General features: G+C 44.9%; 1 protein-coding gene across 1 annotated transcript; it reads left to right on the top strand.

Annotated features, from left to right (window-relative positions):
- Positions 1–13,470: 13,470 nt before the first annotated feature.
- LOC143785775 (putative methyltransferase DDB_G0268948) lies at positions 13,471–106,689 on the top strand. The gene is made up of 7 exons (XM_077274897.1): positions 13,471–13,582; positions 59,356–59,512; positions 83,261–83,424; positions 83,517–83,730; positions 99,955–100,055; positions 105,323–105,460; positions 106,411–106,689. The coding sequence occupies exons 2-7, from the start codon at positions 59,402–59,404 to the stop codon at positions 106,496–106,498; spliced, it is 816 nt and encodes a 271-aa protein (XP_077131012.1). The 5' UTR covers positions 13,471–13,582; positions 59,356–59,401; the 3' UTR covers positions 106,499–106,689.
- The last annotated feature ends 30,790 nt before the right edge of the window (positions 106,690–137,479 follow it).

The following is a 137,479-nucleotide window of genomic DNA, read 5'->3' on the forward strand; positions in this document are numbered from 1 at the left end:
TATATTGGCACCATTAAATAGTTACTGCCAAATTACTATGTCAGAAACTCAGCAGATGAGCCCACCCCTGTACCTAAGTATGCCACCTTTTTTTTTTTTTTTGGTTGTTTTGCGAGACATTAACATCTATTTATATTTTGGGAGTACTGGGACAGACACTCCTTGCAATACTCCTCCACTGACCACCAAGCTGCCTGCCCGTGTATCCATGTAACCGATGTAAAACAGCCATGAGCCTATTGTTTGTTATTTTAGGCCTTTGATAGCCTGTCTGCGGTCCCTACTTTAAATACTCCTCCACTGACCACCAAGCTGCCTGCCCGTGTATCCATGTAACCGATTTAAAACTGCCATGAGCCTATTGTTTGTTATTTTAGGCCTTTGATAGCCTGTCTGCGGTCCCTACTTTAAATACTCCTCCACTGACCACCAAGCTGCCTGCCCGTGTATCCATGTAACCGATGTAAAACTGCCATGAGCCTATTGTTTGTTATGTTAGGCCTTTGATAGCCTGTCTGCGGTCCCTACTTTAAATACTCCTCCACTGACCACCAAGCTGCCTGCCCGTGTATCCATGTAACCGATTTAAAACTGCCATGAGCCTATTGTTTGTTATTTTAGGCCTTTGATAGCCTGTCTGCGGTCCCTACTTTAAATACTCCTCCACTGACCACCAAGCTGCCTGCCCGTGTATCCATGTAACCGATGTAAAACTGCCATGAGCCTATTGTTTGTTATGTTAGGCCTTTGATAGCCTGTCTGCGGTCCCTACTTTAAATACTCCTCCACTGACCACCAAGCTGCCTGCCCGTGTATCCATGTAACCGCTGTAAAACTGCCATAAGCCTATTGTTTGTTATTTTAGGCCTTTGATAGCCTGTCTGCGGTCCCTACTTTAAATACTCCTCCACTGACCACCAAGCTGCCTGCCCGTGTATCCATGTAACCGCTGTAAAACTGCCATAAGCCTATTGTTTGTTATTTTAGGCCTTTGATAGCCTGTCTGCGGTCCCTACTTTAAATACTCCTCCACTGACCACCAAGCTGCCTGTGTATCCATGTAACCGATGTAAAACAGCCATGAGCCTATTGTTTGTTATTTTAGGCCTTTGAAGCCTGTCTGCGGTCCCTCCTTCCACTAGTCCTCCACTGACCAGACCACTGCTGCCCGTGTACCCCTGGAACCAATTATAAAGTGCCTACAGCCAGCCCATTTTCTTATGTTAGGCCTTTGAAGCCTGTCTGCGGTCCCTACTTTAAATACTCCTCCACTGACCACCAAGCTGCCTGCCCGTGTATCCATGTAACCGCTGTAAAACTGCCATGAGCCTATTGTTTGTTATTTTAGGCCTTTGATAGCCTGTCTGCGGTCCCTACTTTAAATACTCCTCCACTCACCACCAAGCTGCCTGCCCGTCTATCCATGTAACCGCTGTAAAACTGCAATGAGCCTATTGTTTGTTATTTTAGGCCTTTGATAGCCTGTCTGCGGCCCCTACTTGCAATACTCCTCCACTGACCACAATGCTGCCTGGAGTGCCTGCCTGTGTATCCATGTAACCGATGTAAAACTGCCATGACTGCCTACTGTTTGTTATTTTAGGCCTTTGATAGCCTGTCTGCAGCCCCTACTTGCAATACTCCTCCACTGACCACACCAATGCTGCCCGTGTACCCCTGGAACCTATTTAAAAGTTCATAGAGCCTAGTTATATATTTTATTTACTATTAATAAGGCCATGATGGACTACGCTGTACCACGCTACAAGCTAACCAGTCGACACTTCTTTTGCGAGAAAAGCCATCCCAACCCTCCACCAGCATGTAGAAGATCGCATTGTCCATGCACTCTGGCAATCTGTGAGTACAAAGGTGCACCTGACAACAGACGCATGGACCTGTAGGCATGGCCACGGAAGATTACGTGTCCATTACGGCGCAATGGGTTAATGTGGTGGATGCATGGTCCACAGGGGACAGCCTACTAAGTCTGTCTGCAGTCCCTAATTCAAATTGTCCTCCACTGTCTAAATCAGAGCTTCCACCTTCTGGCTTTCGGCCTATAGTATCAGAAATTAAACTGCATTTGGCCTTCAACTTTGGTTAGGGCCTACTAACGGCTTCTGCCCCTCCCTGGTGTTGTCCTCAACTAAATAAAGCTGAGCTTCAACCTTCCGGCTCTCATTAAGTGGTTTTAAAAAAAAAAATGGTGGTTAGGGCCTACTAACGGCTTCTGCCCCTCCCTGGTGTTGTCCTCAACTAAATAAAGCTGAGCTTCAACCTTCCGGCTCTCATTCAGTGGTTTTAAAAAAAAAAAATGGTGGTTAGGGCCTACTAACGGCTTCTGCCCCTCCCTGGTGTTGCCCTCAACTAAATAAAGCTGAGCTTCAACCTTCTGCTCCAAATTACCATTTTGAAAAATGCAATAGGCTTTTCCGGCCTACTAAAGGTGTCTGTCTGTGTGCCCCTGCCTGGTGTTGCCCTCAACTAAATAAAGCTGAGCTTCAACCTTCTGCTCCAAATTACCATTTTGAAAAATGCAATAGGCTTTTCCGGCCTACTAAAGGTGTCTGTCTGTGTGCCCCTGCCTGGTGTTGTCCTCAACTAAATAAAGCTGAGCTTCAACCTTCTGCTCCAAATTACCATTCTAAAAAATGCAATAGGCTTTTCCGGCCTACTAAAGGTGTCTGTCTGTGTGCCCCTGCCTGGTGTTGTCCTCAACTAAATAAAGCTGAGCTTCAACCTTCCGGCTCTCATTAAGTGGTTTTAAAAAAAAAAATGGTGGTTAGGGCCTACTAACGGCTTCTGCCCCTCCCTGGTGTTGCCCTCAACTAAATAAAGCTGAGCTTCAACCTTCTGCTCCAAATTACCATTTTAAAAAATGCAATAGGCTTTTCCGGCCTACTAAAGGTGTCTGCCCCTCCCTGGTGTTGTCCTCAACTGAACAAAGCTGAGCTTCCACATTCTGGCTTTCGCCCTATACTATCAGATATTAAACTGCATTTGGCCTACTAGTGTGGTTAGGCCCTTGAAACAGTGTCTGCTGCTCTTGGGTTTGCTACTCCACTGAACAAAGCAATGCCGCCTGTTTAGTCCTGTTACCAATTTTGAACTGCATGTAGCCTACTTTATTCTTTGGCCCTATATCTGTTTCCTCCTCATCCTGCCCATTGCCCAGCCACTGCTAAATGAGTCTGCTGGTACATTGACCTAGACCACTACATTCCCCTTGTACTCTACACAGCCAGAATCTGTCCCTGCTGAAAGTAAGGTTCCCCTTCCCGCATGTTATACCACCTTACACAGGGACAAAGAGGAAGGTGCAGATGAAAGTGCAGGTTCCTTCATCAGGTGGGGGGGCATACTCGTTGGCGACGTCACTGGCACAGGGCCCCTCAGAGTACGCAAAAGTGTCGCTGCTGGTGGGAGGCGCCCCCGCCATGCAAACACACCGCCGTACTTTGAGGGGCCCTGTGCCAGTGGCAATGCGAACGAGTGGGCCCCCCCCTGCTTGCTCAGGATCACAGCACTTGCAACTTTTAAATACTTACCTTTCCCTGCAACACCGCCGTGACGTAGTCCGCATTTCCTGGGCCCACGAAAAACTTGAGCCAGCCCTACTCCCCCCACAACTTTCCCCCAATTCCCTATGCCCAACTATTATTATACAGTTAAATAAGATTGGCAAGCTTCAGAAACAAGAATGGATGTTTTTGGCATTAAAATGGGCACTGTAGGTGTTTTCCTGGCCTCCACTCACTGCCGACTATGCTTCCCCATTGACTTGCATTGGGTTTCGTGTTTCGGTCGATCCCCGACTTTTAGCGATAATCGGCCGACTGCACTCGACTCGACTCTGGACAAAATCGGGTTTCCCAAAACCCTACTCGATCTTAAAAAAATGAAAGTCGCTCAACCCTACTGGTGACCACCAGAAACACTCACTCCTGTGATAAATCAGACAGACAGTTACTGCCAGCTGCTCAAGGCAGGTTTTCAGACAAAGTGGGGCCCTAAGCAAATGTTTAAATTGAGCCTCAAATGTTAAACATATTGCCCAGTCACGCAGAAACATTAAAGTTGCATTTACATATGCTGAGTTCAGGCTGTTCAATAAGCACTATCAACAGTATTCAACTCGTTCGGTGCTTGTTTACCGGCCTTTTTGCACCAGCTCAGGAACAATGATGGGCACACAACGATCACTAATAGATCAGTCTGTCCCCATACAGCATCATTTTATCAGCAGCACATCTGCAGTTTACACCAGGAGATACGCTGCTGAGAACAGTGATCTTTATTCCAACATAAAAAGTCCAGTCACCCAATAAATGAGCAGCATTTTGTTACTTCGTTGGGCGATTGCCGACATGTTAACACCTATTAACTCTCATCTGCGCTGCTGGTATTTATAAATGTGGATACTACATACAGGATCTCTGATACACACACGTGTGTATATATATATACATATATATATACAGTTGTGGCCAAAAGTATTGACACCCCTGCAATTCTGTCAGATAATACTCAGTTTCTTCCTGAAAATGGTTGCAATCATAAATTCTTTGGTATTATTATCTTCATTTAATTTGTCTTAAATGAAAAAACACAAAAGTGAATGAAGCAAAAAGCAAAACATTGATCATTTCACACAAAACTCCAAAAATGGGCCAGACAAAAGTATTGGCACCCTCAGCCTAATACTTGGTTGCACAACATTTAGCCAAAATAACTGCGACTAACCGCTTCCGGTAACCATCAATGAGTTTCTTACAATGCTCTGCTGGAATTTTAGACCATTCTTCTTTGGCAAACTGCTCCAGGTCCCTGATATTTGAAGGGTGCCTTCTCCAAATTGCCATTTTTAGATCTCTCCACAGGGGTTCTATGGGATTCAGGTCTGGACTCATTGCTGGCCACCTTAGAAGTCTCCACAGCTTTCTCTCAAACCATTTTCTAGTGCTTTTTGAAGTGTGTTTTGGGTCATTGTCCTGCTGGAAGACCCATGACCTCTGAGTGAGACCCAGCTTTCTCACACTGGGCCCTACATTATGCTGCAAAATTTGTTGGTAGTCTTCAGACTTCATAATGCCATGCGCACGGTCAAGCAGTCCAGTGCCAGAGGCAGCAAAGCAACCCCAAAACATCAGGGAACCTCCGCCATGTTTAACTGTAGGGACCGTGTTCTTTTCTTTGAATGCCTCTTTTTTCTCCTGTAAAGTCTATGTTGATGCCTTTGCCCAAAAAGCTCTACTTTTGTCTCATCTGACCAGAGAACATTCTTCCAAAACATTTTAGGCTTTTTCAGGTAGGTTTTGGCAAACTCCAGCCTGGCATTTTTATGTCTCGAGGTAAGAAGTGGGGTCTTCCTGGGTCTCCTACCATACAGTCCCTTTTCATTCAGACGCCGACGGATAGTACGGGTTGACACTGTTGTACCCTCGGACTGCAGGGCAGCTTGGACTTGTTTGGATGTTAGTCAAAGTTCTTTATCCAACATCCGCACAATCTTGCGTTGAAATCTCTTGTCAATTTTTCTTTTCCGTCCACATCTAGGGAGGTTAGCCACAGTGCCATGGGCTTTAAACTTCTTGATGACACTGCACACGGTAGACACAGGAACATTCAGGTCTTTGGAGATGGACTTGTAGCCTTGAGATTGCTCATGCTTCCTCACAATTTGGTTTCTCAAGTCCTCAGACAGTTCTTTGGTCTTCTTTCTTTTCTCCATGCTCAATTTGGTACACACAAGGACACAGGACAGAGGTTGAGTCAACTTTAATCCATGTCAACAGGCTGCAAGTGTGATTTAGTTATTGCCAACACCTGTTAGGTGCCACAGGTAAGTTACAGGTGCTGTTAATTACACAAATTAGAGAAGCATCACATGATTTTTCGAACAGTGCCAATACTTTTGTCCACCCCCTTTTTTATGTTTGGTATGGAATTATATCCAATTTGGCTTTAGGACAATTCTTTTTGTGTTTTTTCATTTAAGACAAATTAAATGAAGATAATAATAACAAAGAATTTGTGTTTGCAATCATTTTCAGGAAGAAACTGAGTATTATCTGACAGAATTGCAGGGGTGTCAATACTTTTGGCCACAACTGTATATATATATATGAATATACACACATACATATATATATATATATATATATATATATATATATATGTACAGAGCACATACACACACATATACACATGTATACAGAGCACATGCATGCACATGTATATCTTCACATATATACAACACCAAGAGTCCATACATTGTAGGCTCAACCACACAGACAGACACACACATTCACACACATACACACATCCATTCACATCATTGAGCTATCTGTGTAATACAGGATGGACCCTCGAGGGAAAGAAAGTCTTTGTTAACACAGGACTCCTGATATTAATTAAGAATTACCTAACCATGTTTAAAAAAAATAAGTTTTACAAAATAAAGCATCAGTACACATGTTTTCATACAATCATCTACTTAACCCCTGTCTGACATGTGCCGTGGCTCTGGCACTCTCGTGGCTTTGGTGCAGGCTCTGGCACTGAACCCCACCTTTCCGGGTACATGACAGCTGATCTATACTTTTCTTGCAATTTCACTGCACTGGGAATTTTGTTCCCATTTTCCGGTACACGATATGTTAAAACCAATGGTGTCCTGCAAAAGTACAACTTGTCCTGCAAAAAACAAGCCCTCACATAGCCATATTGATAAAAAAAAATAAAAAAGTTATGGATTTGGGAAGAAGGGGAGCAAGAACAAAAACGGAAAATGGCCTAGGGTTAAAGTGGTAAATGTAATTTTTAACAAAGCACTCCTATATAATTCATGCTAAAGTCTATTTTACACACAAAAAAAGTTACAAAACCTGCCCTCTCTTACAAAAAGCAGGTTTTGTTGAGCGTCTGCTGCAGTTTTTGCTGCATTTTTTGCTGCTTTTTTTATTCCTGAGTTTTTGTTGTCTGTTATGCATGTTGATAAAGTTTAGTGGCCCCAAAAAAGCCTGATTTAACTTACTTAGGTTTTTGCACCAAAAACACAGCAAGAACTGATACCTGCAGGTTTTGCTTTGTTTTTGCTGCATTTTGCATTTACTTATTGTTTCCTATGGGTGAAAAAACACTGCAAATACGCGGAGAAAAACACTGGAAGAAGTGACATGCTGAAGTTTTGCAAAAACGCAACAGTTTTCCTAAAACAATGTGTTTGTATGAGTTTTCTGAAATCTTATACACTTTGCTGGTACTGTAAAATGCTGCTTAAAAATTTGCATAAACAAATGTAGAAAAAAACCCTTCAAAAATGCCAAGTATGAACATAGCCTAACCCTATTTACAATTTTTAGAGATATGATTTTCTTTTTAGTTTGTTAGTAAACGCATCATGAACATTCCAATAATGAAGCCTGCAGGGCACGCTTATGCTACTATTATATGGATATTATAAAGGATTTTAACCCTTTCATGCCCAGGCGATTTTTCCTTTTTTTTTCTCTTGTTTTTTTCTCCCCTTCTTCAAAGAGCCATAACTTTATTTTTCCATCCATATAGCTGTATGAGGGCTTGATTTTTGCAGGACGACTTCTACTTCTGAATGCCACATTTCATTCCACCACATAGTGTATTGGAAAACAGGAAAAAAAACTGAAATGCAAAAAAAAGTGCAATTCTACAATTGTTTTATTGTTTTTTTATTTACCATGTTCACTATTTGGTAAAACCGACTTTACAAGATTATTCACCAGTTAGTTTGATTACGCTGATGCCAAACATGATTAGTTGTTTTTTTTTCTGTAAGTGGTGAAAAAAAACAGAGATTTGTAAGAAAAAAAAAAAAAAGGTGGTGGTGGGGGGGTTCTTTTGTCTCCATTTTCCAAGACCCGTAATGTTTTAAATTTTTGGGATATGGGGCTGTGTGAGGGCTTTTGTTTTTCTGTTTTTACTGATACAATTTAGGGATAGATACAATGTTTTCATTGCCTCTTATTGCAGTGTTGCGGTTGACAAAAACCTGTACTTCTGGTGTTTTCATTTTTTTCTCATTACACCATTTACTGATTGGATTCATTTCCTTTAAATTTTGAGAGATCAAACTTTTTGTTTTATTTTTGTGAGGCAACAGGAGGTGACTTTTTTTTTCATTTTTAACCCCCTTCACGACATGCGCTGTATATACATGGCACTGCGGGAGCTGCGTTTCCACAGCCTCTATTTCTTGTCACCATGCTGCATCGTGCGGTGACCGAGTCAATATAGCTACCGTCTGTGACAGAAGGTCATTCCTACAAATCACCTCGGGAGGCTGTACCACACCCTGTTTTGGCGATCGCTGTGATTGGCGGATCAATTTTAACTAGGCCTTCACAGTAAAGTTTAGAAAAAAAACAAGTGACATGCTGTCATTGAATCACAGCAGTCACAATGGGTGGGGTGACCGCGACGTCACCTTGCCCGATTACAACCTTTGGCGCTGATTGGCTGAACGATAGTTACTGACCAATCAGCACCAAAGGCGGTAATCTAAAATAGCAATCACCACTCTGCACGTCGTCTTTACCTCAGAGTTGGCATACAGAGTGGTTGTATACCCGGTGTGTTACCCTCAGGCCGGCGTCACACTTAACGTATGAAAAATTGGTCCGATTTTCCTGGCCGACAGTCGCACAAATGTTCTCCGTATGGTCATCCGTGTGTAATGCGTTTGCAATGCGAGGATGCGATTTCCTCGTATCTAAGTATCCATATGGAATCCGTATAACATGCGCATGGCTTTACATTTCTCACTGCTTTTCCCCAAATCATTTAATGGCTGAAATGAGAAAAATGTGTGCTTATTTCTTGTAAATCACACCGATGGTCCATGTGGTGTCCGATTTTTTTCTCGCACCCATAGACTTGCACTGGAAAGACTCGGCCGATATACATGTAAAATTGCAGCATGCTGCGATTTCACTCGCACATAGAATACACATAGAAAACGGTGATGTGAGCTGCCCCATAGATTATCAGCCATGCGAAAAGCTAAAGAGTGGTACAAAAAATTGGTTGTGCACATTATACAGATGGCTCTGTACAATGTTTTTTTCCTGTTTAGATCTCCAGACAATACGGGGACCTTCCTTCAGTTTCAAGAGGTAGTCATCAAGGTCCTAATGTTTGGCATTCAGGAAAGTGAGGGTCCCAGTACTTCTGATGGTGCCCATATGATACTTGGTCAATATTTTCGCGGAGAGGTTCAACAAACATGGAAGATCACAAAAAGGTGCAGAGCATGCTCCAACAGGAGAATCCCAAAAGACACAGTTTACTATTGTGAAACCTTTCCTGAGAAACCTTGCCTTTGCATTAATTATTGCTTCAACTTGTACCACAAGTCCACAAATTAACAGAATTTGTTTAAATCCTGTTGAAACAACACACTTTTATAATCTGATATACTCCGCACAACTTACACATAACGTCACATTATAAATTCATTCAACAGTAAAACCAAAAGCATTGTTACAATTACTATAACTATGCCTCTAGATAATTTCTTGAGGGGTATGGTATCCAAAGTGGGGTCACCTGTGGGGGATTTCTACAGTTTAGGCACATCAGAGGGTCTCCAAACACGGCATGGCACACACAGACCTTTCAATCAAAGTCTGCGCTCCAAACCATTTCTCCTTCCCTTCTGAGCCCTAAAGTGCACCAAAACGGTAGTTTTCCACCATATATGTGGTATCAGAGCTCTCAGGGGAAATTGCACAACAATTTTCGGGTTCCATTTTCTCCTGTTACTCTTGTGAAAAGAAAAAAAATTGTGGCTAAAAAACATTTTTGTGGATTTTTTTTTATTTTCACTGCTCATTATAAATATCTGTGGAGCACACAGGGGCTCACGACACATCTAGATAAGTTCCTTGAAGGGTCTAGTTTCCAAAATGGGGTCACTTGTGGGCGGTTTCCAGTGTTTAGGCACATCAGGGTCTCTCCAAATACGACATGGCATCCGATCTGGATTCCAGACAACTTTGCGTTCAAAAAGTCAAACAGCGCTCCTACCCAAACAGTGGTTGTCCCCTATATATGAGGTATCACCGTACTCAGAAATTGAACTACAGTTATTGTGGTCTATTTTCTTCTGTTACCATTATGAAAATGAAAAAATTTGGAACTGAATCATTTTTGTGGAAAAATGTGATTTTTTTTATTTTCATGGCTCTACGTTATAAACTTCTGTGAAGCACCTGTGGGTTCAAAGTGCTCACCACACATCTAAATAAGTTCCTTGAGGGGTTTAGTTTATTAAATAGGGTCCATTATAGAGGTTTCTACTTCTTAGGGACATCAGGGGCTCGCCAAACGCAACATGGCGTCTGTTCTCAGTTCCAGACAGTTTTGCCTTCAAAAAGTCAAACAGTCCTCCTACCCTTTCAAGCCCACTGTGCGCCTAAACAGAGGCTTTCCCCTACATATGAGGTATTGGTACTCATAAGAAACTGCACAACAAATTTTGGGGTGCAATTCTCCTGTTACTCTTGTGAAAATAAAAAAAAAATGGGTGTAAAGTATAATTTTTGTGCAAAAAAAGTAAACTGTGTTTTCCTTACACATTCCTTTAGCTCCCGTGAAGCAACTGAAGGGCTAATAAACTTTTTGAATGTGGTTTACTTTTGAGCGGTGCAGTTTTATAATGGTGTAATTTGGGTATTTTCTGTCATATAGACCCCTCAAAATCACTTCAATTGTGATGTGTGTAACAACCCTGCCGGCATCACTGCATGGCCTTCCATCCCCCACCTGCCTGTTGCATCAGCTCACTCACCCTGTGCCATGCTGTGAGATCTGTCTGCTGCCGGATCCATGCTGTGTGCTTCATGGCCGCTTGCTTTGTGTACACTTTCTGTCTGTGTGCATAGGGGGGCGGTGCCAGCAACTCCTGTTTCTTATTCAGTCTGTGTGCACCTCCCTAAGGTGTCTCTGGCCAATAGCCTACAGGCCTCTGATTCTTAAGGCGTCCTCACCCATTGGAGCAAACCGGAGAAAACTTACTTCCTCAGTCAGTACTTTGATGCTGAAGTGTCTGGTTCTGTCTCTGTGTCCTTCTCCGAGTGGGGCATAGTACCCTGGTCTGTGTTCGCCACCCAGTGGGGCATTATACCCTGGTCTGAATCTGTGTTCCTTTACTTCTGTGTCTGCACCCTGGTTTATGTCTGTTCCTGTTCCTTCTTTGGTTGATGCCATTCCCACTCTGCTGTGTGCATCTCTGCGCTATCTCTCTGCTCTGCTTGCCACTATTTGTGGTTCCGCACTTCTCTGCTCTGGTCGCCACTAACCATGGTCCTGTGCTTCTCTGCTTTGCTCGCCACTACCTGTGGTTCTGTGCCTCTTTGCTTTGCTCACCACAACCTGTGGTTCTGTGCCTCCTGGCTCCGCCTCCAGCGTCTCCGCTCTTTGCTCCACCTCCAGCATCTCCTTTGGCTCCACCTCCAGCATCTCTGCTCTTGACTCTGCCTCCAGCTTCTCTGCTCTTGGCTCCGCCTCCAGAAGCTCCGTACTTAGCTCCTCCTTCTCCTTTCTCTGCCTTCACCTTCTTTACTCTTAGCACAGCCTTCCTCTTCTCTGCTCCTAGCTCTGTCTTCTCCTTCTCTGCTCTTTCTTGCGTTTCTGTTCTTGACTCTGCCTCCTGCTCTTAACTCCACCTCCTGTGGTTCTGCTTTGCATCCGCTCTTGCGGCCTTGCTCTCTTTGGTGAGTTTTTTTATGCATTTTTTATGCGTATTTTTGTATGCATTTTTGAAAGCTAAATAAAGATGTATTATTGAGCAAAAAAAAAAAAAATTGTGATGCCATTTCTTGTCCAACCTCCTCTTTTACATTTGTCCAACCCACATTCCATTACACATACATAGATAGATAATAGATATAAATATAGATAGATCTATGTATCTATCTATAGATATATGTATGGATAGATCTATCTATGAATAGATGTAGATAGATATAAAGATAGTTAGGCTACTTTCACACATCAGTTTTCTTCCGTCAGACAGGATCCGGCGAATGTTTGAAAAAATGGATCCGTTGCAAATAGTGAAACATTGATGCAACTGCTCTGTTTTTTTGAGAGAGAGAACAGAAAATGTGCATGATTTGAATGGCAAAATGCATGAAAAACAGGATTTTGGAGGCCGGATTCATAATTTCACATCTCAGTTTCATTAGCTTTTCACAGTATCATTCACTGGGCATTTTTTCGCTGGACAGAAAAAACGTTCCTCTGCACGTTTTCTCTGTCCTCCGGAAGCAGCTTTTTTTACGAATCCGGCAAAAAACAGATGAAACGTGTGGCCATCAGGTGCAATCCGGCGCTAATACAACTCTATGAGAAAAAAACCGATCATGTGGAAAAAAAAACACAGATCCGTTTTTTTCAAAACTTGCCGAATTGTGCCTGACGGCAAAAACCTGATGTCTGAAAGTAGCCGGATAGATATATGGATAGATATATCTATGTATCTATAGATATATCTATCTATCAATATATCTATAGATAGATAGATCCACAGTTATATCTATAGATATATCCATAGATATATAGATTTATCCATAGATATATCCATAGATATATAATAGCAAGGCCAATGTTGATTAATGAACATGTTTATTTAAAAAAAAGAAAAAAAAATGGTGTGGGCTCCCATGCAATTTTCTGCGCCAGAGGGGGAAAGCCGACAGCCGGGGCCAATATTTGTAGCCTGGGAAGGGGGTAATATCCATGGTCCCCTCCCAGGCTATGAATATCAGCCTGCAGCTGTCTGCATAGCCTTTACTGGCTATTAAAATAGGGGGACTCCCCCCCAAAAAAAAATGACGTGGGGTCCCCCTATATTTTATAGCCAGAGAGGCTATGCAGACAGCTGTGGGCTTAGCCCCTCTCTTCCCACTCCCCTGTAGTGGTGGAATATGGGGTAATAAGGGGTTAATGTCACCTTTGTATTGTAAGGTGACATTTAGCCCAGTTAGTAATGGAGAGGCGTCAATAAGACGCCTATCCATTACTAATCCTATAGCAGTGAAAAAGTAAAATAAAAAAAAAGACACAGCCAGAAAAAAGTATTTTAATATTCTTAATTTCACCATACTTACCATACTCGATCACCTGCAATAAGTTAAAAATAATAAACCAACAGTATACTCACTTTCCACCATACTCCAACATCTGCACCCAGACATCGTATCCACAGAAGAGCGCCGAGGTAGGGTCTTATACCATCTTCATAAGTGCCATCTTCTGCCATTGACAATTGTTGTGGACACGAGGTAAGTGTTTAGGGGTTCAGCAACGCAGCTACTGTGACATTAAAATCCGCTTCCTGTGGAACTACAAGTCCCAGCTGGCCCCCTTGCAACATCTCGCGCCTCACCCTTGGCTCACCACATTCTGTCTTTCACACCTTGTTATCTGTGCTCAGACTCCGCTAGAAGCAGGTACTAAATTTTGTGACAGAAGCTGGAAGGGATTATTTTCACCTTATCCTTCTTGGAAAAACAAGTAACAGCCAGTTTTCTCCAAGGTAAGTACAACTGAGGTTCTATGGCATCAAGGTATGTTACTATAGTCTATATCTGAGGACTGTGTGCTTAAGACAAAAAATCAATGTATCTATCAGAAAGATCATTTACATTGCTCTGTTCTTTGGGTTAGTGAGGCTGCAATGGAAGCTATTAAGCAGAACAATTTGCAGAAAAGTTCAACACAAAATACTATTATTATGGCTGCAAAATCTAATGTCCATTCCAAATTTGCGGTGCAAGCTCCAGTGGCCACTGAGCTTCATGTTATTGACCAGATTTATGATGAGCTCACAGGGCTGGTGACTAGGGTTGAGCGAAACGGGTCGATCATTTTCAAAAGTCGCCGACTTTTGGCTAAGTCGGCGTCTCATGAAACCCGATCCGACCCCTGTGCTTGTCGGCCATGCGGTACGCGACTTTCGCGCCAAAGTCGCGTTTCAATGACGCGAAAAGCGCCATTTCTCAGCCAATGAAGGTGAACGCAGAGTGTGGGCAGCGTGATGACATAGATCCTGGTCCCCACCATCTTAGAGAAGGGCATTGCAGTGATTGGCTTGCTGTCTGCGGCGTCACAGGGGCTATAAAGGGGCGTTCCCGCCGACCGCCATCTTACTGCTGCTGATCTGAGCTTAGGGACAGGTTGCTGCCGCTTCGTCAGAAGCAGGGAGAGCGTTAGGCAGGGTCCACTAACCACCAAACCGCTTGTGCTGCAGCGATTTCCACTGTCCAACACCACCTTCGGTGTGCAGGGACTGTGGAAGCTATTTTTTTTTTTTTTTCCCCTCAGCGCTGTAGCTCATTGGGCTGCCCTAGAAGGCTCCGTGATAGCTGTATTGCTGTGTGTACGCCACTGTGGAAACCAACTGCTTTTTTCAAAGCACATATCCTCTTGTTCCTTCCTTTCTGCACAGCTATCTTTTTTGTTTGTCCACACTTTTTATTTAATTTGTGCATCAGTCCACTCCTATTGCTGCCTGCCATACCTGGCTTACATTACTGCAGGGAGATAGTAATTGTAGGACAGTTTTTTGTTTTTTTTTGTTTTTTTTTGTGGGAGATTAAGATTGGCATTTCTGCTACAGTGCCATCCCTGTGTGTGCCATCTCTCACTGAGTGGGCCATAGAAAGCCTATTTATTTTTTCCGTGATTTGTGTTCTAAAATCTACCTCAACACAAAAACACTACATCAATCAGTGGGAGAAAAATATTGGCCTCAGTCAGGGCTTGTGTGCCACTGCTGTGTGTGCTATCTCTCATTCAGTGGGCTATAGCAAGCCTATTTTTTTTTTTTTTTTTTTAATATTATTTGGTTTCTAAAGTCTCCCTGAAAAAAAAAAAAAAACCTAAAAAAACAGTGGGAGAGTAATATTGCCCTTTCAGCTTGTGTGCCAGTCTTGACTCCTGGGTGTGCCACCTCTCTCCCTCTCATTCAGTGGGCCATAGAAAGCCTATTTATTTTTTTTTTTAAATATTATTGGGTTTCTAAAGTCTCCCTTAAAAAACAAAAAATACATAAAAAAACAGTGGGAGAGTAATATTGCCCTTTCAGCTTGTGTGCCAGTCTTGACTCCTGGGTGTGCCACCTCTCTCTCTCATTCAGTGGGCCATAGAAAGGCTATTTTTTTTTCCGTGATTTGTGTTCTAAATTCTACCTCAACACAAAAACACTACATCAATCAGTGGGAGAAAAATATTGGCCTCAGTCAGGGCTTGTGTGCCACTGCTGTGTGTGCTATCTCTCATTCAGTGGGCTATAGCAAGCCTATTTTTTTTTTTTTTTTTTTTAATATTATTTGGTTTCTAAAGTCTCCCTGAAAAAAAAAACAAAACCTAAAAAAACAGTGGGAGAGTAATATTGCCCTTTCAGCTTGTGTGCCAGTCTTGACTCCTGGGTGTGCCACCTCTCTCCCTCTCATTCAGTGGGCCATAGAAAGCCTATTTATTTATTTTTTTAAATATTATTGGGTTTCTAAAGTCTCCCTTAAAAAACAAAAAATACATAAAAAAACAGTGGGAGAGTAATATTGCCCTTTCAGCTTGTGTGCCAGTCTTGACTCCTGGGTGTGCCACCTCTCTCTCTCATTCAGTGGGCCATAGAAAGGCTATTTTTTTTTTTGGTTTTTTAAATATTATTTGGTTTCTAAAGTCTCCCTGAAAAAAAAAAAAAAAACATACAAAAAACAGTGGGAGAGTAATATTGCCCTTTCAGCTTGTGTGCCAGTCTTGACTCCTGGGTGTGCCACCTCTCTCCCTTTCATTCAGTGGGCCATAGAAAGCCTATTTATTTTTTCCGTGATTTGTGTTCTAAATTCTACCTCAACACAAAAACACTACATCAATCAGTGGGAGAAAAATATTGGCCTCAGTCAGGGCTTGTGTGCCACTGCTGTGTGTGCTATCTCTCATTCAGTGGGCTATAGCAAGCCTATTTTTTTTTTTTTTTTTTAATATTATTTGGTTTCTAAAGTCTCCCTGAAAAAAAAAACAAAACCTAAAAAAACAGTGGGAGAGTAATATTGCCCTTTCAGCTTGTGTGCCAGTCTTGACTCCTGGGTGTGCCACCTCTCTCCCTCTCATTCAGTGGGCCATAGAAAGCCTATTTATTTATTTTTTTAAATATTATTGGGTTTCTAAAGTCTCCCTTAAAAAACAAAAAATACATAAAAAAACAGTGGGAGAGTAATATTGCCCTTTCAGCTTGTGTGCCAGTCTTGACTCCTGGGTGTGCCACCTCTCTCTCTCATTCAGTGGGCCATAGAAAGGCTATTTTTTTTTTGGTTTTTTTAATATTATTTGGTTTCTAAAGTCTCCCTGAAAAAAAAAAAAAAACATACAAAAAACAGTGGGAGAGTAATATTGCCCTTTCAGCTTGTGTGCCAGTCTTGACTCCTGGGTGTGCCACCTCTCTCCCTTTCATTCAGTGGGCCATAGAAAGCCTATTTATTTTTTTTTTTAAATATTATTGGGTTTCTAAAGTCTCCCTTAAAAAACAAAAAATACATAAAAAAACAGTGGGAGAGTAATATTGCCCTTTCAGCTTGTGTGCCAGTCTTGACTCCTGGGTGTGCCACCTCTCTCTCTCATTCAGTGGGCCATAGAAAGGCTATTTTTTTTTTGGTTTTTTTAATATTATTTGGTTTCTAAAGTCTCCCTGAAAAAAAAAAAAAAAACATACAAAAAACAGTGGGAGAGTAATATTGCCCTTTCAGCTTGTGTGCCAGTCTTGACTCCTGGGTGTGCCACCTCTCTCCCTTTCATTCAGTGGGCCATAGAAAGCCTATTTATTTATTTTTTTAAATATTATTGGGTTTCTAAAGTCTCCCTTAAAAAACAAAAAATACATAAAAAAACAGTGGGAGAGTAATATTGCCCTTTCAGCTTGTGTGCCAGTCTTGACTCCTGGGTGTGCCACCTCTCTCTCTCATTCAGTGGGCCATAGAAAGCCTATTTATTTTTTCCGTGATTTGTGTTCTAAATTCTACCTCAACACAAAAACACTACATCAATCAGTGGGAGAAAAATATTGGCCTCAGTCAGGGCTTGTGTGCCACTGCTGTGTGTGCTATCTCTCATTCAGTGGGCTATAGCAAGCCTATTTTTTTTTTTTTTTTTTTAATATTATTTGGTTTCTAAAGTCTCCCTGAAATAAAAAAAAAACTTAAAAAAACAGTGGGAGAGTAATATTGCCCTTTCAGCTTGTGCGCCAGTCTTGACTCCTGGGTGTGCCACCTCTCTCTCTCTAATTGTGGGCCATAGAAAGCCTTTTTTTTTTTTTTTTTTTTTTATATTATTTGGTTTCTAAAGTCTCCCTGAGAAAAAAAAATAAATAAATTAGGTGGGAGATTAATATTGACATTAGTGCTTGAGTGACAGTCCTGCGTGTGTGTCATCTCTGTAATTTTGTGCCACAGAAAACAGAGTGTGTAACATTGTGCCTGATTTTCCTTGTGGTCTCACCAACCTGTTAAGGGATATTGAAATCATACTGAAGTTATAGCTCACCGTGTAAGTTGTTTGACAGCAACAAATAAAGTTACTTTGGTTAAGATTTTAAAACAATGAGGAAGTCTGGTGCAAGAGGTCGTCGTGGGCGTTCATTGTCAGCTGGTAATGATGGTAGTGGTAGTGGAGCATCAGGTGGTCGTGGGGATAAAAATATTCCACCTAAGTCTGGAGCTGTGGAGCCAGTTTCGTCGTCAGGCTACACAAGGCCTCGAACGCTCTCTTTTCTGGGAGTAGGAAAACCGCTTTTAAAGGCGGAGCAGCAACAGCAAGTTTTGGCTTACATTGCAGACTCAGCCTCTAGCTCTTTTGCCTCCTCTTCCGAAACTGGTAAATGTAAAAGCAGCGCGTCGCTTGTGGATGTTCACGGTCAGGGACAAGTCGCTTCCTTGTCCTCCTCAGCAAAAACTACAACAAGAGAGAAGGATGCAGCAGGCGACACAACGGGTCACTCCATGGAGCTCTTTACACATACCGTCCCTGGCTTAGAAAGTGAAACATTTAACAGGCCATGCCCATTACAAGTATATTCTGACATGGAGTGCACTGATGCACAGCCACAGCCAGAGTACTATGCTGCTCCTTTGACTCAGACCACCACATTGCCCTCTCAGGGTACAGATCCACAATCAGACCCTGATGAGACTATGTTGCCCCGCCACGAACGCTATACCACCGACCGACACAGTGACACAGACGAAGTTGCACACGAGCTCGAAGAGGAGGTAATAGATGACCCAGTTATTGACCCCGATTGGCAGCCATTGGGGGAACAGGGTGCAGGCGGCAGTAGTTCAGAAGCGGAGGTGGAGGAGGGGCCGCAGCAGGCATCAACATCGCAACAGGTTCCATCTGCCGGGCCCGTATCTGGCCCAAAACGCGTGTCAAAGCCAAAACCTGTTGGAGCACAGCGTTGCCATCCGGTTAAAGCTCAGTCTGCAATCCCTGAAAAGGGATCCGAGTCAAGGAAGAGTGCAGTCTGGCATTTTTTTAAACAACATCCAACTGATCAGCGCAAAGTCATCTGTCAAAAATGTTCAACTAGCTTAAGCAGAGGTCAGAATCTGAAAAGTCTAAATACTAGTTGCATGCATAGACACTTAACCACCATGCATTTTCAAGCCTGGACTAACTACCAAACGTCCCTCAAGGTTGTAGCACCCTCGGCCAATGAAGCTAGTCAGCAACGCAACATCCCTTCCGTCACTGTAAGGCCACCATTTTCCGCACCACCGGCAGTATCTGTGCAGGTTTCTTTGCCAGCCAAAAGCAGTCAGGGTCAGGGAATCACCAGTTTTGTAGGAGGAAATATTGCATCTAGGGCACCGGCGGAAACAATACCGTCTCCAACCGTCTCTCAGTCTGCCATGTACACCGGCACACCCGAAAGTTCCACGATCTCCAGCTCTCCAGTCCAGCTCACCCTACATGAGACTCTGGTTAGAAAAAGGAAGTACTTATCCTCGCATCCGCGTACACAGGGTTTTAACGCCCACATAGCTAGACTAATCTCGTTAGAGATGATGCCCTACCGGTTAGTTGAAAGCGAAGCTTTCAAAGCCCTGATGGAGTACGCTGAACCACGATACGAGCTACCCAGTCGACACTTTTTTTCCAGAAAAGCCATCCCAGCCCTGCACCAGCATGTTAAACAGTGCATCGTCCATGCACTCAGGCAATCTGTGAGTACAAAGGTGCACCTGACTACAGATGCATGGACCAGTAGGCATGGCCAGGGACGTTATGTGTCCATCACGGCACACTGGGTGAATGTGGTGGATGCAGGGTCCACAGGCGACATCAATTTAGGGACAGTTGTGCCTAGCCCACGGTCTAGGAAACAGTTGGCTGTAGGCGTTCGCACCCCCTCCTCCTCCTCGTCCTCCTGCAGAAGCTACAGCTCTTCCACAGAACGCAGTCTGCCAACCACTCCATCGGCAGATGACACTGTTGCACACCAGTTGTCCCATTATGGGCCAGCTACTGCCAAGCGTCAGCAGGCTGTATTGGCTATGAAGTGCTTGGGCGACAACAGACACACCGCGGAAGTTCTGTCCGAGTTCTTGCAACAAGAAACACAGTCGTGGCTGGGCACAGTAGATCTTGAGGCAGGCAAGGTAGTGAGTGATAACGGAAGGAATTTCATGGCTGCCATCTCCCTTTCCCAACTGAAACACATTCCTTGCCTGGCTCACACCTTAAACCTGGTGGTGCAGTGCTTATTGAAAACTTATCCTGGGTTCTCCGACCTGCTCCTCAAAGTGCGTGCACTTTGCTCACATATCCGACGTTCGCCTGTACACGCCAGCCGTATGCAGACCTATCAGCGGTCTTTGAACCTTCCCCAGCATCGCCTAATCATAGACGTTGCAACAAGGTGGAACTCAACACTGCACATGCTTCAGAGACTGTGCGAACAGAGGCGTGCTGTTATTTATTTGTGGGAGGATACACGGGCAGGCAGTAGGATGGCAGACATGGAGTTGTCAGGTGTGCAGTGGTCTAAGATACAAGACATGTGTCAAGTCCTTCAGTGTTTTGAGGAATGCACACGGCTGGTTAGTGCAGACAACGCCGTAATAAGCATGAGCATCCCCCTAATGCGTCTGCTGATGCAAAGTTTGACGCACATAAAGGAGCAGGCGTCTGCACCAGAGGAAGAGGAAAGCCTTGATGACAGTCAGCCATTGTCTGGTCAGGGCAGTGTACAGGACGAGGTAGCGGGCGAAGAGGAGGTGGAGGACGAGGAGGATGATGGGGATGAGTATATTTTTAATGCGGAACCTTTCCCGGGGGCACTGGAAATTGGTTGCGTGTCAAGGCCGGGTTCTGGTTTTTTGAGGGACACAAGTGACGTAGATTTGCCTGCAACTGCCCCTCACCCAATCACAACCGGAGATTTGACAACTGGAACTTTGGCCCACATGGCGGATTATGCCTTACGTATCCTAAAAAGGGACACACGCATAACGAAAATGATGAACGATGACGATTACTGGTTGGCCTGCCTCCTTGATCCACGCTATAAAGGCAAATTGCAAAATATTATGCCACATGAGAACTTGGAACTAATATTAGCAACCAAACAATCAACTCTTGTTGACCGTTTGCTTCAGGCATTCCCAGCACACAGCGCACGTGATCGTTCTCACACGAGCTCAAGGGGGCAACAGACTAGGAGTGTTAGGGGTGCACACATCAGAAGTGGCGTTGGACAGAGGGGTTTTCTGACCAGGTTGTGGAGTGATTTTGCTATGACCGCAGACAGGACAGGTACTGCTGCATCAATTGAAAGTGACAGGAGACAACATTTGTCCAGTATGGTTACTAACTATTTTTCATCCCTTATCGATGTTCTCCCTCAACCGTCATTCCCATTTGATTACTGGGCATCAAAATTAGACACCTGGCCAGAATTGGCAGAATATGCATTGCAGGAGCTTGCTTGCCCGGCAGCAAGTGTCCTATCAGAAAGAGTATTCAGTGCTGCAGGTTCAATATTAACCGAAAAAAGGACTCGTCTGGCTACCCAAAATGTTGACGATCTAACATTCATTAAAATGAACCACAACTGGATTTCGAAATCTTTTGCCCCACCTTGCCCGGCCGACACCTAGCTTTCCTATGAAAAGCTCTTGCCTGTGAATTACTTTTCTAATGTCTAATTTGCTGCAGCTGATTGTACAGCATACGACATGTTTACACCTCCCTAAATGGCAAAACTCCCCACACGGGGCCGTGGTATCGCGACTTGGCGCAAGCACCCGTGAGACTGCTGTTTGTCTGAAGAGGTGGGTGTGCTCGCTTTTGGTTGACGGCATTGCTACTGGGTCCCTCATAGTACAATGTAGTGTCTCTGGCGGTGGTGGTGCGCACCCAACGTCAGACACACCGTTGTAACATGAGGGGCCCTGGGGCGGTCCCGCCGGCCTCAAGAGAGTTCCCCCCTCCCCCAGCTCAAACTGTGCTCTACCACGTGCAAAATTATGTCGCACAGCTCCACCAATCTTTAGTCTATTCGCTGACATCATTCAATGTCTGGCACTGACAATACAAATTTGTAGACATCTATGATGCAACTTAAAGTAGTCTGTGTCTGTGTCCTATATTGGCACCATTAAATAGTTACTGCCAAATTACTATGTCAGAAACTCAGCAGATGAGCCCACCCCTGTACCTAAGTATGCCACCTTTTTTTTTTTTTTTGGTTGTTTTGCGAGACATTAACATCTATTTATATTTTGGGAGTACTGGGACAGACACTCCTTGCAATACTCCTCCACTGACCACCAAGCTGCCTGCCCGTGTATCCATGTAACCGATGTAAAACAGCCATGAGCCTATTGTTTGTTATTTTAGGCCTTTGATAGCCTGTCTGCGGTCCCTACTTTAAATACTCCTCCACTGACCACCAAGCTGCCTGCCCGTGTATCCATGTAACCGATTTAAAACTGCCATGAGCCTATTGTTTGTTATTTTAGGCCTTTGATAGCCTGTCTGCGGTCCCTACTTTAAATACTCCTCCACTGACCACCAAGCTGCCTGCCCGTGTATCCATGTAACCGATGTAAAACTGCCATGAGCCTATTGTTTGTTATGTTAGGCCTTTGATAGCCTGTCTGCGGTCCCTACTTTAAATACTCCTCCACTGACCACCAAGCTGCCTGCCCGTGTATCCATGTAACCGATTTAAAACTGCCATGAGCCTATTGTTTGTTATTTTAGGCCTTTGATAGCCTGTCTGCGGTCCCTACTTTAAATACTCCTCCACTGACCACCAAGCTGCCTGCCCGTGTATCCATGTAACCGATGTAAAACTGCCATGAGCCTATTGTTTGTTATGTTAGGCCTTTGATAGCCTGTCTGCGGTCCCTACTTTAAATACTCCTCCACTGACCACCAAGCTGCCTGCCCGTGTATCCATGTAACCGATTTAAAACTGCCATGAGCCTATTGTTTGTTATTTTAGGCCTTTGATAGCCTGTCTGCGGTCCCTACTTTAAATACTCCTCCACTGACCACCAAGCTGCCTGCCCGTGTATCCATGTAACCGCTGTAAAACTGCCATAAGCCTATTGTTTGTTATTTTAGGCCTTTGATAGCCTGTCTGCGGTCCCTACTTTAAATACTCCTCCACTGACCACCAAGCTGCCTGCCCGTGTATCCATGTAACCGATTTAAAACTGCCATGAGCCTATTGTTTGTTATTTTAGGCCTTTGATAGCCTGTCTGCGGTCCCTACTTTAAATACTCCTCCACTGACCACCAAGCTGCCTGCCCGTGTATCCATGTAACCGATGTAAAACTGCCATGAGCCTATTGTTTGTTATGTTAGGCCTTTGATAGCCTGTCTGCGGTCCCTACTTTAAATACTCCTCCACTGACCACCAAGCTGCCTGCCCGTGTATCCATGTAACCGCTGTAAAACTGCCATAAGCCTATTGTTTGTTATTTTAGGCCTTTGATAGCCTGTCTGCGGTCCCTACTTTAAATACTCCTCCACTGACCACCAAGCTGCCTGTGTATCCATGTAACCGATGTAAAACAGCCATGAGCCTATTGTTTGTTATTTTAGGCCTTTAAAGCCTGTCTGCGGTCCCTCCTTCCACTAGTCCTCCACTGACCAGACCACTGCTGCCCGTGTACCCCTGGAACCAATTATAAAGTGCCTACAGCCAGCCCATTTTCTTATGTTAGGCCTTTGAAGCCTGTCTGCGGTCCCTACTTTAAATACTCCTCCACTGACCACCAAGCTGCCTGCCCGTGTATCCATGTAACCGCTGTAAAACTGCCATGAGCCTATTGTTTGTTATTTTAGGCCTTTGATAGCCTGTCTGCGGTCCCTACTTTAAATACTCCTCCACTCACCACCAAGCTGCCTGCCCGTCTATCCATGTAACCGCTGTAAAACTGCAATGAGCCTATTGTTTGTTATTTTAGGCCTTTGATAGCCTGTCTGCGGCCCCTACTTGCAATACTCCTCCACTGACCACAATGCTGCCTGGAGTGCCTGCCTGTGTATCCATGTAACCGATGTAAAACTGCCATGACTGCCTACTGTTTGTTATTTTAGGCCTTTGATAGCCTGTCTGCAGCCCCTACTTGCAATACTCCTCCACTGACCACACCAATGCTGCCCGTGTACCCCTGGAACCTATTTAAAAGTTCATAGAGCCTAGTTATATATTTTATTTACTATTAATAAGGCCATGATGGACTACGCTGTACCACGCTACAAGCTAACCAGTCGACACTTCTTTTGTGAGAAAAGCCATCCCAACCCTCCACCAGCATGTAGAAGACCGCATTGTCCATGCACTCTGGCAATCTGTGAGTACAAAGGTGCACCTGACAACAGACGCATGGACCTGTAGGCATGGCCACGGAAGATTACGTGTCCATTACGGCGCAATGGGTTAATGTGGTGGATGCATGGTCCACAGGGGACAGCCTACTAAGTCTGTCTGCAGTCCCTAATTCAAATTGTCCTCCACTGTCTAAATCGGAGCTTCCACCTTCTGGCTTTCGGCCTATAGTATCAGAAATTAAACTGCATTTGGCCTTCAACTTTGGTTAGGGCCTACTAACGGCTTCTGCCCCTCCCTGGTGTTGTCCTCAACTAAATAAAGCTGAGCTTCAACCTTCCGGCTCTCATTAAGTGGTTTTAAAAAAAAAAATGGTGGTTAGGGCCTACTAACGGCTTCTGCCCCTCCCTGGTGTTGTCCTCAACTAAATAAAGCTGAGCTTCAACCTTCCGGCTCTCATTAAGTGGTTTTAAAAAAAAAAAATGGTGGTTAGGGCCTACTAACGGCTTCTGCCCCTCCCTGGTGTTGCCCTCAACTAAATAAAGCTGAGCTTCAACCTTCTGCTCCAAATTACCATTTTGAAAAATGCAATAGGCTTTTCCGGCCTACTAAAGGTGTCTGTCTGTGTGCCCCTGCCTGGTGTTGCCCTCAACTAAATAAAGCTGAGCTTCAACCTTCTGCTCCAAATTACCATTTTGAAAAATGCAATAGGCTTTTCCGGCCTACTAAAGGTGTCTGTCTGTGTGCCCCTGCCTGGTGTTGTCCTCAACTAAATAAAGCTGAGCTTCAACCTTCTGCTCCAAATTACCATTCTAAAAAATGCAATAGGCTTTTCCGGCCTACTAAAGGTGTCTGTCTGTGTGCCCCTGCCTGGTGTTGTCCTCAACTAAATAAAGCTGAGCTTCAACCTTCCGGCTCTCATTAAGTGGTTTTAAAAAAAAAAATGGTGGTTAGGGCCTACTAACGGCTTCTGCCCCTCCCTGGTGTTGCCCTCAACTAAATAAAGCTGAGCTTCAACCTTCTGCTCCAAATTACCATTTTAAAAAATGCAATAGGCTTTTCCGGCCTACTAAAGGTGTCTGCCCCTCCCTGGTGTTGTCCTCAACTGAACAAAGCTGAGCTTCCACATTCTGGCTTTCGCCCTATACTATCAGATATTAAACTGCATTTGGCCTACTAGTGTGGTTAGGCCCTTGAAACAGTGTCTGCTGCTCTTGGGTTTGCTACTCCACTGAACAAAGCAATGCCGCCTGTTTAGTCCTGTTACCAATTTTGAACTGCATGTAGCCTACTTTATTCTTTGGCCCTATATCTGTTTCCTCCTCATCCTGCCCATTGCCCAGCCACTGCTAAATGAGTCTGCTGGTACATTGACCTAGACCACTACATTCCCCTTGTACTCTACACAGCCAGAATCTGTCCCTGCTGAAAGTAAGGTTCCCCTTCCCGCATGTTATACCACCTTACACAGGGACAAAGAGGAAGGTGCAGATGAAAGTGCAGGTTCCTTCATCAGGTGGGGGGGCATACTCGTTGGCGACGTCACTGGCACAGGGCCCCTCAGAGTACGCAAAAGTGTCGCTGCTGGTGGGAGGCGCCCCCGCCATGCAAACACACCGCCGTACTTTGAGGGGCCCTGTGCCAGTGGCAATGCGAACGAGTGGGCCCCCCCCTGCTTGCTCAGGATCACAGCACTTGCAACTTTTAAATACTTACCTTTCCCTGCAACACCGCCGTGACGTAGTCCGCATTTCCTGGGCCCACGAAAAACTTGAGCCAGCCCTACTCCCCCCACAACTTTCCCCCAATTCCCTATGCCCAACTATTATTATACAGTTAATTAAGATTGGCAAGCTTCAGAAACAAGAATGGATGTTTTTGGCATTAAAATGGGCACTGTAGGTGTTTTCCTGGCCTCCACTCACTGCCGACTATGCTTCCCCATTGACTTGCATTGGGTTTCGTGTTTCGGTCGATCCCCGACTTTTAGCGATAATCGGCCGACTGCACTCGACTCGACTCTGGACAAAATCGGGTTTCCCAAAACCCTACTCGATCTTAAAAAAATGAAAGTCGCTCAACCCTACTGGTGACCACCAGAAACACTCACTCCTGTGATAAATCAGACAGACAGTTACTGCCAGCTGCTCAAGGCAGGTTTTCAGACAAAGTGGGGCCCTAAGCAAATGTTTAAATTGAGCCTCAAATGTTAAACATATTGCCCAGTCACGCAGAAACATTAAAGTTGCATTTACATATGCTGAGTTCAGGCTGTTCAATGAGCACTATGAACAGTATTCAACTCGTTCGGTGCTTGTTTACCGGCCTTTTTGCACCAGCTCAGGAACAATGATGGGCACACAACGATCACTAATAGATCAGTCTGTCCCCATACAGCATCATTTTATCAGCAGCACATCTGCAGTTTACACCAGGAGATACGCTGCTGAGAACAGTGATCTTTATTCCAACATAAAAAGTCCAGTCACCCAATAAATGAGCAGCATTTTGTTACTTCATTGGGCGATTGCCGACATGTTAACACCTATTAACTCTCATCTGCGCTGCTGGTATTTATAAATGTGGATACTACATACAGGATCTCTGATACACACACGTGTGTATATATATATACATATATATATACAGTTGTGGCCAAAAGTATTGACACCCCTGCAATTCTGTCAGATAATACTCAGTTTCTTCCTGAAAATGGTTGCAATCATAAATTCTTTGGTATTATTATCTTCATTTAATTTGTCTTAAATGAAAAAACACAAAAGTGAATGAAGCAAAAAGCAAAACATTGATCATTTCACACAAAACTCCAAAAATGGGCCAGACAAAAGTATTGGCACCCTCAGCCTAATACTTGGTTGCACAACATTTAGCCAAAATAACTGCGACTAACCGCTTCCGGTAACCATCAATGAGTTTCTTACAATGCTCTGCTGGAATTTTAGACCATTCTTCTTTGGCAAACTGCTCCAGGTCCCTGATATTTGAAGGGTGCCTTCTCCAAATTGCCATTTTTAGATCTCTCCACAGGGGTTCTATGGGATTCAGGTCTGGACTCATTGCTGGCCACCTTAGAAGTCTCCACAGCTTTCTCTCAAACCATTTTCTAGTGCTTTTTGAAGTGTGTTTTGGGTCATTGTCCTGCTGGAAGACCCATGACCTCTGAGTGAGACCCAGCTTTCTCACACTGGGCCCTACATTATGCTGCAAAATTTGTTGGTAGTCTTCAGACTTCATAATGCCATGCGCACGGTCAAGCAGTCCAGTGCCAGAGGCAGCAAAGCAACCCCAAAACATCAGGGAACCTCCGCCATGTTTAACTGTAGGGACCGTGTTCTTTTCTTTGAATGCCTCTTTTTTCTCCTGTAAAGTCTATGTTGATGCCTTTGCCCAAAAAGCTCTACTTTTGTCTCATCTGACCAGAGAACATTCTTCCAAAACATTTTAGGCTTTTTCAGGTAGGTTTTGGCAAACTCCAGCCTGGCATTTTTATGTCTCGAGGTAAGAAGTGGGGTCTTCCTGGGTCTCCTACCATACAGTCCCTTTTCATTCAGACGCCGACGGATAGTACGGGTTGACACTGTTGTACCCTCGGACTGCAGGGCAGCTTGGACTTGTTTGGATGTTAGTCAAAGTTCTTTATCCAACATCCGCACAATCTTGCGTTGAAATCTCTTGTCAATTTTTCTTTTCCGTCCACATCTAGGGAGGTTAGCCACAGTGCCATGGGCTTTAAACTTCTTGATGACACTGCACACGGTAGACACAGGAACATTCAGGTCTTTGGAGATGGACTTGTAGCCTTGAGATTGCTCATGCTTCCTCACAATTTGGTTTCTCAAGTCCTCAGACAGTTCTTTGGTCTTCTTTCTTTTCTCCATGCTCAATTTGGTACACACAAGGACACAGGACAGAGGTTGAGTCAACTTTAATCCATGTCAACAGGCTGCAAGTGTGATTTAGTTATTGCCAACACCTGTTAGGTGCCACAGGTAAGTTACAGGTGCTGTTAATTACACAAATTAGAGAAGCATCACATGATTTTTCGAACAGTGCCAATACTTTTGTCCACCCCCTTTTTTATGTTTGGTATGGAATTATATCCAATTTGGCTTTAGGACAATTCTTTTTGTGTTTTTTCATTTAAGACAAATTAAATGAAGATAATAATAACAAAGAATTTGTGTTTGCAATCATTTTCAGGAAGAAACTGAGTATTATCTGACAGAATTGCAGGGGTGTCAATACTTTTGGCCACAACTGTATATATATATATGAATATACACACATACATATATATATATATATATATATGTACAGAGCACATACACACACATATACACATGTATACAGAGCACATGCATGCACATGTATATCTTCACATATATACAACACCAAGAGTCCATACATTGTAGGCTCAACCACACAGACAGACACACACATTCACACACATACACACATCCATTCACATCATTGAGCTATCTGTGTAATACAGGATGGACCCTCGAGGGAAAGAAAGTCTTTGTTAACACAGGACTCCTGATATTAATTAAGAATTACCTAACCATGTTTAAAAAAAATAAGTTTTACAAAATAAAGCATCAGTACACATGTTTTCATACAATCATCTACTTAACCCCTGTCTGACATGTGCCGTGGCTCTGGCACTCTCGTGGCTTTGGTGCAGGCTCTGGCACTGAACCCCACCTTTCCGGGTACATGACAGCTGATCTATACTTTTCTTGCAATTTCACTGCACTGGGAATTTTGTTCCCATTTTCCGGTACACGATATGTTAAAACCAATGGTGTCCTGCAAAAGTACAACTTGTCCTGCAAAAAACAAGCCCTCACATAGCCATATTGATAAAAAAAAATAAAAAAGTTATGGATTTGGGAAGAAGGGGAGCAAGAACAAAAACGGAAAATGGCCTAGGGTTAAAGTGGTAAATGTAATTTTTAACAAAGCACTCCTATATAATTCATGCTAAAGTCTATTTTACACACAAAAAAAGTTACAAAACCTGCCCTCTCTTACAAAAAGCAGGTTTTGTTGAGCGTCTGCTGCAGTTTTTGCTGCATTTTTTGCTGCTTTTTTTATTCCTGAGTTTTTGTTGTCTGTTATGCATGTTGATAAAGTTTAGTGGCCCCAAAAAAGCCTGATTTAACTTACTTAGGTTTTTGCACCAAAAACACAGCAAGAACTGATACCTGCAGGTTTTGCTTTGTTTTTGCTGCATTTTGCATTTACTTATTGTTTCCTATGGGTGAAAAAACACTGCAAATACGCGGAGAAAAACACTGGAAGAAGTGACATGCTGAAGTTTTGCAAAAACGCAACAGTTTTCCTAAAACAATGTGTTTGTATGAGTTTTCTGAAATCTTATACACTTTGCTGGTACTGTAAAATGCTGCTTAAAAATTTGCATAAACAAATGTAGAAAAAAACCCTTCAAAAATGCCAAGTATGAACATAGCCTAACCCTATTTACAATTTTTAGAGATATGATTTTCTTTTTAGTTTGTTAGTAAACGCATCATGAACATTCCAATAATGAAGCCTGCAGGGCACGCTTATGCTACTATTATATGGATATTATAAAGGATTTTAACCCTTTCATGCCCAGGCGATTTTTCCTTTTTTTTTCTCTTGTTTTTTTCTCCCCTTCTTCAAAGAGCCATAACTTTATTTTTCCATCCATATAGCTGTATGAGGGCTTGATTTTTGCAGGACGACTTCTACTTCTGAATGCCACATTTCATTCCACCACATAGTGTATTGGAAAACAGGAAAAAAAACTGAAATGCAAAAAAAAGTGCAATTCTACAATTGTTTTATTGTTTTTTTATTTACCATGTTCACTATTTGGTAAAACCGACTTTACAAGATTATTCACCAGTTAGTTTGATTACGCTGATGCCAAACATGATTAGTTGTTTTTTTTTCTGTAAGTGGTGAAAAAAAACAGAGATTTGTAAGAAAAAAAAAAAAAGGTGGTGGTGGGGGGGGGGGTTCTTTTGTCTCCATTTTCCAAGACCCGTAATGTTTTAAATTTTTGGGATATGGGGCTGTGTGAGGGCTTTTGTTTTTCTGTTTTTACTGATACAATTTAGGGATAGATACAATGTTTTCATTGCCTCTTATTGCAGTGTTGCGGTTGACAAAAACCTGTACTTCTGGTGTTTTCATTTTTTTCTCATTACACCATTTACTGATTGGATTCATTTCCTTTAAATTTTGAGAGATCAAACTTTTAGTTTTATTTTTGTGAGGCAACAGGAGGTGACTTTTTTTTTCATTTTTAACCCCCTTCACGACATGCGCTGTATATACATGGCACTGCGGGAGCTGCGTTTCCACAGCCTCTATTTCTTGTCACCATGCTGCATCGTGCGGTGACCGAGTCAATATAGCTACCGTCTGTGACAGAAGGTCATTCCTACAAATCACCTCGGGAGGCTGTACCACACCCTGTTTTGGCGATCGCTGTGATTGGCGGATCAATTTTAACTAGGCCTTCACAGTAAAGTTTAGAAAAAAAAACATGTGACATGCTCTCATTGAATCACAGCAGTCACAATGGGTGGGGTGACCGCGACGTCACCTTGCCCAATTACAACCTTTGGCGCTGATTGGCTGAACAATAGTTACTGACCAATCAGCGCAAAAGGCGGTAATCTAAAATAGCAATCACCACTCTGCACGTCGTCTTTACCTCAGAGTTGGCATACAGAATGGTTGTATACCCGGTGTGTTACCCTCAGGCCGGCGTCACACTTAACGTATGAAACATTGGTCCGATTTTCCTGGCCGACAGTCGCACAAATGTTCTCCGTATGGTCATCCGTGTGTAATGCATTTGCAATGCAAGGATGCGATTTCCTCGTATCTAAGTATCCATATGGAATCCGTATAACATACGCATGGCTTTACATTTCTCACTGCTTTTCCCCAATTAATTTAATGGCTGAAATGAGAAAAATGTGTGCTTATTTCTTGTAAATCACACCGATGGTCCGTGTGGTGTCCGATTTTTTCTCGCACCCATAGACTTGCACTGGAAAGACTCGGCCGATATACATGTAAAATTGCAGCATGCTGCGATTTCACTCGCACATAGAATACACATAGAAAACGGTGATGTGAGCTGCCCCATAGATTATCAGGCATGCGAAAAGCTAAAGAGTGGTACAAAAAATTGGTTGTGCACATTATACAGATGGCACTGTACAATGTTTTTTTCCTGTTTAGATCTCCAGACAATGCGGGGACCTTCCTTCAGTTTCAAGAGGTAGTCATCAAGGCCCTAATGTTTGGCACTCAGGAAAGTGAGGGTCCCAGTACTTCTGATGATGCCCATATGATACTTGGTCAACATTTTCGCGGAGAGGTTCCCCAAACATTGAAGATCACACAAAGGTGCAGAGCATGCTCCAACAGGGGAATCCAAAAAGACACAGTTTACCACTGTGAAACCTTTCCTGAGAAACCTTGCCTTTGCATTAAGGATTGCTTCAAATTGTACCACAAGTCCACAAATTAACAGAATTTGTTTAAATCCTGTTGAAACAACACACTTTTATAATCTGATATACTCCGCACAACTTACACATAACGTTACATTATAAATTAATTCAACAGTAAAACCAAAAGCATTTTTATAATTACTATAACTATGCCTCTAGATAATTTCTTGAGGGGTATAGTTTCCAAAGTGGGGTCACCTGTGAGGGATTTCTACAGTTTAGGCACATCAGAGGCTCTCCAAACACGGCATGGAACACGCAGACCTTTCAATCAAAGTTTGCACTCCAAACCATTACTCCTTCCCTTCTGAGCCCTACCTTGCACCAAAACGGTAGTTTTCCACCATATGGTATCAGAGCTCTCAGGGGAAATTGCACAACAATTTTCGGGTTCCATTTTCTCCTGTTACTCTTGTGAAAAGAAAAAAAATTGTGGCTAAAAAACATTTTTGTGGATTTTTTTTATTTTCACTGCTCATTATAAATATCTGTGGAGCACATAGGGGCTCACAACACATCTAGATAAGTTCCTTGAAGGGTCTAGTTTCCAAAATGGGGTCACTTGTGGGCAGTTTCCAGTGTTTAGGCACATCAGGGTCTCTACAAATACCACATGGCGTCTGCTCTGGATTCCAGACAACTTTGCGTTCAAAAAGTCAAACAGAGCTCTTTCCTTTCCGACCCCTGCCGAGTGCCCAAACATTGGTTTTCCCCTACATATGCGGTATCACCATACTCAGAAATTGAACTACAGTTATTGTGGTCTATTTTCTTCTGTTACCATTGTGAAAATGAAAAAAATTTGGGACTGAATCATTTTTGTGGAAAAAATGTGATTTTTTTTATTTTCATGGCTCTACGTTATAAACTTCTGTGAAGCACCTGTGGGTTCAAAGTGCTCACCACACATCTAAATAAGTTCCTTGAGGGGTCTAGTTTATAAAATAGGGTCCATTATAGCGGTTTCTACTTCTTAGGGACATCAGGGGCTCGCCAAACGCAAGATGTCCACCTGCCTGTTGCATCAGCTCACTCACCCTGTGTCATGCTGTGAGATCTGTCTGCTGCCGGCTCCATGCTGTGTGCTTCATAGTCGCTTGCTCTGTGTACACTTTCTGTCTGTGTGCATAGGGAGGCGATGCCAGCAACTCCTGTTTCTTATTCAGTCTGTGTGCACCTCCCTAAGGTGTCTCTGGGCAATAGCCTAGAGGCCTCTGATTCTTAAGGCGTCCTCACCCATTGGAGGACGCCGGAGCAAACTTAATTCCTCAGTCAGTACTTTGATGCTGAGGAGTCTGGTTCTGTCTCTGTGTCCACCTCCGAGTGGGGCGTAGTACCCTGGTCTGTGTTCGCTACCCAGTGGGGCATTATACCCTGGTCTGAATCTGTGTTCCGTTACTTCTGTGTCTGCACTCTGGTTTATGTCTGTTCCTGTTCCTTCTTTGGTTGTTGCCATTCCCACTCTGCTTTGTGTATCTCTGCGCTATCTCTTTGCTCTGCTTGCAACTATCTGTGATTCCACACTTCTCTGCTCTGGTCACCACTACCCATGGTCCTGTGCTTCTCTGCTTTGCTCATCACTACCTGTGGTTCTGTGCCTCTCTGCTTTGCTCACCACAACCTGTGGCTCTGTGCCTTCTGGCTCCGGGCTCCGCCTCCAACATCCCCTCTCTTGGCTCCACCTCCAGCATCTTTGCTCTTGGCTCCCCCTCCTGGATCTCTGCTCTTGGCTCCTCCTCCAGCATCTCCGTCCTTAGCTCCACCTCCAGCAGCTCCATCCTTAGCTCCTCCTTCTCTGCCTTCTCCTTCTTTACTCTTAGCTCTGCCTTCCTCTTCTCTGCCCTTAGCTCTGTCTTCTCCTTCTCTGCTCTTTCCTACGTTTCTGTTCTTGACTCCGCCTCTTGCTCTTAACTCCACCTCCTGTGGTTCTGCTTTGCATCCACTCTTGCGGGCTTGCTCTATCTCTATTCTGCAACTTGCCATACAGGTCTTTACCTGTTTCCAAATACCCTCCAGTCTGAACAAGTTCTTACCTGCCGTGCCCGTCTGCCTGCCAGTATCTCCGTCAAGCCAGTCTGCCCATCAGGGCCTCTGCCGTACCCATCCGTCAGCCAGTGTCACTGCCGTGCCTGCCTGCCTGTGTCCTGTCACCCGGTGGGATCAGCATCCACAGTCAGACTCCACCCTGGAGTGGTACCTGGTAGCTACCTGCCGCACAAGTCTGACCTCACCATCAGAGGCTCCAGCGAACACCTAGGAAGCTATTTAGTTACGCCCCTTCCAGGGAAATCTGGTCGGTGGTCCAGTAGAGCCACACCTCCACACGCCCGCGCCAACCAGTCTGGGCGCGAGCGTTACAATGTGGTCTCTAAAAAATGGTTTTGTAAATTTTGGGGGGGAATAATTAGAAATCTCTGGTCATGTAAAGTAGACATGTGAAAAATGTTATATAGTAACTATTTTCTGTGACATAACTCACTGGTTTAAGGAAGTAGAAATGAAAAATTGCCAAATTTTCAAAATTTTTGCCAAATTTACAATATTTTCACAAATAAACGCAAGTCATATAGAACAAATTTTACCACTATCATGAAGTACCATACGTCACGAGAAAATAGAATCACTAGGATCAGCAGAAGCTTTCCAGAGTTATTACCTCATAAAGTAACAAAATTGATAAAATTGGCCTGGTCAGGAAGATGAAAACAGGCTTTGGGATGAAGGAGTTGAAAACCTTTTTTTATTCTTACTGTATTCAATAGTCCCACTAGAGGACATGAATCTGCAATCATCCGAACTCTTGTACTATACATAGCAGTGCATCGGTGCCCAGCGTTCTGCAGTGAACGGTGCATTGTAGGTGCTCGCTGTGTAAAGAGAATTAAAGGCCTGGTGGTTGGGAAACCAGAATTGCCAGCCCAAGCACAGTGAACCCCAGGAATCTGTTTGACGCTGGAGAAAAGGAAATCACATAGGAAACACCGGGGTTAATGTCAGTGATTTTAGATAAATTGGATACCCATGACTGTCAACATCGGTGGCAGAGTTGTGCTATCCCTAGACACTACTGGAGCGGCCCCCAGACACAGGACGGCGGGGTACTCGGTACCGGGTCTATCGGTTCTGAGGATGTCACGGTGGCCCGACCCGGTCTGTGGTCCTGCTAAGGGGCACCCAATAAAAGGTGTAGGTGGTGGTGTAGGTCGCAGTAAATAACGAGGACACAGTGTTGCAGTCTCTTTACCTCTTTACTGAAGGCTTCAGCATCTGCAATCCAGAGCACTGTTAACTGGGCTGGCTGAGACCGGCCAGTCCGAAGGCACATCCAGAGTTCCCTTTGCAGGTAAAAATCAGTGCCTACCTACTAGCGCCTGGGTGTTGTAGTACTTCCCTGCTGAGCACCACGGGATAGTCCTCACAACTGTTGTGTATGTTTCTGTTCTTTCTCTCCATCCCCCAGATGATATGGATAGGACGCACCTGTATGACGGGGTAGGCCTGGAGTTATTTTATAGGGACCCTAGAGACGCCCCTCTCCCACAATTGCCTCCATTGTCTTCATTAGGTGATTTAGGTGAGGCAGCCAACCTATAATTAACTGCCCTGCCGTTGGTTTGAAGTAATGCGTGGAGCCCAATACTTCCTCTGCTTTCTGGCCACCGGCTACACGCCTCAGTAGAATATTGCCGATCTCGGGGCATGACTCCTACTGGTTCTTTTGCCTTTGTGCTGTGATCTCGTTTCTCACTTCTCCACAATAAACCTCGCTTCTTATCCTTTCTTAAGATACCGCCGCAATGAAGTGCAGGCGCGGTTCCGTAACGATCTGTCCTTTTCGCTAGGCCTCTGTCAGGATCCCACCCCTGACAGGGACCCCCCTGAATCTTCCCAAGCAACCTCTTCTCTCACTAGGTGTTGCCTGGGCAAAACCCAGTCAGCTTCTGTCTAACTTCCTATCCAGCCCCCAGTTTTACCAGATTGTGAGGCGTGGCCTAATACATAGAACCCTTTGCTCCCCCTGGTGGCCTGAGTGTGAAGTGTAATGTGTGACTGTGATACCTGGTCAGGTGAACTCCTTAAGTGCCATCAGATGTACCATCACTCCCCTTAGTGGCGGAGCGACAGTACTGCAACGACCAGGACTCTGGGGCGCTGCACTACCAAGGCTTTTGACTGTCATGAATGGTCTTATCTATAGTTTATATTGAAAAAATGTGTCTCTTGGCCTAATTGCCACAAATAGCCTAAAGGGGTGGTCTGAAATTAACATTGATTTAATCCTAATTATCTAATTAATATAGTAATATTATTTTTTTCCATTATAGATTAATTACAATTTCCATACAATTTACTCTTTACTTTTTCTATACTTTTTTTTGTATTGCCTACTTTCTGTTTAATGACTGTTTGTTTTAGAATCCCCAGTGCATGCTGGGATACTCAAACAAGACTTCTTCTGATCTTAGAGGCTTTGGTCACTGCCGCAGCCTCTGTCCCCACCCTGAAACGAAGCATCATGAGTGATGTCAGTTTCAGGGGCTGGGCTAATCCCTGCTTTAGAGAACATGATTCGGTTGTCAAATCCAATTGTTTTTCCTAATTTTCTTTCATTTCTTTTTTAGAAAATGTGGAACCTAAAAAAAGCCCAAGTGGCTAGAAAGAAAATAGCAAGATTTCTCATTTTTTATACAGATTGTGATATTAGATATAAAAAACTTGCAAAATTAAATTTAATGTAAATACTAGATATAAACAGTAGATAATTTTCTAATTACACATTCCCTTGTCATCAGCTGGTCACTAGTAATATTTAATATTGGGCTTTTAGTGCTATAGGTGGGCAATTTGATTTTCCACTTTAAATAAGTGAGCCGATCTGCTTCCCTTCATCTACAGTCACATTATGCTTGGTTGATCAAAGTAATAATCAGCAGAGTATCTCAGTATAATGTGTGCACAATGCACAACTGTATTTCCACATGTACAAAACTTGTACCTGCCTTGGAGTAACAAAGCTCATCCCAAGATTCATAAGCCAGGCAACCCAGAGAGCACAATAATCTCAGGGGTGGGAACACTCACTGAAAAAATCTCCGGATGGGTAGAGAATATTCTTAAACCACTGGTAAGAAAAGCAGCCAGCTATTTACAGGATACCAAGGACCTTTTGAAAAAGCCTTCTACAATAGGTCCCCTCCCAAGAGTGCTGTCTTAGTCAACATGGATGTGGAATCCCTATATGCTAACGTCCATTATGAAGATGGACTTATCATCTGCCAAATATTTCTGGAAGCTCATGGGATCCCTTCTGAGTCTGTATTAAAACTTACCAGATTTATCCTCATGCATAACTTTTTATGTTTCGGTGAGAAGCTACAGCTACAACCCAATGGAACTGCTATGGGCAGCAAAATGGCACACCAGTATGCCGACAGTTTCATACGAAGTCAAAAGAATGACTTTTTATCATCCTGCGCCATCAAACCCTTGGCCTATTTCCAAGCAAGGAATTTGTAATATTCTATAAATGATTCAATAAATTTAATCCAACCATAAACTTGACATTGGACCATTCAAATACAGAAATCAATTTTCTTGATACCACCTTAAAAATTCAAAATGGTTCAATGCAGACATCCATATATCGGAAACAGATTGACCGACCCACATACCTCAGATGGGACAGCTTTCACTTAAAACATGTTAAAAATGTAATTGTCTATATTCAGGCCCTCAGATATAATATGTTTCAGCCTTAAAGAAAAAGATGAACACTTAACTCATTTTAAAAAGACATTTTTAAACCAAAGCTACCACCAGTCAACTACTTCAATATGGATAAAAAGAGGAAATGAATCATGTATCTCTGGTATCTTAGATCCCACAGCCTGAAGTGCTCAGAAAAACTGTCAAATAACTTTATCATATACTACACAAAGTTGACTGGTTAAAAATAATATTCAAAGACCCTCCCTTTCTATTCTGCAGAAAACCTCCAAATTTAAGAAATATTGTGATCAGAAGCTCAATGCCCTTTGATACACCAAGAGGAACCTATCCTTGCAATATGAAGAGTTGCAAAACCTGCACCCATTTAATGACCACAGACCGGATACAGATCCGCAATGGACACCAGAACTATATGATTCCTGGGACATTCACATGTTCCTCTTCCAATGTGGTGTACTTAATGAAGGATTCATTCTCTGGGCTCAGTGTGTTTTTTTAAAATGTCCATTTATTGTCATATATTTGTGTTTCTTCAGATAATTTGCTATATAATGCCTGATAAGAACACATATTTTACTTTTCTTAGCTATTAAAAGGTATAACTACAAGATTATTATATTTTTTTCCCACTGAGAACAATCTTTTTACCCCAGCTAATGAATACCCGTTAAACACAGTTCCTTAATTAAAAAGCTGTCCATGCAAAATGTCCAGGCAAGAGACTTACACATCTAATTTGTCCCTGCTCGGGAATACACCGTAAAACAGTGACCCAGTAATAGTATTCTTGTATACAGTGCTCTCAGCAAAGATTGCTGCTTTATACTGTGTTAAAGCCATAATAACCCTATCATCAATAGTAAGATCATGTGTTTATGCATTTCTATCCTTTGGAAAAACCATAGCAGATGGCAGGCTGGCTTCAGGAGCTCCAGTACTGCAGGAGATTAAAGATGAGAAAGCACTAAAATATTTGAGTGCTTGTTGCTCGAACCGAGCAATTCCTAATGCTCGAATGCTCATTTCAGGTAATGAGTATAATGGGAGTGAATGAGAAATCTGAGCATTTTTCCAGCAGACCCTACAAAGAGGTCAGGGCGGCAGTGAAAATTTTCAAATGGATGGAAAACTTGCTGAATGGAAGGAGAACAGGATGGGGAAGACCCCTGGAATAGGGTTGAGCGAAACGGGTCGGCCATTTTCAGAAGTCGCCGACATTTGGAAAAGTCGGGTTTCATGAAACCCGACCCGACCCCTTTGTGGGGTCGGCCATGAGGTCGGCGATCTTCTGAATCTGGGATCGGAATTCCGATACCGAGTTCCGATATGTTTGCGATATCGGGAATCGGTATCGGAATCCATATTTAAGTGTAAAATAAAGAATCAAAATAAAAAATATTGATATACTCACCCTCTGACGCACCCTGGTACTAACCGGCAGCCTTCCTTCCTAAGAATCAGCGCGTGAATGGCCTGCGGTGACGTCACGGCTTGTGATTGGTTGCGTGGCGGTCACATGGGCCGTCGCGACCAATCACAAGCCGTGACGTCATCTTAAGGTCCTTCACGCGCTGATTCTTAGGAAGGAAGGCTGCTGGAAAGAAGCCGAGGGTGAGTATATACCTAATAGGAATATACTCACCCTCGGACGCGCCCTGCTTCTTTCCGGCAGCCTTCCTTCCTAAGAATCAGCACGTGAAGGACCTTAAGATGACGTCACGGCTTTGTGATTGGTCGCGACGGCCCATGTGACCGCCACGCGACCAATCACAAGCCGCGGACGTCATTCTCTGGTCCTAAATTCCTAGAATTTAGAATTCTAGGAATTTAGGACCTGAGAATGACGTCCGCGGCTTGTGATTGGTCACGTGGCGGTCACATGGGCCGTCGCGACCAATCACAAAGCCGTGATGTCACGGAAGGCCCTGGACGCGCTCATTTTAACCAAAGCAGGCCGCCGGTTCCCTCGGTAAGTTGCAGGGGCCGCCGGACAGGTGAGTATATCAATATTTTTTATTTTAATTCTTTATTTTACACTTAAATATGGATCCCAGGGCCTGAAGGAGAGTTTCCTCTCCTTCAGACCCTGGGAACCATAGTATCCCATTGCAGTGCATTGGGTTTCGGGTTTCGGCCGACCCCGACCCCGACTTTTTTATAGGATCGGCCGATTTCACTCGACCTGACTTTTGAGAAAGTCGGGTTTCGTGAAACCCGACCCGATCCTATAAAAGTTAAGGTCGCTCAACCCTACCCTGGAAGCATTTCTGTCTCCCAGATCGCTGCTGAGAAAATGATGTCACAAGTTTAGTACACTTTAAGGAGTGACAATGAAACATTCCAAATCGACAATAAATTGCATTTTACAAAAAAAATGTTAAGAAACATTTTTCCTTTTTAAAACTTGTATATAAGGCTACATTTAAAAAATATAAAAAAACAAAATTTAAGTAAACCAACATTGATTTTTTTTATTAAAAGATTGGACATTTCAGTGTAATTTATGAAGAAGACAAGAGCTGCCAAAAATAAGGGACTCAGAGTCACTCAGATACACCCTGTATTAGACATAAAATAGGGCTTCATACACATTCTGTTCAAATTGTCATGTATTGGTGCTCCTTGACTCATAAAGACTATGCACTAAGTGCAAATCTTGCCAAAAATTACAAGCAGGGTCATCCATACATCCTTGAAGGCACCAACTGTATTTCCTCATTCAAATATTGTGAACAAAGTGTCATAGTGGTACTCCTACACTCATAAATTCTTTGAATTTTGGAGGGTTAGATTTCACAGAAATGTACCCCAGACTATGAAATACTGTATGGCTAAGAAACTTAACCCTGCAAAATTGTTACATGCTTTTTTCAGTTTTATAGATCACAGAAAAGTACCCCATACCACACAATAGTGTATGGCTGGGAAATATTTGGAATTGAGAGACCTCAGTGGTTGATAACTTTTAACCCCTTCATGACCCAGCCTATTTTGACCTTAATGACCTGGCCGTTTTTTGCAATTCTGACCAGTGTCCCTTTATGAGGTAATAACTCAGGAACGCTTCAACGGATCCTAGCGGTTCTGAGATAGTTTTTTAGTGACATATTGGGCTTCATGATAGTGGTAAATTTAGGTCGATAATTTCTGAGTTTATTTGTGAAAAAAACGGAAATTTGGCGAAAATTTTGAAAATTTCGCAATTTTCAAATTTTTAATTTTTATTCTGTTAAACCAGAGAGTTATGTGACACAAAATAGTTAATAAATAACATTTCCCACATGTCTACTTTACATCAGCACAATTTTGGAAACAAAATTTTTTTTTGCTAGGAAGTTATAAGGGCTAACCCCTTCAAGTCGCGGCCCTTTTTCGTTTTTCACTTCCCTCCTTCCCAGAGCCATAACTTTTTTATTTTTCCGTCAATATGGTCATGTGAGGGCTCATTTTTTGTGGGACGAGTTGTACTTTTGAAAGACACCATTGGTTTTACCATGTCTTTTACTAGAAAACGGGAAAAAAATTCCAAGTGCGGTGAAATTGCAAAAAAAGTGCAATCCCACACTTGCTTTTTGTTTGGCTTTTTTGCTAGGTTCACTAAATGCTAAAACTAACCTGCCGTTGTGATTCTCTAGGTCATTACGAGTTCATAGACACCTAATATGTCTAGGTTATTTTTTATTGAAGTGGTGAAAAAAAATTCAAAACTTTGCTTAAAAAAAAAAAAAATAGTGCAATTTTCCAATACCCGAAGCATCTCCATTTTTCATGATCTGGCGTCGGTGAGGGCTTATTTTTTGCATGCCGAGCTGACGTTTTTAATAATATCACTTTTGTGCACATACGTTCTTTTGATCGCCCGTTATTGCATTTTAATGCAATGTCGCGGTGACCAAAAAAAGTAATTCTGGCGTTTCGAATTTTTTTTTCGCTACGCTGTTTAGCGATCAGGTTAATGCTTTTTTTTTATTGATAGATCGGGCGATTCTGAACATGCTGATACCAAATACGTGTAGGTTTGATTTTTTTTTTATTGTTTTATTTAGGATGGGGCGAAAGGGGGGTGTTTTAAACTTTTATATTTTTTATATTTTTTTCATATTTTTAAAAACATTTTTTTTACTTGTGCCATGCTTCAATAGCCTCCATGGGAGGCTAGAAGCTGGCACAACTCGATTGGCTCAGCTACATAGCAGCGATCATCAGATCGCTGCTATGTAGCTGAATTGCAGGTGTGCTGTGAGCGCCGTCCACAGGGGGCGCTCACAGCAGGCCGGCATCAGTAACCATAGAGGTCTCAAGGACCTCTATGGTTACTGTCCTGAAACATCGCCGACCCCCAATCATGTGACAGGGGTCGGCGATGCGCTCATTTCCGGCCACATGGCCGGAAGCGGTAGTTAAATGCCGCTGTCAGCATTTGACAGCGGCATTTAACAGGTTAATAGCGGCAGGTGAATAGCGATTTCACCCACCGCTATTGCGCGCACATGTCAGCTGTACAAAACAGCTGACATGTCGCGACTTTGATGTGGGCTCAGCGCCAGAGCCCACATCAAAGGGGGAGACATGACATGCGCAGTAATAGTATGGCGCATGTCGTGAAAGGGTTAAAATTTGACCAGTGATTTCTCATTTTTACAACAAAATTTACAAAACCATTTTTTTTAGGGACCACCTCACATTTGAAGTCAGTTTGAGGGTTCTATGTGGCTGAAAATACCCAAAAGTGACACCATTCTAAAAACTGCACCCCTCAAGGTGCTCAAAACCACATTCAAGAAGTTTATTAACCCTTCAGGTGTTTCACAGCAGCAGAAGCAACATGGAAGGAAAAAATGAACATTTAACTTTTTAGTCACAAAAATGATCTTTTAGCAACACTTTTTTTATTTTCCCAAGGGTAAAAGGATAAACTGGACCACGAATGTTGTTGACCAATTTGTCCTGAGTACGCTGATACCTCATATGTGGGGGGGAACCACTGTTTGGGTGCACGGCATGGCTCGGAAGGGAAGGAGCACCATTTGACGTTTTGAATGGGAAATTGGCTCCAATCTTTAGCGGACACCATGTCGCGTTTGTAGAGTGTCATGAATCCCCAATGGCTAGGGATAGCACAGGACAAGCAAAGTACAAATAAATAACGGACGAGCTCTAGGGTGATGGAACCTGGGCTGACCGCTGCCCTACGCCTGACAAACGCAACTAGAGATAGCCAGGGAGCGTGCCTACGTTGGTTCTAGACGCCACGCACCAGCCTAAGAGCTAACTAGTACTGCAGAGAAAATAAGACCTCACTTGCCTCCAGAGGAATGAACCCCAAAAGATATAGTTGCCCCCTCACATGTATTGACGGTGAAATGAGAGGAAGGCACACACATAGAGATGATATATATAGCTTTAGCAAATTGAGGCCCGCTGTAAACTAGAAAGCAGAAAGATACAAAAGGGGACTGAGCGGTCAGCAAAAAACCCTAATCAAAAAAACCATCCTGAGATTACAAGAACCCATGTGCCAACTCATGGCACATGGGGAGAACCTCAGTCCACTAGAGCTACCAGCTAGCATAGAGACATAATAAGCAAGCTGGACAAAAAACCAAACAACTGAAAATCAGCACTTAGCTTATCCTGAAAGATCTGGGAGCAGGTAGGCAGGAACCAAACAGAGCACATCTGAATACATTGATAGCCGGCAAGGGAATGACAGAAAGGCCAGGTAAAATAGGAAACACCCAGCCTCTGATGGACAGGTGGAAACCAAAGGCCGCAACCCACCAAAGTCACCCAGTACCAGCAGTAACCACCAGAGGGAGCCCACAAACAGAATCCACAACAGTACCCCCCCCTTGAGGAGGGGTCACCGAACCCTCACGAGAACCCCCAGGGCGATCAGGGTGAGCTCTATGGAAGGCGCGGACCAAATCAGTCGCATGAACATCGGAGGTGACCACCCAGGAATTATCCTCCTGACCATAACCCTTCCACTTAACCAAATACTGGAGTTTGCGTCTGGAAACACGAGAATCCAAGATCTTCTCAACAACATACTCCAATTCTCCCTCCACCAGCACCGGAGCAGGAGGCTCAACCGAAGGAACAACGGGCACCTCATACCTCCGCAACAACGACCGATGGAACACATTATGAATAGCAAACGATGCTGGGAGATCCAAATGAAAAGATACAGGGTTAAGAATCTCCGAGATCCTATAAGGACCGATGAACCGAGGCTTGAACTTAGGAGAAGAGACCTTCATAGGGACAAAACGAGAAGACAACCACACCAAATCCCCAACAAGAAGTCGGGGACCCACGCGGCGACGGCGATTAGCAAACTGCTGAGTCTTCTCCTGAGATAACTTCAAATTGTCCACCACCTGATTCCAAATCTGATGTAGCCTGTCCACCACCACGTCCACTCCAGGACAATCCGAAGACTCCACCTGACCAGAGGAAAAACGAGGATGAAACCCCGAATTACAAAAAAAAGGAGAGACCAACGTGGCAGAACTAGCCCGATTATTAAGAGCAAATTCGGCCAGTGGCAAAAAAGCAACCCAGTCATCTTGATCAGCAGAAACAAAACACCTCAAATAAGTTTCCAAGGTCTGATTAGTTCGCTCCGTCTGGCCATTCGTCTGAGGATGGAATGCAGACGAGAAAGACAAATCAATGCCCATCTTGGCACAAAACGTCCGCCAAAATCTAGACACAAACTGGGATCCCCTGTCAGAAACGATATTCTCCGGAATCCCATGCAAACGAACCACGTTCTGAAAAAATAAAGGGACCAACTCAGAGGAGGAGGGCAACTTAGGCAAGGGCACCAAATAAACCATCTTGGAAAAGCGATCACACACAACCCAGATAACGGACATTTTCTGTGAAACCGGGAGATCAGAAATAAAATCCATGGAAATGTGCGTCCAAGGCCTCTTCGGAATGGGCAAGGATAACAACAACCCACTGGCCCGAGAACAGCAAGGCTTAGCTCGAGCACACACTTAACAAGACTGCACAAAGGTACGCACATCCCTAGACAAGGAAGGCCACCAAAAAGACCTGGCCACCAAGTCTCTAGTACCAAATATTCCAGGATGACCAGCCAACACAGAAGAATGGACCTCGGAGATGACTCTACTGGTCCAATCATCCGGGACAAACAGTCTTTCTGGGGGACAACGATCCGGTTTATCCACCTGAAACTCCTGCAATGCACGTCGCAAGTCTGGGGATACGGCGGACAATATTACCCCATCCCTAAGGATACCAGTAGGCCCAGAGTCTCCAGGAGAGTCAGGCACAAAACTCCTGGAAAGAGCATCTGCCTTCACATTCTTTGAACCTGGCAGGTATGAAACCACGAAATTGAAACGTGAAAAAAACAACGACCAACGAGCCTGTCTAGGATTCAAACGCCTGGCAGACTCAAGGTAAATGAGATTCTTGTGATCAGTCAAGACCACCACACGATGTTTAGCACCCTCAAGCCAATGACGCCACTCCTGAAATGCCCACTTCATGGCCAAAAGCTCCCGATTACCCACATCATAATTGCGCTCGGCGGGCGAGAATTTTCTAGAGAAGAATGCACATGGCTTCATCACCGAGCCATTAGAACTTCTCTGTGACAAAACCGCCCCCGCTCCAATCTCGGAAGCATCAACCTCAACCTGAAAAGGAAGAGAAACATCTGGTTGACACAACACAGGAGCAGAAGAAAACCGGCGCTTAAGTTCCTGAAAGGCCTCCACAGCCGCAGGAGACCAATCAGCAACATCAGCACCCTTTTTAGTCAAATCAGTCAAAGGTTTAACAATACTGGAAAAATTAGCAATGAACCGACGATAAAAATTAGCAAACCCCAAGAACTTCTGAAGGCTCTTAACAGATGTAGGTTGTGTCCAGTCACAAATAGCCTGAACCTTGACGGGATCCATCTCAATAGTAGAAGGAGAAAAAATGTACCCCAAAAAAGAAATCTTCTGGACTCCGAAGAGACACTTTGAGCCCTTCACAAACAGAGAATTGGCCCGCAGAACCTGAAACACCTTCCTGACCTGTAGAACATGAGACTCCCAGTCATCAGAAAACACCAAAATATCATCCAAATACACAATCATAAACTTATCCAGATATTCACGGAAAATATTGTGCATAAAGGACTGAAAGACTGACGGAGCATTGGAGAGTCCAAAAGGCATTACCAAATACTCAAAATGGCCCTCAGGCGTATTAAATACGGTTTTCCACTCATCACCCTGTTTTATCCGCACCAGATTATATGCACCGCGAAGATCTATCTTAGTGAACCACCTGGCCCCCTTAATGCGAGCAAACAAATCAGTTAATAATGGCAATGGATACTGATATTTGACTGTAATCTTATTTAGAAGGCGATAATCTATACAAGGCCTCAGGGAACCATCTTTTTTTGCCACGAAAAAAAAACCTGCTCCCAGAGGGGACGAAGATGGACGAATATGTCCCTTTTCCAAGGACTCCTTAATATAATTCCGCATAGCAGTATGCTCTGGTAGTGACAGATTAAATAAACGACCCTTAGGGAACTTACTGCCAGGAATCAATTCTATAGCACAGTCACACTCTCTATGAGGGAGCGAATTGAGCTTAGGCTCCTCAAAAACATCCCTATAGTCAGACAAAAACGCAGGGATCTCAGAAGGAGTAGATGAAGCGATTGAAATCGGAGGTGCATCACCATGAACCCCCTGACATCCCCAGCTTAACACAGACATTGTTTTCCAGTCCAGGACAGGATTATGAGTTTGTAACCATGGCAGACCAAGCACTAGTACATCATGTAAATTATACAGTACAAGGAAGCGAATCACCTCCTGATGAACGGGAGTCATGCGCATGGTCACTTGTGTCCAATACTGCGGTTTATTCATAGCCAATGGTGTAGAGTCAATTCCCTTCAGAGGAATAGGAACTTCCAGAGGCTCCAGACTAAAACCGCAGCGTTTAGCAAATGACCAATCCATAAGACTCAGGGCAGCGCCCGAATCCACATAGGCATCGACGGAAATGGAAGACAGTGAAAAAATCAGAGTCACAGACAAAATGAACTTAGGCTGCAGAGTACCAATGGCAAAAGATTTATCAACCCTTTTTGTGCGTTTAGAGCATGCTGATATAACATGAGCTGAATCACCACAATAAAAACACAATCCATTTTTCCGCCTATAATTTTGCCGTTCACTTCTGGACTGAATTCTATCACATTGCATAGTCTCAGGTGCCTGTTCAGAAGACACCGCCAACTGGTGCACGGGTTTGCGCTCCCGTAAACGCCGATCAATCTGAATGGCCATAGCCATAGACTCATTCAGACCTGTAGGCGTAGGGAACCCCACCATAATATCTTTAATGGCCTCAGAAAGACCATTTCTGAAGTTTGCAGCCAGGGCGCACTCATTCCACTGAGTAAGTACCGACCATTTCCGAAATTTTTGACAATATATTTCCGCTTCATCATGCCCCTGAGAGAGGGCTAATAAAGCCTTTTCAGCCTGAATCTCCAGGTTAGGTTCCTCATAGAGCAATCCCAATGCCAGAAAAAACGCATCCACATTGAGCAATGCAGGATCCCCTGGTGCCAATGCAAATGCCCAATTCTGAGGGTCGCCCCGCAGGAAAGATATTACAATCTTGACCTGTTGAGCAGGGTCTCCAGAGGAGCGAGATTTTAAAGAAAGAAACAATTTACAATTGTTCCTGAAATTCAGGAAGGTAGATCTATCTCCAGAAAAGAACTCTGGAATAGGAATTCTAGGTTCAGACATGGGAGTGTGAACAACAAAATCCTGTATGTTTTGAACTTTTGCCGCGAGATTACTCAGGCTGGAAGCCAAACTCTGGAAATCCATGTTAAACAGCTAAGATCAGAGCCATTCAAGGGTTAAGAGGAGGTAAGAAGCAGCTAGACAGCAATTAAGGGCTAGGCAGCAAAACTCTGAAGGAAAAAAAAAATAAAAATATTTCCCTTAAACACTTCTTTTACTCCTGCTTCAGCCCAAACAATTAACACTTTGTGGGCCGGCTATACTGTCATGAATCCCCAATGGCTAGGGATAGCACAGGACAAGCAAAGTACAAATAAATAACGGACGAGCTCTAGGGTGATGGAACCTGGGCTGACCGCTGCCCTACGCCTGACAAACGCAACTAGAGATAGCCAGGGAGCGTGCCTACGTTGGTTCTAGATGCCACGCACCAGCCTAAGAGCTAACTAGTACTGCAGAGAAAATAAGACCTCACTTGCCTCCAGAGGAATGAACCCCAAAAGATATAGTTGCCCCCTCACATGTATTGACGGTGAAATGAGAGGTAGGCACACACATAGAGATGATATATATAGCTTTAGCAAATTGAGGCCCGCTGTAAACTAGAAAGCAGAAAGATACAAAAGGGGACTGAGCGGTCAGCAAAAAACCCTAATCAAAAAAACCATCCTGAGATTACAAGAACCCATGTGCCAACTCATGGCACATGGGGAGAACCTCAGTCCACTAGAGCTACCAGCTAGCATAGAGACATAATAAGCAAGCTGGACAAAAAACCAAACAACTGAAAATCAGCACTTAGCTTATCCTGAAAGATCTGGGAGCAGGTAGGCAGGAACCAAACAGAGCACATCTGAATACATTGATAGCCGGCAAGGGAATGACAGAAAGGCCAGGTAAAATAGGAAACACCCAGCCTCTGATGGACAGGTGGAAACCAAAGGCCGCAACCCACCAAAGTCACCCAGTACCAGCAGTAACCACCAGAGGGAGCCCACAAACAGAATCCACAACAGTAGAGCCCCCGTGTGCCTAAACATTGGAGCTACCCCACAAGTGACCCCATTTTGGAAACTAGACCCCCCAAGGAACTTATCTAGATGCATAGTGAGCACTTTAAACCCCCAGGTGCTTTACAGAAGTTTATAACGCAGAGCCGTGAAAATAAAAAAATAATTTTTCTTTTCTCAAAAATGATTTTTTTAGCCCTCAATTTTTTATTTTCCCAAGGGTAACAGGAAAAATTGGACCCCAAAAGTTGTTGTCCAGTTTCTCCTGAGTAATCTGATACCCCATATGTGGGGGTAAACCACTGTTTGGGCACACGTCGGGGTTCGGAAGGGAAGTAGTGATGTTTTGAAATGCAGACTTTGATGGAATGCTCTACGGGCGTCACGTTGCGTTTGCAGAGCCCCTGATGTGCCTAAACAGTAGAAACTCCCACAAGTGACCCCATTTTGGAAAGTAGACCCCCAAGAGAACTTACCTAGATGTGTAGTGAGCACTTTGAACCCCCAAGTGCTTCACAGAAGTTTATAACACAGAGCCGTGAAAATAATAAATGTGTTTTCTTTCCTCAAAAATATTTTTTTAGCCCAGAATTTTTTAATTTTCCCAAGGGTAACAGGAGAAATTTAACCCCAAGCGTTGTTGTCCAGTTACTCCTGAGTACGCTGATACCCCATATGTGGGGGTAAATTACTGTTTGGGCACATGCCGGGGCTCGGAAGGGAAGTATAGACGTTTTGGAATGCAGACTTTGATGGAATGGTCTGCGGGCATCATGTTACGTTTGCAGAGCCCCTGATGTGCCTAAACAGTAGAAACCCCCACAAGTGACCCCATTTTGGAAACTAGACCCCCAAAGGAACTTATCTAGATATGTGGTGAGCACTTTGAACCCCCAATTACTTCACAGAAGTTTACAATGCAGAGCCGTGAAAATAAAAAATAATTTTTCTTTCCTCAAAAATGATGTTTTAGCAAGCAATTTTTTATTTTCACAAGGGTAACAGGAGAAATTGGACCCCAATAATTGTTGCCCAGTTTGTCCTGAGTATGCTGGTACCCCATATGTGGGGGTAAACCACTGTTTGGGCACACGTCGGGGCTCGGAAGGGAAGCAGTGACGTTTTGAAATGCAGATTTTGATGGAATGGTCTGCGGGTGTCACGTTGCATTTGCAGAGCCCCTGATGTGCCTAAACAGTAGAAACCCCACACAAGTGACCCCATTTTGGAAACTAGACCCCCCCAAGGAACTTATCTAGATGTGTGGTGAGCACTTTGAACCCCCAAGTGCTTCACAGAAGTTTATAACGCAGAGCCGTGAAAATAAAACATAATTTTAGAGGAATGAAAAATTATTTTTTAGCAAGCAATTTTTTATTTTTGCAAGGGTAACAGGAGAAATTGGACCCCAATAATTGTTGCCCAGTTTGTCCTGAGTATGATGGTACCCCATATGTGGGGGTGAACCACTGTTTGGGCGCATGAAGGGGCTCGGAAGGGAGGGAGCACCATTTGACTTTTTGAACGCAAGATTGGCTGGAATCAATGGTGGCGCCATGTTGCGTTTGGAGACCCCTGATGTGCCTAAACAGTGGAAACCCCTCAATTCTATCTCCAACACTAACCCCAACACACCCCAAACCCTAATCCCAACTCTAGATATAACCCTAACCCCAAAACACCCTAACCCTAATCCCAACCCTAACCCTAATCCCAACCGTAACCATAACCCTAACCCCAACACACCCCTAACCCCGCGAGGCTTGGTAAGTATGAGGGGGGGAGATCGGAGCACGGGGGGGATCGGAGCACGGGGGGAGCGGACAGGTGGACGGAGGGGAGCGGACCACAGTACGGGGCAGAAAAGAGGACTGGGGAGGCGATCGGTGGCGGTAGGGGGGGGCAGATTAGGTTTTCCAGCCATGGCCGATGATATTGCAGCATCGGCCATGGCTGGATTGTAATATTTCACCATTTTCATAGGTGAAATATTACAAATCGCTATGATTGGCTGTTTCACTTTCAACAGCCAATCAGAGCGATCGTAGCCACGGGGGGGTGAAGCCACCCCCCTGGGCTGAAGTACCACTCCCCCTGTCCCTGCAGATCAGGTGAAATTGGAGTTAACCCTTTCACCCGATCTGCAGGGACGCGATCATTCCATGACGCCACATAGGCGTCACAGGTCGGATTGGCACCGACTTTCATAATGCCTACGTGGCATCAAAGGTCGGGAAGGAGTTATTGGCTAACTGAAAAGATGGTAACAAATTGCAAGCTTTCGAGACTACTTAGGTCCCTTCATCAGGCATAGACTAATAGAAATTCTGTAGAATCACATATTTATGCACAATACAGCCCATGAATAATGCCATAGATCAGACAGGTGACATGAAGCAAAACTACCATTATGTGAAAGTGATAAACAGTTGTGTCCATAAATATTGGAACAGTTCATAGATAAGGAAGTCTAAATGTTTTATGGTCCTCTGAATTGGTCTGGTTCTGTGTTATGATGACCCCACACAGTCTGAGGAGCAAATTCCTTAATTGATGTAAAAAGACATAAATCCATGCAACACATTCATTCCTGCACTGAGTGTGTCAAAGGTCGTCATCAGTTTATACTCCCAAACTCTTCTGTCTCTCTGAGATTTCAAATTACCCTTTAATACAAGTAATCTCATGTCCATGGTGCTATGATCAGGGAGACAAAAATGTATTGCCACAGGTACATCTATTCTTTTTTCTCTTATTGTGTGACGGTGAGAGTTAATCCTTGTTTTTGCCCTGTCTCCCCCATAAACAGACCCCAGATGGACATTTGGTACATGTAATTAAGTACACCACATTAGATGTGATGCAGCTAAAAGTACCTGGGATCTTGTAGTCCTGATGTGAATTGGGGATCTTTATCTTGTCCATGGTCAATATGAATGGACAGGTTTTACATTTTTTCTGGTTGCAAAGAAAGGTTCCTGCAGCTGTTTGAGAGGATAGGGAGCTTCTGACAATGATACTTCTTAGATTTGGGGGCTGCCTAAAACACTGTAGTGGGGAGTCTGGAAAAATGGATTGTAATCGGGCATCTTTTTGTAGCAAAGTTTGCAATTTCCGTGCAGCTACCCTTAGCACCTTCAGATTTGGATTGTAGGTGACTACTAGAGGCACCCGGTTATTTTCTTCTTTAGCTTTGTAATATAGCAGGTGATTCTAGTTGCTCTTGTAATTTGGTTTTGAATTGTTCTTGGATGGTAGCCCTGATTCAAAAAGGTCTTTCTGAGGCCACCACGGTGGTCATCTCTATCCATGTGGTTGGAACATATACGATTGTATCTGATGGCTTGGCTGTAGACAATAGAGTTTTTATGTGTTTTGGATGGAAACTGTCCCATTTAAGGTATGTTGGGCGGTCGATTGGCTTCTGATACAGGGATGTCTCTATTTCATTGTCCAGCTGCTTAATGATGGTGTTCAAAAAGTTAATTTCAGTGCTAGAGTAGTTGAGTGTTAAGTTGATGATGGGATGAAATTGATTAAACTGTTCATGGAACATCTTTAGCTGTGGCCCAGACTCCGTTCAGATGATTAAAATATCATTAATGTAACGGTAGTAGGCCTGAGGCCTGATGGGACATGAGGACAAAAAGTCGTTTTCAAGCTTGGCCATGAAAAGATTTGCATACTCTGGGGCCATTTTACTTCCCATTGATGTGCCAGTCTCCTGTAGATATATCTTGTTGTCAAATTCAAAGTAATTGTGGGTGAGGATGAATTTTATAAGTTTCACCACAGAATCAGCATCAGTCCCTGAATTTTCCAGGAAGAATTTGCAAGTATTTAGTCCATCCTGGTGTGGGATTTTAGGGTACAAAGATTCCACATCCATGGTGGCCAGGATGGTTCCTTCTGGTAGGGGACCTATTGCTGATATGTCAGTTGTGTCCTGAATGTAGTTAGTTGTATCCTTTACCAGTGGTTTAAGAATACCCTCTACCCATCTAGATACCTGCTCAGTAAGGTGCCAACACAAGAAATAATTGGTCTTCCTGGATTTCCAGATTTGTGGATTTTGGGAAGCATGTAGAATATCCCTATTCTTGGACTTTCTGGTATCAGGTCATCGGCTCTTGTGGATTCGTCAGGCAGAAAAGATACCAACTTGTTTAATTCCTTGTAATAGTCATGCATAAATATGTGTTTCTTCAGAATTTCTATTAGTCTATGCCTGATGAAGGGACCATAGTCTCGAAAGCTTGCAATTTGTTACCATCTTTTCAGTTAGCCATTAAAAGGTATCAACCACTGAGAATTCTCAATTCTAATTATTTTTCTATCCACCTATATCTTTCCTATAGCAAAATGGCTGAGAAATGTAACTGTGCCAAATTTTTAACCCTTTTTTGGAGTGTTATATTTAAAAAATTCCACAGTACACAGAATAGTTTATTGGTAAGAAATTTAACCCACAAACATTTTTCAATGATTTTTTGGTGTGTTATATAACACAAAAAGAAACACAAAGCACGTAGTACTTGATGATGGATCAAAACATATTACATTTTTTCATCCTCCAAATAAAAATGCAGCTATATATTTGGCAACGAACTGCACAGCCCTAATCCCTGTGTTCTGCCACTCTCTCTACCTCCCTGCACTAAATGCAGAAGGTATGTGATACAAACAGCAAAGCAAACAATTAGCCCTTAGAAAAGCTGTTAGTATGATGGAGTATGATGGTCCAGCTTCAGCACCAGTATTGACACTAAAGGACCTCTGAATCATTATACTGTGCACACACAGTCATAGACAAGCACCCTCTCCCTTCCATACAAAGTGTCACTGAGCTGTGCAATGGTGTCAGTGCCGACCAGTGTGGCGCCTGTTCTTTTATTACCCCTGATCATGTCAAAATGAAACCTATCACAGTTTAAAAAACACACCGCAGGTCAGTTTGCACTGCATGAAAAAAAGCACAGTGGGCATGAGATTTCAATAAATGCAATCCTTTATGCTGGATATGTATGAAACTGCATTATGTGCACAGTGAAAATAGGCAACATCAAAAACTCACTGTGGGAACTGAATTGCTTCCACTACATTATTGTATTCTACTTTTAAGAAATAATATTTTCTTTTCTGTGACCTTCTAAATATGTTTTGCGCACATTTGGTGGGAAAGCCCCATACCATGCCCACCCCTCTTTTTTTACCACAAAACAACTGCCAAAAAATAAGATTTTTTTTTACAGTATAGAAAAATCAAAGCCAAAAGAAGCAGCGTAAATGCATCGTATTGACATTCTAATAATTATAGGGGATAACTCAGGAGACTCTTTGCGTGGAACAAGACAACTACAGGACACAGTCTTATAAGTGGTAAAGTCTATATTATCACACGGTGATTCAAACAGGTGCAGAGAGAAACTCAAGTCCACAACACTTGGTGTAAATATTAAACGCAGCTTAGCAGTCTATAGGGAACTTCAGAGGAAAATGCAATCAAGCAGAAAGTCTATGAAGCACAGTTATTCTTGAGGATACTTGACACGAATAAGTCCTTGTATAGTCCAAACACAGATAAATAAGCTTATAAGGCAGTTCAAGCAAAGTCTTATCTCAACCAGGAAGGCCTGGGTGATAATCTCAGGTTTAAGCAGAGCAGCAACAGCTTTCATGTTCAGCAAATGCAGATGCAAGTAAACACAAGTAGCCAGATGAAGGAGGATTACTGGAAACCGGTGTATGCAGCAGGAACTCAGAGCAGAGTAGCAGGATCACCACACAGGTTCAAAGGAGCAGGTACAAAGCCAGTCAGCCACCAGGGTCAGAAGCTGGATGCAAGGCAGAATACTCTAGCACAGACTAAAGGCTGGGGTGGAGTTATGTAGCAGAAAGACAGAGTGCACATGAGACCAAAGACGCCATCTTGGAAAAGAGCAGTAATGCACAAAAGGTAAATCAAAAAATGTTCAGAGTCCAGACATTACTCCCTTCTTAGAAGCGGCCTCAGGACGATCCTGGACCTGGTTTCTCAGGGAATCTCTGATGAAAACGAGAAATCTTCTGTTGGGCATTGATGTTTTCCACAGGTTCCCAAGAGTCTTCCTCAGGGGGATATCCCTGCCATCTTATCAGATATTGGAGCCGATTCCTGCGAATCCTGGAATCAATAATTTCCTCCACCACAAATTGTTCTTGCCCATCAATCACCACAGGCTGTGGAGGTGGCACAACACATCCCTGGAAGGTATTAGGAGATACAGGCTTTAGTAAAGATACATGAAAAACTGGGTGCACCTTCATAGTCCTAGGCAGCTTCAGCCGGCAGGCCACAGAGCTCAGAATACCATTGATCTTGAAAGGGCCAATGAATTTCTGTCCAAGCTTTTGTGAAGGAACGTTTAACTTCAGATTCTTAGTTGCTAACCACACGGAATCTCCTACCTTGAACATGGGTGCAGGTTTACGGAATCTATCAGCCGATCTCTTATATCGTTCTTGAGCTGTGGTCAGGGATTCCTTCAGAAACTCCTGATTTTGCCTCATCGCAGTCAGCCTTTCCTCCACTGCCGGAACCGGAGAATTAATTGGAGACCTAGGTAAGATACACGGATGATAACCCAGATTGGCAAAGAAAGGTGTAAATTTAGTGGAGGCGCTCTGAAAATTGTTATATGAAAATTCGGCTAACGGCAGCAACTCCAACCAATCATCCTGGAGATGGCTGACATAGCATCTTAGATATTGTTCCAGAGTCTGATTGGTACGCTCAGTCTGACCATTTGTCTGGGGATGGTAAGCGGAAGAGAGACAGACATTAATATTGAGTGCAGAGCAAAACCCCTTCAAGAATCTTGAAGTGAACTGTACTCCACGGTCAGAGATGATCTCATTCAGGACCCCATGTAACCAAAAGACATTCCGTATAACCAAGTTCACTGTATCTTTAGCTGAGGGGAGGCCTGTGCATGGAACAAAATGAGCGGCTTTAGTCAGGCGATCAACTACCACCATGATTGTATTCATGCCTCCCGATCTAGGCAGCTCCACCATAAAATCCATTGATATAGACCCCCAAGGGCGGGACGGAACAGGTAATGATTGCAGAAGACCCGTAGGTGCCACATGAGGAGTCTTGTAATGAGCACATACCTCACAAGAGAGAACATAGTCCTTGGTATCCTTCAGGCAAGTTGGCCACCAGAAGAATCAGCTCAGGAACTCTTGTGTCTTCTGTACCCCCCTGAGACAAGCCAACTTGGAGCCATGTACCAACTTGAGTATCTGCAGACGAACGACCTCAGGGATGTAGATACGTCGATCTCTGAACCACATGCCACCCTTAAAGACAAGATTAATATCCACAGGTGGGTTGGCCAGAAATGCATCACCGTCATAAGCCTCCCTGCACTCCTTCCACAAGTCCTGATCATGGATAACTCCGATGAAATTGGCATCAGATAGAATGGTCTTGGACGGGGCTCCAGGTATGGAATCCGCAGCATGGATTCGGGATAAAGCATCAGCCTTCCCATTACGAGAACCTGGACAGTACGAGATAACAAAGTTAAATTGATTTAAAAATAAGTTCCAATTAGCCTGACGAGGAGAAAGACATCTAGCGGATCTAAGAAACTCTAAATTACGATGGTCAGTTAGCACTATGATCTGTTGTGCAGCTCCTTGCAGATGATGCCTCCATTCTTTGAAAGACACAATAATAGCGAGCAATTCCTTGTCGCCCACGTCATAATTCTTCTCTGCTGAGGTTAGTCTACGGGAAAAGAAAGCACAAGGATGTAGCAGACCCTTCTCTCCAGTTCTTTGGGAGAGAATAGCCCCCAAAGCATTATCAGAAGCGTCCACCTCCACAATGAAAGAAAGTGTTGGATCTGGGTGTATAAACAGCGGTGCTGAGGTGAAACAGATCTTATGCCGATCAAAAGCTTCTTGAGCCTGTGATGACCACTTAAAGGGCTTCTCCTTCTTTGTCAAGGAAGTAATGGGACGGACAATATCAGAAAAATTTCGAATAAAGCGTCTGTAGAAATTTGCAAAACCAATAAAACGTTGGACCTCCTTAACGTTCTTGGGTACCGGCCAGTCAAGGATAGCCTGAATCTTACCAGATTCCATGTTCAGCCCCTGGGGAGAGATGATATAACCTAAGAACTGTATCTCAGAACGATGGAACTCGCATTTCTCCGGCTTAATATACAGATGGTTCTCTTTCAGACGTCTTAAAACAGTTTTGACATGTTCTTCATGTTCCTGTAGAGAGTCAGAAAAGATTAGTATATCGTCCAAATAGATCACCACAAACTGGTCCAACAAATCTCTGAAAATGTCATTAGCAAGGTGTTGAAATGTTGCAGGGGTGTTACAAAGCCCGATGGGCATCACGAGATATTCAAAGTGTCCATACCGGCATCTGAATGCTGTCTTCCACTCATCCCCTGGATGAATACGCACCAAATTATAAGCCCCACGAAGATCCAGTTTAGAGAACACCTTAGCATGGTGGACTCTTTCCAGTAATTCGGGAATCAGAGGCAATGGGTAACGGTTTTGTATGGTTACTTTATTAAGTTCCCGATAGTCAACACAGGGTCTCATCCTTTTTTACAAAAAATATAGGTGCCCCTGCTGGTGAGGAAGAAGGACGCATGAAGCCTTTGGCCAGATTTTCATCAATATACTCCTTTAAGGCTTGAAGCTCAGGTGCTGCCAAAGGGTATACGTTACCAAAAGGAATAGCTGCCCCAGGAAGCAGCTCAATAGGACAGTCATAATGCCTGTGTGGAGGAAGCTGATCTGCATTCTTCTTGTCACAGGTGTCAGAGAACTCTTTATATGCTGAAGGTAAAGTAAATACCTGTACAGATGGTTCCGTAGCTGTGGACTCGGGAACAGCTTCAGTTAACGCTGAGTTGCTCCTTGTTGGAAAGATAATTTCCTTTGTCTCCCAGTTGATAATTGGGTTCTGAGAACGCAACCAAGGAATGCCTAAAATCATAGGAAAATGGGGAGAAGAAAATAGCAAGAAAGAAAGTTGCTCCTGATGATTAGGCTCCAACAAAATTTCAAGGGGTACGGTCTCCTGGTCCACTGGCCCGGAGATTAAAAGGTGACCCATCTACTGTTTCCATGCCAATTGGAGAGGCTCTTTGTTGAATTTCAATACCATGTTCCTTGGCAAATGCGATATCCATGAAATTGCCACCGGCACCCGAGTCAATCATAGCTGCACAGGAAAGCCACTGTCCTGAACACAGGATCTTAATAGGGAGAGAACAGTGAGAGTTCTTTTCCTTAAGCTCCTTGGGGGGTGAAGTCATAGAAAGTGAATGGAATACAGTATTTAATGGCAGGCTACATTCAAACATGTCAGACTCATCATCACAGTTGTCATACTCCCCTACTGCTGCTAGCACCTTGTTAGGCCACTTGGGACACTTGGGATAGTTTATTCAAAAGTGGTCAGACTGACCGCAGTAGAAACATAGACTTTCACGAAGGCGATGCTCCCAGCGCTCATTAATCTCATGCCTCTGAACGGAATCAATTTGCATGGGCACCTCCTCCACCTCCCGAGATATTTTACCTGCAGGCTCTTTGGAAAGAAGGGAAAAGTTAGAAATACGGTTATATGCAGCAAACTTCTCCTGCCTACGCTCAGTAAGGCGAATGTCAATGCGCACACAATGCTGTATAAATGTCTCTAGCTCTTGTGGTGATTCAGAGCGAGCTAGTTCATCCTTTACAATACTAGACAGACCCCTTTTAAAAATAGGCAATTGTGCATAACTGTCCCATTCAGTATCTACCGCTAATCTCCTGAATTCAGTGGCATACTCAATAACAGAACGTTTAGCCTGGCGTAAAGACAATAAAGCAGATTCAGCGGTTGCACGGCGATTAGGATCATCAAACATTAATGCCATAGCAGCCAAGAAATCATCCAAATTATTTAACCGTGGTTCACGAGACTCAATCATCGGATTCGCCCAGGCGAGCGCTCGTGAGGTCAGCAGCATTATTACACACAATACTTTGGATCTATCATTAGGAAAACGGTCAGCATGCACATCAAAATATAGCATACATTGATTCACAAAGCCACAAAATTTGTCGCGATCACCATTAAATCTGAATGGGGGCAACTTAGGTGGGCTAGCTGGTGGCGGTTGCCCAGGTGGTAAAGTCGCTTGTGCAGCCATTTGTGTGCTTATGTCCTGAAAACCCCGTCCATACTGGGACTCTATGCCAGCAAGTTTGTTTTCCTTGGGCCGCTATGCTGGTGCTTAAGTCCTGCAAAGTTTGTCCAAACACTTGTTGATTGTGTTCAATACTTCCAAACTTCTTTTGCAGACCTACCACATCTTTCTGCAGTGATCTAATTATAGAAAACACCTTCTCTAATCTGCTTTCTGCAGTCATTGTTCTAGCAGTCTCCTCTTTTGTGGCTAGAGTATCCTGTAATAATTATAGGGGCTAACTCAGGAGACTCTGCGTGGAACAAGACAACTACAGGACACAGTCTTATAAGTGGTAAAGTCTATATTATCACACGGTGATTCAAACAGGTGCAGAGAGAAACTCCACAACACTTGGTGTAAATATTAAACGCAGCTTAGCAGTCTATAGGGAACTTCAGAGAAAAATGCAATCAAGCAGAAAGTCTATGAAGCACAGTTATTCTTGAGGATACTTGACACGAATAAGTCCTTGTATAGTCCAAACACAGATAAATATGCTTATAAGGCAGTTCAAACAAAGTCTTACCTCAACCAGGAAGGCCTGGGTGATAATCTCAGGTTTAAGCAGAGCAGCAACAGCTTACATGTCCAGCAAATGCAGATGCAAGTAAACACAAGTAGCCAGATGAAGGAGGATTACTGGAAACCGGTGTATGCAGCAGGAACTCAGAGCAGAGTAGCAGGATCACCACACAGGTTCACAGGAGCAGGTACAAAGCCAGGAAGCCACCAGGGTCAGAAGCTGGATGCAAGGCAGAATACTCTAGCACAGACTAAAGGCTGGGGTGGAGTTCTATAGCAGGAAGACAGAGTGCACATGAGACCAAAGACGCCATCTTGGAAAAGGGCAGGGCACAAAAGGTAAATCAAAAAATGTTCAGAGTCCTGACAGTCATACTGTACCCTTACAGCATGCTGCCTTACTAAATTTATTTTCAGACAGATTTTAAGCGATATCAACAACACTTTCTGACCCCCTGACCTCTTTTATGTGTTTGTATAGGTTCACAGGTTCACAGAATGTTATTATTATTTTTTTTTTTTAGAAATGGTTTAAAGTTATCCACTCCCACACTGCAGTAATAATTCTATTTATTTAACAGGTTTTTACATAACAACTAGCAACACTCAAACCAAGCACCGATCATCATGGCAATTAACTTATTCAAGACAAAGGCTTTTTCCTTAATATATCAAAAGCATATGATTCCAGTCTCCGATGAAATCACTAATATGGTTTTATCCTATGTAAAACTAAAAGTAAGTATAATAAGATGGTAAGCCATTGAATTAAGTATTCCAATCCTATTTATAAGTCATGCAAAAGATAGACCTGCCAGTTCATGTCACATATCTTCCTAATAATTTACTTGTATTCCCCATCAAATAAGGATTCTGGGGCATCTTTTCTTTTTGAGTTTTGCATGGTGCATTCCCTTTCCTCTTAAATATATGACTGTATTTTACCATTACCCTAGTAAGTATGATATGGCTCTATTAAAGGGGGTTTACAGAAGTAGAAAAACATAGCTTATGTCTTATCTAATTACTAGTGTTGAGCATTCCGATACCGCAAGTATCGGGTATCGGCCGATACTTGCGGTATCGGAATTCCGATACCGAGTTCCGATACTTTTGTGATATCGGAAATCGGAATCGGATCCATATTCATGTAAAAAATAAAGAATTAAAATAAAAAATATGGATATACTCACCTCTCCGGCGGCCCCTGGACCTTACCGCTGTAACAGGCAGCCTCCGTTCCTAAGAATGAGCACGTGAAGGGCCTTCGATGACGTCGCGGCTTCTGATTGGTCGCGTGCCGCTCATGTGACCGCTCACGCGACCAATCACAGGCCGCGACGTCATCGCAGGTCCTAAACTGAGGAGTTTAGGGCCTGCTATGACGTCACGGCCTGTGATTGGTCGCGTGAGCGGTCACATGAGCGGCACGCGACCAATCACAAGCCACGACATCATCGAAGGTCTTAAACTGCTCATTCTTAGGAACGGAGGCTGCCGGTTACAATCGGTAAGGTCCAGGGGCCCCCGGACGGGTGAGTATATCCATATTTTTTATTTTAATTCTTTATTTTTTACATGAATATGGATCCCAGGGCCTGAAGGAGAGTTTCCTCTCCTTCAGACTCTGGGAACCATCCAGGATACCTTCCGATACTTGAGTCCCATTGACTTGTATTGGTATCGGGTATCGGTATCGGCGATATCCGATATTTTTCGGGTATCGGCCGATACTATCCGATACCGATACTGTCCAGTATCGGAAGGTATCGCTCAACACTACTAATTACCATTAATGCACTGTTTGTGGATTAAAGCTTCTGAATTTTTTTCTATAAAATACACTGCCCCCACCCCCACCTCCAAGGCATCAACCTCCACAACAAAATGTTCAGATGGGTGGGGCTGAATAAGAACTGGGGCATTCATAAAACATAAAACATTTTTTGAGAGTGAGAAACACCGCTACCGCTAAGGCAGATCAATTCTTAATGTCAACCCCTTCTGTGTCAAGTCAGTGAGGGGTTTGACCACCTGAGTGAATCCTTTAATAAACCTCCGGTAGTAATTGGCAAATCCCAAGAAGAGCTGAAGGCCCTTCAGGTCCCGGGGTTGAATCCAATCTACAATGGTATGCACCTTTTTTTGGATCCATACGAAACCCCTCATTAGAGATAATGGCAGTTCCTGGGCGAAAAACGAGCATTTCTCTAGCTTAGCGAAAAGTTGGTTCTCCCTGAGTCTCTGAAAAACCGCCCGAAGGTGACCAATATGTGACTGCTAGTCAAGTGAATAAACTAGAATGTCATCCATTTATATCACCACAAACCACTCAATAAAATCAGAGAACACATAATTGATGAAGTTCTGAAAAACTGCAGGGGCATTGGTCAGACCAAACGGCATAACTAAATTTTCAAACAACCCCTCTGAGGTTCCAAAAGTCAAGACATGGGCAGAGACCATCATCCTTCATGGCGACCCACTCGGGACCAGAAAGGTTAAACAATCGGGCTTTTGGCAATTTAGCCCCAGGAATCAGGTCAATAGCACAATCAAAAGGGCAGTGCGGTGGTAACCCCTCAACATGCCTTTCGGAGAACACGTCCTCGAAGTCCTTCAGGTACTTCAGAACATCCACTAGACCGACGAACGACACAGACACAGAATTCAGACATTTGTTTTCACAGTTGGATCCCCATTTAACATTCTCCTGTGCCTCCCAGTCACTGACTGGATTATGACATTGCAAGCAAGGAAACCTCAAAACCAAATCAGCAGGAAGGTTGTCCAGAATGAAACAGGCTATATGCTCCAAATGAACAGATCCCACCTTAAGGACAAACTCTTTAGTAACAGAGCGGATCCCATCCTTGGTGAATGGGCTTGAGTCAATAGTCACTTTCATGGGTTTGTCCAACCTGACTGTCCCTATCTCACAGTGGGCCACCAACCTCGAGTCAATCAAGTTCACTGAAGACCCACAATCCATAAAAGCTGAAGAAGGAAAAAAAACATTGTTCACACCTAATTCCACCTTTAACAGTAGTCTGAAGGATGCGGAAGAAAGTACCTATGGGTCTGTGTAACCTCCTCAGCAGTTACCCAAACCTAGTTGTTTCCAGAGACCTTGGAATCCAGAGGACAGGAGGGACAGTCCTTATTCCAAAGACCTGGCTCTCCACAATAGAAGCAGAGATTTTTCTCACTGTGGCGTCTCCTCTCCTTTTCCTTCATGGAGACAGCCCCCACCTCCATGGGCTCAACCGACGAAGAAAGCTCTGACTTCCCTGGCAACAAAGGAGTATCACGTGGTACAACACCTCTCTCCCTCTCAGCCTGTGGTCCATGCAGACGGCCTGGATCATGGCCTCCTCCAGAGAGTCAGGCGGGCATTGGGTGCAGGGCCAAGGCATCCTTTAAATGCTCGGAGAGACCCCGACGGAATAGCTCCCTGAGTGCCGAATCATTCCATGAAACCTCAGAAGCTCAATGCCTGTACTCAGAACAGTACCATTCAGCTGAGCGCTTTCCCTGGGTCAGACTCATAACCGTGTCCTCTGCCAGTCTCACACGATCAGGTTCATCGTATATAAGACCCAAGGTCTCAAAGAACTGATCAACAGACATTCACTCAGAAGAGGTAGGAGAAAGGGAGAAAGCCCAGGATTGCGGCCCCTCAAGTAACAGGGAAATAACTATCCCCACCCTTTGATTCTCATCACCCGAGGACCGAGGGAAGAGAAAAAAGTAGTTAACTTTCTTTCTGAATTTTTTCTTATCCTCAGAAAAGGTATCCTGAAGTTTGATAGAGGGTTCAGGAGAGGAGAAGGAAACATCAGACACCGTACCCTCCCATTTGCCAGACAGAGAGGAGGCATCCTGAACAGCATTAACAGTATCTGCCAGCTCCCTCTGTACCTGTTGGTGAGAGGCAAACAACGCCCTTTGCTCAACGGATAGATTCTGCATCATCTTAGTGAGGTTAGATACCTGATCAGTCAGAGCATGCAGCAGGTCCATAACAAATACACAAACCCCCCTTGAAGAATTGTATGGGTCGGTGATAATGTCATGACACCTAAGGTGTCACTGGCGCTGCCTAGGGGGCGCTATCAGTAGTGAGTGCAGAAACAAGTCACGCCGAACTCAAGGACCTTACTCTAATGCAGTGAGCACAGGACCTGACAAAGAGCAGTCACGTGACTAGGGGGATCCACAGCACGTGAGTGAAGGGAATGACACTGAACAAACAGTGTGCAGGGCACAGACAGAAAACATAGTCGAATAGAGCCAAAAGCCAGGAGGGAGTGAAGTACCTTAGGGATAAGACAAAGAGTAAACGGGGACAAGCCAAGGGGTCTGATAACCAGGAGAAACAGAGCAGTACAAAGCAGAATGCAAAGACGGAAGTAACAGAACAAAACATACAAAGCAAGGCACACTAGCACAGAGGCACAACGTTTACGTATGAGAACCTGGGTCAGCAACCACAAGCCGAGTATACGGAAGTATTACCGACACATAATCCACGAACTGCCAACATCAAATAGCCGTCCCAGAACCAAAGAGAGGCGGACTAAAATTAACCCTGACCTGACCAGGATGGAGGCGGCACCATCCTGTCCAGAATCATGACACCTAAACACTGGAAACCCCCCACAAATGACACCATTTTGGAAACTAGACCCCTCAGAGAACTTACCTAGATGTGTAGTGATCACTTTTAACCCTCAGGTGCTTTAAAGATGTTTATAACGTTGAGTCATGAAAATTAAAAAAAATCAAATTTTTCCCACAAAAATGTTTTTTTGCCCAAAATTTTGTATTTTCACAAGGGTAGCAGGAAAAAATGTACCCCAAAATGCGTTGTGCAATTTCTCCTGAGTTCATTGATACCCCATATGTGGTCAAAAACTACTTTTTAGGCACAGTGCAAAGATCAGAAGGGAAGTAGTGCCATATTACGGTGCACATTTTGCTGCAATGGTTTGATGGTGTCATGTCACATTGGCAGAGCCCCTGAGGTGCCAGAACACCAGAACCCCCCAATAAGTGACCCCATTTTAAAAACTTAACCTGTCAATGAATTCATCTAGGGGTGCAGTGATCATATTGACACCAAAAATGTCACAAAAATGTCACAAAAATGTATACCATTGGGCAGTGAATAAAAAAATTACAACTAAAATTGTTTGTTAGCCCCAAGTTTTTCATTTTCGTACTGGGAAATGGGAAAAAATGGCACCAAAATGTATCCCACAATTTCTGCTGAATGTATAAATACCTAATAAGTGGCTGTACTGTACTGCTTAGCCATACAGCGAGACTCGGGAGGGACAGAGAGCTATTGGCCTCCTGGAGCACAAATTTTCCTAGAATAGTTTGCAAACTTCACATACAGAGCCCCTATGTGCTAGAAATGCAGAATCCCCTCACAAGTGACACCATTTGGGAAATTATATCCCTTTTGGAATGTATCTACAGGTGCAGTGATTATTTTGACTCCATGGGTGTTTTCCAGAAACAAGCAGCAGTGGATGTTGCTGAGTGAAAATTGCAAACTGTCATTGTAGTGACTAGTATGTTATGCCCAGCTCATACTTCTGAAAACATGCACTCATAAATTAGGCGGGCTCTACAGAAATGCCAAACGTGGGCTATATGTGGTTTAGACACACTGGGCCTCAGAAGGGAGGGGGCATTTGGATTTAGGAATTTGCTGAATTTCTTTTGAGGGGCTTTTCAAGAGACTTTGTGCTACCAGTAAGGTGGAAGCCCCTATATTTCCATTAACAGATGATGGACCTGAGTGGGGACTTGCTTTTTTTGTGGATTGAGTTGAAGCTTTTATTGGGAACATTTTATATAACGTTTAGGATCGCATTAATCCAGCGCTCTGCGCTGAGCACTTACTTTGGGGTTTCCATCTGAATCTCTGACTGACGTGATTCAGATGAAACCCCCGAGGGATCAACTCACTATAATGAGGCAGCAGAGTTACTATGGACTCTATCCGGCCCCCGTTCAGTGTTGCTTTTCTTTTCAGAAATGCACAAAACCGTGGTCGACTCCACTTTTATGCTCACCTAAAAAGACAGACACTGCGTGATCACACGTCAGATGGCGTCCACAGTGCCTCCATCTGCCTCATTATAGGGAATCTTTCGCCAGAGCTTCAGAATGAATCACATATTTCAGAGATTTACATGGAAACCCTGATGTAAGTGCTCAGTACGGAGCGCAGGATAAATGTGCACTGAGGCTTACTGTGACCTTTGGGAGGTAGAATGAAAAAAAATCAACAGCATGTGAAGAATTGGTTTTATTTATATTTTGTGCCGTTCCTCCTGCGGTATAAGTGATTAGGCGACTTTATTTTTCGGGTCAGAGCAATTACAGCAAAACCAGATTTATATCTCGTTTTTATGTTTGGATGCTGTCACACACTTAAAGATGTTTTTATTGCGAAAACTAGCTTTTGCATCACAATATTTAGACAGCTATTATTTTTCCATATTTCGGCTGACAGAGTCATGTGAGAGCTTGTTTTGTTTCGGCACGAGCTGCATCAATTACTGCATCAATATGGTGTGGCATCGAGGTGATCAGAGGAAAGCATGAAGTGCTCTACAATCTCCTGATAGACGGCTATGCTCACTTTGGTCTTGAGAAAACACAGTTGACCTACACCAGCAGATGACATGGCTCCCCAAAACCTCACTGATTGTGGAAACTGCACACTAGACCTCAAGCAGCTTGGATTATGTGCCTCTCCATTCTTCCTCCAGACTCTGGGACCTTGATTTCCAAGGTCTAATGTGAAGTTTCCACAATCAGTGAGGAGGAGGAGGAAAATCTATGCAAATAGATTACATAATCAAACAAGCCAACTTGGTCATCATTATTCTTCGCCTTATCTGTGCTGCTGGACTGAAGGACCTTGTTAAACATAAAAAGAGGTGATACACCTCTATGAGACAGAGAGAGAGAGTTAGGGTACCGTCTCACTATATGATTTACCAACGATCACGACCTGCGATACGACCTGGCCGTGATCGTTGGTAAGTCGTTGTGTGGTCGCTGGGGAGCTGTCACACAGACCGCTCTCCAGCGACCAACGATGCCGAGGTTCGCTGGTAACCAGGGTAAACATCGGGTTACTAAGCGCAGGGCTGCTGAGTGCCGCCGTACAGTGTAGACTGAGTGCCGCCGTACAGTGAGAGCAGAGTGCAGCGGTGACGTCACCGCTGTGATCTGCTCTCACGTTCCGGCCGGCAGTCAGTCAGAGCAGGATGTAGACGGCAAGGGACCTGAAGGACATCAGATGGTGAGTATGTACGGTTTGTTTTTTTTTACTTTTACGCTGGTAACCACGGTAAACATCGGGTTACTAAGCGCGGCCCTGCGCTTAGTAACCCGATGTTTACCCTGGTTACCAGTGAATGCATCGCTGGATCGCTGTCACACACAACGATCCAGCGATGACAGCGGGAGATCCAGCGACGAAAGAAAGTTTCAAACGATCTGCTACGACGTACGATTCTCAGGAGGGTCCCTGATCGCTGCTGCGTGTCAGACACTGCGAGATCATAACTATATCGCTAGAACGTCATGAATCGTGCCGTCGTAGCGATGAAAATGCCACTGTGTGACGGTACCCTTAGGGTATGTGCACACGTCCGGATTTCTTGCAGAAATTTCCTGAAGAAAACCGGAAATTTTCTGCAAGAAATCTGCATTTTTTTTTTTGCGTTTTTTTTCCATTTTTTTCGCGTTTTTTTAGCATTCTGCAAGCGTAAATAGCTTGCAGAATGCTAAAGTTTTCCAAGCGATCTGTAGCATCGCTTGGAAAACTGACTGACAGGTTGGTCACACTTGTCAAACATAGCGTTTGACAAGTGTGACCATCTTTTTACTATAGATGCTGCCTATGTTTAAAAATAATAAAAAAAATAAAAAAATGGTTATACTCACCTGCAGGCGTCCGTTCCTATAAATGCCGGTGTGGTTCAGGACCTTCCATGACGTCGCGGTCACGTGAGCGGTCACATGACCGGTCTCGACCAATCACAAGACCGTGACGTCATCGCAGGTCCTTCACCGCACACCAGCTATAAAAACCGAAGCGGCAGCATGCAGCTGAGAGGCGGGAAGACATCGAAGGTGAGTATATGACTATTTTTAATTTTAATTCTTTTTTTTTGACCAATTATATGGTGCCCAGTCCGTGGAGGAGAGTCTCCTCTCCTCCACCCTGGGTACCAACCGCACATAATCTGCTTACTTCCCGCATGGTGTGCACAGCCCCGTGCGGGAAGTAAGCAGATCAATGCACTCCTAGGTGTGCAGAATCCCCTGCAATTCCGCATTTTATTGAACATGTTGCTTTTTTTTCCGCGATGCGATTTTTTCGCGGAAAAAAGGCTACATTTGCACCAAAAATGCGGAATACACTGAAAATAATGGGAGGCATATGTTAGCGTTTTTTTCGCGTTTTTATCACGTTTTTATAGCGAAAAAACGCGAAAAAAACACGAAAAATACTGAACGTGTCCTTAGAGATTCAACCAAAACATCCAAACATCCAGAGACAGGACAGCAGCCAAGACATCATGGCTCCATCTCGAGGGACACAGATTTATTATTGTACAGGATGCTGGCCTAGAGGACTTCGGCCTTGGTTGGAAGAATACAAATCTGCTCCATTGACTGCTGCTGAACCATGGATACATTTGGAGAAAGGCAGGATTGGGACCACCGGTCACCTGGCTCCACGGAAATGTTTAGAGAAGCCAGGATATGACCCTCCAATCAACTGGCCTCATACCTCAATGGACTGTCATCTTCCTTCGCCTGTTGTTACCTCCTTTCTGTGTGCATGCCACAGGTGGGGTAGTCGACTCTGGAAGATGAAGCCAGGTTGTGACCCTACAGTCAACTGGCCTTGTACCTGAATGGACAGTCATCTTCCTACGCTTGTCGATACTTCCTCTGTGTGTGTGCCACAGGTGGGGTAGTTGACCCTGGAAGCTCTGAAGTAACAGCTGCCATTTATTCCGGCAAATCAGGAGAAGGGTGAGACTCTGTAATGTGCACCATTATTGTATTTTGCTGGGACTGTTCTACGTGTTATCTGCCTGTTTTGTGGCTCAATAAAGGATTGCCACATTGATTTAACCTCACTCTGTGTTGTCTGAGTAGGGTTATGCCCTTGTTAAAAGGAGAGCGGGCGTTCGGTGGGACAATCCCTGGTCCATGAGGTTTTGGCTAGTGGACCAGGACGCCTGAAAGGAGACTACCATTTAAAATTAAGCTTCTTTTTACTGAAGAATAACTTGATATGAACTATATACAGCAGAGAGGAGGCATTTATCTTCAAAGACATTTCTTAACCCACAAGCGACATGAACACACACATCTCCTTCCCTGAAAACACTATTTTCTTCAGTTACTTCCTCTACTTTTTGCACAGCGCACTGCACTATATTGGGAGCTTCCATTTTCCTGTGTGGGGACTGAACGGGTTGAGGTATAATACTACTGTCCCTTTTTTCTCTGTGTCGACCGCACAGGTCAAGGAGTTATGCTATGACCCCTTACAACTACTGTTAGCATCCAGTCCACAACAGTCATAGACTCAATCCTGTAGCAACACGTCCTGTGATTTCTCCATAGGAGAAGATGTGTTCTAGTATAACAACACTTGACTTTCTTTACTGCAGATGCTTAGTAGCTACAATGGTATATATATTACTCTGCACACTCTGGGCTCTTTCTGACTACCAGGAAGTCCTTTCTGATCCTGCTGCATATACCCTCCCTCTCTGGGTTAAACTATGGACTTACACTACTCACTGGTGCTGGACAGACTATAACAATGTTAGTGCCATCTTGTGGCCATTATAGTTAACATCACATAATATTATGAATCACGCAGTATACACCACGTATTACACTGTACAATATTAAATAAAGGCTTCTCAAGGAGTGTAGGCAACATGCCCATCCCCCTACATAATAATAATAATAATCTTTATTTATATAGCGCCAACATATTCCGCAGCGCTTTACAGTTTAGCAGTTTCAAACACAACAGTCATAAGTAACAACGTTAACATTACAATAATTAAAGCAAAATAAGACAACCCTGCTCGTGAGAGCTTACAATCTACAATGAGGTGGGGGAGATACAAAGTACAGGTGTGTTTTTACAATGATATATTTACAATGATGGTCCAGCCATCTTCAGGGGGTGGGGGATAGATTGAGATAGTGAATGGACTACACACACACAAACATAAAATGATTGATTAGTGAACGTGCTAGGCCGCTCTGAATAAACATGTTTTGAGGGAGCGCCTAAAACTATGCAAATTGTGGATGGTCCTAATATCTTGGGGTAGAGCATTCCAGAGGATTGGCGCAGCACGGGAGAAGCCTTGGAGTTGGGAGTGTGAGGTACGGATTAGTGCAGAGGTTATTCGAAAGTCATTTGCAGAGTGCAGCGATCAGTTAGGCCGATAGACCGAAATAAGCAAGGAAATGTATGGGGGTGCCGCACTGTGGAGAGCTTTGTAGGTGAGAACAAGTACTTTGAATTGTATCCTGTAATGAATGGGCAGCCAGTGTAACGACTGGCGAAGAGCAGATGCGTCTGAGTAACGATTGGCTAGATGGACGACCCTGGCTGCTGCATTAAGGATAGACTGGAGAGGGGAAAGTCGAGTAAGGGCGAGGCCAATTATTAGAGCATTGCAGTAGTCCAGGCAGGAGTGGATCAAAGCGACAGTGAGGGTTTTTGTTGTTTCCATGGTGAGAAAAGGGCAGATCCTAGAGATGTTCTTTAGGTGTAAGCCGCACAAGCGGGCAAGAGATTGTATATGGGAGGTGAAAGAGAGATCGGAGTCAAACATAACACCCAGACAGCGCGCCTGCTGCTGGGGTGTTACTATGGTGCCACCCATGGAGAGGGAAATGCCAGATTTAGGGAGGTTGGTAGATGGCGGGAGCAGAAGAAGTTCAGTTTTGGAGAGGTTGAGTTTCAGATAGAGAGCGGACATGATGTTGGAGACTGCGGACAGACAGTCAGTGGCGTTCTGTAGTACAGCAGGGGTAAGGTCCAGGGATGATGTGTATAGTTGTGTGTCATCAGCATAAAGATGGTACTGAAAGCCAAATCTGCTGATGGTCTGTCCAATTGGGGCCGTGTAGAGCGAGAAGAGAAGGGGGCCCAGGACTGAGCCCTGAGGTACCCCGACAGTGAGAGGAAGAGAAGATGAAGTGGAGGCAGAGAATTGAACACTGAAGGAGCGGTCAGAAAGATAGGAAGAGAACCAGGAGAGAGCAGTGTTCTTAATGTCTAGTGACTGGAGCCTAGAGAGTAGGAGAGGGTGGTCAACAGTGTCAAAAGCCGCAGAATGGTCGAGAAGAATGAGCAGAGAGTGGTCACCATTACATTTTGCTGTCAGAAGGCCATTGGTCACCTTGATGAGTGCAGTTTCTGTCGAATGTAGGGCGCGGAAACCGAACTGTGAAGGGTCTAGGAGGGAATGAGTGGAGAGGTAACGGGTAAGGCGGGAGTAGACCAGGCACTCCAAGAGTTTAGAGATGAAGGGGAGATTGGAGACTGGTCTGTAGTTGTTTGTGCAGGATGGGTCGAGGGCGGGTTTCATTAGTAATGGAGTAATGATGGAGTGTTTGAAGGAGGAGGGGAAAATGCCAGAGGAGAGGGAGAGATTAAAGATTGTAGTTAAGTGAGTTGTGACGACTGGAGAGAGAGACTGGAGGAGATGTGAGGGAATGGGGTCAGTGGTGCATGTAGTCGGACGAGAAGAATAGAGGTACCCTACATAGGTTCACATTCCAACAGGACAACTTCCCTAAACACACTGCCAGAGATACAGTGAAATGGTTTAGATTAAAGCATAATCATGTTTTTCATTGGCCCAGTCAAAGTCCAGACCTAAATCCCATTGAGAACCTGTGGCTAGACTTTAATATTGCTGTTCACAGACGCCTCCATCCAACCTCACTGAGCTAAATCTAGTTTGCAAAGAAGAATGGTCAAAAATTTCAGCCTCTACACCGTGTTCCAAATTATTATGCAAATTGGATTTAAGTGTCATAAAGATTTAATTGTTTTGTTTTGCATAATAATTTAGAACACGGTGTAGATGTGTAAAGCTGATAAACACACACCACAAAAGATTTGCAGCAGTAATTGTAGCGAAAGGTGGTCCTACAAAGCAATGACTTAGGGGAAATTTACCGTATATACTCGAGTATAAGCCGACCCGAGTATAAGCCGAGACCCCTAATTTTGCCACAAAAAACTGGGAAAACTTAATGACTCGAGTATAGTCGAGGGTGGAAAATGCAGCAGCTACCGGTAAATGTCAAAAATACAAATAGATACCAATAAAAGTAAAATTAATTGAGACATCAGTAGGTTAATTGTTTTTGAATATCCATATTGAATCAGGAGCCCCATATAATGCTCCATAAAGTTTATGATGGGCCCCATAAGATGCTCCATACAAAATACGCCCTATATAATGCTCCATACAGTTTATGATGGGCTCCATAAGATGCTCCATATTAAAATATACCCAATATAATGCTGCACAAATGCAGATTATGGCCCCATAAGATGCTCCATACAGACATTTGCCCCATATAATGCTGCACAAATGTGGATTATGGCCCCATAAGATGTTCCATACAGACATTTGCCCCATATAATGCTGCACAAATGCTGATTATGGACCCATAAGATGCTCCATAAAGATATTTGACCCATATAAAGCTCCACAAACGTTGATTATGGCCCCATAACATGCTCCATACAGACATTTGCCCCATATAATTCTGCACAAATGCTGACTATGGCCCCATAACATGCTCTATGCAGTCATTTGCCCCATGTAATGCTCCACAAATGTTGCTTATGGCCCCATAAGATGCTCCATACAGTCATTTGCCCCATATACTGTTGCTGCGATAAAAAAAAATAAAAAATCATATACTCACCTCTCAGGCCCCCGGCACTTGCTATATTCACCTGCTCCTCGTTCCACCATCGCCGGGCACCGCTGTGTCTTCCATCCTCTGCACTGATGATCAGGCAGAGGGCGCACACTAATCGCATCACCGCGCCCTCTGACCTGAGCGTCAGTGCAGAGGAAGGGGAAGATGTGGCAGCTGGTGGCGGCGGCAGTGGAACGAAGAGCAGGTGAAAATAGCGCACTGAGTTATACTCACCTGCTCCTGGCGTGGTCCCTGGCTCCCCCGGCAACGCAGCTTCTTCCTGTAGTGAGCGGTCACACGGTACCGCTCATTACAGTAATAAGTATGTGGCTCCACCCCTATGGGAGTGGAGTGGGGTCCATATTCATTACTGTAATGAGCGGTACCATGTGACCGCTCAATACCGGAAGAAGCTGCGGTGCTTTGATAGCTTTTTGTGTTTGATATTGTGCAGTTCTGGGATCTCTGGTTCTGCTATCTTTAGTTTCTGTTTTCAGTTGGTTTCTGCAGCCGTCTCTGTCTTTTCTATTAGGAGGTGACCTGTTTTTATACCCAGTCCTTAGATCTTTCAGGGACCTCCTTCCCCCTATCTATAGTTATTCGCTGAGATTAACCTAGGATCTTCGGTGGATCTATTTGCAAGGAATGGGTCGCCCACTCCATCGTAGGGTATCAGCCTAGTCTCAGTGCAGGGTCAGTTTTCCCCCTTCTATTCTAGTTCTGTGTTGCAGTTCTGTAACAGTTTGTCCAGCCCTACAAAAAAAAAATTCTCTCCCGGATTCCTTCAATATGTGCAGCGTCCAAGAACTTGCTCAACGCTTGCAAGAGTTAACTTTGGAAGTAGCCGACCTGCAACAGCACGTGAGTAATTACTTTGGAGCACGCTCTGAAGAACCTAAGGTAGGATTACCTGAGTTTTTTCTGGTAAATGGCAGGCATTTTTTACGTTTAAAAATGCATGTTTACTTTATTTTCGGCTTAGACCCAGATCCTCAGGGAGTGAATTGCAATGTGTGGGGATTATTATGTCTTTATTGCGAAATGAACCCCAAATCTGGGCATTTTCATTACATCCTGATGATCCTTGTTTGACATCAGTAGAAGCATTTTTGTTTCTGCTATGGGGTTGTTATATGATGATCCTGATAGGGTCACATCAGCTGAGGTAGAGCTCAGATGGCTTAAACAGGGTTCTGTTGATGCTGAGAGGTATTGCACCCAGTTCAGACGATGGTCCGCAGATTTCAGGTGGAATAACCCAGCACTCAAGAGTCAGTTTTAAGCAGGTTTGAGTGAAAGAGTTAAAGATTTGCTGATTGCATATCCTGACCCTGATACTTTGGAAACTGCTATGCAGTTAGCTATTCGTGTGGATAGAAGATTGAGAGACAGACAGAATGAAGAGAAGGCTCTTATAATGCTGAACCCCGTCTCTCAGGATAGCCTCGTTGACAGCGGGGAACCGATGCAACTTGGGGCGATGTCCTCTCATTACCAGGAGAGGGAGAAGAGGTTTTCTGAAGGGCTATGCTTGTATTGTGGTAAGGCTGACCATTTTTTTTAAGCAATGTGAGGTTCGCATAAGGAAAGAAAAAAAAGTCAGTAGGAGTAACACTCAAGTTTGTATTGCATTTTTACGATCCACAGGAGGTTTTTTTCTGGTAATACCACATATCATGGTCATTCCATTGATTTCAGGTAATGATGGATTGTGGTTCTGCACTTAATTAGATTGATCAACAATTCCTAGACAAATATAAGTTTGATTCTGAACCATTGTCATCTCCTATTCCTGTTGTGGCTATTGATAACACTCCTCTGAAACATGAGTGTATTTCTCGAAAGGTGACCAGGTTCCCACTTACTGTGAATATGGAACATCAGGAGTGTATAGACTTGTTTGTCCTTGCTAAATTACCTTGCCCAGTCGTCCTGGGTTTACCCTGGTTAAAAATGCACAATCCTTTCCTGGACTGGTCTTCTAGTACTATAAGGTCCTGAGGTCAGGGGTGTTATGGTAATTGTTGTAATGTTCACATTGCTGCTGTTGTGAAGAAGGAGCTACCTGAAGCCATTCAGGATTTCTGGAGGGTATTTTTAGAGGTTGAGTCACAAGTTCTACCACCTCATAGAGATTACGACTGCGCTATTGAGTTCGTCCCAGGTGCCACACTTCCTAACAGTCGTTTATTTAATCTGACGATTCCTGAGAGGAAGGCCTTAAAGGAATACCTACTGACTAGTTTAGCTGCAGGTCATATAAGACCCTCTAAGTCCACTGTGGCTGTAGGATTCTTTTTTCTTCAAAAATAAGGATGGGGGCCTTAGGCCGTGTCTGGATTTTCTGGAGATTAATAAGATCACTGTGCGCAATCCTTACCCATTGCCGCTGATTCCGGATTTGTTTAAACAACTAACCGGAGCGAAGTGGTTCTCTAAGTTTGACCTTCATGGGGCATATAATTTGCTGCGGGTGAAGGAGGGCGATGAATGGAAGACAGCCTTTAATACCCCAGAAGGTCATTTTGAGTGTCTGGTGATGCTTTTTGGCCTTAGTAATGCATCAGCATTTTCAAAATTTCTTTAATGACATTCTGAGGTCATTGATCGGTAGGAGTATTATTGTTTATTTGGATGATATTTTGATTTACTTGTCCGATCTGGAATCGCATTGGCAGAGAGTCTGCAAAGTTCTACAGATTTTGAGCGAAAACTCACTCTTTGCTAAACTGGAGAAGTGCGAGTTTGCGGTACAGAAAATGAGCTTTTTGGGGTACCTTGTCTCCAGTGATGGGTTTGAGATGGACCCGGTGAAGGCTCAGGCAGTATTGGAGTGGCCTAGGCCTGAATGTTTGAAGCCGGTTCAGAGATTTTTAGGGTTCGCTAATTAATACAGAAAATTAATAAAGAATTTTTCTGTGATTGCTAAAACTATAACTGATCTCATCAAGAAGGGTTCTAATACTGTTCAATTGTCCTCTGAGGCTGTTAAGACTTTTGAGCATCTCAAGGAGAGGTTTAGCTCTGCTCCTGTTTTGATCCAGACAGATGAGACCAAGCCATTTCTGGTAGAGGTTGATGCCCCTTCAGTTCAGGGGTGGGGGCAGTTCCGTCCAAGGAGGGAGAGGATGGGGTGCATCCCTGTGCTTTCTTTTCTAAAAACTTTTCGGAGACTGAGCTCAACTATGATGTTGGGAACAGAGTTGCTGGCCATTAAACTCGCGTTTGAGCATTGGCGACATTTTTTGGATGGGGCTAGACATCCAATACAGGTTTTTACTGATAATTAGAATCTGATATATCTGGATGCTGCTAAATGTTTGAATGCCCGTCAAGCTAGGTGGGCCCTGTTTTTTGCCCGGTTTCATTTCTCTGTAATATATATCCCTGGGACAAAGAATGTTAAAGCGGATGCTTTGTCTCTTAGTTTCTCTCCAGCAGTTAATACTGAGAAGGAGGAATGTATTTTGCAGAGAGGGGTGGTGGTGGCAGCATTGGGTTCTGAGTTGGAGAGTAGCATCCTAGAGGCCCAGAATGCTGCACCAACTAACACTCCGTATGGTAAATTATTTGTGCCTAGAGCCTTGCGGAGAGCTTTGTTTGCTGAATGTCATGAATCTCGGTTGGCGGGTCATCCTGGGATTTTAGAAACTAGAAAGTCGATAGGTTGAAGTTTCTGGTGGCCAGGGTGGCAAAGAGAAATCATCAAGTGGGTGCGTCAGTGTATGTGTGCGCTAGGTCGAAGGCCTCACATGCCCTTGCTGTGCCCTTTGGAGGTTCCTAGTTTGCCATGGTCACATCTTGCTATGGATCTTATCACCGAACTGCCGGTCTCCGAGGGTTTTTCTGTTATCTGGGTTGTTGTGGACCGGTTAGTAAGATGTGTCATCTGGTTCCATTCGATAAATTACCCTGCTCCAAGACTCTAGCTAAGGCATTTGTGAAAGAGATTGTCAGGCTCCATGGGTTTCCCATGGACATTGATTCCAATAGAGGACCACAGTTTGTGGCTCGCTTTTGGCATGCTTTTTGTGACAGATTAAAGGTTCCTTTGTCATTTTCGTCAGGTTATCATCCGGATTCTAATGGACTAACTGAAAGGAAGAACCAGGATGACGCGACGAGTTTTTGAGATGTTTTGTAGCAGACAATCAGGAGATGTAGTCGGAATATCTACAACTAGCTGAGTTTTCTCTTAATAGTCATACGTCTTCCTTGGCTGGGTGTTCTCTTTTTTTTTGCTGTACAGGGGGGCATTCATCTTTCAGTCCATTTTCAAAGATTGGGGCAGCGGTGCCTGAGAAGGAGAGTTTTTCTGGAAAATTTGGGCAGGGTTTGGACCAATGTACACCATAATCTGAAGGAGGCAAATAGGAGGTCAAAGAAATATTTTGACAAGAAAAGAAGGGAGGCGTTGTTTGCATTTGGGGACATGTGTTGTGAATTCTGTTTGTGGGCTCCCTCTGGTGGCTGCTGGTGGTACTGGTTGACTTCTGTCTTTTATCTCCAGTGCACCTGTTTCCATCAGGAAATGGGAGTTTCCTATATAGTCTGGCTTCTCAGTCATTTACTTGCCGGCTATCAATGTTACCAGAGCTCCTCTGTTACTTGCTACCTGCTCCAAGTCTGCTGATTCAGATAAGTTGGATCATCTGTACCTTTTGTCCAGCGTGCATTTATATGAATCTTGCTGCTGGAAGCTCTAGTGAACTGAAATGACCACTCCGGTGTAATGAGTTGATACCGGAGTTTAAAGTCATTTCAGGATGGTATTTTGTAGGGTTTTGAGTTGACCGCGTAGTCCACTTTTGTATTTTCTGCTATCTAGTTAGTGGGCCTCTCTTTGCTGAACCTGTATTCATACTGCATATGTGTTTTCTTCTTAACTAACCGTCATTATATGTTGGGGGCTACTATCACTTTGGGGTTTTCTCTGGAGGCAAGCCAGGTCTGTGTTTCCTCTATTAGGGGTAGCTAGATCTCCGGCTGGTGTGAGACGTCTAGGGATAAAACGCAGGTACATTCCCCGGCCACTGGTAGTTGTGCGTGAGGTTCAGCATCGCGGTCAGCATAGATTCCATCATCCTAGAGCTAGTCCTGTTTTTGCCTATGTCCCTGCCATTGGGAATCATGACAGTATAGCCGGCCTGACTGTGTTAAGTATTGGCTGAAGAAGGAGAGAAAAGAAGTCTCTGACACCTTTTTTTTACTCTGACTTCTGTCTAGCCATAATTGCAGTCTGCTTCTTTCCCCTCCTCTTAATCCCTGAATGGCTCAGATCTCAGCTGCTGAGAAATGGATATCCAGAGTTTAGCTTCAAATCTGAATAATCTTGCTTCTAAGGTTCAAAATATACAAGACTTTGTCATACATGCTCCTATGTCTGAACCTAAAATTCCTATACCAGAGTTTTTTTCTGGAGATAGATCTCGTTTTTTGAATTTTAAGCACAATTGTAAATTGTATCTTTCTCTGAGATCTTACTCCGCTGGAGACCCCGCTCAGCAGGTTAAGATTGTTATTTCCTTGTTGCGGGGTGACCCCCAGAATTGGGCATTTGCATTGGCGCCAGGGGACCCTGCGCTGCTCAATGTGGATGCGTTTTTTCTGGCGCTGGGGTTGCTCTATGAGGAACCTAATTTGGAGATTCAGGCTGAAAAAGCCTTGATAGCCCTCTCTCAAGGGCATGATGAAGCTGAGGTATATTGTCAAAAATTTCAAAAATGGTCTGTGCTTACTCAGTGGAATGAGTGCGCCCTGGCGGCGAATTTCAGAGAGGGTCTCTCTGACGCCGTTAAAGATGTCATGGTGGGGTTTCCTACGCCCACAGGTCTGAATGAGTCCATGACAATGGCTATTCAGATTGACCGGCGTTTGCGGGAGTGCAAACCTGTGCACCATTTGGCGGTGTCTTCTGAGCAGGCACCGGAGAATATGCAATGTGATAGAATTCTGTCCAGAAGTGAACGGCAGAATTATAGTCGTAAAAATGGGTTGTGCTTCTATTGTGGCGATTCTGCTCATGTTATATCAGCATGCTCTAAACGCACAAAAAGGGTTGATAAGTCTTTTGCAGTTAGCACTTTGCAGTCTAAGTTCCTTTTGTCTGTGACTTTGATTTGTTCGTTATCATCTATTACCGTGAATGCCTATGTGGACTCTGGCGCCGCCCTGAGTCTTATGGATTGGTCCTTTGCCAGGCGCTGTGGGTTTAGTCTAGAGTCTCTGGAGGTCCCTATTCCTTTGAAGGGTATTGACTCCACGCCATTGGCTAGGAATAAACCTCAATACTGGACACAAGTGACTATGTGTATGACTCCAGACCATCAGGAGGTGATTCGTTTCCTTGTGTGGCATAATTTGCATGATGTCTTAGTGCTTGGATTGCCATGGTTACAAACTCACAACCCAGTTCTTGACTGGAAAACAATGTCCGTATTAAGCTGGGGATGTCAGGGGGTTCATGGGGAAGTACCTTTGGTTTCCATTGCTTCATCTACTCCCTCTGAGGTTCCGGCATTTTTGTCTGACTATTGTGATGTTTTTGAGGAGCCTAAACTTAGTTCGCTCCCTCCTCACAGGGATTGCGATTGTGCTATAGATTTGATTCCTGGCAGCAAATTTCCTAAAGGTCGTTTGTTCAATCTGTCTGTGCCAGAGCATGCTGCTATGCGAGAGTATATTAAGGAGTCCTTGGAAAAGGGACATATCCGTCCATCCTCATCCCCTTTAGGAGCAGGTTTTTTTTTCATGGGTAAAAAAGATGGTTCCCTGAGGCCTTGTATTGATTATCGGCTGTTGAATAAGATTACAGTCAAATATCAGTATCCTTTGCCACTGTTGACTGATTTGTTTGCTCGTATTAAGGGGGCAAGGTGGTTCTCTAAGATTGACCTTCGGGGTGCGTATAATTTGGTGCGGATTAAGCAGGGAGATGAGTGGAAAACTGCATTTAATACGCCCGAGGGCCATTTTGAGTATCTGGTAATGCCTTTTGGTCTTTCTAATGCCCCTTCAGTCTTTCAGTCCTTTATGCACAATATTTTCCGTGAATATCTGGATGGAGTTATGATTGTGTATTTGGATGATATTTTGATTTTTTCCGATGACTGGGAGTCGCATGTTCAACAGGTCAGGAAGGTTTTTCAGGTTTTGCGGGCCAATTCTTTGTTTGTAAAGGGTTCAAAGTGTATTTTTGGGGTTCAGAAGATCTCTTTTTTGGGGTACATTTTTTCCCCTTCTTCTATTGAGATGGATCCTGTCAAGGTTCGGGCTATTTGTGATTGGACGCAACCGACTTCCCTTAAGAGTCTTCAGAAATTCTTGGGCTTTGCTAATTTCTATCGTCGATTTATAACTGGTTTTTCAAGTGTTGTTAAGCCTCTAACGGATTTGACTAAGAAGGGTGCTGATGTTTCCAATTGGTCCTCGGCGGCTGTGGAGGCCTTTCGGGAGCTTAAGCGCCGCTTTTCTTCTGCTCCTGTGTTGCGCCAGCCTCATGTTTCACTTCCTTTTCAGGTTGAAGTTGATGCTTCGGAGATCGGAGCGGGGGCGGTTTTGTCGCAGAGAAGTTCTGATTGCTCGGTGATGAGACCATGTGCGTTCTTTTCTCGAAAATTTTCGCCCGCCGAGCGAAATTATGATGTTGGTAATCGGGAGCTCTTGGCTATGAAGTGGGCCTTTGAGGAGTGGCGTCATTGGCTTGAGGGTGCTAGGCATCAGGTGGTGGTCTTGACTGATCACAAGAATCTGATTTACCTTGAGTCAGCCAGGCGTCTGAATCCTAGACAGGCGCGCTGGTCATTGTTCTTCTCCCGGTTTAATTTCGTGGTCTCGTATCTACTGGGTTCAAAAATGTGAAGGCAGATGCCCTTTCTAGGAGTTTTGAGCCTGACTCCCCTGGTGATTCTGAGCCTACGGGTATCCTTAAGGATGGGGTGATATTGTCTGCTGTCTCTCCAGACTTGCGACGTGCTTTGCAGGAGTTTCAAGTGGATAGGCCTGATCGTTGTCCGCCTGGGAGACTGTTTGTTCCAGATGAGTGGACCAGTAGAGTCATCTTGGAGGTTCATTCTTCTGTGTTGGCTGGCCACCCTGGAATCTTTGGTACCAGAGAATTGGTGGCCAGGTCCTTTTGGTGGCCTTCCTTGTCCCGGGATGTGCATACTTTTGTGCAGTCTTGTGATGTTTGTGCTCGGGCCAAGCCTTGCTGTTCTCGGGCTAGTGGATTGTTGTTGCCCTTGCCTATTCCGAAGAGGCCTTGGACGCACATCTCTATGGACTTTATTTCGGATCTCCCGGTTTCTCAGAAAATGACCGTCATCTGGGTGGTGTGTGACCGTTTTTCTAAAATGGTTCATTTGGTACCCTTGCCCAAGTTGCCTTCTTCATCTGAGTTGGTTCCTCTATTTTTTCAGAATGTGGTTCGTTTACATGGCATCCCGGAAAACATCGTTTCGGACAGGGGATCCCAATTTGTGTCTAGATTTTGGCGGGCGTTCTGTGCCAGGATGGGCATTGATTTGTCTTTTTCGTCTGCCTTCCATCCTCAGACGAATGGCCAGACAGAGCGAACTAATCAGACCTTGGAGACTTATTTGAGGTGTTTTGTGTCTGCTGATCAGGATGACTGGGTCGCCTTTTTGCCGTTGGCGGAGTTTGCCCTTAATAATCGGGCTAGTTCTGCCACTCTGGTTTCTCCTTTCTTTTGCAATTCGGGGTTTCACCCTCGTTTTTCATCTGGCCAGGTGGAATCTTCGGATTGTCCTGGAGTGGACACTATGGTGGATAGATTGCACCAGATTTAGAGTCATGTGGTGGACAACTTGAAGTTGTCCCAGGAGAAGACTCAGCAGTTTGCTAATCGTCGTCGTCGTGCTGGTAATCGTCTTCGCGTTGGGGACTTGGTGTGGTTATCTTCTCGTTTTGTCCCTATGAAGGTCTCTTCTCCTAAGTTTAAACCTCGGTTCATAGGTCCTTATAAGATTTTGGAGATTCTTAATCCTGTATCGTTTCGTTTGGACCTACCAGCATCTTTCACTATTCATAATGTCTTCCATCGGTCTTTGTTGCGGAGGTACGAGATACCGGTTGTTCCTTCTGTTGAGCCTCCTGCTCCTGTGCTGGTGCAGGGTGAATTGGAGTATGTTGTGGAGAAGATTTTGGACTCTCGCATTTCCAGACGGAGACTTCAATATTTGGTTAAATGGAAGGGATACGGTCAGGAGGATAATTCTTGGGTGACGGCCTCTGATGTTCATGCCTCTGATTTGGTTCGCGCCTTTCATAGGGCTCATCCAGATCGCCCTGGTGGTTCTCATGAGGGTTCGGTGCCCCCTCCTCAAGGGGGGGTACTGTTGTGAATTCTGTTTGTGGGCTCCCTCTGGTGGCTGCTGGTGGTACTGGTTGACTTCTGTCTTTTATCTCCAGTGCACCTGTTTCCATCAGGAAATGGGAGTTTCCTATATAGTCTGGCTTCTCAGTCATTTACTTGCCGGCTATCAATGTTACCAGAGCTCCTCTGTTACTTGCTACCTGCTCCAAGTCTGCTGATTCAGATAAGTTGGATCATCTGTACCTTTTGTCCAGCGTGCATTTATATGAATCTTGCTGCTGGAAGCTCTAGTGAACTGAAATGACCACTCCGGTGTAATGAGTTGATACCGGAGTTTAAAGTCATTTCAGGATGGTATTTTGTAGGGTTTTGAGTTGACCGCGTAGTCCACTTTTGTATTTTCTGCTATCTAGTTAGTGGGCCTCTCTTTGCTGAACCTGTATTCATACTGCGTATGTGTTTTCTTCTTAACTAACCGTCATTATATGTTGGGGGCTACTATCACTTTGGGGTTTTCTCTGGAGGCAAGCCAGGTCTGTGTTTCCTCTATTAGGGGTAGCTAGATCTCCGGCTGGTGCGAGACGTCTAGGGATAAAATGCAGGTACGTTCCCCGGCCACTGGTAGTTGTGCGTGAGGTTCAGCATCGCGGTCAGCTTAGATTCCATCATCCTAGAGCTAGTCCTGTTTTTGCCTATGTCCCTGCCATTGGGAATCATGACAGACATGGTCTGGTTGTCCTCTAGGAATCTGCGTTTGAAAATGCCTTCTAAAAAACTGGGGCCTAAGTTTGTAGGACCCTTCAAAGTGGTTCAGGTTGTCAACTCGGCAGTGGTGAGATTAGACATCCCCTCGTCCTGGAGAATTAATTCAGTTTTTCATGTATCTTTACTGAAGAAAGTTGACACACCAGATAAGGAGGCGATGCCGACTGTTCCCCCAGTTGATGAGGATGGCGAGTTTGAGATTTCACGCATTTTAGATTCCAGGTGGCACAGAGGAATGTTGCAGTATCTCGTGTCCTGGAAGGGTTTTGGTCCCGAGGATAATTCCTAGGTGAAAGCTGAGGATGTCTCGGTCTCAAGGCTGATTAAGGCTTTTCACAGGAGATTTCTGAATAAAGCTCAGCCAAAAGGATCTGGAGGATCCTCGTAAAAGAGGAGGTACTGTTAGAATCTGTTTTGTTTTTTGGCCTTCCGCCATCTTGTTGTGGTTTTCTGGCTGCTGGTCTTTTTCCCTCGGTGGTGGGTTGCCTTAGGTCAGGTGATTGTATCACCCTTTATTACCCAGCACCTGCCTCCCATTCCTTGCTGGATAACAGTGTTAATCCGCTAGAGTTCTGGCTAGGTGCTTTGATAGCTTTCTGTGTTTGATATTGTGCAGTTCTGGGATCTCTGGTTCTGCTATCTTTAGTTTCTGTTTTCAGTTGGTTTCTGCAGCTGTCTCTGTCTTTTCTATTAGGAGGGTACCTGTTTTTATACCCAGTCCTTAGATCTTTCAGGGACCTCCTTCCTCCTATCTATAGGTCTTCGCTGAGATTTGATATTGTGCAGTTCTGGGATCTCTGGTTATGCTATCTTTAGTTTCTGTTTTCAGTTGGTTTCGGCAGCCGTCTCTGCTTTCTATTAGAAGGTGACCTGTTTTTATACCCAGTCCTTAGCTCTTTCTGGGACCTCCTTCCTCCTATCTATAGGTCTTAGCTGAGATTAACCTAGAATCATCGGTGGGTCTATTCGCAAGGAATAGGTCGCCCACTCCATCGTAGGGTATCAGCCTAGTCTCAGAGACAGGGTCAGTTTTCCCCCTTCTATCCTAGTTCTGTGTTGCAGTTCCATACCAACAATCTCAATACATGTCTAAACTCTTTAGCTGTCTGCGCTAATACGCCTAAGCTGGATACAGTTCTGGCAAATACTTTCCTTTGTGGATCCTAATGGTTATATTCATGTGTAAATAAGCAATTGTGTAGAAATGTGTACATGCCATGCTGCAATGTATTTTAAGTGTATGTAAATGGACCAAAATACCAAATGATTGCACCTACAACTTACATCTATCAGTATAATAAACAATGTATGTGGAAAGCATTCTAGCTTTACAAAATGTACTCTACCTTTTTATAAAGACAAATGGGCGGCCCCTTGAAATGGCATTGGATGTTGGCTGTGGGACTGGACGTTACACTTTACCTCTTGCTCCTCACTTCACGAAGGTCCTTGGACTAGACATCAGTGAATCCCAAATAAATGTGGCTAAACAACTGACTGTGGCAAAAAATGTGTCATACAGGTGAGTGCTACACTGGATTTCCTAATTCTGCTGGTATAATGAGAGAATTAGATGGTATAAGTGGCACTGGCCATTATCTGTCCTGTCTGCAGGGTGTCTCCGGCTGAGATGTTACCTCTGAAGGATGCTTCTGTGGACCTGGTACATGCTGGACTTGCGGCACATTTTTTCTCAAAAGAAAAGTTTGTCGATGAGTCAGTTCGAGTGTTGAAGACGAGAGGATGCTTGGCTGCACACGGTTTTGAACCATCTAGTGTGCTTGAATACAGAAATTTGTCAGATGACCTGAATGTAGTGATGTCAGAGGTGAGTTAATGATTACATATAACGTAAGTAGCATCTGTGACAATTGATGGAGGAGCACAGAGGAGAAAAGACGTGTCAGTATATAAGCGTAGTAATATTGAATTTATTTAATTAAAAAGGTGAGTTGTAAATGAAACTTGCTCACCTGATATAGTTGTGCAGTTTGAGGCTCAACTCCCACTTCCACTTGTTTGCAATAGACTGCAGCCTTCCTGGTAGAGCAGGGAAAACCGCTTCCAGGAGTTTCCCACAGTGTCAAGACCAGGTAGGTGGCATCTACGGTATATTAATTTCTCATTGCACAGTAGAATTGAATTCTGCTTGAATATTGGCAAAATTTGGATTTTTTTTGGTAATTTGCTTCTGCACAGATTCAACTAAATGATTGGCACTGGCTGCCATATTGCTAATCTGCAAATGGGCATAAACAATTTAAAAAAATCACTTATACTCACTTTACTGCTCACCTTTAAAGGGAATCTATCAGGTCCCCCATGTTCCCAGAACCACCAACATATATACTGATATTTAGAAAAAGTATTTCTAAAGTCTGTTTATGATATGTAAATGTGGGCTTTGGCTACTTGAAGGGGCATTAGTGTCTCAGACTAGTTGGCCCACTAAACATGATATTACCTTCCCTGTGTTGGTGACGTGTAATAACAAATTACAAGTACCGGCGACATCGCAGGAGAAATGCTACCCCTTGGATTCCGTTCAGACACTCTGTGTAAATACTTCCCAAACTTTGCATTGGCGAGAGGCAGTAACCCAAAACACAGTGTCTCCAAACTGAGATTCAGATTTTGGCTTTTACCCTAAGTCATGTGAGAAGGCTCATTGGAAAGTCTACATTGACTTTTAGGATTGCTATGTCCAGGAGATGGCACTAGAGTTCTAGACCTCTTCCTCTCTGAAGAGACAATTTGCATTTTTCCCAGAGTAGCATTGTGGCTTAAAAGTCTCCTCACCTCAGCATGCCTGTCATGTCACTCTACGCAAGGAGAAGCGTTACCCCTTGGATTCCAATGTATGTAATATAACACAGGGATTGTCAGGCAGTGTGTCTACATATGCAAATACACTGCTGGTGGTTCTGGGGGCACGGGACACCTAACAGGTTGCCTTTAAGGCTTGTCACATCTTTCTATCTCCGCTTCCAACCACTGAATCCCCGGGCCTCATCACACTATGCTTGGACTTTCTAGTTTGAAGAGGTCCGGGACAGTTCTTTGAATGCGCTCAGAAGGTTATGGGGCACAGACATCCTGACCTTATGAGCACTTACCCAGAAAGGTCCCCAGCCTGGTGGGAAGAGGTTCATGGATTCAGCGAGAGCGAGAAGAGTAATACGATGTGAAGAGCAGAGGGGCCAGTACAGTCAGTGTAAGATTTTTTTTTCTTTTACATCTCATGTTTATTATGCTATATTTATTATGGGGTCTGGAGACATCCCAGGGCATAATAAGGGACATTCAATAACATCTCTGTAAATCAAATTTTCAGTGACAATTTGCACAAACAGGCAAATTCAAAGTTTGCCTGATCTGTTCATAGTGGAGTTATTATATTCCGATGGGCCCAAGCGCGAAACTCGGACCCGGGCCCTGCTCCACCTGTTGATCAGATGGCTCATTGTAGCATTCTAAATGTTATAAGGACATATGTGTTGCACCCTCTTTCCTACTAGGTAGTAATGCCCCTTATCCTGTACTAATGTTCCCCATTTTGAGCCCATCCTGATATATATGTCTCATATCCTGGTATATATAGTATATGACCCCTTCATAGTAAGATGTCAGTCATCCTGGTATATATATATGTTAGGTGTCGAGTTCCCGCCTCTGCACAAGGGGAATCTCAAACCATCTTCGCTGCGTTCTCCCATTCTTCTCCAGCCACAGTGGAGCCTGCTCAGCTGAGACATCGGTCCCAGCGTCTGACTCGGGCTGATAATGGGCGACTGGTTACTACTGCTCTTCAAGGCTCTGCCTTTGTAGCCAGCGCTGATCAGCAGCGAGCAGATCTTTCTGGGACTAAGTCCTGCTTTTCCCATACTGGGCATGCCCATGGGACGACCTCCCAATGGAGGTTGGGGGTCACATGCGCAGGTCCTGAAGCGGTTCCTGTTGGACCACTAGGAAGGTCCTTGAGTGCTTAAACTATAAAAGGTTCGCATGGCCGCATGGCCATGCGCTAGTATCAAACCAATGTTAAAGAGCTCAGCGCCAGTGTGGTCATGCTTGTATGTGGTCAGGGTTTGGCTGAAATAAGCCCCTAGAATACCAGCACCTCCGGTGAGGAGTTGTTTGTCTGCTACTCTAACTGCATGACCACAGTTTTGCTCTGTTTGGTAGCTGTGTTCCTCTGTGAGGTTAACAGGGCACAGCATCTTGTTATTCTAGCGAATCTGTGATGTAACAGAGTTCCCTAATACCACCGTATAGTACCCCCTATTACTAGCAGCAGGTTTCTCTCCTGCACGGTGGACCCTGGGTTGCGAACTCACCAACTGTCTCATATATATATATATTTGGTGCGTTCCGCCAACCCTAACAATACTAGCGCCAGGGTCTGGCTAGTAAATGGCGGACAAACAACAATCCTTGCGGTAAATCCAGCAGCTGGAGGGTAGGTTGGCGGCTCTCGAGCATACAACCTCAGCTGTGGATGTTACCACAGTTGCTGTTCAAGCTGCTAGCGTGGCTGCAGCAACCTTGTCCACTGCCATCCCTGTTCCGACTCTCTCACCTCCCGCTGCCAGAAAATTTTTCTGGCGATAGTAAATCTTGTAGGGGTTTCATGAGCCAGTGCTCTATACACCTCAAGCTCCTGGCCGCACGTTTCCCCACAGAGGGGGCAAAGGTGGGATTTATTATGTCTCTCCTGTCGGACAGGGCGTTGGAATGGGCTACGCCGCTGTGGGCGCGTGGCGATCATGTGGTGCAGAGTGCTCCGCTTTTCCTGAGCACTCTGAAACAGGTCTTTTTAGGACCTCGAGTCACCCATGATACGGCGCTCCAACTGTTGGCATTGACTCAGGGCTCGTCCTTGGTCAGCCATTTTGCCGTCCACTTCCGTACCCTAGCATCTGAGCTGGAGTGGTCGGATAAAGCCTTTATCCCTATATTTTGGAGGGGGCTGGCTGACCACGTGAAGGACGCTCTGGCCTCTAGGGAGATTCCCACCACACTGGAGGAGTTAATAGCTGTGTCTACTCGTATTGACCTCCGTTTTCATGAGCGGAGGTTAGAGCGGGTCTAGTGTAGGCAGAGGTTTTGGCTGGCTCCCACCTTCGCCAAACCTGTGGAATCTCTGGTCCAGGTCCCTGAGTCACATGAGGCCATGGAAGTGTCACGAGCGGGATCTAAGTCCCGGACCGCTCGTGCACTCAAGGTCTGTCATGTTTGCCAGCAGTCAGCACATCTTGCCACCAGATGTTCCCAGCGGTTGAGGAAACATCAGCGTCTAGTGGTAGTAGGTGGAGGTACACTAGACACGGCGACGTTTGCCTCCAAATTGTCCTTTAAGGGGACAATTACAATAGGCTCATTCACTCACACGGTAGAGCTCTGCGTGGATTCTGGGGTGGAGGGCAATTTTATGTCTTCTGCCTTCGCCCAACATCACGCAATACCCCTGGTAATGCTAGCTCAACCAGTAACCGTACGAGTGGTGAATGGGTCGACACTGCCCTCACAGATAACACACCAGACCATACCTTTCACTCTGTCCATGTCGCCATCTCATCAGGAGATTATATCTCTGCTCATCATTCCTGAGGGAATTGATGAGGTCCTGTTAGGGATACCTTGGCTACGGTACCACTCTCCTCATATTGAGTGGTCCACTGGCAGAATTTTGGGATGGGGTGAATCTTGTGGGGGTAGATGTCAGAGGGCAAGCGTTCAGGTAGCTACTACTGAGGTACCAGCAGATCTCTCCTCTCTCCCTAAGCAATATTGGCCCTATGCGGACGTGTTCTCCAAAAGGGCTGCGGAGACCCTTCCACCTCACCGCCCCTATGACTGTCCTATTGAGCTCTTGCCTGGTGCTGAGCCTCCCCGAGGGTCGAGTCTATCCGTTATCTCTCCCGGAGATGGAGGCAATGTCACAATACATTCAGGAAAATCTGGCAAGAGGATTCGTTAGAAAGTCAGTGTCACCTGCAGGGGCTGGGTTCTTCTTCGTGCAGAAGAAGAACGGGGAAATATGTCCATGCATTGACTACAGGGGTCTTAACGCCATCACCATTAAGAATAAGTATCCCCTGCCCCTGATATCTGAGCTTTTTGATAGGCTTCGGGGAGCAAGGGTATTTACTAAACTAGATCTGTGGGGTGCTTACAACCTGATTCGCATCCGTGAGGGGGACGAATGGAAGATGGCTTTTAACACCAGGGATGGGCAATATGAATATCTATTGATGCCTTTTGGGCTCTGTAATGCCCCAGCCATTTTTCAAGACTTTGTAAACGATATCTTCCGGGATATGCTTTCCACCTCGGTCGTAGTCTATCTGGATAATATTCTCATCTACTCTCCAGATATTGACTCCCACCGGAGAGATGTTTGCAGAGTCTTCGACCTCTTACGAGCTAACTCCCTCTACGCCAAGTTGGAGAAATGTGTGTTTGAGCAGGAGTCCTTACCTTTCCTGGTGGATGGCCCCCAGATGCAGGGCAGTGGGGTACTCGGTACCAGGTCCCTTCTGTCTCAGTTCTGGGGATGTCACGGTGGCCCGACCCGGTCCGTGGCCCTGCTAAGGGGCGCCCAATCAAAGGGTAGAGTTTGTCAAGTGTTCGTGATGCCACCTGTGGTACTCGGTCAGGATGACCGACGCTGCTAGGGGTCCACTGGGGTGATGGAATGGCAGCTAGATGGTATACCTTCCCACAGGTGAAGTATGTCCCCAGGGCCTCCCAGTAAGGTAGATGATGATGGTGTAGGTCACAGTAAATAATGAGGACACAAGGTTGCAGTCTCTTTACCTTTTTACTGTAGACTTCAGCATCCACAATCCAGAGCACTGATAACAGGGCTGGCTGAATCCGGCCGGTCCGAAGGCACATCCAGAGTTCCCTTTGCAGGTGGAAATCAGTAGCCTTCCTACTTGCGCCTGTGTGTTGTAGTACCTCCCTGCTGAGCACCACGGGATAGTCCTCACAACTGTCGTGTATATTTCTGATATTCTCTCTCTACGTCCCCCAGATGATATGGATAGGACGACTCGTATGATGGGGTAGGCCTGGAGCTATTTTATAGGGACCCTAGAGATGCCCCTCTCCCACAATTTGCCTCCGTTGTCTTCATTAGGTTAAAGGTTGGGCAGCCAACTTGGAATTAACTGTCCTGCCGTAGTTTGAAGTAATGCTTAGAGTCTATTACTCCCTCGGTGTTCCGGCCACCGGCTACGCGCCTCAGAAGGATGTTGCCGATCTTAGGGCAGAATTCCTCCCAGTATTATCTCCTTGTGCTGTGATCTCATTTCTCACTTCTCTACAATACACTCCGCTTCTTGTCCTTTCTTAGAATTATGCAGCAATGAGGTGCAGGCGCAGCTCCGTAACGTTCTATCTCTCGCTCAGTCTCTGCCAGGATCCCACCCCTGACAGGGACCTCTGTCTGCAGCTCAGATGTTCCTCCTTCTCCCCCTGTCTGCCTGACAGGTCTTTCCTGGGTCTCACCCAGTAGCGTTCTCCTCTAACTTCCTATCCAACCCCTAGTTTTACCCGAGTGTGAGGAGTGGCCTAATACATAGAACCCTTTGCTCCCCCTGGTGGTTGGAGTGGGAAGTGTAGTGTGTGACTGTGATACCTGGTCAGGTGAACTCCTTTAGTACCATTAGACGTACCGTCACTCCCCTTAGTGGAAGAGCGACAATACTGCAACGACCAGGACTCTGGGGCGCTGCACTGGGCTATATCATCTCTGCTCAGGGATTGGCTATGGATCCTGCCAAACTGCAGGCTGTGATGGACTGGCAAGAACCCCATTGTCTTAAAGCGTTGCAGCGCTTTATGGGGTTCATTAACTATTATCGCCAGTTCATCCCTCATTTCTCAACTTTGGTAGCCTGTCAGGGTTCCCAATGGCAAGGGAACGTCAGAGAACATAAATAACAGAACAGCTCTTGGGTGATGGAATCTCGAGCTGACCGTGAGCTAAACCTACCACACAACTAACAGTGGCCGGGTGGCGTACCTACGGTTTATCCCTAGACGCCTAGCGCCAGCCGGAGGACTAACTAACCCTAATAGAGGAAAAGACAGACCTGGCTTACCTCTAGGGAAATTCCCCCAAAAAGGAGACAGAAGCCCCCCACATATATTGACGGTGAGTTCAGAGGAAAAGACATACGCAGTATGAAGGTAGGTTCAGCAAAGCGAGGTCCGCTTACTAGATAACAAGAAGATACAATAGGGAACTTCACGGTCAGCTGAAAACCCTATTAAAATACCATCCCGAAATTACTTTAAGACTCATGTGTCAACTCATGACACCGGAGTGGCAATTTCGGCCCACAAGAGCTTCCAGCTACAGAAAAATAACATAACTGTGAACTGGAACAAAAATGCAAAACAAACTTAGGACTAAGAGTCCAACTTAGCTGATAGTAGTCTAGAAGCAGGAACATGCAACAGAAAGGCTCTGGTTACATTGATGGCCGGCACTAGAATAACTGAGCAGCAAGGCTAAATAGGATACTCCCATATCCTGATGGAAACAGGTGAACAGAGAAAGTGAAGCACACAAGTCCAGTACCACCAGTGACCACCGGGGGAGCCCAAAAACCAAATTCACAACAGTAGCCCTCACCAAGAAGGAAGCAAATCCCAAATTGTGGTCTGAGGAGGTCTCCAAGGCCTTCACTTCTATTAAATCTCATTTTGCTAGAGCTCCCATCCTACAGCGCCCCGATGTAGATAAGCCATTTATAATGGGGGTGGATGCCTCATCCGTTGGTGCTGGAGCAGCCCTCTTCCAAAAGGATGCTCAAGGTCGGAAGCATCCTTGCTTCTTCTTTTCCAAAACCTTCTCACCTGCGGAGAGGAATTATTCCATGGGGGACAGGGAGTTGCTAGCAATGAAGTTGGCCTTCTCAGAGTTGAGACATCTTTTGGAGGGGGCTCGCTTTCCCTTCCAAGTATTCACAGACCACAATAATTTGGTCTATTTACAGACCAGCAGTTAAATTCTCGCCAGGCCAGATGGTCCTTGTTCTTCTCCCAGTTCCATTTCACCCTCCATTTGCTTTCTGGGGAGAAGAACATTCGTGCCAACGCTCTCTCTCGCTCTGTTGTATCATCTGAGGAGGAGGAAGAGAAGCCTCGGCTTATTGTCCCTTCTGAGAGCCAGAGAATTTTGGCCCCGGTTTCACTAGAGTCTGTGCCTCCGGGCAAAACTTTTGTACCATCAAGTTTGCGTCCAGAGGTTCTCTCTTGGGCTCACTCATCCAGGGTGGGTGGACATTTTGGGACCAAAAGGACATCTGAGCTACTGGCGAGGACATACTGGTGGCCGCATATGGCCCGTGACGTTGCAGACTATGTTGGGGCGTGTGTCTCCTGCGCCAAGAACAAGTCTCCTAGTCCACGGCCAGCTGGTTTGCTTCACCCCCCCACAACAGGCCCTGGGAGATAGTCGGGATGGATTTTGTGGTGGGCTTACCCAAGTCTTGTAGCTGCACCATTATTTGGGTGATCACCTACCATTTTTCCAAAATGGGGCACTTGGTGCCTTTTCCATGGCTACCTTCTACCCCGTGTCTGACGGCATTGTTTATCAAACATATCTTTTGCCTACACGGTATGCCGGACAAAATTGTCAGTGACCGGGGTCCCCAGTTTGCATCTCGATTCTGCAGAGAGCTTTGTCGTCTACTCAGCATTGAGTTGAATCTCTCTTCAGCTTATCATCCCGAGACGAATGGGTTGGTAGAGAGGGCCAACCAGACCCTGGTCACATATCTACGACATTTTGTTTCTGCCAGGCAGGATGACTGGGCATCCTTGCTACCGTGGGCGGAGTTTGCGCTTAACAATGCCGTAGCCAACTCCACCGGTCAGACTCCTTTCCTCCTTAATTACGGCCAGCATCCGCGGGTTCCTGTGCCTATGCCCATGTCTTCCGCTGACTCTAGGGTGGCAGACTGGGCTGTGGAGGCACGGGACATTTGGGATCGCACTCAGGATGCCGTCCGGGCCTCCAAGGAGAGATTGAGGTCCTCCGCCGATCCACATAGGTGCCCTGCTCCGACCTTTGCTCCTGGCGACTTAGTGTGCCTCTCCGCCCGTAACATCATGCTGCGAGTTGAGTCCACTAAGTTTGCACCTCGCTACTTTCGTCCCTTCAAGGTCCTCGAACAGGTTAACCCTGTAGTCTACCGTCTGGCCCTTCCTCCATGCATAGGTATCACCGACACCTTTCATGTGTCCCTCTTAAAGCCCGTATACATGTCCCGGTTTTCCGAGTCATCTGCTGGGACATCGGGTTTGTCTACGGATGATTACGAGGTGAACGCTATTTTGGGGTGCAAGGTGGTACATGGCGAAAAATTTTATTTGGTGGACTGGAAGGGTTATGGCCCAGAGGACAGGTCCTGGGAGCCTGTTGAGCACATTTGAGCTCCACAGCTCATTGCTGCCTTCGAGCGTAGCGAGGCCCCGGGTGTGGGGGTAATGTTAAGTGTCGAGTTCCCTCCTCTGCACAGGGGGAATCTCGAGCCATCTCCGCTGCGGTCTCCCATTCCTCTCCAGCCGCAGTGGAGCCTGCTCAACGGAGACGTCGGTCCCAGCGTCTGACTCGGGCTGATAATGGGCGACTGGTTACTACTGTTCTTCCAGGCTCTGCCTTTGTAGCCAGCACAGATCAGCAGCAAACAGATCTTTCTGGGACTAAGTCCTGCTTTTCCCATACTGGGCATGCCCACAGGACGACCTCCCATTGGAGGTCAGAGGTCACATGCGCAGGTCCTGAAGCGGTTCCTGTTAGACCTCTAGGAAGGTCCTCGAGTGCTAAAACTATAAAAGGTTTGCATGGCCGCATGGCCATGCGCTAGTATCAAACCAATGTTAAAGAGCTCAGCGCCAGTGTGGTCATGCTTGTATGTGGTCAGAGTTTCGCTGAAATAAGCCCCTAGAATACTGGCACCTCCGGTGAGGAGTTTGTATGTTTGGATTCAGGGCCTTGGCTGAAATAAGCCCTGGAATACCGGCACCTCCGGTGAGGAGTTGTTTATCTGCTATTCTAACTGCATGATCACAGTTTTGCTCTGTTTGGTAGCTGTGTTCCTCTGTAAGGTTAACAGGGCACAGCATCTTGTTATTCTAGCAAATCTGTGATGTAACAGAGTTCGCTAATACCGCCATATCGTACCGCCTATTACTAGCAGCAGGTTGCTCTCCTGCACGGTGAACCCCGGGTTGCGAACGCACCAACTGTCTCATATATATATATTCGGTGCGTTCCGCCAACTCTAACATATATGTATATGTGTCTATCCTCAGACATGCATTCAGCTGAAAAATGTGCTGGCAGGCTGCTCTCTCGCACGGCCCAGTAGCACCATCTGCAACCGCGACTTTTACGTCCCTGCCTGCTCATCTCTGCTAGTATCCAATTCCTTCTCTAAAATACTGTCCATCAATCTCTGATGATGTGATCTTTATATTAACAGTAGCTCTATAAAATTTGAATCCTCCTCTCTCCCACTTTGTCTCTCCCTCCCTTACTCTCTTTATTTCTCTCTCCCACTCTTCTATGAAATAGACTTAATGGTTTATTGCCATCTTCATAGCTAGGTGCTTGGAAAAACAGCACTTTTGCAATGTACTGCTTATTGAAATTTGCAGCCATTATCTGGGTATTAACAATATTTTTTGTTTACAGCTCATTTACTAAGAAACCAACCATCGCTGCTGTCTAGATTGTATGCACGGTGCTGAAGCTAATGAATAGGCAATTCCTGCATGTCCTGCGTCTGTCTTACAGACGCAAAACCTGCAGCCATGGGGACTCAAACATAGTGTCGGACTGGGGTGCTAAGGGCCCACCAGTAACATTGACTGTGGGGGCCCAATTTTAACCTGCATACAAATATTACACTACCCTTGTTCACAAATTTACCTATATCTCTATATGATAATAAAATAGGTAGTTTGGTTAATGAATGATGATATGCTGCTTTATTATGTACAGAGTGAATAAAATGAATTACCGTATGCCAAATAATGCCCATATAGTGGGGTTGGGGGCCCAGATATGCACAGGGGCCTACCGGGGGATTCCCCTGTTACCCTATGGGCCAGTCCAAGCCTGCTCAAACATATTACTCGACTGGGCCGGCTCCAGGTTTTTGAGGGCCCCAGGCGAAAGAGTCTCAGTGGGCCCCCCTTTAACACATACCATGATTCATGATCGCATATAACACAGCCATGTAGTATATAACAGCCCACGTAGCATATAACACAGCCACGTAGTATATAGCACAGCCCACGTAGCATATAACAGCCCACGCAGTATATAACATGGCCCACGTAGTATATAGAACAGCCATGTAGTATATAGCACAGCCCATGTAGCATATAACAGCCCATATAGTATATAGCACAGCCACATATTATATAACACAGCCCACATAGTATATAGAACAGCCATGTAGTATATAGCACAGCCCACGTAGCATATAACAGCCCATATAGTATATAGCACAGCCACATAGTATATAACACAGCCCACGTAGTATATAGAACAGCCATGTAGTATATAGCACAGCCCACGTAGCATATAACAGCCCATATAGTATATAGCACAGCCACATATTATATAACATGGCCCACATAGTATATAGAACAGCCATGTAGTATATAGCACAGCCCACGTAGCATATAACAGCCCATGTAGTGTATAACACGGCCCACGTAGTATATATAACAGCCATGTAGTATATAGCACAGACATGTAGTATACAGCACAGCCCCCTCCCCCCAAGAATGGCCTCATAGTCCAGTGCTCACTGTTATAGTTGCAAAAAAAAAAAAAACACTACTCACCTTTCAACGTGCCCACGCTGCTCCCTGCTCCGGTCTCGGCGGCTGCCACTGCACTACCTGACACACAGCGAGTGCCCGATGACGTCATCGCGCACCCGCAGCGTCAGTGTCAGAGGCAGAGTGGGGAATGATGGGAGAGGGAGCGTCAGGTTACGCTCTTCTCCTCCATCATTTGCTTTGAACTTTACCGGCAGACACTGGTATAGTTCAATGCGGCGGCGGGGGAGTTGGCGCTTGCGACAGGCGGGCCCCCCTGCCTCACAGGGGCCCCATAGCAGCTGCATGATGTGCCACTAGCTGAGGGCCCCTGGGGGAGTGGGGGCCTGTTGTGAATTAGAATTTTTTGGCTCCCTCTTGTGGTCACTAGTGATATGACTCTGGGATTGTCTTTCCTCAGTTTGGCACCCACCTGGGTCGTTAGTCCAGGGGTGTTGCTATATAAACTTCCTTAATTCTCAGTCTGGTGCCTGGCATCGTTGTAATCAGTTCCTTTCTGTTTGCTCCTGTCTGCTGGTCTTGGATCTTGCAAAATTAAGCTAAGTCCTGCTTCCTTATTTTTGGTTAATTGCTTTGCTCTTTTTTTTTGTCCAGCTTGTACTAATTGTGATTCCTGTTTTTGCTGGAAGCTCTAGGGGGCTGGTGTTCTCCCCCCGGGCCGTTAGACGGTTCGGGGGTTCTTGAATATCCAGCGTGGAAATTTTGATAGGGTTTTTGCTGACCATATAAGTCATCTTACTATATTCTGCTATTAGTCAGTGGGCCTCTCTTTGCTAAATATCTAGTTCATTCCTACGTTTGTCTTTTCTCCTTACCTCACCGTTATTATTTGTTGGGGGCTTGTATCCAACTTTTGGGGTCTTTTCTCTGGAGGCAAGAAAGGTCTATCTTTTCCCTTCTAGGGTTAGTTAGTTCTCCGGCTGGCGCGAGACGTCTAGAACCAACGTAGGCACGTTCCCCGGCTGCTGCTATTTGTGGTGCTAGGATTAGATATATGGTCAGCCCAGTTACCACTGCCCTATGAGCTGGTTTTTTGTGTTTGCAGACTTGGTATGTACTTTTGAGACCCTCTGCCATTGGGGTCATAACAGTATGCCAGGCCAAGGTTGAATGTTTAATGCATTGCAGAAGTGGGATTACAAGAAAGGAAAGTCTGAGTTTTGTTTTTTTTTCTTTCCTCACTTTTTTCCTCCCCTTTACCTCTGAGTGGCTTGTGCTTGCTGCAGACATGAATGTCCAGACTTTGATTACAAGTGTGGATCAGCTTGCTGCTCGTGTGCAGGGCATACAAGATTTTGTTACCAGTAGTCCAATGTCTGAACCTAAAATACCTATTCCTGAACTGTTCTCTGGAGATTGGAGACCGATTTAAGTTTAGGAATTTCAGGAATAATTGTAAATTGTTCCTATCTCTGAGACCCCGTTCATCTGGAGACTCAGCTCAGCAAGTAAAAATTGTTATCTCTTTCTTACGGGGCGACCCTCAGGATTGGGCCTTCTCGCTAGCGCCAGGAGATCCGGCATTGGCAAATATTGATGCGTTTTTTCTGGCGCTCGGATTGCTTTACGAGGAACCCAATCTTGAAATTCAGGCAGAAAAAGCCTTGCTGGCTATTTCTCAGGGTCAGGATGAAGCTGAAGTGTATTGCCAAAAATTTCGGAAATGGTCCGTGCTTACTCAGTGGAATGAGTGTGCTCTGGCCGCAAATTTCAGAAATGGCCTTTCTGAAGCCATTAAGAATGTAATGGTGGGTTTCTCCATTCCTACAGGTCTGAATGATTCCATGGCGCTGGCTATTCAAATTGACCGGCGTTTGCGGGAGCGCAAAGCCGCGAATCCTCTGGTGGTGTTGTCTGAACAAACACCTGATTTAATGCAATGTGGTAGAATTCAGACTAGAAATGAACGGAAAAATCATAGACGTCAGAATGGGTTGTGTTTTTACTGTGGTGATTCTACACATGTTATATCAGCATGCTCTAAACGCCTAACTAGGGTGGTTAGTCCTGTCGCCATTGGTAATTTGCAACCTAAATTTATTTTGTCTGTGACTTTAATTTGCTCATTGTCCTCCTACCCTGTTATGGCGTTTGTGGATTCAGGTGCTGCCCTGAGTCTTATGGATCTGTCGTTTGCCAGGCGCTGTGGTTTTGTTCTTGAGCCGTTGGTAAATCCTATCCCTCTTAGAGGTATTGATGCTACGCCATTGGCGGAAAATAAACCGCAGTTTTGGACACAGGTAACTATGTGCATGACTCCTGAACATCGGGAGGTAATTCGTTTTCTTGTTCTGCATAAAATGCATGATTTGGTCGTTTTGGGTCTGCCATGGTTACAGACCCATAATCCAGTCTTGGATTGGAAGGCAATGTCTGTGTCAAGTTGGGGCTGTCAGGGAATTCATGGTGATTCCCCGCCGGTGTCTATTGCTTCCTCTACTCCTTCGGAAGTTCCTGAGTATTTGTCTGATTACCAAGATGTATTCAGCGAGTCCAGGTCCAGTGCTCTTCCTCCTCATAGGGACTGTGACTGTGCTATAGATTTGATTCCAGGTAGTAAATTTCCTAAGGGAAGATTATTTAATCTGTCTGTACCTGAGCATACTGCAATGCGTTCGTATATCAAGGAATCTCTGGAGAAGGGGCATATCCGTCCATCCTCTTCCCCTCTTGGTGCGGGATTCTTTTTTGTGGCCAAGAAGGACGGATCTTTGAGACCTTGTATTGACTATCGGCTTCTGAATAAAATCACTGTTAAATTTCAGTATCCTTTGCCTCTGTTGTCGGACTTGTTTGCCCGGATTAAAGGTGCCAAGTGGTTCACCAAGATAGATCTTCGTGGTGCGTACAACCTTGTGCGCATTAAGCAAGGAGATGAATGGAAAACTGCATTTAATACGCCCGAAGGTCATTTTGAGTACTTGGTGATGCCTTTCAGGCTCTCTAATGCTCCTTCAGTGTTTCAGTCCTTTATGCATGATATTTTCCGGAAGTATCTGGATAAATTTATGATTGTTTATCTGGATGATATTCTGTTTTTTTCTGATGATTGGGACTCGCATGTAGAGCAGGTCAGGATGGTGTTTCAGGTTTTGCGTGAGAATGCTTTGTTTGTTAAGGGCTCAAAGTGTCTCTTTGGAGTACAGAAGGTTCCCTTTTTGGGTTTTATTTTTTCCCCTTCTGCGGTGGAGATGGACCCAGTCAAGGTCCGAGCTATTCATGATTGGACTCAACCCACGTCAGTTAAGAGTCTTCATAAGTTCTTGGGTTTTGCTAACTTCTACCGTCGTTTTATCGCTAATTTTTCTAGCGTTGTTAAACCTTTGACGGATATGACCAAGAAAGGTTCTGATGTTGCTAACTGGGCTCCTGCAGCAGTGGAAGCCTTTCAAGAGTTGAAGCGCCGGTTTACTTCGGCGCCTGTTTTGTGCCAGCCTGATGTCTCACTTCCCTTTCAGGTTGAAGTGGATGCTTCTGAGATTGGGGCAGGGGCCGTTTTGTCGCAGAGAGGCCCTGGTTGCTCTGTAATGAGACCATGTGCTTTTTTCTCTAGGAAGTTTTCGCCTGCTGAGCGGAATTATGATGTTGGCAATCGGGAGTTGTTAGCCATGAAGTGGGCATTTGAGGAGTGGCGTCATTGGCTCGAGGGTGCTAAGCATCGTGTGGTGGTCTTGACTGATCACAAAAATCTGATGTGTCTCGAGTCTGCTAAACGCCTGAATCCTAGACAGGCCCGCTGGTCATTGTTTTTCTCCCGTTTTGACTTTGTGGTCTCGTATTTACCAGGTTCAAAGAATGTGAAGGCTGATGCTCTTTCAAGGAGCTTTGTGCCTGACTCTCCTGGAGTCGCAGAACCAGTTGGTATTCTCAAAGAGGGAGTTATCCTGTCATTGTACCTGTGGTTCCTTCTGTTGAGCCTCCTGCTCCGGTGTTGGTTGAGGGCGAGTTGGAGTACGTGGTGGAGAAGATCTTGGATTCTCGTCTCTCCAGGCGGAGGCTTCAGTATCTGGTCAAGTGGAAGGGCTATGGTCAGGAGGATAATTCCTGGGTGGTTGCCTCTGATGTGCATGCGGCCGATTTAGTTCGTGCCTTTCACGCTGCTCATCCTGATCGCCCTGGTGGTCTTGGTGAGGGTTCGGTGACCCCTCCTTAAAGGGGGGGTACTGTTGTGAATTAGACTTTTTTGGCTCCCTCTTGTGGTCACTAGTGATATGACTCTGGGATTGTCTTTCCTCAGTTTGGCACCCACCTGGGTCGTTAGTCCAGGGGTGTTGCTATATAAACTTCCTTAATTCTCAGTCTGGTGCCTGGCATCGTTGTAATCAGTTCCTTTCTGTTTGCTCCTGTCTGCTGGTCTTGGATCTTGCAAAATTAAGCTAAGTCCTGCTTCCTTATTTTTGGTTAATTGCTTTGCTCTTTTTTTTTGTCCAGCTTGTACTAATTGTGATTCCTGTTTTTGCTGGAAGCTCTAGGGGGCTGGTGTTCTCCCCCCGGGCCGTTAGACGGTTCGGGGGTTCTTGAATATCCAGCGTGGAAATTTTGATAGGGTTTTTGCTGACCATATAAGTCATCTTACTATATTCTGCTATTAGTCAGTGGGCCTCTCTTTGCTAAATATCTAGTTCATTCTTACGTTTGTCTTTTCTCCTTACCTCACCGTTATTATTTGTTGGGGGCTTGTATCCAACTTTTGGGGTCTTTTCTCTGGAGGCAAGAAAGGTCTATCTTTTCCCTTCTAGGGTTAGTTAGTTCTCCGGCTGGCACGAGACGTCTAGAACCAACGTAGGCACGTTCCCCGGCTGCTGCTATTTGTGGTGCTAGGATTAGATATATGGTCAGCCCAGTTACCACTGCCCTATGAGCTGGTTTTTTGTGTTTGCAGACTTGGTATGTACTTTTGAGACCCTCTGCCATTGGGGTCATAACAGGGGCCCTAGGCACTGGCAGCTGCCTGCCCCTAATGCCGGCCCTGAATGGGCCCCCCTGTCTCGCCAGGGCCCCGGCACTTGCTCGGGTATGCCGGGTGCTGACGCCGGCCCTGACTCCCGAGATACTCCTATAACACCCGAGCATGCTCAGATTAAACAATATCCGAGCATGCTTGCTCATCACTAATTGTGGCCAATTCGACCATGTTAAAAACATTATCAGTATTTTTTACTTTTTTTTGCAGGTGTGGGATACATTGGTACGGCATTCTGAAAAAAGTGCACAAGAAATGGTTTCTCGGTACCAAAATATATTTGAGGCTATTACACTAAAAGACAAGGAACAGTACGTATTTTTATTTAATGTTCACTCCTCCATTCATGCAAAAAGGTTTTATAAGCCAGTTTTTTTAGAGATACCTTTAGAATTATTTTTATGTTTGTATTTATAACTAAAGTTATTATATTCAGTTACAATTCAGGTCACAATGTTCAGCAAACTTTTGACATGTTTTGGACTTTTCATTGACAAACTGAATACATTATAACAATAGCCACGTTATTATTATACCTCTAGATCACAAAACATGGTGCAATGGAGAAGGAAAATCACACAGGTTGAAGTCACAGACCTGGACAATAGTTTTCTCTCTCTACAAATTTTCCTAGAACTTATGTGTTTTAGATGGATTTTCTACATATCTCACTGTTAACATTGTATAAATAAAAATAAATAAATTGTATAAATTATTTTTTTTTTTTACTATTTATGGATTTCTACTTTAACCTCTTCATTACCAGAGGTATTTTAGTTTTTTTGCGTTTTCGTTTTTTTGCTACACTCCTTCCCAGAGCCATAACGTTTTTATTTTTTCATCAATATGGCCTTGTGAGGTCTTGTTTCTTGCGGAACAAGTTGTACTTTTGAACGACACCATTGATTTTAACATATCCTGTCATGGAAAACGGGAAGACAAATTGAAAAAAGTGCAATCCCACAGTTGTTTTTTGTTTTGCTTTTTTACTAGGTTCACTAAATGCTAAAACTGACCTGACATGATTCTTCAGGTCATTACGAGTTCATAGACATCAAACATGTCTAGGTTAAAAAAAAAAAACATTACTTTTTTCACTTTTGCATGCTTCAATTGTTTCCATGGGAGACTAGAAGCTGCCATAACCCGATCGGCTCTGCTACATGGAGGCGATGATCAGATCACCTGCATGAAGCAGAATACTTAACTTGGTATGAGCCCCGACCACTGGGTGGCGCTCTTAGCAATCCGGCATTGACAACCATAAAGGTCTTCTGGAGACCTCTGGTCGTCATGCCAACCTGGTTGTCATGTGCTGTTCCAGGCACATGTAAGCTATCCAAAACAGCTGACATGTGCCGGGAAACATGTGGGCACAGCGACAGAGCCCACATCAAAGGGAGGGAGTCTGACATGGGCATACAATTACGCCCAATGTCAGAAAGGCGTTAAAGGGAACCTGTCACCTGAATTTGGTGGGACCGGTTTTGGGTCATATGGGCGGGGTTTTCGGGTGTTTGATTCACCCTTTCCTTACCTGCTGGCTGCATGCTGGCCGCAATATTGCCTTGCACTGGCGTGTACTCCAGAGGACAGAGAATGAACTTCAATCCAATATTTCTCTGCTGCGTTACCCCTGTGCTGATTCTCTGCGCCGTCTGGACTTTCCCGGCACGGGGGTGTATTACTCACAGGCAGTTCTGAAATATAGGAGACACACTCGGGCTTAACTTCAATATGAACTTGTTTACTCAGCACAACTTGCTCCAATACAGGCACCTCGGGTATCACAGTCAGTATCTTCTTTTCTGTCCCGGCTCTGTCCACTCCTTCTCTATATTCCACCCTAGGTCGGACCGTATCTTCCGGTCCTGCAGAATCTGTTCCATCCAGAATTCTTGTCTCACATGGGGGAGTCCTTCACCGCTTCGCACTGGTTTTAAGAACTGCTGCCCAGACAAAGACCTGCCACATCTTGCTTGTACTACCCATACTAACCAGACTTCTCTCTTTATAGGGACAGATTTCTATCAGCCGCATCCACAGAGCTTCCATGCTTCTTCCTCCTAGAGGAAACTTCAATGTAGCTTTTCTATGCTGGGCCCCTTTTTTTATCGCTGTGGGGCACCGCGACTTCTGGCCAGGCAGCCCTGTGAGCTGCACGGATGCCAAGTCCCTGACTAGAACCAGGAAACCTAACTATTCTTATGCCACTTTGTATCCATATTTTCATTGAATTTAGTGATATAAATTTCTTGAGAAAAAAATTCTTCCTCAGAATAGTGCCGGCCGCGTCTGCGCAGTAGCATTTATCAGATTGCCGATAGATGGTACTGCGCAGGCGCAACCAGCGCCATCGTGGTGGACACAACTTTTTTTGTAGTCTAGCAAAATGGCGCCGCTGGTGGCACCTGCACAGTAGCATCTATTGCATTCCAAATCATGTTACTGAGCAGGCGAGGCTGGCGCCATTTTGAGGAAGATTTTTTTTTTCTCAAAAAATTTATATCACTAAATAAAATAAAATGAATATAGATAGATCCAATCATGCTACAGTGCAGGCATCGCTTCTAGCGCCTGCATGATGAATGTATTTTTTTTTTTCCTCAAGCAATAAGATGTTCACTATGTAATATTGGGGGCAGGTCAGTGAGGGATCAGTGACTTGTCAGCAGTCTGCATTATGAATATCTAATCAGAGCACCACATGAAGCCCCGCCCACAGGCCACCCTGTAACAGGAGAATCTCATTAACTGAAAACTGAAAATAAAGCTTAAACAACCACAAGCCAGATTTCATGAACCAAGGTATCATTTTAATTAGTATAACGGTGCCGACCTGACACTGTCTGTAGGTTATTCAGCTCAATCTTGCTGACAGGTTCATATTAACCCACCTTGATTCGGAGCTTGTTTGTTATGTGTGACAGATAAAGAATCTGTCAGGTAAGGTACTGGCTCTGCACATACAGTGGGTATGGAAATTATTCAGACCCCTTTAAATTTTTCACTCTGTTTCATTGCAGCCATTTTGGTAAATTCAAAAAAAGTTTTTTTTGTTCACATTAATGTACACTCTGCACCCCATCTTGACTGAAAAAAAAACAGAAATAGGCCTTGATTTGGAAAGGAACACACCTGTATATATAAGACCTCACAGATCACAGTACATGTCAAACCAAATGAGAATCATGAGGTCAAAGGAACTGGCCAAGGAGCTCTGAAACAGAATTGTGGCAAGGCACAGATTTGGCCAAGGTTACAAAAGAATTTCTGCAGTACTCAAGGTTCCTAAGAGCACAGTGGCCTCCATAATCCTTAAATGGAAGAATTTTGGATCCACCAGAAGTCTTCCTAGACCTGGCCATTCAGCCAAACTGAGCAATTATGGGAGAAGAGCCTTGGTGAGAGAGGTAAAGAAGAACCCCAAGGTCACTGAGGCTGACCTCCAGAGATGCAGTAAGGAAATGGGAGAAAGTTCCACAAAGTCAACTATCACTGCAGCCTTCCACCAGTCGGGCCTTTGTGGCAGAATGGCACGACGGAAGCCTCTCCTCAGTGCAAGACATATGAAAGCCCACATAGAGTTTGCTAAAAAGACACATGAATGACTCACAGACTATGAGAAATAAGATTCTCTGGTCTGATGAGACAAAGATAGTGTCAGGACTCTGAACATTTTTTACCTTTTGTGCATTACTGCCCTTTTCCAACATGGCGTCTTTGGTCTCATGTGCACTTGTCTTCCTGCTATAAAACTCCACCCCAGCCTTCAGTCTGTGCTAGATTATTCTGCTTTGCATCCAGCTCCTGATTACTCCCTGGCCTTGCACCTGCACCTGCTCCTGTGAACCTGTGTTGGAGATTCTGCCACTCTGCTCGGAGTTCCTGCTGCATACACCAGTGTTCAGTAATCCTCCTTCATCTGCTGCTCGTGTTACTTCCATCTGCATTTGCTTACATGTAAGCTGTTTCTGCTCTGCAAAACCTGAGACTATTAACCAGGCCTCCCTGGTTGAGCTAAGATATGATTTGAACTGCCTAATAGCATATCTATCTGTGTCTGGACTAAGTCAAGCATCTATTCGTGTCAAGTTTCCTCAAGAATAACCGTGCTTCATAGACTTTCTGTTTGTTTGCATCTACCTCTGAAGTTTCCTATTGACTGCTAAGCTGCATTTATTATTTGCACCAAGTGTTGTGGACTTGAGTTTCTCTCTGCACCTGCTTGAATCACCGTGTGATAATATAAACTTTACCACTTATAAAACTGTGTCCTGTTGTCTTGTTGCACCCAAAGAGTCTCCTGAATTATCCCCTATAATTATTACAGATAGACTTTTCCCGTGATTATTATAAGCGGTATGTGTGGAGAAAACCAGGCATTGCTCATCACCTGCCCAATACAGTGAAACATGGTGGTAGCAGCATCATGCTATGGGGGTGTTTTTCAGCTGCAGGGACAGGACAACTGGTTGTCATTGAAGAAAACATGAATGCAGCCAAGTACAGAGATATCCTGGATGAAAACCTCTTCCAGAGTGCTCTGGACCTCATACTTGGCCGAAGGTTCAGCTTCCAACAAGACAATGACCCTAAGCACACCGCTAAAATAGCAAAGGAGTGGCTTCAGGACAACTCTGTGACCATTCTTGACTAGCCCAGCCTGAACCCTGACCTAACCCAATTGAGCTTCTCTGCAGAGACCTGAAAATGGCTGTCCACCAACGTTCACTATCCAACCTGACGGAACTGGAGAGGATTTGCATGTTTTTATATACATGTATTTTTGGTGCTAATATTAAAGGGAACCTGTCACCCCCAAAATCGAAGGTGAGCTAAGCCCACCGGCATCAGGGGCTTATCTACAGCATTATGTAATGCTGTAGATAAGCCCCCGATGTACCCTGAAAAATGAGAAAAAGAGGTTATATTATACTCACCCTGGGGCAGTCCCGCTGCAGTCCGGTCCGATGGGTGTCACGGTCCGGTCCAGGGCCTCCCATCTTCTTACGATGACGTCCTATTCTTGTCTTCACGCTGCGGCTCTGGCGCAGGCATACTTTGTCTGCCCTGTTGAGAGCAGAGCAAAGTACTGCAGTGCGCAGGAAAGGTCAGAGAGGCCCGGAACCTGCGCACTGCAGTACTTTGCTCTGCCCTCAACAGGGCAGACAAAGTACACCCGCGCCACAGCCACAGCGTGAAGACAAGAAGAGGACGTCATCCTATGAAGATGTGAGGCCCCGGACTGGACCGCGACGCCCATCGGATCGGACCGCCCACGTAGGTGAGTATAATCTAACCTCTTTATCTCATCTTTCAGGTTACATCGGGGGCGTATCTACAGCATTACATAATGCTGTAGATAAGCCCCTGATGCCGGTGGGCTTAGCTCACCTTCAATTTTGGGGATGACAGGTTCCCTTTAAATGCGTACTCATAAATGTGCTCAAAATTCTCACTGAGCATTAACTGAATGAAGCAACACACTTTGTTATTACCATGTTGATTACAAATATTTAACTTTGTGTCCTTTGCCCAATATAATATCTCACAAATACCTGTTCTTCTCTTCCAGTATCACAGATTTGCCGATCAAGATTCAGATGTCTGTTCCAGAAATTATTGGATTCATGCAGTCAGTTGTTGGATTTCAGCAATTCAAAGAAAAAGACGTGAAAAGAGCAGAGCAATTTGTAACACTTACTGAAAAAAGGTGCAATATAAATTAATAAATTGTACTAAAGAAGTAACACACAGAATAGCACCAATGTTCCTTAATCCTTATATTACAATTTTCAGGGATTAGAAATATTAAATGTATAATGTGAACTAGAAAGCTACAGAAGTCCAAGAAAACACGTAACCTGAATTTCCATTAAATTCTTTTGACCAAATTCTAGAGCCGTACTGATAACGGAGAATTATACGGGGTGTCCCTAAAGTCTGGACACATAGGCAAAATTACATATTTTCAAGAAACAAAAATGTACTAAAAACATTTTATTCCATTGGAATATTAAATAACTTCTTCAATATGAACTCCATCTTTTGCGATACAAAGGATGATGCGCTTTGCAAAATTCACATGAACTCAATGTAATAAATCCACATTGCCGTCAATTTCAGCACATTTATCCTAGTTAATGAGAATCCTATGTGTCCAGATTTTAGGGACAAACGTTATTTGAAGGGGCTGTCTGGGACTGATATAGGTGGGGGGCTGTCACGCGTCACCCACCAATCAGCTGATATTTGCTCTGGAAGAGGCATTTAGACAATTGTGAACAAGCATTGATAAAAACTCCTGATTATCTTCCCGTGTAAACATGCTGCCGATCTTTCAATGAGCAATCAAAACGCTCGTTCATCAGATAGCAGAAGCAATCGAAGTACTGCAGCTTCTAGTCTCCCATGGAGACTATTGAAGCATGCAAAAAGTAAAAAAAAAAAGACCTCTGGTCATTAAGAGGTTAAAGCCACAGCATTTTACAGCTATAATCACAGTCCCCATTAGGGCTCACAATCTAAATTTCCCATCAGTATGTCTTTGGAGTAGTGATCTAGTGCTTTTTGTAGCAATTTACAGGATATTACAATATAAAGTTTACCAAAAAGCATTTAGCACATTTCTATGATGTTATTAAATTTATCTTATTGTTACAGATTCCGAGAGATCCTTGGAGAAAAGGCTGATTCTGTCCGAATGAACATGCACCTCAAATATTACTGTGTCTTTGCTTGCAAACATTAACGTGGAGAGTGGGTTTAATTTTTTATTTCATTTAAATCATGTTAAATCTCTAGTATAATCTGTAAGGCTAGCTTCACACTAGCGTTTTGAGGAGCTGCGGAGGGCTGCTGACTTCCTCCGTGAAGCCCCGCCCTCGGCCGCACCTCTGCCACTAGCTCCGCCTACTTCTCCATGCGGCCTGCATGCGGCCTGCATGCGGCCTGCGTACCTATCCTTAACATTAGGTACGCAGGTCGTGCCGCTGTATGCGGATGCTTCCGCATGCGTCGTTTTGACGATGCGGCGACCAGCGTAGAACGCAGCTTGTAGCGATTTTTTTTTCTCCGCATCGTCAAAATGACGCATGCGGAAGCATCCGCATACAGCCGCACGACCTGCTTACCTAATGTTAAAGATAGGTACGCCGGCCGCATGCAGGCCACATGCAGAAGTAGGTGGAGCTAGCGTCCGAGGGCGGGGCTTCACAGAGGAAGTCCGCAGCCCTCTGCAGCTCCTCAAAACTCTAGTGTGAAACTAGCCTAAATTAAACAAGAATACCAGGTCCAAAATATTACCCATATAGTTAAGGACTCACATAATGTGCAAAACACGGAGAAACAGAGTCAAAATGTACTAAAAATGTAAAGATTTCATTAATATTACAAAAAAATACATAAACAATATTGGATTTGTATGGGTACAGGGTGACTTGATCCATAGGCGAAAAAAGAGAGGCCGGAGAATTGGTCAGGACATAGTGGCAATATGCGAACAACAAAATAGTTTTATCCAATTAAAAAATTCCCACAAGAAATATATATCAACTGATACTCTTAAATTCAGTTTCTACTGTATGTGAAATGGTAATAGGAAGATAATCCAATAGAGGAGCAGTGATACGATGTCTGTTATAAAGTATTAATGAATGTATGCTGAACGCAATACATATGAAAGAAGGGAGTGCAATCAATAAAGAGAGTAATTACCCATTGTGTTTGTAAATCCTGCCAAAACTGCCGCTATGTTCCCAAACGTGCGTTTCACGTTAATATCGCTTCCTCAGGGGGCGTGGCTTGAGTGTGACAGCTATCCAATATAAATATCGCACTGTTCCAGTCACATGACCGGTCAGCAACCTATCAATTGTTTTGTTTGCGCGCATGCGCCCATCCCGGACGCCAAACTCCTCCCATCCCCTCCCTCATGCACGTCACATGAGGCGGCTGGTGCCAGGCCGCATATCAGAATATTTTTTTAAAAAGATATAGTGGTATAGTAAATTTATCAAGCTAACATTAACCTAATACCTAAAATCAAATTTTATTTCAACCATTAAAAACATTTTGAGGAGAAATTGCCACTGTACCTGCAGCTTGCACAAAAAGTAATTTGATAGTATATAAACATGCAAAAAAAAACCTAAATGGCCCTACCAGACCCTAATGAACCCTTCCTATCAGCGGAGGTTGGCACTCTAGCTTGTACTCAATATGGTGCCTCTGCTCACCGACGGCTTACCCTGGATGCAACCTGGTAATCCCTAGATGAATAAATAAATGCAACCTGTCGAATAACAAATAACCCAATAAGCAGGAAAAAATGGTGCTGTATAGATTAGGAAGAGAAGTAAGGGGGGGAATAATGGACCCAAGAAGGTGATATCTTATCAATTATTGAAAACACTCGTCAATCTTCTACTTCTCAGGAACCAAATATAAACATCTACAATCAAATAGATATATAAACCAAGAAATCAACTAACAAAAACAATTAGGATACCCAGACAAAGATAAGATGGTTCAAGGGCGAAAAAGGTGAAGAGATAAAAGGCCTGTTCTAACTCCACTCACCCTAAATTGGTTTTCCCTGCCTTGCTATTGAGGTTGGCACCGTAGATATAAACGCAAGTGGCGTCCCCGCTCTCATCGGCTCACCCTCAGTTACCCTTCACACTTACCCTCTTAACTCACCAAAAAAATGATAAGAGTAGCCAGAAGAGATTGAGGGAAACCGTGTGTGCAAGGGATGCCTGAAACATGGGTGCTAGGGATAATCAAAAAGCCCAGATCCCACAAAAAAATGGTGAGCTCAAGGGTAATAGTGGGGAGTCCAACCTGTACCAGGAGCAATAATGAGTGCAACACACAATATTTGCTTGGAGCAGACACATGTGCCAGTCCACTGGGCTTTTTACTCTTGCAGATATGGAGTCATACCACCTCCAGCTCAGCATTGGTCTGCTCATAAATCAACCGGCACCCAAGACTCACACTTCACTCAGAGCCAAACATTAAAGGTGGCATTATGTTACACCTCCCTTAATGTGTTCCCCATCAATGTCAAATAAAACACTATGTCAATATTGCAACCTTCCCCTATTGCACTATACCCAAAGCAGCAAAGCAGCACTCAAACAAAATTAGATCTTATCTTATCAACGCATTTCCCTTCCATGATGCCAGTTCATCAGGAGGCGAATGGATCGGCCAGTACCAGAGGATACACGACATACGGCAGTCAGGACATCCTGGCCGCACATCTGGCAGACACAAGTGGGATGACGAAAGGGATGCAATAAGTGGTAACACAAGATCCGGCGCATGCATACCCGGCATGCGAGACGCAAGGAAGTGAAGTGATGTGTTAGTAAGTGTGCTGAAGAAGTACAATTGTCTTATTCAATATAGCAAAATATTTTAATGTGATAATGATAATGTGATAAAATATATTCTAGTATAAAGTCCAGAAGTGCCATGAACTATTTAAATAATGATATCATATCCTAATGTGTTTGGTTATATTGTGGACATTGCATAATCAATATAATTGACATGAGGTGTCCCTATATATGAGAAAGAAATAAAAATACGCTAATAACATTAAACGCCTTGGATTATCCTGCAGAGAATACAAAAAATACAACACACAATAAAGTAAAAGAGAAGGAAAATTAGGGGTGCATTCTATTTTGTATAGAATCCTTAATTCCACAATGGGATTATGTTCCTCCTTTTTTTTAAAGACATTTTCCTTCTCTGTTCCACCTATAACCCATCAGGCTATTTTAATTTACAGTTTAGTCCATTTATTATGTTATTAATATGTTTTGTTTTTCTTTAGCTACTTGTTATGCAGTTGGAATCATTTTGGCTGCATGTAATTTCAGTGTGCTTGTTGGTGGAGGGCCATTTGTTGGACATTTGAGGCAGATGGGACCATTCGCAGGAAATGAAGAGAATGAAGATTTTTATTCCAGTATATATATACACATGTACATAAGGACTATTAATATATAAATCTCTTCAATATTTTCCTGCGATATGCCATAAATGTATTTGACTCATTTACATGCCCACCAATTTTTCCATGGGTTTTCCTTTATTGTGTGTTGTATTTTTTGTATTTTCTGCAGGATAATCCAAGATATTTAATGTTATTAGCGCATTTTTATTTCTTTCACATATATACGGACACCTCCTGATAATTATATTGATTATGCAATATCCACAATATAACCAAACATATTAGGATATGATATCCTTTTTAAAATTTAAAATTTGTTGGTATATTGAATAAGGCAATTTCACTTCTTCAGCACACTTACTAACATGTCACTTCACTTCCTTTCTCACATGCCGGTTATGCATACGCTGGGTCTCAGGTTCCCGCTTTTTGTGTCCCTTTCGTTGTCCCATCTGTGTTGGCCTGATGTGCGGCTTGGCACTGGCCTCCTCACACGACCATGACGCGGGCGAGGGAGAGGATGGGAGGAGTTGGGGTCCCAGATGGGAGCATGTGCATGCGCGCAAACAAAACAATTGATAGGTTGCTGACAGGTCATGTGACCGGAACAGCGCAGAATATTCTATGTGGGGGCTGCATTATACCCTATGAGGAGGCTGCATTATATTCTGAGGAGGCTACATTATATTCTATGGGGGGCTGCATTATACCCTATGAGGGGTCTACATTATATTATATGGGGGAGCTGCATTATACTATATGATAAGGCTACATTATATTCTATGGGGGGGCTGCATTATACCCTATAAGGGGGCTGCATTATATTCTATGGGGGGCTTCATTATACTATTTGAGGTGGCTACAGTATATTCTATGGGGGTTTGTGCATGAAAATGAAGGTATCCAGCTCAGGAACTAAAATCAAAAGTCTTTATTTGGACAAGTTAAAAAATAAGCTGCTTGACAAACTGGTGCATACTGAAGGAAGGGATGTCTTGAGTAACTGGATGCGTTTCGAACACGTATAGTGTTCTTAGTCCTCAGTTTCAAAATGAGCAATCTTGCCACAAGTTAAAATACGCTCCAAACAGGTGGGAAACAGAGTGAAATGATTGCTCCACAGACTGAAATTAAAAACCCTTCAACCTTAAATTTACCTACACATTTGATAAAAAAAAGCATACATTTTTTATATTTATGTTTGTCCAGTACTCCTTTTGCTACTGTCAGTAGTTGCACTTACCGCAAAAAGACTGCGGGAAATACTATACTTCATGCACGTAGCTTCCACCCACCACATACGATTCACTCAATTCCAGTGGGTGAGGTCATTAGAGCAAAAAGAAATTGCAGTGACAATGTGACCTTTGACAATGAAAAAAGGAACATCAGCGAACGTCTCAAAAACAGGAAATATCCTGATTGGACTGTGAACCGTGCCTACAATATAGCTGATAAAAAATCAAGAATTTAACTTATTACATCGATTTCTGAGTCAGATTCTAATTGTCAGAATCAAACTAAAAGGCACAACATTAAATTCCCTTTCAGAACAACCAGTTTTGCTTCTTACGTAGAGTACTCATTTCAGGTCAATTTCTGATATAGTTCACCGCAATTTGAACATTTTAAGAGACAATGATATTATGGACACTATACTAAAAGATGGCATTAGAATTGTATCCAGACGTGCTTCAACTTTAGCTAATTCGTTATCCCCCAGTTTTTATGATGCTTCTACAACAAAAAACTCCTCTACTTGGCTGTCCACCACAGGGTTTTTTAGATGCCGACAATTTCCCTGCAAAACATGTTTACGCTCTAAGAAAACATCTGTTTTTTCCTGCTCAAAAAATCAAAAGAATTTTAAAATAAAGAATTTTCTTAATTGTAACTCAGATCATGGAATATACATAATAGAATGTTCAGCATGCAAACTCTTATATGTGGGTTCTACAATCAGGAGATTAAAAGACAGGATCAGGGAACATCTTTATGATATTGCTCAACCCACAACTCGTCATGTTTCTAACGCATCCAACCATTTCAACAGACAAATTGCACATTTTAATGTATTTGCAATAGAACAAGTGCATAAGAATATACGTGGTGGAGATAGAGAAAAGAAACTGCGGGATAGAGAAGCTTTTTGGATCTACCTATTAAATAGTCGAGTACCTCTAGGTTTGAACTTGAAGAAGGAAATTATGTTGCATTATTGATTGTTAGTTAATAATATTAGTAAATGTTATGCACATTTATAGTTTTTTTTTTTTCCTGTGCACTTTTCATTGCATCTCATGTCATCAAGTGTTAATTTCAGTCTGTGGAGCAATCATTTCATTCTGCTCCCCACCTGTTTGGGACGTGTTTTAACTTGTGGCAAGAGTGCTCATTGTGAAACTGAGGACTAAGAACACTATACTTGTTCGAAATGCGTCCAGTTACTCAAGACATCCCTTCCTTCGTTATGCACCGGTTTGTCAAGCAGCTTAGGCCTCTTTCACACTAGCGTCGTGCACTGCACGTCGCTATGCGACGTTGCGGTGCACCGACGCTAGCTGTGAAAGCGTCGCACAACGGGGGCAGCGGATGCAGTTTTCCAACGTATCCGCTGCCCCATTGTGATGTGCGAGGAGGCGGGGGCGGAGTTCCGGCCGCGCATGCGCAGTCAGAAAAGACGCTCACAACACACCAAAAAATGTTACATGTAATGTTTTTTGCTGGCGACGGCCCGACGCAACATGACGCAACCGTCAAACGACGGTTGCGACGTGTGGCAATGCGTCGCACTGCATCGCTAATACAAGTCTATGGAGAAAAAACGCATCCTGCAAGCACTTTTGCAGGATGCGTTTTTTTCTACAAAACGACGCATAGCGACGTGCAGTGCACGACTCTAGTGTGAAAGAGGCCTTATTTTTTAACTTGTCCAAATAAAGACTTTTGATTTTATTTCCTGAGCTGGATACCTTCATTTTCATGCACAAGTACCTGTCGTCAAGCAGAGACGTTTCCGTGCTTGGATTGAAATTCTTATGGGCTGTAAGAATACCATCATAAGGGTGAGCTGAATTATTTCCTTTTTTCTATATGAGGAGGTTACATTGTACTATATGAGGGGGGATACATTATATTCTATGAGGGAGGCTACTCCAACCCCTGCCATATCATTAAGACATGTACTACCTTATATTATACCCTGATATTAGCGTGTTTTACAGCACAATTGGTGGTCTTGTATTTATTTCTATGTAGCTACATAGTGGGCCCCAAGAATGATTTTCTCTGGAGGGCCCAAGGTGTTCCAGTCCAACGCTGTATAGGGGTTTAATCCCCTATGATATCACAACATAATTAACATATATTAACATTGAAGAAGATCAAAATAGAATAATAGAGTACTCGACATAGAAAATGAAAAAGGGTCCAAGACAAACATCACATGCTTCATTTTAAGTTGCTAAATATACAGCAAAAATAGGGATAATATAACAATATATTGCATCACATAGAATGTGACTAGTAAGGTAAATCTGTCTCATCAAGGTTACGTTTTGTGTCTGAAAAACAGAGGGGGCTCAGAGGTCATTTACAGATGTTACAATAAATACCAAAGCAAAGATCACTTTCTCCAGTATCCTAACTAAATGAAGCGATCTATTGAGCATTTACAATTAAGTCTCAAATTACAAAGCGGTATAATAGGGAATATTTTAAAAATAAATAAATAGAAGAAAAACATTTGAAAGAAAAGCATTTCAAAAGAAAAAAACCTTATCAATTGGCAAAATATATAACTTCACCATTCAGCAAAAGTAGTCTGCGGCTAAACTGCATACGTGATGGAAATGTATAATAACAGGTTTGCAATACTACCGCTTAAAATACAGTTTACAATGTAAAAAGGTTTGTACCGAGTTCAAATCAGGAAATTATGCCAAGCTTTGTTAAATCTTGCCCAGACAAGCGATCAAGTCCCGATAAGGGTATGTGTCCACGTTCAGGAAATGCTGCGTGTTTGACGTATGAAATCCCGTGTCCACTATGCGTGGAAACACGCATCCATCGGCCCTGTGACTCCGGACATGCTGCGCGTCTTTTAAGATCGCAGCATGCCCGTGTTCCTTGCGTCACCGCTGCGGCGCCGCAAGGAATAACACAGGGCCCTATGCAAAGGGTGCGATGATGCCGGATGTGTGCAATGAACACATCCGGCATCATCGCGTCCCAGAAGGGGGCGGGGCTTAGCGCCGAGCGGCTTTGCCGCTCCGACGATATCGCCAACCATCCTGATCGTGGACACGTACCCTAACAGTGTGAACAATATGAAGGGATTTGCCACAAAATAACAGTTGTGGTTCAGTTTCTGGAAAACCAAAGAGATTAATTAACATGAAGTGGTTGATAGGACAAATATTTGAGATGTGGATATTTTCTCAAGGTGTGAATAGGGACATATCAAATAAATCATTTGTTTGATTGAGCAACACGTCGTCATATCATAAAGGGTCTAATAGATATTTGTATATTAATCTCCAGTTACTAAATAGCTTTTGACAAAAAATAAAAAGATAAAAAAACCTTTTAAAGGTTTTTTTTGTACCAACTAGCAAGTGTTAGCATTATCTGTATGCTGAAAAAAAGGAACACCAGAAGGTAATTAAGAAAGCTCCACATAATTAGGCTCTTTGAGTTAGAATATATTAACACAGTGAACAGTAAAAAAAATATATAATGACTCTGAGTCCTTCGTATTAATGTTCAATTGATATCCCTATACGAAAATATAATTTAACCAACTACTGTCAAAACTTGCAGCATGACCGTAAAAAAATTAACAGAAATTTATTGTGGAAATGTAACACTGTCACACTTACAATATATCAGGATTAATAGTGGCGAAAAAACTGGAGAAGAATTGTGACTTGTTGAATACTTTCCATCAGAAAAGGAGTAAGACAGAATCATGCATTTATTGTAAATTTTACCAGTGCCCAAATTTTCTTGAAAATGAATATAAGATAAATATTGAAATTTAAATATAAAGCAAAACAAAAAGGAAAGGAAGAAAATGTTTCATATACAGCACAGCAAAATGAGATCATTTCAGATATAACACAAAATGTAAAATGTATAAAATAAAATTGTATGTTGTTCAGACTGGTTTTTAGTAGATAAGCATAGTGTCCTTACGAATGTTTAATCCTTTGGGCTGTTTGGTGTCTAATTGAATAATCCAAAAGGCTTCACGAAGAAGCAATATTTTATGCCAATTACCTCCCATGGTTGGAGAGAAGACTTTCTCTATGCCATAAAAAGAAAAACTACTTAGATTACTGCCATGTACAACAAAACATTTAGTTGCTCCTGAATATGTTGCATTTTTATTGTTAGTGTTCTGAATGCGTTCTGATCTTTCCTTCAACTTGCGGCCTATATCTCTGAGATTGCATCTGTTACATATAGTGCAATAGATAACATATTGTGTATTGCAATTAATAAAAGCATTGATGAAATGTTGATCATTTATACTATGCGTTTTTATTGCATATTTGCACATTCATTTACTCCCTGCACATTTAATGAAACCTTTGACCGATAATCATATATCATTGGTAGAAATATTAGATGTTTGAAACACAGTTGGGGATAAGAGATCACCTAAGGATCTACCTCTTTTTGCTATGCGTCTGTGTCCTTTTGACCAGATCTGATTAAATACATCATCCTGATATAAAATAGGGATGTATTTGTTAATAATTTGCTTGATGCTATTGAATTGAAAACTGTATGAAGTGCTAAATGAGACTATATCTCTATTGTCTATGGTTCTTATATTTTTTGGTATTAGAGTCTGTTGTCTAGTAGTTTTAGCAATTTTATCAAACAAGTTTTTATTAATGACTTTATTACTATAATGTCTAGCATGTAGTTTGTGTTTGATATTAACACTTTCCTGTTCAAAAGAGTCATTTTCTGAACATATTCTCTTGGCTCTTCCAAATTTAGAGTAAGGAATTGATTTATGGTATGATTTGGGTGGCAGCTGTCTGCTCGCAGGGTACTGTTGCCACTAATAGGTTTGCTGAAAATAGAATTATGGACACAGTTCTTCATAGGATCACCTTGTAAGGGCTGTCCCACACGTCCAGATAATTCCGGTACCGGAATAAATCGGTACCGGAGTTATCCGTGTCCGTGTGCCTGGGAACTCACGGAGGCCATACCTGCGGCACACGTGTGCCGCCCGTATGGCGAGTGGGTACCACACGGAGTGTGTGGTACCCACTCTGCATGGTGCTGAAGCTGCGATTCATATCCTCTCTGCAGTAACGTTTGCTGCAGAGAAAATATGAAGAATAGTGTTAAAAATAAAGATTTAGGTGTCTGCCGCCCCCCCACCCCCTGTGCGCCCCCCCGCTGGTCAGAAAATACTTACCCGGGTCCCCCGTCGGCTGTCGCTCCTTCTTGGTCTGGCCGCGGCTTCTCCTGCATGCGGTCACGTGGGCCCGATCATTTACAGTCATGAATATGTGGCTCCACCTCCCATAGGGGCGGAGCCGACTATTCATGATTGTAAATGATCGGCCCCACGTGACCGCATACAGTAAGCCGCGGCCAGACCAGGAAGGAGCGAGGGAGCGGCTAAGTATTTTCTGACCAGCGGGGGGGCGCACAGGGGGTGGGGGGGCGGCGGACACCTAAATCTTTATTTTTAACACTATTCTTCATATTTTCTCTATAGCAAACGCTGCTACAGGGAAGATATGAATACCGGCTTCAGCACCATGTGGGGGGGACAGCGCTTACTGTAGCGCTGTCTCCTGCACGCACACGGACCCCAGACGGAGAATGTCCGTGTGAGGTGCGTGTTTTACGCGGACCCATTGACTCTATTGGGTCCGTGTAAAACGTGCGCTCCCACGAACACTGACATGTCTCCGTGTTTGGCACACGGAGACACGGTCCGCAAAAAATCAATGACATCTGCACAGATGCATTGATTTTTATGGGTCTACGTGTGTCAGTGTCTCCGGTACGTGAGGAAACTGTCACCTCACGTACCGGAGCCACTGACGTGTGAAACCGGCCTCAGGTAAGGTCCAAAAAACTCCTTCCGGGTCCTGCAGGGAGGTGGCTTGCAAGCGCCTGCTAAGAGCGGGTGCCAGCAAGCCTGCAGCACTCCCTGACAGATCGCTGGTCAGTGGTCTGACACTATAGCATGATGTCCCACCCTGGGACAAAGCAAAAAAGTAAAAAAAAATATTTACATGTGTAAAAAAAACAAAAACAAAATCCTAAATAAATAAATAATATATATATATATATATATATATATATATATATATATATATATATATATATATATATATATATATATATATATATATATATATATATATATATATATATAGTTCCAGTAAATACATTTCTTTATGTAATTAAAAAAAAAAACTATAAAAGTACACATATTTAGTATCGCTGCGTCCGTAACGACCCAACCTATAAAAGTGTCCTACTGGTTGAACACCGTTAAAAAAAACAAATACGAGGCAAAAAACAATGCGATCAAAAAAATGGATATAAACATGGTACCACCGAAAACGTCATCTTGTCCCGCAAAAAAAGAGCCACTATACAGCATCATCAGCAGAAAAATAAAAAAGTCATAGCCCTCAGCATAAAGCGATGCAAAAATAATTATTTTTTCTATAAAATGTTTATTTAGTTTTTATTGTATAAAAGCGCCAAAACATTAAAAAATGATATAGCTGAGGTATCACTGTTATTGTACTGAATAAAACTGCTTTATCAATATTACCAAACGCGGAATAGTATAAACGCCCCCCAAAAGAAATTCACGAATTGCTAGTTTTTGTTCATTCTGCCTAACAAAAATTGGAATAAAAAGCAATCAAAAAATGTCATGTGCCTTGAAAATGGTACCAATAAAAACATCAATGCGTCCCGCAAAAAACAAGACCTCACATGACTCTCAGGACCAAAATATGGAAAAATTATAGCTCTTAGAATGTGGTAACGCAAAAAATATTTTTTGCAATAAAAAGCGTCTTTTAGTGTGTGACAGCTACCAAACATAAAAACTCGCTATAAATAGTAGATCAAACCCCCCTTTATCATCGCCTTAGCAAGGGAAAAATAATAAAATAAATTGTATTTATTTCCATTTTCCCATTAGGGTTAGGGTTAGGGTTGGGGCTAGTTAGGGTTGGGGCTAAAGTTAGGGTTAGGATTGGGGCTAAAGTTAGGGTTGTAGCTAAAGTTAGAGTTGGGGTTAAAGTTAGGGTTGGGTATAGAGTTGGGGTTAAGGTTTGGATTACGTTTACGTTTGGGTTAGGGGTGTGTTAGGGTTAGCGGTATGGTTAGGGTTGGGATTAGGGTTAGGGGTGTGTTGGGGTTAGGGGTGTGTTGGGATTAGGGTTAGGGGTGTGTTGGGGTTAGGGTTGGAGTTAGAATTGGGAGGTTTCCACTGTTTAGGCACACCAGGGGCTCTGCAAATGCAACATGACGTCCAATCTCAATCCATGCAATTCTGAGTTGGTTTACCCCCACATATGGGGTATTAGCGTACTCAGGACAAATTGGACAACAACTTTTTGGGTCCAATTTCTCCTGTTACCCTTGGAAAAATACAAAACTGGGGGCTACAAAATCATTTTTGTGGAAAAAAAAGATTTTTTTATTTTCACGGCTCTGCGTTATAAACTTTAGTGAAACTCTTGGGGGTTCAAAGTTCTCACAACACATCTAGATAAGTTCCTTGGGGGGTCTAGTTTAAAATATGGGGTCTCTTGTGGCGGGTTTCTACTGTTTAGGTACATCAGGGGCTCTGTAAATGCAACATGACGCCCGCAGACCATTCCATCAAAGTCTGCATTCCAAAATGCCACTTCTTCCCTTCCAAGTTCTGCCATGCGCCCAAACAGTAGTTTTCTCCCACATATGGGGTATCAGCGTACTCAGCACAAATTGCGCAACAAATTTTAGGGTCCAATTTCTCCAGATACCCTTGGAAAAATACAAAATTGGGGGCTAAAAAGTCATTTTTGTGGAAAAAAATGATTTTTTAATTTTCATGGCTCTACATTATAAACTTTTGTACACCTATGAATAAATTATGCACAATTAGAACTCTCAATACAAAGAATCATATAAATTTTATTAGTAATAGCATATAAAATCATGAACAATATATAAATGGTAAATGGTACCAACTGAAACACAACACCACAGACCAAGAGGTAATCATATCAAAAAAGTTATACTTCCTATTCCCATAGTATATATTTACTCAGTGGATAATTAACATCTCATGCCATCAATCGGCATATACATCTAAAATTGCCACCTACAGGTCAGTAAACAACTGGCATAGTAATGATGTTTAATATCGTATTATATTACCTCTGGTCTGATGGTGCCACGACCCCAACGTGAGTTTCGGCTGCGTGTGCCTTTTTCTGGGGGAGTCTCCCTGTGCATGTCGTGGCTAAAATTCACAACATTACTGTAACCTTACAAAACACATGCACAGTGATGTCCCGTCTGGTCACGTCCACAAGTCCCCTCCTAATTTGAAGATGCCTGGGGTTTTAGCACATGTCAGCGGTGCCAAGGACTTATGGGGAGCGCAAGCAGAGAATGTGACCAGAGAGGTGAATGGTGAGGTTTGTTTTGTTTTTTTTATTATTATTTTTGCTGGCTTCCTATTCATCAGCTGGATGCCATTCTGCTGGATTAAACCATAGCAAATTACCAAAAATCTGCGTACTGCTGCATAACACAGATTCTTGTAAAATTTCAGTATAACTCAATTCTACACAATTTAACTCACTCAACACTATTGATTTGGACTTATTCACATTTATTGCAATTACTGAAACTCATAAAACATTAAATGCAATTTTTGTGAGACTGTCTCAAACCCCAAACCTGTCTCCATAATCTTTTTTATTACCTTCTTCCTGTATATTATTAATTACTACATATCACCACTTGGACCCAATTAATTCCCAGCTTCTTGTATAAGACCCTTTTTTTCTGATGGTGCTATAGGAATACAAAATCTGGTCAGCTAGGTCCACATCCATATTTTTATTATACTGCTGTATACAGTGTGGCTTGGATATAGCGGCATTTGTCACATGTACAGCTAAAGGGCTCATGGAGGTTAGCATAATGCCACCTTTTTGTAAATGTATTTGACCAGATTCTCAATACCTTTTAATTTTAAATTTACAATGGTCTTTGAAGGCTTTGCCTTATTGTACTGGAGCGCCCCCACACCGCCGCTGGGCCGAGGGGTACCCGGTACCGGGCCGCAGAGTCTCTGTTCTGGGGGGTTGTCACGGTGACTAGACCCGGTCCGTGGCCCTGCCGGTCAGTGGAGAACGTCCGGTGCAATGAGTGAAAGATGTGACGGTTGTAGATGGTGGTAGTGGTGAGGCTGTGATGGTGCGGTGCAGTTGTGGGGTGCAGGTCGCGGTAAATAACGAGGACACCAGGTTGCAGTCTCTTTACCTCTTTACTGAAGATCTCTGGGTCCTCAGTCCAGAACACGGTTCACCAGGCTGAGCAAGTCCGGCCGGTCCAATGGCACCTCCAGAGTTCCCTTAGCAGGTGGAAATCTGTGCCTTCCTTCTAGCGCTATGTGTTGCGGTCCTTCCCTGCTGTGCTTACGGAAAGTCCCCACAACTGTTGTGTCTGTTTCTTAAGTTCCCTCACAACTCGATTAGATGATGTTCTGCTAATCCTCCGTCCCTCCCTGGTGTTCTGGTTGGGACGGCACCCGTTTGACGGGTAGGCTCGGAGCTCTTCCGGGACCCTAGAGTCGCCCCTCTCCACAAGTTGCCCCCCAAGACTGCATAGGTGATTTGAGTTAGACAGCCCGCCTTAGACTGACTGTCCTGCCGCTGTTTAGAGTATCGCTTGAAGCTAGATATTATGATACTCCCTCGGCGTTCCGGCCACCGGTAGTGCGCCTCAGTAGAGTGTTGCTTCGGTCTTACAGCACGACCACTACTGGTATTCTCCTAATGCTTGATCTCGTTTCTCACTCAGCACAATCTATCTCGCTTCTAATCCTTCCTTGGGCACCGCCGCTATCCTGAGCAGGCACGGTCCCGTTACGTTCGTTCAAGTTGCCAAGCCTCTGTCAGGATCCCACCCCTGACAGAGACCCTACTGTATCTTCCCCCACAACACCCTCTGCCACAAGGTGTTGCCTGGTTCCAACCCAGTCAGCTTTCTGCTCTAACTTCCTGCCTGACCCCCAGTTTACCCACTATGGTGGGGAGTGGCCTAGTGAATAGAACCCTTAGCTCCCCCCGGAGGCCCGACTGTGAAATGTATTGGTGTCTGTGATACCTGATCAGATGAACTCCTTCAGTGCCATCAGACGTACCATAGCTCCCCTTAGTGGCGGAGTCACAGTACTGCAACGACCAGGACTCTGGGGCGCTGCAGTACCACAGGCCACTTTTTATTCTGATAGGCACAGTTTTATAAAAGTTGTTAATATACCAGTTGTTACGACCATCAGTGCCGCATGTGGATTTGTCGACCCACTGTTCCACAGGACCAGGGCTGCCTAGGAAGGGACATAGCTAAGCAGCTACTAGGTGTTCATGGGAGCTCCTGATGGTGGAGACAGACTGGGCTGCAGGTAGCCACCAATTACCACTCCTAGGCAGAACCCGATACAGCAGTTGCTCACAGCAGGGGTCAGGTAAGCTGATACTGATTAAGGAATAGGGCTCCGTTCAGACTAGTAAGCTCTGGCACCTTTACAGAACAGTTAATGACACGGATCCAAACTATGTTCAGACTTGGCTAATTCGGAGACTAGTTCTAGCAGGATGGATAGAAGCGGACAGGCGGACAAGGTTTCAGTCACTGGCTACACACAGACCAGGTGAACTGGTTTAGGCACTGGACACACACTGACAAGAGGTGCAGGTTGAGGCACAGGCTGCACACGGACCAGGGGAGCAGGTTTAGGACGATGGTCACACACGGACCAGGTTCAGGACACTGTCTGCACATGGACCAGGGGGAGCAGATTCAGGACACTGTCTGCACATGGACCAGGGGTTGGGGTTCAGGATTCTGGCCACAAGAGGACCAGGGGACCTCAGAAACATAACATTGACATAGAATCTGCTCAGTGGTTTGCCTTGTGTTTCTGTGCTCTGTTTATTGATCTATTGCTGCCTGACCTTTGTACTCATTCTGACCATCTGTTTGCCTAGCCCCTTTGTTCTGATCTGCTATCTTCCTGGTATTCTGACCTGGAACAGTGACTTTACTTAACCTTTTGTCTTTCCTCTTTATTGTACTATGGGCTTTCTTGGTGTGAAGGACACCCCAGTTCCTCCCATGTCACCAATCCGGGACGTCACTACACAGGCACAGCTCTCCGGCGCCCCCTTTGTCTCAGGTCAATAAGGGAACTGCACCTAGAGCAAATGACCGCCGGTGAGACTGCCCTGTTACCCACGGTGGGTATTCTAAGATTCGCAATCAGAGTAAAAGGATCAGCCCAAAATTAATTTATGATTTAATTGCCTTAAGGGCGCACTAGGTAATTACAAGAAATATACTATAGAAATATATCAAGAGTTACAGTCAGAGTACAATATAACAATAATAATACAAGGCTTAAAGGTATAAAGCTGGAGGTCAATTTACCAGGTTGAAGGTCGCTTGTGGAAGCCGGGGGCTCTGCGCTCCACAGGTAGACAGCTTAGTTGCCGGGCAGTCCCCAGAAAGCGTGTGCTTGCCCCCCCGACTGGCCTGCCCTCTTTCGTAGTTCCTCAGTTAGTCATCTTCTTCTGTGTGTGTGTCACTCTCCAAGTGTCCTCAGCTCTTAAACCTTCCGTGTCCCTCCCCCCTGCAACTGGGTGGGCTAGCAATCTCCACCCCTCAGCATCCCTGCAAGATTTATATCCAATATCTAATAAATGGGATAACTTCTCTCAGGGTAATCGGATCAGCACACGGGCGGTAACAGCGCACAAGATTTGTTCTGCCGGTCGCCCAGGGACCAAACCCGGACCCATTCGGTCGCTGTGGGAGGCTGATCTCCATATCTCAGGTTTCAGAACTCCCACGGATCCGGGAGTTGCACTGTCAGATGCGCAATTTCTTGAAGGCGAGGGGAATATTTTTTATGAGCCTGTACCTCGGACGATGCGTCCATAATTCATGATTCCATCGCTGCATTCATCAGGTGTGTCCACTTATGGCAATTCTGACTGGGCTATTTAGTCTTGCTTGACCCTTTTGTCAGTGCCAGTTGTCCATTGTTCCTGGAGGATTCACATCCCTGCCTGGTCTCTCCTGCTTTGCTGTTCATTTCAACAAAGATAAGTTCTGGCTTTGATTTTTGCAGTCCACATGCTGTGGGCCTTATTGTTCAGTTCTTTTCCATGTTTTGTCTTGTCCAGCTTGGTCTGTATAAGGATTTGTTTAGCCAAGCTGGTATCTCTGGAGATGCAGATATACCCTCCATATCTTTAGTTAGATGTGGAGATTTTGTATTTTCTGTGGTGGATATTTTCTAGTGTTTTAATACTGACCGCATAGTACTCTGTCCTATCCTTTCTATTTAGCTAGAGTGGCCTCCTTTGCTAAATCCTGATTTCAGTCTGCATATGTTATTTCCCTCTCCTCTCACAGTCAATATTTGTGGGGGGCTGTCTATCCTTTGGGAATTTTCTCTGAGGCAAGATAGTTTTCCCTTTTCTATCTCTAGGGGTATTTAGTCCTCCGACCGTGTCGAGATGTCTAGGGAGTGTTAGGTACATTCCATGGCTACTTCTAGTTGCGGTGTTAAGTTCAGGGTCTGCGGTCAGTACAGGTACCACCTTCTCCAGAGTACGTCTCATGCTGCTCCTAGGCCACCAGATCATAACAGCAGCTGCTCCCTCATCACACCTCCCTGCTTTAGAGGGCGCTAGGGGCACCACATTCCTGTGTTCCCCCATGCGCCCTTCCGCACCTTCTCCTTGCCGGGACAACCCATCAGCGTTACCATGGTCTCTGCTGCTTCTGAGGCGAATGGTGAAGTGATACTGCTGGAGAGCTAGGCTCCAGCGTAGCAACCTCGCATTCGTCCCAGAGACTGAGTGCAACCAGCTGAGGGGGTTGTGGTCTGTTTCCACTGTGAAGTGGCATCCGTACAAGTATGGCTGCTGACGCTGCAGGGCCCATACAATTGCCAGACATTCCTTCTCTATCGTGGAATAGGCCACTTCCCTCTGCAGGAGCTTCCAGCTCAGGTACAAAACGGGGTGTTCATGTCCCGTAGTGTCGACCTGGCTGAGCACAGCACCAAGGCCAAAGTCACTGGCGTCGGTCTGTACTATGAACGGCCACGTGAAGTCGGCTGCCTGTAGTACAGGAGAGCTAGACAAGGCGGTTTTGAGCGCCTGGAAAGATGTCTCGCAGACGACTGTGCAGTCGACTGCGACGGGCAGCTTCTTCTTGGTGAGGTCCGTCAGGGGCTTGGCCAGGGTGCTATAGTGTGGAACAAACCTCCTATAGTACCCGGCAGTCCCCAAGAAGGACATCACCTGCTTCTTGGTCCTGGGGAAGGGCCAGGAGCTGATGGCATCCACCTACCCGAGCTCTGGCTTCAGAGCTCCCCCACCTACCCGGTGTCCCAGGTAGTGGACCTCACTCATACCCAGCTGGCACTTTTCCGGCTTAATGGTCAACCCTGCTCTCTGGATCCGCCCTAACACCTGCGCCAAGTGCTGTAGGTGATCCTCCCAGGTGGGACTGAAGATGGCAATGTCATCCAGGTACGCGGTCACATACCCATCCAGTCCATTGAGCAGCGTGTTGACCATCCGCTGAAAAGTGGCAGGGGCATTCTTCATGCTGAAGGGCATCACCGTGGACTCGTACAGTCCAAATGAGGCGATAAAGGCAGAGCGTTCCCGTGCCTTAGGGGTCAGGGGAATCTGCCAATATCCCCTGCTCAGATCCATGAAGGTCAGGTACTTGGCCCTAGCCAGCCGATCGAGCAGGTCATCGATGCGCGGCATTGGGTACGCATCGGTGACCGTCACAGCGTTGAGTCCCCGGTAGTCCACCGTAGAACCGCGTAGTTCGGTCCTTTTTTTTTTTTTTTAGGGATGAGGACTACAGGCGAAGCCCACGCTCTGCTGGATGCTTGAATCACCCCCAGCTTCAGCATCTAGTCTATCTCTTGGCGCATGTGCTGCTGCACCTCGAGAGAGACCCGATATGCTGAACGCTGGATCGGGGGGTGATTGCCGGTGTCCACCTTGTGGATGGCTGCCTCAGTCCTCCCGGGCAGGCTGCTAAACAGCCCCCGAAAGGGGTGTAGGGTGACCCCCAGCTGGGAACGCTGGTCCTCCGAGAGCTGGTGGCCAACCCACACATCCTCAATGGATCCACCCGCCTTGACTTGGGTGAGCAGATCCAGGAGGGTTTCTACCTCACCTTCCTCAGGGAGGTTGCACCCTGGGTGGGCACAAGCCTCCCGCTCATGATGTGCCTTCATCATGTTCACGTGGAAGGCCTTCCTCCTTCCATGGGCGTGGTCCAGGGTGACCAGATAGGTGACGGCGCTGAGCTGCTGGTGCACGAGGTATGGACCCTCCAAGGCCGCCTGAAGCTTGTTTTGTGGGATGGGGACCAGTACCCACACCTTTTGACCCACCTGGTAGGTCCTTTCACAAGCATTCTGGTCATACCACTGCTTCTGGTCAGCTTGGCCCTGGGTCATATTGTCATGCACCAGCCGTGTCAAGGCAGTCATTCTGTCCCGGAAGCGCACAACATACTCAATGGCCGACACTCCAGGGGTGGCCAAATCTCCTTCCCATGCTTCCTTCACCAGGGCAAGGGGTCCCCCATACACGTCGCCCATACAGGAGCTCAAAGGGGGAGAATCCCGTTGAGGCCTGTGGAACCTCCCGGTAGGCAAATAGAAGGTGTGGGAGATACCGCTCCCAGTCTCTCCCGTGGGAGTTGACCAACATCTTAAAGGGAACCTGTCACCCCGTTTTTTGAAGATGAGCTAAAAATACCGTTAAATAGGGGCAGAGCTGGGTGTTACATTAGTGTCTTTGTGTGCCTTTATAACCTACCTAAGCTGCCGAAATACCTTTGTAAAGTCGCCGTTTTCTGCTGTCACTCACGCTGGTCTGGTCATATGGGTGTGGTGACAGTGTTGTTTCTCCCCCAGAAACCTGCTCATCATTACGTTGGTGGCGTAGTGGTGTGCGCATGTCCAAAGTGAAGATCCACTGCCCAGGAGATTCAAAACAGCGCGGTCTTCGCTATTCGCCGTTTACCGGTGGGCGCGGCCATCTTTCCTGTGGCCGCGCGTGCGCAGATGGAGCACTCTGCTGCCCGGGGCTTCAGGAAAATGGCCGCGGGATTCCACGCGTGCGCAGATGGAGATCGCGGTGGCCATTTTCCTGAAGCCCCGGGCAGCAGAGCGCTCCATCTGCGCACGCGCGGCCACAGGAAAGATGGCCGCGCCCACCGGTAAACGGCGAGTAGCGAAGACCGCGCTGTTTTGAATCTCCTGGGCAGTGGATCTTCGCTTTGGACATGCGCACACCACTATGCCACCAACGTAATGATGAGCAGGTTTCTGGGGGAGAAACAGCGCTGTCACCACACCCATATGACCAGACCAGGGTGAGTGACAGCAGAAAACGGCGACTTTACAAAGGTATTTCGGCAGCTTAGGTAGGTTATAAAGGCACACAAAGACACTAATGTAACACCCAGCTCTGCCCCTATTTAACGGTATTTTTAGCTCATCTTCAAAAAACGGGGTGACAGGTTCCCTTTAAGCATCTGCTTTAAGGTGCCGTTGAACTGCTCACACAGGCCATTGGTCTGTGGGTGATACGGGCTGGCTACCAGATGTTGCACCTGTATCTGCTTACAGAGAGACTCCATCAGTTGTGACATGAACTGGGTTCCTCGGTTGGTGAGCATTTCCTGGGGAAACCCCACTCTGGAGAAGACCTCCAGTAAGGCAGTGGCCACTTTGTCAGCCCGAATGGATGACAAAGCTACCGCCTCCGGGTACCGAGTGGCATAGTCCACTACCGTTAATATGAAGCATTTTCCAGAGCGGCTGGGAGTGGACAGAGGTCCAATGAGATCCACAGCCACCCTCGAGAAAGGCTCTTCAATGATGGGCAGAGTTACCAGTGGGGCTTTGGGGCGCTGCCCCGCCTTCCCCACCCTCTGACAGGTGTCACACGAACGGCAGTAAGCAATTACCTCAGTCCTCATTCCAGGCCAGTAGAAATGCTGCACTAGCCTGGCCCTGGATTTAGAGATCCCTAGGAGTCCGGCCATGGGAATCTCATGTGCTATCCGCAACAATTCCGCCATGAATGGATAGGGTACCACTAAATGTCGGTCCCTGGGCCATGCCTCCGTGAACCCTGCTGGACCGTTACCCGGTACAGCCGTCCCTGGTCCCAGACCACCCGCTCGCGGTCTGACTCCCCAGGAGGCTGTGCCACCTGCTCCTTGAGAGCTTTCAGGCTAGTGTCAGCTTCCAATGCTGCCTGAAATCCCTGACTCGATGTGGCGAGAATGGACGACACTGCCACATCCGCTGTCAGCTCCCCGGGATCTGTCTCCTGGCCGCTGTCTGACTCGGCAGCCACTTGGTCAGAGAGGGGGAAGCCGTCGGACCTCTGCAAGGCTCCTTGGGCTCCGGCGCTCCCACTCCGGGTGACAGCGGCCACGACCACTGTGCCCACGGGTAGAGCCTGCTTCCCCCCGGCCCCTGACCAAGTCGCCGGGTCAGGCAGACTTCCCTGCACTCCTGACATCCCGGGTGTGGGGAACTCTTGCCCTGGGGTCTTACCTGGTGGCTCCTCTCCCGGGACGCCTCCTCCCCCCATGGCCTGTTTCTCTTCCTGCAGAGGCCCTAGACTCACCAGGCTGGATTCACTTAGGAGCTCTACACTGCCCATAGGAGCCCCTCCCTCCACCTCTGAGTTCTCCCCTACAGTCTCCTCACCTGTCCTCACTGTGAGCCCTGTGTGTGTGGTGTCAGTGTATGGATTACAATCAGGTTCCCCTCCCTCCCCCACTGCTGGAGGCCCATTCAACACATCAACATTCACAGTAGAGTCATGACATTCTTGGGGAGCCGAACTTGTGGGTTCAGTGGCCACATACTGAGACACTAGCCGCCCCAAATTGGTCCCAAGTAATACATTAGCAGGAATATTTGACGTTACTCCCACCTCCCGCACTCCCCTCCCGACACCCCAGTCCAAAAACACCTTTGTGACAGGCAGCGCCGGTTCCACGCCTCCAATTCCAGAGACAGAAAGGGTTTTCCCCGGCACCAAGTCTTGAGGGGACATCACCTCAGGATGTACCAGGGTTCGTTCAGTGCCTGTATCCCGCAGTCCCATGACCGCTGAGCGGCCGATAGTGACGGGTTGGTAATTGTCCAGGGACCTCCCACCAACCGCTCCCACACATAAAACAGTGGACGGTTTCGGGGACAGAGATGAGGCCTTAAGACGCTGGGGATATACAGCCTTGAAGTGTCCCAGCTGGTTGCAGTGATGACAACGTCTGGGTTCTGTGCCTGGCCTGGAGAGGGCAGCAGGGGGGTACACCCCTTGCACTCTGGGGGCTGGGGAAACAGGGGCAGGATTGGGCCAACCCCCTCTCCAGGTGCTGCTGGCAGGCTTCTTCGGCTCAGGCACCCTGTTATTGGCATACTCGTCTGCCAGGGTGGCTGTAGCAGAAGCCCCCTTTGGTTTCTGGTCACGGAGGAACTGCTGGAGGTTCTGGTTCCACAAGAACTGCTCCGTGACTAACAGTTCCTGGACCTCCTGGCGGGTGGTGAGCGCTAGACCCGAGGTCCAGTGCTCTGCAGCTCTCAGCAACGCCCGCATGTGGTCGGTCCAGGTGTCCTTTGGGCCCCGCTGCAGGCTCCGGAACTTCCTGCGGTAGGACTCCGGGGTGAGGTTGTAGTGCTGGATCAGGGCCCGCTTGATGCTACTGTAGTCCTGTTCCGCCCCGGCAGGTAAGTCCCCCAAAACTTCCAGGGACTTACCCCTCAAACGGGGGGTCAGGTATCTTGCCCGTTGATCCGGGGCCAGATGGTGTTGAAGGCAGGTCCTTTCAAAGGCCAGCAGGAAGGAATCCAGGTCTCCATCCTTCTCAAGCAGAGGGAAGTCCTCGGCCCAGACTTTGGAAGCCCTGGACTCTGGTGGTGCTGGGGCATCCAGTGGGAGCCCGTGTTGAGCCATCTCCAGTCGGTGCCGGAGCTCCGCTGCTCTCTCTGCCACTGCTTGCTCCGCTGCCCGCTCCGCTGCTTCACAGCATTCTGCATGCTCGGCCTCAGCTGCTTTCTCCGCAGCCGCCATGAGTTTCACATAGGTGTCTTCATTACCCACCTCGAGACGTGCCACTGCCGCTGCAACAAGGGCCTCTGATGTGGACAGGCTGGGGCGGGTAGGTGGTGGGTAGTCCCTTGCAGGACTAAGCATGGGTGGCTGGCTCCTTGGGGAGCCCTGGCTGAGCTTCCCCTCGCCTTCAACGGTACCGTCCACCACCACCTCATAGACCATAGCACTGGCCTGCGCACTCACCGCGCTCCTGGTGCTATCCGCCATCTTTGGAACCTCTGGTTACTGACAAAGCTGTAACCCTGACCTTGCTCACAACTTATTATATCTAGACTCTGACCGTCTAGTGCTGGGCTAACCTTAAGACCCCAGCAGTGAAAGTTACCGCTGGTAGTCTTTAGTGTCTGGGAGTAGGGGTCCCACGCACACTATTACTCTGATCCCACCGCTGCCACCAATGTGAAGGACACCCCAGTTCCTCCCATGTCACCAATCCGGGATGTCACTACACAGGCACAGCTCTCCGGCGCCCCCTTTGTCTCAGGTCAATAAGGGAACTGCACCTAGAGCACATGACCGCCGGTGAGACTGCCATGTTACCCATGCTGGGTATTCTAAGATTCGCAATCAGAGTAAAAGGATCAGCCCAAAATTAATTTATGATTTAATTGCCTTAAGGGCGCACTAGGTAATTACAAGAAATATACAATAGAAATATATCAAGAGTTACAGTCAGAGTACAATATAACAATAATAATACAAGGCTTAAAGGTATAAAGCTGGAGGTCAATTTACCAGGTTGAAGGTCGCTTGTGGAAGCCGGGGGGCTCTGCGCTCCACAGGTAGACAGCTTAGTTGCTGGGCAGCCCCCAGAAAGCGTGTGCTTGCCCCCCCCGACTGGCCTGCCCTCTTTCGTAGTTCCTCAGTTAGTCATCTTCTTCTGTGTGTGTGTCACTCTTCAAGTGTCCTCAGCTCTTAAACCTTCCGTGTCCCTCCCCCCTGCAACTGGGTGGGCTAGCAATCTCCACCCCTCAGCATCCCTGCAAGATTTATATCCAATATCTAATAAATGGGATAACTTCTCTCAGGGTAATCGGATCAGCACACGGGCGGTACCAGCGCACGAGGTTTGTTCTGCCGGTCACCCAGGGACCAAACCCGGACCCATTCGGTCACTGTGGGAGGCTGATCTCCATATCTCAGGTTTCAGAACTCCCACGGACCCGGGAGTTGCACTGTCAGATGCGCAATTTCTTGAAGGCGAGGGGGATATTTTTATGAGCCTGTACCTCGGACGATGCGTCCATAATTCATGATTCCATGTTGGAGACGGTTCGTCTGGGAGGCCACAATGGACGTGTATCCTGTGGCCACTTGACATGAATGCTCTAATTGAGCCCCCAAGCACTTCCAAGCCCCCTGCTGGTGTGGCTTCCTCATTGAGCTTTGAAGTACCTTCTGCCTGCTACACTGAGCTCAGCCCATTACCATACTAAAAGGAACTTTATTCATGAGTAAAGGTGGGGGCCAGGAGCACTCGTCCCTGCAGATGTGTGACCAGGTGGATTAATAGGGGACAAAATGGAGTCAGGCCAATCTCTGTTATTATGCCCGTTTTCAAAGATGGCGGCTGCACCCTCATCACACTTGGCATTTGACCAAAGAACATTGGACTATCTTACCTTACAGCTTGTCTGTGAGTAGTGACTAGTGTCACAATACATAGGAGTTCTGTATATAGTATATAGTTTACAGTGCACAGGTAATGCAGTAATCAATGGTAATATTATACAAAGGTGCTATATAGTGTATAGTGTGCATGTACATGTAATATAGTGACTTACTAGTGACGTTGGTAGTTGAAATTATTGATCTTCTCTTTTCCTCTTTATTCGGCATACACCACTATCACTTCTTCCTACCATGAATCGACTGCATCGACTGCAGAAAATGACAGTCAACTATAACTGATCGCTAGAATACATCCCCTAGAATAGTCCCATATCACGCTCGGATTATCCCCACCCCTGAAACAATCTTCACTGATGACTATCCATTTCAGGGAGGGAGCAGGGGCAGCAGCCTCTGTCCCCTGATGGCACTTTGTTTGAGTATCCCAGCATACACTGTCATTCTCAAATTAAGCGTCATCAAAAAGGAAGTAGTATAAAAAAAAAATAAGAAAAGCAGTTAGATAGTGTAGTTAGGGAAGGATAGGGAATTTTTATTTGAAGTATATTAGAAAAGTGTTTAGATTATGGCACTAAATAGGTAGGGATTTAGGAGGAGGAGAGTTAGTTTGCACTTCAGACCACCTCTTTAAGTTCTGTAGCTGTTTTCTCCTGCATATCTCAGGCTTCTCCAAGTCACCATCCATTGTTAGGTCTCTGGATTCTGTATTGTATTGCTGAAGTTTTCTTTCCAGGCAATCTGTTTATTTGGGCGATTTGTCTAACATGTTTCTGTCATCTGTTTTCTTGCACCTTGGTTACCTTTTCTGTGGGTTGACCCTGAAGTTTTCGCACTGCTTCATTAACCCATTCCCGCCGCGGCCCTTTTTCGTTTTTGTTTTTCGCTCCCCTCCGTCCCAGAGCCATAACTTTTTTATTTTTCCATTAATATGGTCATATGAGGGCTTATTTTTTGCGGGACGAGTTGTACTTTTGAACGACACCATTGGTTTTACCATGTCTTGTACTAGAAAACAGGAAAACAATTCCAAGTGCGGTGAAATTGCAAAAAAAGTGCAATCCCACACTTGTTTTTTGTTTGGCTTTTTTGCTAGCTTCACTAAATGCTAAAACTGACCTGATATTATGATTCTCCAGGTCATTACGAGTCCATAGACACCTAACACGTCTAGATTATACACCCCCCTTTTGCCCCATCCAAAATAAAACAATAAAAAAATGAAACCTACACATATTTGGCGTTCAGAATCACCCGATCTATCAATAAAAAAAGTATTAACTGATCGCTAAACAGCGTAGCGGAAAAAAAAAAAAGTTTTTTTGGTAGCCGCGACATTGCATAAAAATGCAATAACGTGCGGTCAAAAGAATGTATCTGCCCCAAAATGGTATCATTAAAAATGTCAGCTCGGCATGCAAAAAATAAGCCCTCACCCAACCCAAGATCACTTGGACGCTACGGGTATCAGAATATTGAGCAATTTTTTTTACTTTTTTTTTTATCAAAGTTTGGACATTTTTTTACCACTTAGATAAAAAAGAACCTAGACATGTTTGTGTACGAACTCGTAATGACCTGGAGAATAATAATGGCAGGTCAGTTTTAGCATTTAGTGAACCTAGCAAAAAAGCCTAACAAGAAACAAGTGTGGAATTGCACTTTTTTTGCAATTTCACCGCACTTGGAATTTTTTTCCCATTTTCTAGTACACGATATGCTAAAACCAATGATATCGTTCAAAAGTAGAACTCGTCCCACAAAAAAAAAGCCCTCACATAGTCATATTGACGGAAAAATAAAAATGTTATGGTTCTGGGAAGGAGGGGAGCAAAAAACTAAAACGCAAAATCGAAAAAAGCTGGGGTCATGAAGGGGTTAAACGGATTGCATTCATCAGAGTTATACACTCGTGTGAACGAGCCCTATCAATAGCAGTAGAATCACGTTGTTATGTATTTCTGCCCTTTGGAAGGCGACAACACAGATGGCAGACTGGCTTCAGGAACCTACAGTACTTCAGGAGACGCATCCTTTCCCTGGCAGACTGCAGCACTTTAAGCAAAAAATTGTTGAAACACCCAGTGGTTCTGACCATGGAATCTATAGTGTTACATAGGACTGCAGGTAAAATCTACTATCTGTACTCAGATTTATATCAAAGTGTGTAATCTGTGGTGTGACATAGGACTGCAAATAACATCTACTACATTATCTATACTCAGATAGTTCTCACTGCATTATTGCTCTTATCTGTGGTGTTACATACGACTGGAAGTAACATCTACTACATTATATGTACTCAGAGTTATAATTGTGTATTATCTGTGGTATTCGGTTTTTTTTAGAGGTGGTGGTGGGGCAAAATATACTTATTTGGGCATGAGCTCCCGAACTTTTCTGATCCAAGCAATGCAGCTGCAAAAACCACAGTGTCAAAAATACGATAAACACGCAAGTAAAAGAAACACACTAAAACATATGAAGTAAAAAATGTAAGTAATATAATTTATCTAACAGGGTGGGTACAGAAATGCTGTTGAAAATCTGCAAAATCTACAACTCACCAAATACTCAACCTTGGAACATAGCCTTACGCATAATGGTAAAATAGACTGTTTTTGCCAACACCTGGTCACAATACGAATATACAGCAGAATATAGCCAGACCCTGATGGAGGGAGGAAATTGTGTTGTCTGTCCTTATGGGATGTGGAGCGCCCCCACTGCCGCAGGGCTGAGGGGTACCCGGTACCGGGCCTCTGAGTCACTGCTCTGGGGTTGTCACGGTGGCTAGACCCGGTCCGTGACCCTGCTGAGGGGCGTCCAATGAAAGATGTGGATGGTGGTGTTGTCGTGGTGCGGTGCAGGTCGCAGTAAATAACAAGGACACCAGGTTGCAGTCTCTTTACCTCTTTACTGTAGGTTTCTAGGTACTCAATCCAGAGCACTGTTAACAGGGCTGTCTGAGACCGGCCGGTCCGAAGGCACATCAGGAGTTCCCTTAACAGGTGGGAATCAGTGTATACCTTCTAGCGCCTGTGTGGTGTAGTCCTTCCCTGCTGAACACCCCAGGATAGTCCTCACAACTCGATTATGATGTTCTTCTGATGTTCATTCTCTCTGTCCCCCAGATGATATGGTTAGGACGCACCCGTATGACGGGGTAGGCCTGGAGTTCTTCCGGGACCCTAGTGTCGCCCCTCTCCCACAGCTGCCTCTGTTGTCTGCTTAGGTGATTTGTGTGAGACAGCCAACCTATAATTGGCTGTCCTGCCGTGGTTTGGAGTATTGCTTAAAGTCTCTTACTTTCTCGGCGTTCCGGCCACCGACTGTTTGCGCCTCAGAAGGATGTTGCCTCGATCTTACAGCACGACTCCTTCTGGTCCTATCACCTCCTTTCTGTATTCCTGTTTCTCACTTTGTGTCCTTTCTTAGGAATCTGTCAGGATCCCATCCCTGACAGGTCCTCTCTCTAGCTCTTCCCAGTTACTTCTCCCCGTCTTCCTGTCCAACCCCCAGTTTTACCAGAGTGTGAGGAGTGGCCTACTAAATAGAACCACTCACCCTGGTGGCTGGAGTGTGAAGTGTGGTGTGTGTGTTACCTGGTCAGGTGAACTCCTTTAGTGCAATCAGACGTAACATCACTCCCCTTAGTGGCAGAGCGACATTACTGCAACGACCAGGACTCTGGGGCGCTGCAATCCCCCCCGGTTAAATCCAGTACTCCCGGACTGGGAATATAAGAACAACAATACATGTTAACAGAAAACACACAAAATTTTGAAATATCATAAACAATTAAACATAACAGTGCTTCCCTTTATGGGAGGTGAGGACTCTTGAACTTTGCGAAAGTTAGGTCATGCACAGTTTATGACTCTCAGTTCAGTGGTTGAAACAGCAGGGACCCCGGGTAAACAAAGGGGTCCCCTTTTAGAAGTTTTTGGAGCAATTCACTGTCCATTACTCCGTTGTCCATTTTAAAACCTGTAACAAAAGATATGCACACAAACATTTTTAACTAAATAGCAGCCCTCACTAATACCTCCAAGTCTTGTAGCAGAGAGGAGTTTGATTCTTGGTGCTGCGTGTAGACCTTCGCAGCGCAGGGGTTGCTATCGGCCTAACAGGGCCCGCTATGCTTGCTACCGCTGGTGTAGTGCACTGTCTTCTAGCTACACTTCTAGTGAGTCTGGGTAGCACTGGCAGGCTGGAGCTCTCAGGGCTGCTGCTACCAACAGTGGGTACGGCAGATTCACCGATAGCAGAGGGAGGATTTGCCGGTTCAACGGTTGGCATGGCATCTTCAGGTAGGGTTTGCTGAGGTTGCGGGGCCGGATGATCTGGTACCACCATTAGTTCTGGCGGGTTCGGCTGGTGGAACGTTAGAACAGGTACCACGATGGCCTGATTTATCTGAGTCCAGGACTGGGGAAAATCACCAAGAACAGTGTGGATCATCTTCTCCTTTTCTACAGGTGTCGAATTCGGATGGCAGGACGGTATACGGTTCCGCTTCCCATTGGTCGTCGAGTTGTGTAGCCTCCTCTTTCGTTTGAGTACGTGCTCACCGGGTGACAAGGGAATCGCGGGAGCATGGTGGTTGTAGTCTCTTTTTTGTTTTTGTCTAGCCTGGGCGAGACTTCTTTCCACGCATTCCTGTACCTTGCGGTACCTTCGCTGCCTTTCTGCATCCCAATCCGCATCCGGCGAGGTATCTTCGGGGACTAGGACCCCCATGTCTAGGTCAACGGGTAACTTGCTAGATCTTCCTCGCATCAGGTACGCTGGAGTGCAGTTGGTGGAATTTACTGGGATATGATTGTATATGTCCACCAAGTCAGGCAACTTTGTTGGCCACAGGTTCCGCTTCTCTACGGGCAAGGTCTTCAGTAAGTCGATCACCACTTGGTCCATCTTTTCACACATCCCGTTGGTTTGGGGATGGTACGATGTGGTTCTGATCTTCTTACACCCGTACAGATGGCAGAACTCTTGGAACACCTCTGCCTCGAATGCTGGTCCCTGATCGGTCAGTACCTTCACCGGGTACCCGTGGGGTCTACAAAAGTACTGCTGGAAGGCCTTGGCAGCCATCCTGGCCATTAGATCCTTGACAGGTACGACCACCAAAAATCTGGAGTAGTGATCTACGATGGTAAGAGCATAGATATAGCCTGACCGGCTAGGTGTCAGCTTCACATGATCCAGCGTGACCAGTTCGAGCGGCCGTTTGGTGATGATGGGCTGCAAGGGAGCCCGTTGGCTGTCACGGTCCTTCCTGCATAGGCTACATGGACCGCACTCCCGACACCACTTCTCAATGGCTCTCTTCATGCCAATCCAATAGAACCTCCCTTGTAGTAGCCTCTCCAGCTTCCTCCATCCGAAGTGTCCGGCTCCATCGTGGTAGGCTCCCAGAACCATGGGCGCATCTCGCCTCGGCACCACTATCTGCCATACCAATTCATGGGTACGCGGGTCGATGCTCCTCCGGCACAGCTTGCCATCATGGATAAACAGTTTGCTTCTCCCCTTCCACAGCTGTCGTGTCTCCTGTGGATCGTCTGGGCCGGGATGCAACCCTGCCTGCGTTAGGAGCTCTTTCACCCGACGGACCGTGGGGTCACCATCCTGGGTCTCCACCCATCCGTGATGGGGCAGGGGATTCAGCGTGGCCTCCTGTTGGTTCTTGTACCGGTTCTTCACATGACGGGAGTACTGAGCGGCTTTGGGGCAATGGAACGCAGGCAACTCTACCTCTTCAAGTGCCTCCGGGTCCTCCCCCATTTCTGGCAAATTGGGCATCCAGGACAAGGCATCGGCATTCGCATTCTTGCGTCCCGCCCGGTACTTGATGGTGAAGTCGTAGTTGGACAGCCGGGCCATCCACCACTGTTCCAAGGCCCTGAGTTTGGCTGTATCCAAGTGCGTCAGTGGATTATTATCCGTGAAGATGGTGAACTTCGCCGAGGCCAGGTAGTGTTTAAACCTCTCTGTCACTGCCCAGACGATGGCAAGGAACTCCAGTTTAAAAGAACTGTAGTTGTCAGGGTTCCTTTCCGTGGGACGGAGCTTCCTGCTGGCGTAAGCGATCACCCTCTCCTTGCCTTTCTGGACCTGGGACAGCACGGCTCCTAATCCCACATTGCTGGCATCCGTGTACAGCACAAATGGTTGGTCGTATTCGGGGTAGGCCAGTACCTCTTCTCCCATCAGCGCCGACTTCAAACAAGTGAAGGATTCTTCCAGCCACTCGTTCCAATCAAATGGGGCATTCTTCCCCTTGGTCTTCTTTGATTGGCCCACCAACAGGTCTTGCAAGGGTGCGGCCTTCTTGGTGAAGTCCTTGATGAACCTTCGGTAATAGCCTACCAGCCCGAGGAACTGCCGGACTTCGTGGAGGTTGCTGGGCTTTGGCCAGTCCTGGATCACCGTGACCTTGTCGGGGGCTGGGTCTACTCCTTCAGCGCTCACCACATGGCCCAGGTACTGCACTTTGAGTTTCAGCAGATGACATTTGGACGGTTTCACCTTCAAGCCAAAGTTGGACAGGGCTTCAAACACCTCAGCCAGGTGCTTCAGATGGTCTTCGTAGGTCTTAGAAAAGACAATGACATCATCCAAATACAGCAGTACGGTTTCAAAGTTCTTGTGC

The sequence above is a fragment of the Ranitomeya variabilis genome, chromosome 7 (genome assembly GCF_051348905.1).
Source record: "Ranitomeya variabilis isolate aRanVar5 chromosome 7, aRanVar5.hap1, whole genome shotgun sequence".
In the NCBI taxonomy this organism is placed as follows: Eukaryota; Metazoa; Chordata; class Amphibia; order Anura; family Dendrobatidae; genus Ranitomeya; species Ranitomeya variabilis.

What these genes read in the sequence shown, in the direction of transcription:
- LOC143785775 (XM_077274897.1), top strand. Translation starts at nt 59,402, where the DNA reads ATGGCAATTAACTTATTCAAGACAAAGGCTTTTTCCTTAATATATCAA. An exon ending in TATCCTATGTAAAACTAAAA is followed by an intron (nt 59,513 to 83,260) that starts GTAAGTATAATA and finishes CTTTTTATAAAG; the next exon opens with ACAAATGGGCGGCCCCTTGA. An exon ending in GCAAAAAATGTGTCATACAG is followed by an intron (nt 83,425 to 83,516) that starts GTGAGTGCTACA and finishes TCCTGTCTGCAG; the next exon opens with GGTGTCTCCGGCTGAGATGT.